General features: G+C 38.2%; 1 protein-coding gene across 1 annotated transcript; it reads left to right on the top strand.

Annotated features, from left to right (window-relative positions):
• The first annotated feature begins 33853 nt into the window (after nucleotides 1-33853).
• cdh18a (cadherin 18, type 2a) lies at nucleotides 33854-94752 on the top strand. The gene is made up of 12 exons (XM_073848076.1): nucleotides 33854-33994; nucleotides 42198-42682; nucleotides 59021-59315; nucleotides 64828-64947; nucleotides 74736-74903; nucleotides 75206-75393; nucleotides 75543-75796; nucleotides 76404-76540; nucleotides 79519-79640; nucleotides 85461-85575; nucleotides 90037-90288; nucleotides 93962-94752. Exons 2-12 carry the CDS (start codon nucleotides 42452-42454, stop codon nucleotides 94465-94467), a joined length of 2388 nt encoding a protein of 795 aa, XP_073704177.1. The 5' UTR covers nucleotides 33854-33994; nucleotides 42198-42451; the 3' UTR covers nucleotides 94468-94752.
• The last annotated feature ends 19614 nt before the right edge of the window (nucleotides 94753-114366 follow it).

The raw sequence follows: 114366 nt of genomic DNA, 5'->3' as shown, positions 1-114366 counted from the left end.
TTCAGAGGTACATTGCTGTACCCCGCTAAGGTACAGCTGGGGCGACAAAGCATTTATACTCTTTTAGGTACAATCCTGTACCTTAATTTTTCTGTGTGTACCTTACACGTTCTACAGTATTTTGAAAGTGATTGCAGTACCAGTTTTGGCCACAAGCCTACATATGGTTCCTTTAAATTGAGCGTTTAGCACTCTCCAAGTGTAAGCTACATGTCAGAGTAATTTCCTAGTTTTCTAAATCTAGTCTAGTAATTTGTGTTCTGATCCTTTCCTGGTTTCCTAATTTTTCCTGTCTCTATGACTGCCCTGGAATGGGCTTCTTCGGAATCTGTTTGTCCATCGTTTGAACTATTTACTGTTTGTCTGGATTACCCATTATGCTCGCCCCTTGGATTATGTTTGCTGCCAGTCGACCCTCGTCTGTCTCTGGACTACTCTTTCGTCTTGCTCTCTGTATACCTGTTTGCCATTGTTCGACCCTGCCTGTTGTATGACTATGTCTTGGTTTAATAAAAGCTTGCACATGGATCCACCCGCTTCACATCTCTGTTGTTCGGTTAAAAATTCTCAGAATTGCTACTATATTTCTCAGAATTGCGAGTTCATATCGCGCAATTCTGATTTCATTTCTCAGAATTGTGAGTTTATAGCTCACAACTCTGACTTTATAACTTACAAGTTATCAGAAAGAAAAGTCAGAAAAAGATGTAAACTGCGAGATAAAAAGTCATACCTTTTTTTTTTCAGTGGTGTAAATGAGCTTCCATGGCTTTCTGACTCTGCATAGACAGCAACACAAGTACTTCCTTCAAGGCACAACAAGGTAGTAAGGACATTGTTAAAATAGTCCATGTAACATCAGAGGACCACAACGCATGTGTGTACTTTACTCTGCTTTTTAACAAAGGGCAGCACATCTGTTTTTTGGCCTTACACATGGTAGATGCGTTGCTGACTATGCAGGGTCAGAAAACAAACTGGAGTAACTGCTCAGAATGAAGCTAAATATTAGTAAATTTCTAGTGAAGTGCCAGTTTTATTTTTTATAATTTTATAATATAGTATTTAAAATTGTATATTTGTTTAATTTTAACATATTCAATATTGTTACTGATTGCTGTCTATGTTGTGCGTTTTTATCAGAAGTTCATACATTTTATATATATATATATATATATATATATATATATATATATATATATATATATATATATATATATATAAATAATTAATCTTTAATGATGTATTAGCACTTAATGATTTGGCTACATGAAATGATGATAGCCTAAATTAATTGCAGGCCATTATAATGCTATGTACCAATTGTCATCGGTTCTGCTTTGGTATATTAACTGTCCCTCTAATGTGAGGCTGAAAATGACAGCGAGACTATTCATAATTTATAAGGCCAATTACCAAAGACAGTATTAACACTGTCCTTATTTGGTATTATCTGTTGTAAGTTTTTTATGTAAGAGTTCTCACTATGTACAAGATGTGAAAGGGGTCGGAATCACAAGGTGCGTGCCAGATAATGGCCACCATTAGAAGCTCTCTAATCAGCTTTTCCCTATTTCACATGAAATCTAAGCACAGTATTGCTCCATATGAAGAGAGATTAGATTGAGTGAGAGCTCTTTGCTCAGATTAGTGGTGGTCTGTCAGAAAGGTGGATATTTGTTTCCTAAATGATTGAGCTGGAGAAAATGGCTGCTCTTATCAACAGCAAAGAAGCTTTAACCATTTACCAAAGGTCAAGAGTGTAAGCAGAGATTTACTCATAATGAGAGCCTCCATTGGCTCATAATGATAGTCAAAGAAGCTTTTGTTCAGGGAAAACATCTATTTTCAAAGGTAAAGCTAACAGACTTTCTTTTTCTTTTTTTTTACCAGTCAGAACTTTGTATGTCAGGAGACCATGCATATCCAAGGTTTAAACATGAAAAGTTCTGTGCGCTATTTATTGTCTTGTGAATTGAAAAGACAGAGTGGCTGATTGGCAGGCAGACTGTAAACAGTTCCATCAATGCCTTTCAGGAAAAAGACATTTAGAAAGTCTGTCAGTTCAGCATTGACGTATCTCATTTTTGTGCTTTATTGCAAATGGCAACCGTAGTGTCCCGTACAGCACTTTACTCTGTTTGATTTGCATGAGGTTTTTCAAGGGCAGAACAAAGAGTGAGGGCAGCCACTGCCGGCCGTCTACCAGCGTGCCAAAGACATTGATCACTGACCTGTCTTGTTACGGTGACATAAACCTGCTGCCGCGGCCAGGGCTTAGCCTCTAGCCCAGATCAAAAAGCTCTCAGGCTGAACGCGGAGGTGATTAATGCCTTCTGTTACAGCGTGCTCACTGGTCACTGTGTCAATCACATGGACAGATGCTTTGTCATAACACTACAAACCCAATGCTGTTGCGAATCTATAGAGCTAAAGGTGAATCATGCAATTTTTTGGTGTGATTATGCAGGGAGAAGAAGTGTTAGAGACATAGCTGGGTTGTTGTTGTTTTTTTGTTTTTTTGCAAAGTTTTTTTTTTTCTCTCTCTCTTCTACTTAAAGTGCTTTTTCCTTGCCATGGTCGCTTGTGGATTGCCTACTGGAAGGATTTGTAAGGCACTCTTTTCTGTAAAGCTCTTTTGGAATTATATGTATTTTGGTAAGTGCTAAACAAATAAAACTAATTAGGACAGCTTGAAGTAAATTATGCATAATTCTTTGAGAAAATATCCATATTACATTAAGCTATAGTTGGGATTTGCATGCTTTTGATGACCTATTTCTAAAGTATGGAAAATTGTTCTCATTCAAATGGAGGTGGCATGATTCTTTGAAAAATATAAAAAAAAATATTATAGGGAAAGAAAAAATATTGTCAGTCCATGAGCTTCAGTTTCAGTTTGTGTGTTTGATATTGTGTGTTAGATATAAAGATATTAATATTGTGAGATATAAACTTGCAAATCTGAGAACATATTTTTTTTTCCCCACAATTGCACATTTTTATCTCGCAATTCTGACTTTGTTTCTCTCAATTGTGAGTTTGCCATGCAATACTGACTTTATAACTCACAACTGAGCTAATCTCACAATTTGGAGAAAAAAAGTCAAAATTGGCTATTTTTAAGTTGCAATTCTGACTTTCACAATTTTGAGTTTATAACACAGAATTATGATAAATAAATAGAATAAATATTTATAATAATTATAATAAATAAAGCCAGAACTGTGAGATACAAACTTGCATTTGCAGGTCAGAATTTTGAGTATTCATCTGAGAACTGTGAGTTTATATGACAATTGTAAGTTTTTATATTGTAATTCCAACTTTATTTCTCACAATTGTGAGTTTATATCACATAATTCTGAGAAAAAAGTCAAGACTTAATATCCCACAATTCTGACTAATAACATGAAATTGCGAGTCATATAGTCAGAATTATGAGAAATAATCTTGCAATTCTGAGAACATATCAGTCTTTTTTTCCCTTTATATCTCACAATTCTGAGAAAAAATTCAGAATTGCAAAATACAACCTAGCATTTGCGCAAAAAAAAAACAAAACAGAATTGTGACTTTTTATATAGCAATTCTGATTTTATAACTGACAATTTTAAGTTTATATCACATAAATTTGACTTTATATCTTACAACTGTGGGTTTATATCTCACACGTCTGAGAATAAAGATATTGTGAGATAAAAAGTCAAAATTCCATGATATAAACTCAAAATTGTCAGTTATAAAGTCAAAAATCCTTGATATAAACTCAAAATTGCAAGTTATAAAGTCAAAATTGTCAGTTATAAAGTCAGAATTCTGTGATATAAACTCAAAATTGAGAGTTATAAAGTCAAAAGTGTGAGTTATAAAGTCAGAATTACGTGATATAAACTCAAAATTGTGTAAATCAGAATTATGTGATATAATCTGAAAATTGTGAGTTATAGTCAAAATTCCATGATGTAAACACAAAATTGTATACAGTCAGAATTCTGTTATATAAACTCAAAATTGAGAGTTATAAAGTCAAAATTGAGTTATAAAGTCAAAATTGTGAGTTATAAAGTCATAATTCTGTGATATAAACTCAAAATTGCGAGTTATAAAGTCAAAATTGCGAGTTATAAAGTCAGAATTCTGTGATATAAACTCAAAATTGCGACTTATAAAGTCAGAATTCTGTGATATAAACTCAAAATTGCGAGTTATACAGTCAGAATTCTGTGATATAAATTCAAAATTGAGAGTTATAAAGTCAAAATTGAGAGTTATAAAGTCAAAATTGTGAGTTATAAAGTCAGAATTCTGTGATATAAACTCAAAATTGCGAGTTATAAAGTCAAAATTGGGAGTTATAAAGTCAGAATTACCTGATATAAACTCAAAATTGCGAGTTATAAAGTCAGAATTCTGTGATATAAACTCAAAATTGCGAGTTATAAAGTCAGAATTCTGTGATATAAACTCAAAATTGGGAGTTATAAAGTCAAAATTGTGAGTTATAAAGTCAGAATTCTGTGATATAAACTCAAAATTGCGAGTTATAAAGTCAGAATTCTGTGATATAAACTCAAAATTGCGAGTTATAAAGTCAAAATTGCGAGTTATAAAGTCAGAATTCTGTGATATAAACTCAAAATAGCGAGTTATAAAGTCAAAATTGTGAGTTATAAAGTCAGAATTCCATGATATAAACTCAAAATTGCGAGTTATACAGTCAGAATTCTGTGATATAAATTCAAAATTGAGAGTTATAAAGTCAAAATTGAGAGTTATAAAGTCAAAATTGTGAGTTATAAAGTCAGAATTCTGTGATATAAACTCAAAATTGAGAGTTATAAAGTCAAAATTGCGAGTTATAAAGTCAGAATTCTGTGATATAAACTCAAAATTGCGAGTTATAAAGTCAGAATTCTGTGATATAAACTCAAAATTGCGAGTTATAAAGTCAAAATTGTGAGTTATAAAGTCAGAAATCTGTGATATAAACTTATAAACTGAAAATTGAGTTATAAAGTCAATTCTGTGATATAAACTTATAAACTGAAAATTGAGTTATAAAGTTAAAATTGTGAGTTATAGTCACAATTCTGTGATATAAACTCAGAATTGTGAGTTTTAAAGTCAGAATTCTGTGATATAAACTTAAAATTGCGAGTTATAAAGTAAAAATTGTGAGTTATAAAGTCAGAATTACGTGATATAAACTCAAAATTGAGAGTTATAAAGTCAAAATTCTGTGATATAAACTCAAAATTGAGAGTTATAAAGTCAAAATTCTGTGATATAAACTCAAAATTGAGAGTTATAAAGTCAAAATTCCGTGATGTAAACACAAAATTGCGAGTTATACAGTCAGAATTATGTGATATAAAGTCAAAATTGAGAGTTATAAAGTCAAAATTGAGAGTTATAAAGTCAAAATTGTGAGTTATAGTCAGAATTTTGTGATATAAACTCAAAATTGCGAGTTATAAAGTCAAAATTGTGAGTTATAAAGTCAGAATTCCATGATATAAACTCAAAATTGAGAGTTATAAAGTCAAAATTCTGTGATATAAACTCAAAATTGTGAGTTATAAAGTCAAAATTGAGAGTTATAAAGTCAAAATTCTGTGATATAAACTCAAAATTGTGAGTTATAAAGTCAAAATTGTGAGTTATAAAGTCAGAATTACGTGATATAAACTCAAAATTGAGAGTTATAAAGTCAAAATTCTGTGATATAAACTCAAAAATTGAGAGTTATAAAGTCAAAATTCTGTGATATAAACTCAAAATTGAGAGTTATAAAGTCAAAATTCCGTGATGTAAACACAAAATTGCGAGTTATACAGTCAGAATTATGTGATATAAAGTCAAAATTGAGAGTTATAAAGTCAAAATTGAGAGTTATAAAGTCAAAATTGTGAGTTATAGTCAGAATTTTGTGATATAAACTCAAAATTGCGAGTTATAAAGTCAAAATTGAGTTATAAAGTCAGAATTCCATGATATAAACTCAAAATTGAGAGTTATAAAGTCAAAATTCTGTGATATAAACTCAAAATTGTGAATTATAAAGTCAAAATTGAGAGTTATAAAGTCAAAATTGCGAGTAATAAAGTCAAAATTCTGTGATATAAACTCAAAATTGCGAGTTATAAAGTCAAAATTGTGAGTTATAAAGTCAGAATTCCATGATATAAAGTCAAAATTGTGAGTTATAAAGTTAGAATTCTGTGATATAAACTTATAAACTGAAAATTGAGTTATAAAGTTAAAATTGTGTTATAAAGTCAAAATTCTGTGATATAAACTTAAAATTGCGAGTTATAAAGTCAAAATTGTGAGTTATAAAGTCAAAATTGTGAGTTCTAAAGTAAAAATTGTGAGTTATAAAGTAAAAATTGTGAGTTATAAAGTCAGAATTACGTGATATAAACTCAAAATTGAGAGTTATAAAGTCAAAATTATGTGATATAAACTCAAAATTGCGAGTTATAAAGTCAAATTGTGAGTTATAAAGTAAAAATTGTGAGTTATAAAGTCAGAATTCCATGATATAAACTCAAAATTATGAGTTGGAATTGTGCGATATAAACTTACAATTCAGACTTTTTCTCAGACAATAACTGGTAAACTGTACAGAGCAGTAGCAGTAAAATTAACTTAAAATGCACGTTATAAAGATTTTATCAAGTAAATCCTACAAGTTATTTTTGTCAGTGTATATAAAGTATTTCTATTTAGGTAAGATCAGCAGATATATGTTTGTCATGGCTAATACAATAACACTACAATGAGCGACCTGTAGTCCTGTTCTTGGCTTTCTCTACAGCCCCTGACAAAATTGCTTTATTATCCTCTAAGCATCATCCCAGAGACATCACACACTCCTCTGACATTTGGCCTGTGACAGGAGCAGAGATGAGGGCAGAGGAAATATTAACATTCTCCACCACCTCTCCATCTCCTACATATCTGCCGTGGGTTAAGACAAAGTGGAGTGACAGCGGGTCGAAATGGCAATTTTCAGACAAGGGAAAAAAACGGCAAAGCACAAAACAGGGAATGACGAAAAGGAAACGTTTGATGCGCTGACTGAATTCAAGGTTTCCCTGGAGATTGGCATTCGCAACAGCTTACTCCTGCTTTGAACCTCTTGTAGGGGCAGACAGTGTGAGGACATTAAGAGCGAAGAAAGGCAGAGGGAGAGATTGTGATGGAAACTCTCAGTGAAATAATCAGCACATGTTCGACGCTCCCAGCCATGCAGCGAGAAAGCAAAGAGAACAAAGCTTCAGCTCACACGGGGCAGGAGAGCATGGAGGAAATGGAGTGGAAGAGAGGTCACTGTCGGCATTTTCTCTTTCAGGACTGAGCATGCTGTGAATTGTCTCATGTATGGCTGCTGTTTAAACACAATAACATGCTCGAGTCTGAAGTGTAATGCAGGGGAAGGGCACGGCACTGATATCAGTGTTCAACACAGAGATGTTATTTGGGTTTCAGATTACATTATATATAATGAACGGCTCTCTGGAATACATAATCACGATTGGTCATGACATTGAGCATATTTGCTTAATGAAGTCTAAAATGTACATTTGACATTGGTGATATTTTGTGACTCAGAAGTAAAAATGTCCTTGTAGGATACAATATTACATTTAAAATATACACTACCAGTCAAAAGTTTTTGAACTGAAAGATATTTAATGTTTTTTTAAAGAAGCCACTTCTGCTCACCAAGCCTGCATTTATTTGATTCAAAAAGCAGTAATATTTTGAAATGTTTTTACTATTTAAAAGATACATTTTCAGCATCATTACTCCAGTCTTCAGTGTCACATGATCCTTCAGAAGTAATTCTAATATGCTGATTTGCAGTTCAATAAACATTTTTATTATTATTATCAATATTTAAAACAGTTGTGTACATTTTTTTTAGAATTCTTTAATGAATTGAAAGATCAAAAGATCAGCATTTATCTGAATTAAAAAGCTTTTGTAACATTATACCATTAACTTGGAGTAAGTACAATTTTTATGTCATTTTATTTATTTATTTCAGAAAAATCTTTTATTTAGCGAGGGTGCTTTAAATTGATGATAAATACATTTATAATGTTACAAAATATTTCTATTTCAAATAAATGCTGTTCTTCTGAACTTTCTATTTATCAAAGAAACCTGAAAAAAAAAAAAACTACTCAGCTGTTTTCAACATAATAAATGTTTTTTGAGCAGCAAATCAAAATATTACAATGATTTCTGAAGGATCATGTGACTAGAGTAATGATGCTAAAAATTCAGCTTTGAAATCACAGGAATAAATTACATTTTAAAATATATTTCAATAGAAAACAGGTATTTTAAACAGTAAAAACATTTCAAAATTTTACAGTTTTTGCTGTACTTTGGATCAAATAAATGCAGGCTTGGTGAGCAGAGAGACTTCTTTAAAGAAAAACATTAAAAATCTTACTGTTCAAAAACTTTTGACTGGTAGTGTATGATAAAACCTTATTCTCACTACTGCGTGCTGCATTTATTCGATCAATAATACGGTAAAAAAAAAAAAAAGTAATTTTAATACTAATACAAATAATAATATATTGTCCAACGTTATTGCGATTTAAAATAACTTTTCTATTTTAATCTATTTTATATTCATATATTTTTATTTATTTTACATTCCTGTGATAGCAAAGCTGAATTTTCAGAAGCCATTTCTCCAGTCCTGTTCAAAAGAACAGCATTTATTTCAACTGAAATTTTTGTAACATTATAAATGTCTTTTCTATCACTTATGATCAATTTAATGCATCCTCGCTGAATTATGCTGAAAGTATCATTTTCTTTTAAAATAAATAAACATACAAATGTTTGAATAGTAGTTGTAATAAAATATTGTATCCATATAATTTAAAATTAATGTTGTTACCAGTTATGATCTATTTGTATAGACTTTTCTTAGACTGTAATGGTTGATTTTTCTTAAGAGAAGCTTAAATGTAATCTAAGCTGTATAAAATAATAATTTGTCCTCAAATTAATATTTTATGTTCATTTATTTCTTTGTTTTAAGTAGCAGTTTAATAAGTGGGCTCACTGATTATCTCAAAATAAACCTCTTCAGGATGACACAAGAGCCTGCAGCTATGCATCAGGGTCATGATCACCCCATCAAACTTTATTTTGTAATAATGACCAGCTGGCAATATATTATCCCTTACATATTAATATGTACATATATACATATATATCTTAATTTTCTTTGCCTCAAATGAACAAAGCAACTGAAACTCAAATCTAAAAGCAGCTGCATCTGTCCTAAAAACATAAAGTGTCATCTTCCTATGGGATCCCACTATGAAAATAATATTAACTCATCCATAGCTTCCCATTGGGATTAACTGCTAAATATGTAAGTCCATAGATCTGACTGAGCAAGATAAAGTTCAGAGCAGGCCAGCAGACCACCCCTTCACTTTGATCAAGAGTATTACCCTTGGAAAACAAGCAGGCTGTACAGAAATAAAGTCCTCCTTCGATCCCTGTCAGTGCAGCTGACATTAGAATCCATCACTGTCAGCAAAATGAGTGTCTGCATCAACACTATCCAAGGTTTAAGCTCAAAATAAACAGGATATTTCAGTATTCTGAGATAATACCCAGGCCGAACTGATGTTTCCTTTTAAATCTGTCATCATTTACTCACTCTAATGCTGTTCCAAACCTGTTATTTTCTTGGTTTCGAACACAAACAGAGATGCTCAGGATGTTGTTGACATTGCGCTTTACTGTACAATGAAAGTGAATAGTGACCAGAGACTGTCAAGCTTCAAAAATGAAACAAAAGACCAATAAAAGTAGCCCATATGACTCATGCACTATATACCCGAACCAAGTCTATTATTTATGACAATCTTCCCCTTCACCAAACCTCAAAGCATATGGACTATTTTATAGTGCTTTTGTCCCTTTTGGAGCTTGATATAAAAAAATAGCGCCGGCTAGAGTGACCACACCATTTATCTAGACGTGTTACGTTTTTAAATTGCCTATAATGCTGAAGGTAATGACTGAAAAGTAGTTTGACCAATCGACCAATCATGACGTACAAGGAGGTGGGATCTACAGAGAACAGTCAAAGCAATGAAAATACATGTGCATGTAATGTATGAGAGAGCACGTCAATAGAAAAACAAAGCCAAAATCCACCAGGACATGTCTGGTAAAATAAGGATGTATGGTTACCCTAGTGGACGCTATTTTTTATATATCAAGCTCCAAAAATGACAAAACATCATAAAAATAGTCCATTGTCATAAATAACACCCTAGCATACACACTCAGCTAAACCTTTATGTTTCACAGGAGAAAGAAAAATCATACATGTCATCACACAAATAATGAGAGAATATACATTTTTCAGTAAAATACTATTCCAGCTTGCAAAATGGCTAACTAAAATGTGGAGATGTTAATACACAGATCCATATTTAAAGAAAACCAGTGGGTAGTGAATGAAGTTAGCTGCTGGAGTTGTTGTACTACAATTCTTTATGCTTTTGCATTAATTGCGTTAAAAGCATGTGAAGTGGCCTCTTATAGTGAGGCATTGCGCAATGAGACCATCTCACACTTCTGTGTTCATTGTCTTGGGTTCTGCCTTACGTAACTGCAAATACAACAAAACATGTTTCTTTATGATTTTACCAAAGTTGCAGGATGTCAATGGTTGTGAATATTAAAATTGTTCTTCTCTCCAAGACAATTTGCTAAACAAAAACATCAACATTTAAACATAATTTAGAAACAGTGTGTTGCTATACTTGTAGTAGTTACTGTGTTTTGGTTTAAATAGACCTGCTGAGACAAAGTAGGCAGTGCCTCCTCAAAATATTTGGATGAGAAAAAATTTGTAGTACAAAAATAAAACAACGCAAATATTGCAAAATATAACATGGAAAAGTGTGTAAATCATTTGTTTTTCTAAAAAAAAAAAAAAAAAAACATTGTCTAACAGCGACACCAAGTAAAGTAACAGCATAATGATTGGATTTGACTGGTTATGTTCAGCTGTGATTGGTTAATGTGATAAATCCTGCCCCTTGTGTTTGTGCAAGTTCTGGGTTTGTGAATCAGTCTGAATGAACAATATAATTTATATAACAATTTAACGTTAATGGGAAGACTAATTTAAAAAGTAAGTAAGCAACTCACACTCTTAGATATATGATGGCGTTTTAGTGCTTTTTTCGTAGCTAAAATAAGACTAACAAGATTAAAGTTGTAATGTTTTGAGAATAAAGTCGAAATATTGCGAGAATAAAGTTGAAATTAAAAGAATTAAACCATAGTGAATAAAGTTATAATATTTTGAGAGTATAGTCTGAAAATGGCCAATGGCCCGGATTGAGAGCACCTGGAGAAGTTGCCAAGTCACCGGAATTTATTTTAATATACTATGTGGGATTATTAGCTGAAATAATACCATGTGTCATACTCACAGAGACTGTATGCTTGGAAATAATATTTCAATTATTTGTAGTGTGCCAACCACCCAATAATAGCAATAAGCTTTGTGCTTTTGCTACTTTTAGTATAAAACAAAGTCTCAGCTTTCAAAATCTGTCAGTTTTATAGTGAAAATGCAATGTGTCTTGGAATAATATGTTTTTATGCTTTTTAATGTGGCGTATTCATGTGAATTAATCATCTTTTCGATTACAATGAGACATTTGTTTCATTAAATTATTTAGTTTTCTTTGTGAAAATTCCACCACCTCCTCCGCAAAAATATCTGTGGCGTCCAATCTTTCATTCCTTACATGTATTTAATTAAAAACAACAATAAAACGTTCTAAAGGTTGAAGTAGACTCCAACTCATTAACATGAATTACATTGTTGTCTTTTCTGAGGTATATAAGTGATTATTCACTTACTATTAAGCTGTTTTATTCACGTATAATACAGCAAATGATTGGAAATAATATTTAACATCTTTCATTCAATATTTGTAGCATGCCAGCCACCCAGTAATCACAATAATTTTGTGCTTTGTTGCTTTTAATATAACACAGCTTTCAAATTATGTCAGTTTTATCACGGAAGACAAATTATAAATGTGTTTTTCCTCTTTATTTCAAGTTTATGGCATGTGAAGGAACATCATAAGGAATGAAAAAACTGAGGTGAATAAAGCGAACTGTCAAGCCACATTAAAGAGCATGAAAAACACATTATCGTAATAGACATATTGTTTGTATTTCGCTATAAAACTGATATTATAACTTTAATCTTGTAATTGCTACGACTTAATTCTCGAAACATTTAGACGCTATTCTCATCATTTTGACTTTATTGTCGAAACATTTCAATGCTGTTCTGTTCTAATTATTTTGACTTTATTTGCAAAATATTGAAACTTTATTCTTGATATATTTAGTTTATTCACGTAATTTTGACTTTAATCTCGTAATATTTAGACTTTATTCTCGTAATTTCAACTTTATTCTTGAAATATTAGGACTTTGATCTCATAATCCTAGATGGGTTTTTTTTTTTTTTTTTTTTTTTTTTATGTGGCACTGAAACACCGTTGTATAGATATAGCCACTTTGCTATGTTAAGACTTGGAATTGCCTGAAAACATGATCTGTTGGCGTTTTACTGAGTAATCGGTTTGGTTAAATTTTAAGTATATTTAAAGTAAATTTTGTGTCTTTTGTGTCAACCTGTATTTACCAAGTTTTGATGACTGATGATCCGAAAAACTCAAAACCAGTCATTAAAAAACTATTAAAAATAAGAGCTTAACATAAATTCACAAATAAAATAGATTGTTTAAATTGTTACTGCCTTGAGTTTTTATTTTAGAATAAAGGCACAATGCTTAAAAACACTAACTTGATGAGAGTCATACTTTAGCTTTAATAAATAGAATACTTTAGAATACTTACATTGTTAATCAAGAAAATGTGACTTGGACATGAATTTACATTTTATTAAAAAAAAAATAATAATAAAAAAAGAACGTTGAGGACTTTGCCTTCTCATTTCAGAACACCACTGGCTTGTGTGTACTGCATCGTGCCACAGAGAATGTTCATTACAACAGTAACCATTTGCAACATTGCAACGGGCATTCCCTAAGTTCATTTCCAAAGGAGGATGGGTAATAATGGATAAAGAAGCTTATTTAGGATAAAAGTTGTCACGGCTGCTAACAGCACACCCAGCATCAAATGCAATCTGCCTTTGTGTTGACTGTGAATGTAAGCAGTAACCAGTAATACTTCAGCAGGGGCTGAGTCACTTTCCTCCAAGCACAGGTCCAAACTCAGTGGTATTTGCCTCTCCGGAAGGGATTTTCATTGCTCACTGGTTCTGAATTATCTCCTCAGCTGTTGTAATGAATGAATGGATTTCTTGAATGAATAGATTAGGTTTACTAAGTACTGTACCTTACAGTTCTGTTGCATGGTTTGGCTGTATATTACATTGCTAGTTCATAAAAGAGAAAATGACCTTTTGTTAGTAAGCACATGTGTTGAATCCAGTATATTAAGGTTCAACACGTCTACATCTTCTTATCAAATCTAAAATTTCATTTTTTTAACATGTCTTTTAGAGTAGTTTTTTAATGAACTTCAAATCTGACCTTGTAACTCAAATGGCCACCAGAGTGACAGTGTCCAGATTAATGCTTCCTCTTTAGTGATCTCGTCTCTCAGAGCCGTTGCCCTGGCCATGAAAATAAATTACAAGTTGCCGCATCCATCCATCATGTTTAACTAATGCCAAAGTGTAGAATTTCAATGTGACACTTATCCCCAAATTCAAAAGATATGAGATGTGCGGTCTCCCATCTCATTATAAAACCTCAGGAGAACAGCGGCCACAAACACACGACGGCATTTTCTTTCAACATTGACATTCAATCAATGTCTGAGGGTGTACTTAGGAAAAAAAAAAACTGTTTAAAAATAAACACAAGCATGAGCTGCCAAGCAAATTAAAAAGATGAGTCGTCAACTACATCGTTCATTCATAGATTAATTCATTTATTTTATATGTGGTGTTATGTTGTAACGATTATGTGATGTAGTTATGTATAATATAAACGAGTTGTGTTAATATACATTTATGTGAATGTATCTGGACATTCATAACTTATAACATATGTGTCCCTGGACCACAATGCCATAGGTAGCAATAGCCAAAAATACATTGTATGGGTCAATGATCAATTTTTCTTTTATGCCAAAAATCATAGGATATTAAGTAAATATCATGTTCCATAAAGATATTTTGTAAATTTCCTACTGTAAATATATCAAAACTTAATTTTTGAATAATAATATGTATTGCTAAGAACTTAATTTGGACAGCTTTAAAGGCAATTTTCAAAAAATGACCCTTATGACTGGTTTTGTGGTCCAGGGTCACATATATAAAATCTTGCGGGAGAGCTTGAATAATGGCAATGTTCAATAAATGTAACATCTGTAGTAACCCACATAACTCAAACCTCTACCACTTTTCAAGATCCACAACTACAGTAATCAAAACTGTAACACAAATATTTAAAAATAATAATAATAATAATTGAGCAGATTCAGTTGTGCCTTTTTGTCTTTAAAGTCATTTTTATTATAGTAAAAGAAATTGTTCTAATTTCTTGTGATAAATCTGTCAATATAACAATTTCAGGTTTAGGGTTAACATTTTCTGAATAAATGAATAAAAATATGAAAGTGTAATAATTATCCCTTCTCTCCCCAGCTGTCTTAATTATTGAATATGGCAGCTATACTGCTATTTAACTATTTATTTGACATGCGTTTAAAATGTAAAATGGGTTCCACCCGTTTCTCCCTGTTACAACAAACACATCACCTTTAAATTATGAATTATAGCTTATATATTTATATCCTCCTGAAAAGTATCCGTGATTTGTCTCCATACTGTATGCCAAATGCTTGATGAAGCTATTCAGTTTCTCTCAAAGAGGCAAATGAAACGGGATTTTCCTTTGCTTAACTGCAGACAGATTCTCATTCTCATCTTCTGGCTATGGAACGGTGTTCATTTATTGGAGTCGAGCCAAAATGACAGCAAATGTGGTGAGGAAGAATCCAAGCAGCAGACTGAGGCATTACAAGGTAGAAGATAATCTGCCGGGGCACATACTCCGTGGCCGGGGCTGAAATGAAAGCTTCATATCAGGATAAAAATGTTTATTTGTTTGTGAACATGCCATGATAGAAATCGTGTCTTTTTCTGGCTCATATATACACACTGATGTGCAACACACTGATGCACATATACAAGATTGGCATCGGCAGGAAATGAGAGGCTATCATGTTTTCCACTGGTAGGCTTTTCTCCATTTCACTGAGGTGTAACACACACTGTTGTGATTGTCTCAGCAGAGCTTGTGTTTTGTCACAGCAGTATAGAAGCCCGCCAGTATGTCGTAGCACCGCATGCACCCCTGAATGTCAATAAGCTAGTGGCCTCTGACTAGCCCACTGTCTAACGGACCATTACCCACTGTGATGAATTCTGTGTCTATGTCAACACTTTGACCCCGCGTACTGTCTTGCTGTTGCTTTTCACACTGTGTGGACTTTATAACATTTAGTAAGAGTATAGCTACTATACTATAAGAGTACTGTCTTGCTGTTGCTTTTCACACTGTGTGGACTTTATAACATTTAGTAAGAGTATAGCTATCATGTCTAGAATTGGCAAATGAGAGCATATTTACAATTTTGCAATAACCATAAATGCTGTTATTATGAATATTTTCATGCTCAGCATGGAATATCAACAACAATTCAGTACACAAGAGGTTGAAAGGATAGTTCAGCCAAAAATGAAAATTCTGTCATTAATTACTCACCCTCATGTCATTCCAAACCTGGAAGACCTTTGTTCATCTTCGGAACACAAGCTTTCTGACCATGCATAGACAGCAACATAACTGACACATTCAAGGCCCAGAAAGGTAGTAAAGACATCATTAAAATAGTCCATGTGACATCAGTAGTTCAACCCTAATTTTAGTTACATTGCTGTCTATGTAGGGTCAGAACGCTTTTGGATTTTATCAAAAAATATCTTAATTTGTGTTCTGAAGATGAACAAAGGTCTTAGAGATTCGGAACAATGTGATGGTGAGTAATTAATGACAGAATTTAAATTTTTGGGTAAACTACACCTTTAATACATATTAGACACAATATTGCAAGTTATTTTGTCCATTGTTGCTTTTCCAGTGAAAATAGTTACAAACAAAGCCAAAGCAGAACTGTTGTGAGTCTCTGAGCAACGTTTTGTTCCTGAATGAGTCACTGTTTTTAAAGGAATCGGTTAGATGAATGATTTGATGACTTACTTACAGTATTTTGTTCTTGAGTGAATTGTGTTTTTGAGAATCGGTTGCATAATTTAATGACTCACTCAGACAACTTGTATCTTTGTTGAAAGAATCAGTCTTTTTGAAGGAATTGGTTGGGTGAATGATTTAATGACTAACTCATTTTTTTTTCCTGAACAAATCAGTTGAATGAATGATGCACTTAATTTCTGCATGAATCAGTGTTTTTAAAGGGAACCCTGGGTATTAAGACTTGTATAGCTATGCCTTTAATACATATTAGACACAATATTGTAAGTTATTTTGTCTATTTTTGCTTTTCCAATTAAAATAGTTACAAACAAAGCCAAAGCAGAACTGTTGTGAGTCTCTGAGCAAGTAGTGTAGTTAGTGTAGCAGTAGTGTAATTTTGTTCCTGAATGAGTCACAGGAATCGGTTGGATGAATGATTCAATGACTTAAAGTATTTTGTTCTTGAGTGAATTGTGTTTTTAAGAATCGGTTGCATAATTTAATGACTCATTCAGACAGACAACTTGAGGAATTGGTTGGGTGAATGATTCAATAACTAACTCACCTGTTTTGCTTTCTCAATGAATTCGTATTGTTTTTTAACAAATCGGTTGAATAAATGATTAAATTCCTTATTCATTTCAGCATGATTCAATGTTTTTAAAGGAAACCCTGGGTATTAAGACTTGTATGGCTTAATATAATGTAAACAATGTATTTTACTAAAATACATTGCAGAAAACCTATAAAAGATTTACGTTATTTGAAAAATCTACATTGTTTAATACATATTTTGGATTATGGTTGCACTTGGTGAGCTACTGGCACTATCTGTTGTTATTTTTACACTAATAGAGCAGCTGTTTTATATAATCAAAATAATGGTGCCACCCATAGTTTAAAATATGTATGTAACGATCTGGATTTTGTGAATGACATAAATATTTATTGGGTTTTCTACTACATATTTCAGTGAGAGACATAATTTACATCATATTAAGCCATACAAGTCTTAATACCCAATGTTCCCTTTAAGGATTGCTTGAGTGAATGTCATTATTCACTCAAAAACACAGTCACTTGTCGCCACCTACTGGTATAACAATACAACTTGCGTAACAATATGACAGTTGATTTCAGAATTTTCACGTTGAAGAACGTTGCTGACACTTTTAAATAAAGTTCCAGTTGAAACATGGTTATCATGAACTAATAATGAAGGATAGTTCTAAGTTCTAAAGCATTTATTCATCTTGTTTAATTTAAAACTAATACTTAGTAATACTAATACTAATACTTTAACTAATACTTCATTCAAATTTAAAGTTGTAGGTTAATATAATTGGATCTAAGCTAAAATGAACTAACATAAACAGCTGTAATTTTATTAACTAAGATTAATAAATACAGCAAATGTATTTCTCATTATTTGTTTATGCATTTAACCAGCGTTAACTGATAGGACGTCATTGTAAAGTATTACCAAAATTTCTACCCATTATGTAAGAACTGCACTGTACTGTAACAGTTATACTTCTTATAAATTCTAATGAGGAAAGTCCTGCCACTGATTTTGTACTGGGTGAAAACAAGTTTGGTTTTTAATTTTTGATTTGCTTCAGGGATAAATGCTCTCTGACACTGTGTAACACAGATGCCAGATTAAGAGATTGGATAATGGGCCCCTGTCAAATCTGCTCATTTTAAGTCATTGCTATGGCTGGAGGGTCTGGTTTAACTTCGCTCTGAAAGTATTGGGATGTCAGATCCCTTTATATTAAGCCTAAAACATACTCTGATCATGCAGACAAATGTATTTATCATCACAGGCCCCGGACTGCTGACATTGTCAGTAAAGATGTAATTCCATATATTATATGTGTTAGGAAGTACTTGGTGGAATCCAAAACGTTAAAGGGGACATCTGATGCAAAATTCACTTTAACATGGTGTATTAGATGCATCTTAGCAGTGTTTGGACACAGCCACCCTACAAAAATAAAAATTCATTCTCTTCTTTTTTTAATTCCCAAAACACCTAAACAGTCTTAATTATCAAGACGTTTGAATTTTCTGAGCAATATGATGTCAAATTGCTCAGGCCCCACCCACATCCAATGACAGACTGTCCTGTATTAGCATATTTTAACCCTCAGCCAGTTGTACGCAGTCCGCTATTTACTCCGACCTCAAGCAGCTGTTGCAACGGGGGGGCTCATTAACATTTAAAGAAACATGGACTGCTGTAAACGGAGCTGTTTTTGACAAGGTAAATCAGGTGTTGTTTTACATGACCATTGAGAAATTTTAACCAAAGTATTTTACAGACGTTTCATAAAGATCCTAAAGAATCATCAACTTGTGCAAAAAATGTGCATCCGATGTGCATCCTTTAAGATTTGATTCTGCAATGAAGGCCTGTGATTAGTCACATGTGAGTTTTCTTGCATGCAGATGTAACCATTACCAATACAGAGAGTTGTTCAGTGTCTGTGGGAGATTAGATTATACACTGAAAGGTCTAACCTCAGACACTGATGTCAAGTGATTTGTGGGCTGTTAAGGTCTCACACTAGCTACACACTGTAATGGAAAAGAATATAGTAATTAGAGGCCAAACGACTCTGGTGACAATTCATTCACAACAGACTGAGATTGAAATTGAGTCAAGAATCTGACCGCCACAAAGATGAGGCTCTAGCTGTGGAAATGGAAGTGATGTTCATTTACAGAATGCAGTTAATGTGTTAGTGTGGCAATAGAAGACTTGAAGATGGCTGAAATGTGTTTACATAGATGCCTTTTTCTTTCTTTCTTTCTTTCTTTCTTTCTTTCTTTCTTTATTTATTTATTTGTTTATTTATTTTGATTATCAGCCTGAAAGCTCTATACATTAGGAGCAGAAAGACAAGTGATGATGATGATGATAATAGTGCTGTCATATATCCCACATTTTTTTTAACTAATATTAAAGTTGTTAAATATGCTTTTATATTGCAATAATTTGACATTCAATCTTTAAATGAATGTAGAAACAACATAGAGTATATTTTTAATATTTGGTAAGTATTTTTTATGCATTAACTGCGTTAAAGGAGAAGTTCACTTCCAGAACAAAAATTTGCAGATAATGTACTTACCCCCTTGTCATCCAAGATGTCTTTCTTTCTTCAGTAGTTATGAAATTGTTTTTTGAGGAAAACATTTCAAGATTTTTCTCCATATAGTGGACTTCAGCGATGCCCCGAGTTTGAACTTCCAAAATGCAGTTTAAATGCGGCTTCAATTGATCCCAAGTGCAGTTGTAAATAATCCCAGCCGAGGAAGAAGGGTCTTATCTAGCGAAACGATTGGTTATTTTTTTATTATTATTAAAATGTATATACTTTTTAACCTTTTTAACTTTTTCCGTTCAAGTTGGGTTGGTGCTTCTTCAGCATTGTAGGGTGATTTTTAAATGATTTTTAAGTTGAGGAAGTTTTTCGACATACCCTAACTATCTTGAACCAGAAAGAACAGAGTTCAGGAAAAGCAAGACAAGACAAGTGTTTGAGGTTAAAAAATATATAAATTGTAATTTAAAAAAATTATTATTTCGCTAGATTCTTCCTTAGCTGGGATCATTTACAGCTCATTTGGGATCGTCTGAAGCCACATTTAAACTGCATTTTGGACGTTCAAACTCACGGGCACTAGGGGTGCAACGGATCGTAGATGATCCGTGATCCGTATGGACCAGCCCCCGCGGTTCGGTACACATGTGATTCGCGGATTAATTTACCAATTTGCAGCAAAAGAGAACACGCGCGCTGTTTTTTTATTTTTTACCGCTGCCGCACAGCGCACACACCTGAAGCAAGAACGCGCACAGAGAGGGAGAGAGAGAGAGAGAGAGAGAGAGAGAGAGAGAGAGAGAGAGAGAGGCGCGATTCACACAGATTGATTCCTCTTTAACTTCTCTTTGAACGGAAACATACATACAAAGTTATGTTTAAATACCTGTTACGTACGCTGCTACATACGTAAGCTGCGTGAAGTTTGTGTGTGTCAGTCTGTTGTGTGTGTGTTCCAGATTCTCATTGGTCCACCAGCTTGTCACTCTTCCACCTGGATGATGACGCCCGGGTTATGTTATCCAGTCATCTCACGCCAGCCGGTTTAAAGTCCCGTTACTATCACGCGCGCAGCAGCTGTTGCTCATTTGTGTCATTCCTCCTGTTACGCTTGTACGCTCTGTTGTTATTTGTATTGAGGTCTAGTGTTTTTTTGGTATCTTGTGTTTGTTTTTTATATGTCCTGAAAAGTCTTTTGTACAACAGTGTTGGTACAGTGTACAGTCTAACGATTACTGTTCCGCCTTTGCTGTTCTCCACTGTACGCTAGGTTGGGAAGGCGTGAGCAGGTAAGTAGGTCGCGCGACATACATTGTACAACACGTAGGACATTCTGAATGGATTAGATACATTAGTTAGGAGAGAGTGCCACCCGTTGTATGTTTTGTTTTGTTAGTTAGAGTAGTTTAGTCAGGGTGTTGTTACGCCGAAGACTCTTTTTTTTCTATATTTTCTTTTGGATAGTTAGCTTAGATTATAAAAACTAGCTAGCTGTGTTTTTGTTTTGTTTATTTCTTTTATTTGGCACCCCTCGTGCTCCCTCCTTCCCACCTCCTTTCTTTTGCTTTGTTGGTGTTTGAAGGTTTGCTTTGCAATTACTGTAAATATTGTAAATACTTTGATACCATTGGTTTTCTCTGAGCACTGTGCACAATAAATGGTTACTAAAATCGAGAGTTATTTGCCTGCCAGCATTCTTGCATACACACACACACACATATGAATGTTATTTTCCCCTTTACCCCTAGTCCTATAAGGTCTAAAATAATAATTATTTCCATTATAAAACCAAGGGGCGTAACATTTTATGGGGGCTCGTCCGGAATCCAAACAATTAGTTACCTGGTTATTAATTTTGTGTGTGTGTTTATGCCTTTGTGTTGGTTTGCGCTGTAACAAAGAGAAATCGTATGTGTACAGTACTATCGGATATATTCAAAGTGGCACGAAAGAAAACATGAATACCTTTGATTTACAGTCATTTATTGATAATCCAACATTAGACAAATTTGACAGGTGTAGGAAGGATGATTTATTGAAAATCGCTGACCATTATGGGATATCTGTGGTGAGGCACGCATTAAAGAAAACAATTAAAAGTGTTCTTTATCAAAGGCTGGTTGAACTAAATGTGCTTGTGTTGCCAGATGCGGATGATGGTGAGGCCGCCCAGTCGGCTGGTGATACGCGCCCAAGTAGCCCTGTTGTGTCGGAAAAGGCACTGAGCGAGACTGCCGAGGTGGAGGTGGAGTCCGATGCCAAGGCCGCCTTGCCGCCCTTTTACCCTTTTTCTCCGCCTTCCAGCGGGTCTGAGAGTGACGTGCGGCTTAAGGCCCGGCTCGCCCGTATGCAGATGGAAGTGCAGGAGCGGGCTCAGACGCGTCAGGCCGAGATGGAGCTGCGCCTCAAGGTCCGCACGTTAGAGATTGAAGCTGAAAAACAGGTAAAATTGCGACAAATTGAGCTGGAGGCGATGAAGGTTACCTCTGGCACAATTGCGCAACCTAGTCCTGTTCCTCATGTAAATGTGACAAGCGATAGTTCAGCAGCTGCTTTTGATATTAGTAAACATATCCCTCTAGTACCTCACTTCAGAGAAACCGATGTGGACACTTACTTTATCGCTTTTGAGCGTATAGCGTCCGCACTCCCTTGGCCGAAAGAGGTATGGCCTCTTTTATTGCATTGTAAGCTTATTGGGAAAGCCCAAGAGGTTTGTTCGGCGCTATCGTTGGAGGAAAGTTTGCAATATGAGTCTGTAAAGAACGCTGTTCTTCGTGCTTATGAATTGGTACCTGAAGCATACAGGCAGCGTTTTCTAATTCATAAAAAATTAGCGCAACAAACATTCGTTGAATTCGCTAGGGAAAAAGGAATTCTTTTTGATAAATGGCTAACGGCCAGTAAGGTGCACGATTTTGATTCCCTAAAAGATTTGGTGCTTCTAGAGGACTTTAAAAGTTGTTTACCTGAAAGGGTGGTTACATATTTAAACGAACAAAAAGTCACAACTCTGTCACAAGCTGCTGTTCTTGCAGACAAATTTGTTTTAATGCACAAGAGTGTGTTCGTTTCGGCTCGCACTGACAAAGCACCGGTTGGGATTCCGTCACAGAGCACGAACCCCCGTGTTAAAACTGGCCCATCACCCCCTAAAGAATTGAGGGAATGTTTCTATTGCCATAAAATAGGTCACGTATGTCAGGGTTGCGTGCTGGACTGACGAGACGGGACACGAGATAACAAACAAAAGTGATATTTAATATAAATCTTCAAGTGTGACAAGCAGAACAGGCAGGAACAGGCACACACGTAACACATCTAAACAATATAAAGACCGACAGAGTGCTAAGGACAGAGACAGACTTATAAATGGTGATAATAGGTAAAACACAGGTGACACAGATGACTAATAATGACACACAGGTGACGGGGATGAGGGCAAACGAGGGCACAACCAAGTGGTGACAAAATGACAGGGGGAGACCAGATGAACAGACAGGACTGTGACATTACACCCCCCTCCGAAAAGGCGCGTCCTCGCGCCGTGGGAAACAACAAAAAAAAAGAAGAGGGGCGAAAAAACAGAGTCCATGAGGGAGGAGGCTTTGGCGGAGGACGGCACCCCTGGAGGGGAACAACAAACAGAGTCCAAGGGGGCGAAGAAGGTGGGAGGAGCCAGGGAGGAAACAGGAGGGACCCGGAGCAGGAGGCACAGAGCAAGACCCAGGCCACAGCCATGAAGATCCATGGTGGAGCCGACGGAGGGAGGAGCCATGGTGGAGGACGGGCTGACGACTCCAGGGGTCCGACCGACAGAGGCAGAGCAGGTGGAGGATGAGCCCGAGGCGGGGACGGAGAGCCGAAGATCCTGGGCGACACCGAGGATCTGGAGGGCCAAGGCGGAGCCAGAGGCTCTGGCGACCAGGGCGGAGGCGGAGATCCGGAGGGCCGCGGTGGAGCCGGAGCGACAGAGGACTGAGGTGGAGCCAGGGGGAGGGAGGAGCCCAATGGAGCCGATGGGACGGAGCGACGAGGCGTAGCCAGAGGAGTAGAGTCCGTAGGCGATGGCGGGACGACAACCGACCAAGGCGGAGCCGGAGGGACGAGGAAGCCCGGTGGAGCTGGTGGGCCGACGGGCGACGCTGAAGATGAGGGAGCTGAGAGCCGTGGTGGATCCGCAGGGTTGGAGGGCCGAGGCGGAGTTCTGGACTCTGAGGCTGGAGGTGGAGATGAGGGATCCTCCAGCCGAGACGCCGATGGAAGCTGGCAGACCTGCGGCGAGCCCACTGCACAGATGGAGGACTGAGGGTGAGCAGGGGGACTGACAGGAGACAGCGGGGTTTCTGGAAGGCTGGATGGAACCAGCGGAGATTCAGGATGGCTGGACGGAACCAGCGGAGACTCAGGATGGCTGGACGGAACCAGCGGAGACTCAGGACGGCTGGACGGAACCAGCGGAGATTCAGGACGGCTGGACGGAACCAGCGGAGATTCAGGACGGCTGGACGGAACCAGCGGAGATTCAGGACGGCTGGACGGAACCAGCGGAGACTCAGGACGGCTGGACGGAACCAGCGGAGATTCAGGATGGCTGGACGGAACCAGCGGAGACTCAGGATGGCTGGACGGAACCAGCGGGGATCCAGGCTTAGGCAGAAGAGGGCGGGTGGGTGGGAAGTTCAGGCAGGCCAGTGTTTCTGAGAAAAAGTCTATTAAGTCCACAGAGTGTTGCTCAAGCTCACCCCCAGTGGTGGTGCAGTGGGCAGGGCTCTCTACCGCCCTCTCTTGCTCCACGCAGCACTCCACCGTCGCAGATGTAGAGGTCGGCTCACGCTCTTGGTCGGAGGTTTTGAACCCATTGGCACTCCATATTGTGGTCGCTCCGGGCTCAGGCTCTCCGTCCGCGGTGAATGCGGGCTCATACTCTGCATGTCGGGGTGATGTTTGGCTGGGCTCTGGGTCTGGAGTGGGGCTGGTGTCATCCTTCGCGGTCAACGAAGCTCTGCTGGACACCAGCACCCACTCGATGTAATCGGTGAGGCTCTCTCGAGGACCCTCCCCGGACAGCTGCGCTTTCGTGGCGATGTTGAGTCCTGCACGGTAGAACGTGCACAGGCAGCTGTCCGGGTAATGCGTCTGTGGCGCGAGGTACACAAAGTCCCTTGTGTGGTCCTCGAGAGAGCGGTTCCCCTGCTCCAGGAGGATGATGAGGATGGCAGGGATATCCATTAAGGGAAAAAAAAATAAAAAATACTGCCTAAGCACCGGTAAGGACTGGGATGAGGGGGTCCCCTTAGTTTTATTTGGCATTCGTGAAACCGTTCAAGAATTGCTTGGTTTTAGTCCAGCAGACTTAGTGTTTGGGCATACCGTGCGTGGCCCTCTCAAGATGTTAAAAGAAGGAATGTTGGATGAAGGGAAATCCTCAAAAGATAATATACTAGATTATGTTAGCCGTTTCAGAGAACGATTACACACTGCCTGTACGTTTGCAAAAGAGTCATTGGCCGAAGCTCAGAAAAGCATGAAGAAACGCTTTGATAGAAGAGCTGTCTCCCGTATAATTAAACCTGGGGACCAGGTTTTGGTACTTCTGCCCGTTCTTGGTTCTGCTCTGTCAGCCCGTTTTGCTGGTCCGTATGTGGTATCTAAAAAACTGAGCGATACCGATTTTGTAATACATACCCCTGATCGTAAGCGGAAATTTAGAACCTGTCATGTTAATATGTTAAAGCTGTATTGTTGTAGAGAATCACCTGAGAGGGTTGCAGAGGAGATGGTTAAGTCGGAAACTGGCTCTGTGTCGACTCCTGCTGCGGTTGTTTCCAGCACCACTATCGAGAATTGCGATTTATTATCGCCTTTTACTGGTGAATCACTTACAGATGATGGTATTTCAATTGGTAATGCTCAGATGAGTCCTAGGCTTTCTAATTCCGAAATACTACGGACTCTGCCGTTTTTTCTTACTAATTTAACACAGACACAGAGACAGGACATCGTTGAAATAATTAATGATTTCCTCATGTTGTTTAATGATATTCCCACTCAAACGAATGTCTTACAACATGACATTAAAATCACTGCTGCGTCTCCGATTAAGCAACACGCCTATCGCGTAAATAGTACAAAACGATCTGTAATGAAAGCAGAAGTTGAGTACTTACTAGAAAATGGACTTGCTGAACCTAGTTTCAGCCCATGGAGCTCTCCGTGTCTCCTCGTCCCAAAACCAGACGGTACATTTAGTTTCTGTACCGACTATAGAAAGGTAAATTCTGTTACAGTCCCAGACAGTTATCCTCTGCCTAGGATGGAGGACTGTATTGACAGTTTGGGCTCGGCAAAATTTGTACCTAAATTGGATTCACTGAAAGGGTATTGGCAAGTCCCACTCACCCCTCGTGCTGCTGAAATATCTGCATTCGTAACTTCGGATAATTTCCTGCAATATAAGGTTATGGCCTTCGGATTAAAAAACGCACCAGCAACATTTCAACGTCTTGTCAATACCGTATTATCAGGAGTACCAAATTGTAACGCTTACCTTGATGACCTGGTGATTTATTCCTCTGATTGGCAGGAACATTTGACTTTGCTTAGAGCAGTGTTTAAACGGTTAGCGGATGCATCCTTAACTGTTAATCTTGCAAAATGCGAGTTTGGAAAGGCTACCATTACATACCTGGGAAAGACAGTCGGTCAAGGTCAAGTTCGGCCTGTTGGTGCCAAAGTCTCCGCTATCGCTGATTTTCCTGTGCCCTCCACACGACGAGAATTACGTCGTTTTCTAGGTATGGCAGGGTATTGTCGTAGTTTCTGTAGAAATTTCTCAACCATTGTACATCCTCTTACCAGCCTCTTAAGTCCTGCCGTTGATTTTGTGTGGTCTGAGTCTTGCCAGCATGCCTTTGACAGTGTAAAGAATTTGTTAATCAGCGAACCTGTCCTGAAAGCCCCAAATTTTTCTTGTCCATTTAAACTAGAAGTGGATGCTTGTGCTTTAGGAACTGGCGCCGTACTCCTTCAGGAGGACGATGCCGGTCTGGACCATCCTGTTTGTTATTTTTCACGAAAATTTAACAAACATCAAGTAAATTACTCCACTATTGAAAAAGAGGCCTTGGGGCTTCTTTTAGCATTGCAGTTTTTTGAAGTTTACATTGGCTCGTCTCCGTTACCTGTGACTGTATATACAGATCATAATCCATTAGTATTTTTGTCACGCATGTGCAATCACAACCAGCGGCTCATGCGGTGGTCATTGATTGTTCAGAATTATAACTTAAATATAAAACATAAAAAGGGTTCTGAAAATGTGGTCGCAGATACATTGTCTAGAGCATAAACCTGTTAATTCTGTGTTGTGCTTTCTGTTGTTTATGATTTATATTTAAGTCTTTAAGGGGGGAAGTGTTATGTACGCTGCTATGTACGTAAGCTGCGTGAAGTTTGTGTGTGTCAGTCTGTTGTGTGTGTGTTCCAGATTCTCATTGGTCCACCAGCTTGTCACTCTTCCACCTGGATGATGACGCCCGGGTTACGTTATCCAGTCATCTCACGCCAGCCGGTTTAAAGTCCCGTTACTATCACGCGCGCAGCAGCTGTTGCTCATTTGTGTCATTCCTCCTGTTACGCTTGTACGCTCTGTTGTTATTTGTATTGAGGTCTAGTGTTTTTTTGGTATCTTGTGTTTGTTTTTTATATGTCCTGAAAAGTCTTTTGTACAACAGTGTTGGTACAGTGTACAGTCTAACGATTACTGTTCCGCCTTTGCTGTTCTCCACTGTACGCTAGGTTGGGAAGGTGTGAGCAGGTAAGTAGGTCGCGCGACATACATTGTACAACACGTAGGACATTCTGAATGTATTAGATACATTAGTTAGGAGAGAGTGCCACCCGTTGTATGTTTTGTTTTGTTAGTTAGAGTAGTTTAGTCAGGGCGTTGTTACGCCGAAGACTCTTTTTTTTATATATATTTTCTTTTGGATAGTTATCTTAGATTATAAAAACTAGCTAGCTGTGTTTTTGTTTTGTTTATTTCTTTTATTTGGCACCTCTCGTGCTCCCTCCTTCCCACCTCCTTTCTTTTGCTTTGTTGGTGTTTGAAGGTTTGCTTTGCAATTACTGTAAATATTGTAAATACTTTGATACCATTGGTTTTCTCTGAGCACTGTGCACAATAATTGGTTACTAAAATCGAGAGTTATTTGCCTGCCAGCATTCTTGCATACACACACACACACATATGAATGTTATTTTCCCCTTTACCCCTAGTCCTATGAGGTCTAAAATAATAATTATTTCCATTATAAAACCAAGGGGCGTAACAATACCCATTTTGGTATTCCAGTTATGTCTTCAGTGAACTGCAACAGCTGAGAAAGAGATGCGTGCCAGTTTAGTTACGTGCATTAGGCCTTAAAGAGACAGCATCTTATAAATACCTGCAGTGAGAAGCACTAGTTATTTTACAATGAATTATTAAATTTCTGCACCTGATTACTAGGGTTATTGATTTTATTAGTAACTTTATGTTGTATTCATCTACACTTGTCATTTGTGTAATTGTTTGTACTTTATTAGCTCAGCTAGTAGTTTTTGCTGTGGATTAAAGGTACTTAAAATAAGCATTCAGTAATTAAAAAAAAAAAAAAAATCTTTTTTTGTTTTGTTTGTTTTTTGCTGATCCGAAAAATGATCCGATCCGTGATATGATCCAATCCGTGAGTTTTGTGATCCGTTGCACCACTAGCGGGCACCATAGAAGTTCACTATATAGAGAAAAATCCTGAAATGTTTTCCTCAAGAAACATAATTTCTTTACGACTGAATAAATAAATAAATTAACATCTTGAATGACAAGGGGGTGAGTACATTATCTGTACATTTTTGTTCTGGAAGTGAACTTGTCCTTTAAATATTTTAACACAGATAAACTGGAAAAATGAATTGCCTACTATAACATGCTAAGTTTGACAGTGCTAGATATTGATAATGATGATAATAATAATAGTATTGTTTTTTTATTTTTTTATTTTACAAAGAGTCTACCAAGCAAAAAAAAAAAAAAAAAAAGGAAAAAAAAAAAAAACGAAATAAAACAGTAGGCTATTCATCCATATAGTATGAATGAACTGACTAAGTGCTTAATCTGCTATGGAGGTAATGGGTTCTCAGTTCTGTCTTGACAGCACGGGTCATTAACCAGGTACCTGTTTAATGAATTTAATGTATGTAACACATGCTGTGAAGTCTAACCGTGCAGTTGCATTTTTATGCTTTTTCAGATTTTATTTATATATTTATTTCTTGTTATTATTGGAGAGTTGCACAATTAACAATTTTGTTGATATTAGCAAAGAAGTGTAACGGTGCCAGTAAATGTCAGAGGAAGGAAGGGGTCAAAAAGCTGTTACAGCTTTCAGACAGAGTTCATTCCCACTTGAGAACTCAAAAATAAATGGTCTTCTGAGCTCCTAGAATAGTATCAGGTCACTAGACTTACACGTAATGCATTTACCTTTACTGTCATTATCGCTCTGACACGGTTATTACTCATAGTTGGTCACCCCAATATAATACATCCTGTTGTGTGTCTGGATGTTTCAATAGATAAAAAGGAACAAAGGATGTAATTGAAATCTTGATGGTCTTTTTCATTAAGTCTAATCTTAGGATGAATGAATAAACCCAGACTAGAGACCACAGATAATTTTCTCAAGAATAATGGAAAAAGAGGCAGTCCATCAGTCTTGGAAATGAGGATCCACCCGAACCTTCATGACAAAATATGTATCGTTGTTAGCAGTAAGTTGTTTTCATGTTATATGTCACATTCATTGAAAAACATCTCTCTCTCTCTCTCTCTCTCTCTCTCTCTCTCTCTCTCTCTCTCTCTCTCTCTCTCTCTCTCTCTCTCTCTCTCTCTCTCTCTCTCTCTCTCTCTCTCTCTCTCTCTCTCTCTCTCTCTCTCTCTCTCTCTCTCTCTCTCTCTCTCTCTCTCTCTCTCTCTCTCTCTCTGCTTAAGCATTTTTAGAGAAGGACAGTAGGGCAGTGTGCAATGTGCTCTTTTGTTTTGCCCACAAGCAGTTCTAGTTGGGTTATGCAGGCTTAAAGTGATATGAAAGCATGTGAGGACAGGCCTCGGAACAAATCCTCCACCCCAACCCAATTAAACATGCATCTCAATGGAGCCCTGAATGGAGAAAAGGCATTTCAGATATTGGATTGAGATGTTTATATCATATTATGTAAGCAGAAGCATAAAATCAGAGGCTTTCTCACTGGAATGTTGCCTGCGTTTGGTGCCATTTGCACAGCGAATTCAGATGCTTTTTTTTGAAGATCATAATCCTCTTGCAGGCATCTTTGCTCTCAAATCCAGTCAACAGGTATCTGTTGTGAAGATTCAGTTCTTTACTTTTTCAGTAGTCCTCTTTTTCTAAACCAAAGGGTTCACCGGGAGTTTATTTTTTTGGTTCAAGGATCCTTTCAGCCTAAAATGTTATCTTTTTAGATATATTGGTCTTTGTTTTCCTTCTCTGATTCACCCAAAAAAGAAATTGCACTGCAGCAAAATTATTTTCTAGACAAATGGTTGAAATTAGACTTATTTAAATATACTATAAGAATGAAATTCGATTCATTTATGCCAGTGAAAATGTAACTTTCTTTAGCTTTTTACCAAACCACATTGTTCAAAATATATTAATTGTGTTTAATTAGTGTTAAAAGAACACTTCACAGTAAGGTTCCATTAATTTATGTAAAACTAACATGAACAAACAATGAACGATACATTAATTACAGCATTTATTCATCTTTATAAATATATAGTCGTTCATTGTTTGTTCACGGTGCATTAACTAATGTTAACAAACACAGCTTGTGGTTTTAAAAATGCATTAGTAAAAGCTGAAATTGACATAAACTGAGATTAATAAATGCTGTAGAAGTATTGTTCATTCTTAGTTTATGTTAACTTAAGTAGTTAACCAATATTAATGAACTAATGAACCTTACTGTAAACTGTTACCTAATTAATTTTAATTATAAAACTTTACATTTACTCTGAATTGTTATTGTCTTGAGTCTACTCAAATAGTAATACAGCTTGATGTATATGTATGTATATTTTAGCCATTTACCAAACCACATTGTTTAAAATGTATTAATTGTGTTTAATTAGTTTTAAAATACCTTTTTTTTTTACATTAATTTAATTCCAAAAGTCCAAATTTACTCTGAATTCTTACTGTTTAAAGTTTACTCAGATGGTAATTCAGCTTGATGGAAATTTTTCGTACAGCTGAAATGCGTAAATCTTTAAAAAAATAAATAATAATAATTAATTAAATACTTTTTATTAAATTAGATGAATTCATGCTAATTAAAATTAGATTTTTTTTTTTTTTTTTTTTTTGCTATTCATTAGACTGCATTGTTTAAAACATATGAACTGTTTAATTAGTTTTAAAATATTTTTTTTTCTAATTAATTTTAATTACAAAACTCTACATTTACTTTGAATTCTTACTATTTAAAGTTTACTTAAATGGTAATTCAGCTTGACGGAAATTTGTCGTATAGTTGAAAAGCGTAAATCTTTAAAAAATACTTAAATACTCTTTATTAAATTAGATTAAATTATGCAAATGAAAATATTTTTTTCTTTGCCATTTACCAGACCGCAGTGTTTAAAATGTACAAATTAATTGTAATTATAAAACTTCACATTTACTCTCAATTCTTATTGTCTGCACTTTTTAAAGTTTAATCAAATGGTAATTTGCTTGATGGAAATTTGTTGTACAATTGAAGTGCGTAAATCTTAAAAATACTCTTTATTCGAATTAGGTCTCAACATTTGGTTTCTGTGGATATCAATTTGTATTCACTTTAATTCAATTAACTTTCATTTGTATGGCACTTTTCACAATACATATTGTTTCAAAGCAGCATGTTTCTACATTAAAATTAAGAATAATAATGTGTTATCAGATGTCAAAATAATGTCCATATGGCAGAAATGTACAGTTCTATGATAATACAAATCATCTAATGACTTCTGTTCAAGCATAATTTATGAACACAAATAAGGCAATGATTACATGTTGTGGCATAATGTGAAAAAGTATTACTGAAAAGTAAAAAAGCGAATCTATTTCAAAATATTTTGAGTGAGTGGTCATTTATCACCACTCTTGACACTCACCCATGCTTCAATTCCACCTAAAAATTTGACATAAGATTCACCCAAGTGCATAATCCATTTTTTCCCACAATTTGCTGAGCAATGATCTGCTCTATTCAATATCCAAACTCCCATTTGCTGTCTCATGCATGTCTTCACAGACACCATCATTAATGTTTCTAATAGTTAGTCAGCTGTTGTACTGTCAAGGTGATGTGTTTTGTTTCATTATTACTTCATAACGCTTATGAAAGTCAATATAGCCTAACGGAGTTGTGTTTCCTAAGCAACAAGCCATTCCATTTCAGCACTTTTTTTTCAAAGTCTCACAAATCTGTATTTATCGTAGCATAAACCTGACACCTGGTCATTAACTGTTTTATAATTCTGATACAGCTTTAGCTATGTCATGCTTAACTGGTGATATAATAGTTTTGTTTGTGCAAAAACAAAAATGTATTTGACAACCAGACTGCAACCAGACTCCAAACCTGCATTTATTTGATCCAAAGTACAGCAAAAACAGTAAAACTTTAAAATATGTTTACTATTTAATGTAAAGTATTCCTGTGATTTCAAAGCTGAATTTTTAGCATCAGTACTCCAGTCTTCAGTGTAAATTGATCCTTCAGAAATCATTCTAATATTCTGATTTGCAGCTCAAAAAATATTTATTATTATTATTATGTTGAAAACAGCTAAGTAGATTTTTTTTTCAGGTTTCTTTGATGAATAGAAAGTTCAGAAGAACGGCATTTATCTGAAATAGAAATCTTTTGTAACATTAAACATGTCTTTATCATCACTTTTGATTCATTTAAAGCATCCTTGCTAAATAAAAGTATTAATTTCTATGATCTCTTCTCCAAAAAAAAAAAAAAAAGAAAAAATTACTCCAGACTCCAAATTTTTGAATAGTGTAGTGTATAATGTTACAAAAGCTTTTTATTTCAGATAAATCCAGATCTTTGGATCTTTCTATTCATCAAAGAATCGTGAAAAAATCATACTTGACTGTTTCAAATATTGATAATAATAATAATAATATTTCTTGAACAAGATGAGTAACGATGCTGAAAATGTAGCTTTGATCGCAGGAGTAAATTGCATTTTAAAATAAATAGAAAATAACAGTAATAAAAACAATAGTAAAAATATTTCTAAATTGTACTGTTTTTGCTGTACTTGAATCAAATAAATGCAGGCTCGGTGAGCAGAAGAGACTTTTTTAAAAAACATTAAAAATCTTACTGTTCAAAAACTTTTGACTGGTAATGTATGTTTAAATGTTTATATATTAAAGTATACTACAATCTGTGTACCTATATACAATTACGATTCGTTTAATTTAAAATTATACGTGCATGATATTTTATTGACAGCCCTCAACATCATAATCTTAGTGCAGCATCATTTTACATAAGCCATTCTCAAGCCCACCTGCAAGGACACCAGCGGAGCTGAGGAAAGGGTGGAGGGAATGTAAATAAATAAATAGAGTCGAAAAGATAAATCATCAACCTGTGCTGAGGCTGAAAGTAAAGGGGGAGACCTGGAGGTAAATGATGGATGGCCTCCGAGAGCAAGCTGAGAGTTTGATGACTCGAAGTTGCGGTACATAAAGCTCCTTCTTTTCCCTCAAGGCCTTTGTTTTATCACATTTTCATTTTACCTTTCCACAGAGCTACCGCCCTGTTCCTGATGCCCTCTGTTATGTTATGAGCTGACAGGGTAGCCTTCCTTCTGAAAGAAAAAAAAATGGCCTTCAGTCTTGAGGGGCTCCGCATACGCAGGCATCACATCCTTCTTGCTTCCCCCACGCTCCCTCTATATTATTAATTAGGTTTCCTTCTGGAGCCACATTATTGCCTTAAACCAAACACTGCCTGCACTCCTCACCGTTGAGAACATGTGTGCCTCTCCTGGCTGCAGATGGAGGGGGGGGGGGGAGAAAGAGACTAAAAGATAAAGCGAGCGAGGTAGAGCCAGAGATGTAAAGAGAAAGAGAGCGAGCGAATGGATAGGAAATGCAAGAGGGAAAAAAGCAGAGCTGACTTTCTCTCTCTGTGTGTGTGTGTGGATATGACAGCGTGTGTAGCCGGCCAATCAGAGCGCACCTCCTGAGCTGCAGCAGGCTGACAGATTTGGGAGCTCTAGCGGTTCTGTTCTGGACTGGATTGAGCTGCTGCACACATACTCTCTGTGTGACTTAAAAAAATGTGGAGGAACGTTGGGAGCGCTCCTCCGTATTCCAAAGCCTTGTCATCTTTTAAGGAAAGACTGAGAAGGTAAGAGGCACTCTGTGTGTGCGCTTTTTTTTTTCTCTCTCTTTACTCATCTGCTGATTGAAGCTTGAGTGCTGCTTCTGTTTGTCTGGCTTGTGTGAGGCGGTGTTCAGAGAAAGTCTGAGAGTTGGTCTAGTGTACATGTGGTCGTAGACGAAAATGAGCAGTGGGATGAGGGAAGCAAGGCAGTGTCTATCCATTGATCTGTGCCTCTTTCATTACTCCAGCACTTTATTGTGGCCGCATGCGATTCTTCAAAGCTCTGTCTCACTTTCCAGTGAACAAACAGCACAGCAAGTGCAGCTGTTAAAAGCCCTTGTGCCTGATTCTTTAGTGCTTCTTGATTGCCTTGAGAAAAATGGACTGCAAGCTTGCTTTCTTTCTTTTTTTTAACTTATATTCTTTAAAAAATATTTATTTATTTAGCTTTTTCCGGATGATAAAGGAGAAATGGTTACAGTGGACTTCGAAACACATGTGAAAATGCTTTTAAATACGCTTATATATGTATATGTATATGTATATGTATATATGCATTCTTTATCGTTCTTAGAAAAGCATTCAAGCATTCAGGGTAAATTGACAATGCCTAACAATCAGACGCTGAGGGCTGTCTAACAATGATGAAGTGATTAGACCAGCCTGTATATGATGCATAGGGGGAAGTTGTGGTGTGCTTGAGCTAATGCCTCCATGCAGTGGACATGCCAAGGTGACAAACGCACATCAATGGATCCCTGGAGTCCCTCCCCCGATATTACTAATCCTGTAGCAAGCAATCAGTCTCAGCATCACCTTCTCCTCATGCCACTGGATTGAGTGCAAACGGCAGGGAGAGCTTTGAGGTTACAAAACCACTTTAGTTCTATAAAAAGAACTGCAATTTAGTGCTGTGAAGTGAATAAGACATGAGAAGTAGAGGGAGAAAAAATATTAAATTGAATAAAGTGGGCTGAATCAACTGCACTGGGAAAATTTCACTGCTGTGTCTCGAAGGTTGTCTCTCTGATGCATGAGCCGACTTGAACATGGACGGAATGTATTGGGTTTAGTCAAGTTAAGCTCAATCGACAGCACTTGAGGTACCAAAACAAATTTCTATTCATGCCTTGTTTTCTTAAAAAATAAAAATCTAGGTTACAGTGAGGCACTTATGAGAGCCAATTTTTTAAATGTGAAATTTAGAATTTTATAAAAGCACCTAAAATTTCACTTCCAGAACTAAATTTAGAGATACAGTCATCCAAGATGTTCATGCCTGTCTTTCTTCAGATGTTTTTTGAGGAAAATATTTCAGGATTTCTCTCCATATAGTGGAGTTCTATGGTGCCCGCGAGTTTGAACTTCCAAAATGTAGTTTCGTGAGGAAGAATGGTCTTATCCAGCAAAATGATTGGTCATTTTCTAAACAAATTGACAATTTATATACTTTTTAACCTCAAATGCTTGTCTTGTCTAGCTCTACATGAGCTCTGTGTATTCCGGTTTGAAACAGTTCGAGTATGTCGAAAAATGCATTCTCTCATTTTCTTCTCCAACTTCAAAAACACTCTACATCGCTGCAGAATAACCAACCCATTGTTTACAAACTAAACGTGCAAGATCAAAAACCCTTTACAAAAAAACAGGTAAAACAGCGATGTAGGACGATTTTGAAGTTGAAGAAAATAAGATAGGAGTTCTCTGACATACCCTAACTGTCTTGTCCGGAATACACAGTTCATGCAGAGCTAGACCAGGGTTAAAAAGTATATAAACTGTCTTTTTTTTTTTTTTCAGGAAATGAGTGATCGTTTCGCTAGATAAGACCCTTCTTCCCTGGCTGGGATCATTTAGAGCCCTTTGAAGCTGCATTAAAACTGCATTTTGGAAGTTCAAACACACTGGCACCATTGAAGTCCACCATATGGAGAGAAATCCTGAAATGTTTTACTCTAAAAACATATAAAGAACTTCTATGGTGCCCCGAGTTTGAAATTCCAAAATGCAGCTTTAAAGGGCTCTAAACGTAACCTCAAATGCTCATCTTGTCTAGCTCGGCAAGACGAGTGTTTGAAATTAAAAAGTATATAAGTTGTAAATGTTTTCAGAAAACAAACGATCGTTTCACTAGGTAAGACCCTTCTTCCTCGGCTGGGATCATTTAGAGCCCTTTGAAGCTGCATTTAAACTGCATTTTGGAAGTTCAAACTCGGGGGCACCATAGAAGTCCATTATATGGAGAGAAATCCTGAAATTTTTTTCTCAAAAAACACGATTTCTTTACGACTGAAGAAAGAAAGACATGAACATCTTGGATGACAAGGGGGTGAGTACATTATCTGTAAATTCTTGTTCTGAAAGTGAACTACTCCTTTAAGCTGTAGAGTTGTTATTACGGTCAATTTAGGGTTTTATGTTGTGAATTTGGAACTTCAGAGAGAAAAATGTTAGGAAGTAAACATCACTTGAATATACTATTAAAGCATTGAGTATTTTACATTTTACCTAATGTCTTCTATTGGTAAGTTCCACATTATGACCCTGATTTTTGCTTTGTTTAGAGTAAAGGAGCTAAAAGTCGAAGCTAATTTTTGTGGTAAGTGCTGTTGATTGAGTTTAACTTGCACTAAACACAGGAAATGTTCCTTTAACGTTATCTCACAATACAGAATGACTCCCAGATTCAATTTACATGAATATTCCATTACTAACGTTCCTTTTTGCATGTATACAAAGATTAATTCAAGCAATGAGTGGGGTAGAGAGCCGACAGGAGCAAACATGAAAAAAATGTCATTGTGAAAAGACGCCTCTCAGCCACTGTTCCATCCGAGCCTCACTCCATTCCAATTAGCATCCTAATTAGCTGCACTGGATTCTAATCAGTATTACAAATTTGTTTTGAAGACCTCGAGAAACCTGCGTGAATCAGTCGAGACCCTTTTGCTCTTGAAGTGCAGAACAAGGGCACGTGAGTTATCGCTGCCTCCTGGCCTACGGTGGTTTCAGGTGTCGCTGGAACAGTGTTTTGTTTACACATGTAACACCATTTTTTCTTGCTCAAGACAGTTTTTCTTTCATTTTTAACACCAGATGGGGACTGTTTCTGTGAATCTGTACTCAATTCACTTAACTACTGAACTGATTATTTTTGTATTCTGCATAAAATGCACACCATGGCACAAATCCACAAAATGTCTTCTTTTTAAAAGGCTTAAACTTAGAAAATGATCGTTATGTAAAACTGGTCGCATTTGGAAAATTGGTCTGGATGTAATATCATGGACAGATGCTGTTTGGATGGCAAATTGCGAGGATGAGTGGTTAGCGAGTGAAAACTTTGACAACTGTCTGTTTTAACATAAACCACTGGAAGAGCTTGAAAGAAAGGGAGCTGTCGCCCAGTATTAGTCAAAATGCACTCAAAGCAATTTCTTTTCAAGGCAACACAATAAGCTTGAAAGACAGAGTAAAGGCTTTGCCCTCCCTCCTCCTCTTGAAAAAAATCTTCAGCAAGACTCAGTAAATAAATTGCGTTTCTGATTGAGCAGATGGACATTATTCTGAATGAGAAGCTAGCATATTTATTTCCTCTTGAAACTAGATGCAGGCTTCTTCTTTTATTCAGAATAGTCTGAAAAAAGTTTTTTTTTTTTTTTTGCTCTTATTCTTCTATACTTAGCCAGTAAAAAGCTATCACATTTATATATATTTTTTATCCTTTTAAAAGGTGCCTTTAAAAGCACAACTGGCTAACGTGACTTGGGCGGCATGGTGGTTCAGTGGGTACTGTAGCACTGTTGCCTCACAGCGAGAAGGTCCCTGGTTCGAGCCCCGGCTGAGCCAGGATGCCTTTCTGTGTGGAGTTTGCCTGTTCTCCTCCTGTCTGCGTGGGTTTCCTCCGGGTGCTCCGGTTTCCCCCACATGCATAGGTGAATTGAACAGTCTAAATTGGCTGTAGTGAATGAGTGTGTGAGTGAATGAGTGAGTGGCCGTAGTGAATGAGTGAATGAGTGTTCATGAGTTAGTGCAGTCTCAGGACTGGGTTGCGTCAGGAAGGGCATCCGGCATAAAACATGTGCCAAATCAGTTGTGCGGATCACTCCACTGTGGCGACCCCTGAGTAGAAGGGAATAAGCCGAGGAGAGAGAAATTCATTTGAGACACTGTCCAATCCAACATTTACCCTCCTGCTTCCACTATTCGAGGTACAAGGTGTCAAGCATGCTGAGTCGAAAAAATCTCAGAATACAATCCACTCTTTTGAGACAAACTCACTGTCCAGTGGCCAATAGTCTGGTAATTCTTATCAGACTGGTGCTCAGAGTTGCATCAAGCCGGTGAGTTCAGTCAGGCAGGTTCACATTAGTTACGTTTCATCACACAGATGAATCCAGATTCACAGATGTGAGTTGCTGCATTTAGAGATGTTTATTTTGAGTCCTGTGCCCAGCATTTAAATGTCAAAATGCAAAGTCCAAACTGTTCTTAAAGAGATAGTTCATCCAAAAATGAAAATCACCCCATGATTTACTCATCATCAAGCCATCCTAGGTGTATATGACTTTCTTCTTTCAGACAGATAGAATCAGAGTTATATATATATAAAAAAAAAAACAATAATAAAAATCCTGGCTCTTCTATAGTTTATAATGGTAGTTAATGGTTGTTGAGATTTAGAGCTTCAATAAAGTGCATCCATCCATCATAAAAAGTACACTAGATATGAGAGAGTGGGATTCCAGCGGATGTTGTAGGACGTAGGCAAACGTACAGTACAGTACAGGCAAACGTAAAGTACAGAGAAAGCAAAACAAAACACCATTCATGTGTACAAAACAAGGATTTGTAAAGAAAAATGTCGGAGGATTTCAATATAAGACAAGATGAGACTGTTTCCTTTGCTGTTAAAAAATATTGGTTCTCGCGAGACTAGCATAATCTCATACGTCATCCGTTGGAATGCCACTCTCTCATGAACGCATGTACAACAGTTAGTGTTAGCCAAAGAGTACAGTTTATAAAATTAAATATATAAATATGGATATTTTTCTTACACAAACGCATCGGTTTGCTTTAGAAGGCCTTTATTAACCCCTTGGAGCCATATGGAGCACTTTTTATGATGGATGAATGCACTTTTTTGGACTTAATATAAATATATCAAAAGCTACTCACTGCCATTATAAAGCTTGGAAAAGCCAGGACAGTTTTTGATATAATTCTGATTGTATTTGTCTGAAAGAAGAAAGTCATACTGCTAGGATGGCTTGAGGATGAGTAAATCATGTGGTAATTTTCATTTTTGGGTGAACTATATCTTTAATGTGAGCAACTTTGTTGGTGTATTTTTAATTTATTTTATTATTTAATTTTCTAAAGTTCTAAAATTTGACAGTCAGTCTTTTAGAAGGATTTTTCGAAGTACTCTTTTTGCAAGTTACATCAGTAGGTGGCAAATGACTGTGTTTGACTTACTTGTTATTAATTTTGAATCGTTCACTCAATCGATTTGTTAAAAAAATATTCCTTCATAAATAAACAAGTTCATTTAACTAATTTGCTCAAAAACATTGATTTAATCAGGAATAAGAGTGAGTAAGCGAGTCTTTAAATTGACTAAGTTAAAAAAGTGAGTGATAGGGTCATTTTTTAAGTGATTTGTTCAGAAACACTGATTCATTCAGGAATGAAATAAGTGAGTCTTTGATTCAGTCTCTCAGTTGATTTGTTCAAAAACATAGGCCTCATTCATAAATGAACAATTGCTGACTTTATTACTGACTTTATGAGTGAGTTATTGAATCATTCTCTAAACCAGGAGTTCTCAACTCTGGCCCTCGAGGTCCATTTCCCTGCAGAGTTTAGCTCCAACCCTAATCAAACACACCTGAACAAGCTAATCAAGCTCTTCATCATTACTAGAAAGTTACAGGCAGGTAAGTTTGATGAAGGTTGGAGGTAAACTCTGCAGGAAAGTGAACCACGAGGGCCAGAGTTGAGAACCTCTGCTCTAAACCATGTGTTCAAAAACACGAATTTATTTACCAATGAAATGAGTGAGTCTTTGAATCATTTATTCAGTCGATTCATTGGAGAATGAAATGCCATTGCTGTGTGTTGCTTAGTCAATTGAACGTTTGTTGACTTTTTTTCTTTTGCGGAACAAAAATGTATAAAGTAACTGGCAATCGTGTCTGAAATCTAAGTTGCTCAGTATTAACTTTTTGTTTATTCAATTTATTGCAGCCTTGTGACTCAGTACCCTGTTCTCATAAATACCATTATTTTCACTTCAGGTTAGTACAGTGGTGCAGTGCTTCAAAAGCACCAATACACTGTTGTTTTTTAACTAAATAGAGAGCAAAAAGTTCATAGTATCAATAAAATCTTTTTGATTGTGGTTATGTAATTTTTCTTTTACTTGGTTTATGAAAGATTGCAATTGTGGCCCTTATTCTCCTGCTATAGTGAGTTGAATAGTCAAAATAGTGGCCTGGTCATTAAATTTGGGATGCTGAAACACTGTGGAAAGTGGTTTTCATGTTCTTCCCATTTATTCACCCATCTGTGAGCACATTCATTAAGCACTTTTTCTTTCATTGAAACATTTGGTTATATCTTAAAGTCACAAGATCAGTTGAACTGTCATATGCTACTGTTGACTGAAATACGTTCTCACTTAAATTCTCAAGTCTTCTTCTTCATCCAGTCTCATAATCAAGTTCATTAATTTTTATAATATTCATAAATGGCTCAAGAGTAGGCCATCTGTTGCCAGCAAGACAAAGAAAGCGATTGAAAAAAGATTTTTGTATGCAGTACGTGAATGACACAGACAATAAAACAATTGTGAAATATTTTGCTCTTAGGAATAAGTATTCAACATGTCATGACATTTGTGAAATTGTTTTCTGATATGCACCACTGCTTCCACAGTAACACGTCATGATGCATTATAAAGTAAATTTAACAAGACTCTTGTTCTGGTTTGAATAACAATAGTTAACCCAACAGTAAGGTTTGCAGCAATTGCTTATGACAGAAAATGATTTTTTTGCCCTGCAAACCAATGTATAGACTCCCTCTTCAGTCTTGAAGAACCTACTACTGACTGTTCCTCCTAACCTAACAGTTTTTTTTATTATTATTATTCTCTCAGAGTCAAGCTAGAACAGTAGCAGAGAAGAGAATAATAGTTAGAAAGCCTTACCTATTGTGTTAATGGTTTAAACATATTCTCTCATTATCTGGTATATCAGTGGCTCTTTCAATTAGATTATATAACGACAGCACTTTTAATGAAATGCATTCAGACTCATAACGCAGATTCATTCTTTTATTCCGACTGCTTATTTCGGCTACTGAATTATTGACCTATGTGCACTAATGAATACACAGTGCTTGAAATGCTGAAATTTCTTTAAAAAAACTGTGAGGTTCTTGAGACATTAAAGTTGCATTCACATGCCACACATGCCATCTTCTCTTACAAACAAAAGTGAGTCTCTCAGATATTTCACTGTCAGTTTGTGTTGCACCATGAAAAATTTATTCCGGTCATATAATGTTAGACCCGTGGGACATGGCTACAGCATTACTGTGACTTTTTTCAAACACGTCTTGGAAGGAAAATGTTCAGATGTGGCTAAGGTGACAGGAAATGCCCACCCTGCAGCATTTCCACTGTTGTTTGTTTATTTGTTCTCTGCTTTTTTTAGAATCCCACATTGCAATTTCCATTAGTTTTAGAGGAAGACCAACCCTAAGGCGCTAGGTATTTCACTCCTCCATGTCAGTAACCCTTACGCCATCGAGGAATGAAGAGTATGAGGGAGTGACAAATCTGAATTGACAGGGAGGCAGAGGAGTCGAGAGCTATCAGCTTCTTTTCCGAGGTAACCAGGGACACGCATTGATCCCCGGAATGCCGTTCAGCCATTTGAATAGACTCGCCAAGCTGGAGCTCTCATTTCACATCCCCTGCACCAGTAGTCATGATCCCTGCTATTATACTAGAACAGCTGTTCCATCAAAAATGTATTAGATGTTTCGCCGAACGGCAAACAGCAAGATCGCGATGGGCTTTTAGGCCAATTTTCATATCTTAGATCTTCACGGGTAACAGCTAATCCGAACTTTTCAGTGGAATTAAAATGTAATCATTGGCTGTGTTTCATTTCGCCCCCATGAAAGTACAGTTTGTCCTCTTTCCTTCACACAGATGTTTCGTGGATATCTGCCATCGCCTCCAGTGAGTCTCCAGTGGACGCCAGCTCCCCGACGAATCAACACGTCTCGTTCTCAGCCCACGATGTGAGTACCGCCTGACGGGTCTCTCTGCGACAACAGGATTTTAAACCATGGCCGTCAGCCAAGCCCTGCGAACTGGTCCGACCAGCATCTAGAGCCGCCCACCGCAAGAGAGAGACCTCTGGGTGAGCGAGAGCGGGAGTTCAAACGTTGCGACTCTTTAACATGAGAGCAGCCAGCAGCCCTGCCTGTCTGTCCCCTCTGCTGCTGTGCCTGTGTGTGCTCCAGAGGAGCTATGGGACCCCTTCTCCACCCAGCCCCACGCTCGCCCACAACCAGACCAAACTGCCCGACGGCGACAAGGACTCGCATCACCGGCCCAAGCGAGGCTGGATCTGGAATCAGTTCTTCGTTTTGGAAGAGCACATTGGGCCGGATGCCCAGTATGTGGGGAAGGTAAGAGCCCTTTTTTTGTTTGAGATCTGTGTGCAGGTGTGGGATGCAGGTGATTATCCGAAACAAACTGAGCTGTTGTGTTTTGTAAGGTTTGTTGAGCAAACGGTTCCTCGAAAGAGAGCTGTTTTAACCAGAGACAATGGCTGTGCATCATGTTTTTAGATTCTAATTGAAATGTGCGATGTCACCGTGTTCCTCTAATCATATTTTCTTGGAAGCGAGTAAATAGTGCAGGTGACTAATCAGAAACAATATCCATGTTTCTCCGAAGAGCATGTTTTTGTCAGAAAATTGATTTGGCTTTCAAATTAGAGACTGACCTGTTACATCCATCCTGCTAATAACAGTGTAATTACTGTATTTTCGACTGTCATCTACAGACAAACGCAAGTACCCAAGTATGTCTCTGTTTATGTCTTTGTCTTCATACACAAGGTTCTTATGATAATCATGTAGAATACCTCATATTCTGGGAGTCTGGAAAAATTCCAGAGATCCCCTCTGCGGCTTATAAACGTCAACAGCGGTATAATCAATTATTTTGCCCATTCAGTTCTGTGAAGACTGGCCAGCTCTGTTGAAACTGCAGTGTTTCATGGGCTGGAATAATACAGGGTGACACTGACAGCTTTTGACATTGGCTCAGTGAGGTGAAGGTTAACGTGAAGATAGCAGAGTTTATGAAGAAATGGCTGAGCAGCCATCAATTGTCTACACCTACATCCCTCAGGAACTGAGCCAAGTGTGTGTGTGGCGTGTTTCCTCAGCTCCATTGGACAGGTTTGCTTCAGATCTGCGCACTTGAGTGTAAACACACGTGTGTTCATGTGTGCAAGGGATGAGAAATGATTCCAGTTGTGTAACGCTTCCATTTATGGATACTTTTGTACTTTTAACAAATAAAAAGAAAATGGTGATGTCAACAACAAGTAAATTTACAGGAATTAAGTTCATATTCTTTTAGTGGCCACATAAAAACAGTTAAGTAATTGGCCTTATCTACGGACAACTAACAAAGTACTGTATGTGGTAGTCTATTTTATTCATTAAAAGACTTGTTCACTTCTAGAACAAAAATGTACAGATAATGTACTCACCCTCTTGTCATCCAAGATATTCATGTCTTTCTTTTTTCAGTTGTAAAGATATAGTTTTTCTGAGGAAAACATTTCAGGATTTCTCTCCATGTAGTTCCCGTGAGTTTGAACTTCTAAAATGCTGTTTAAATGCAGCTTCAAAGGGCTGTAAATGATCCCAGCCGAGGAAGAAGGGTCTTATCTAGTGTAATAATCGGTTATTTTTAGGGATGCACCGAAATGAATATTTTTGGCCGAAGCCAAACCTGAACAAAATTAAACACTTGGCCGAAGGCCTAAGGCCTTAAGGTTTTTTTTTTCCCCCATGTATTTTGCCTTTTTTTTTTTTTTTTTTTTTTGCATTTTACAAGTTTTGTCTTGAAAAAAAAAAAATTACAAAACAACAATTTAAAAATATTTACACTAAACATATTTAACATGATAGCCTACCAACAAGCACAATAGCACAATTTAACTTAAAATTAATAGGTTAATAATAATATATAGTAAAATAATATTCTTTGGCCATTTTTAAGACCCCTTCTTGAATCAGGCATGTGTTTTTTTTTTTTTTTATGTACAAATAAACGCAGCCTTGCTGTCTTACTTTTTTAATTTAATTTTACAGAACAACAGTAGCACTTCACGATTTCAGTCATCATACAGTAACCAGCAGCAACCACCCCTTTCTCTTCTCATTGAAGACATGCAATGCGGTTCTAAACAGTCTCTTGCTGCTTGTAGTGATTTTTGTGTCTTTCTCTGAGAGTTTTAATTGCTTCCACACTACCGGTATGTTTGCTGCATTAGTGCGCCCCTCTATTTGATCACGTCATGTCATTTTTTGGTATAATTTATTCTGGCTTTTCACTTATTTGGCTGAACACCAAAAGAGCTTTTTTTTTTTTTGCTTTTTTTCTCCCGAATAATCTCGGTTGCCAAGCATTCGGTGCATCCCTAGTTATTTTGTAAAAAATTTTTTACAAATTATATATTTTTAACCTCAAATACTCATCTTGTCTAGCTCTGCGTGAACTCCGGTATTCTGGTTCAAGAGAGTTAGGGTATGTTGAAAAACTCTCATCTCATATTGCTGCAGAAGTACCGACCCAGTGTTTATAAAGTGAACATACAAAGAAGGTCAAATGGCCTTTACAAAAAAAGCTAAAATAGCAAAGTCTTCCTTTCTTTATGACTGAGGAAAAAAAGACATGACAATCTTGGATGACAAGGGGGTGAGTACTGTACATTAACTGTACATTTTTTTCTGGAAGTGAACTACTCCTTTAACACACAAGATGCTACTGACAAAAAAAAAGGAAATATGTATCTTTAGCTGCAAGTTGTACTTTTCAACAAGTATGCTAGATTAGTTAATGGTACAAGTTACTCATTAATATGAGTTAATTCAGTCACTGAAAAGAACCTGTTCATAAGAGTTATTTGACTAGGAGTCTGACTACACTGGCCATACTGTACGTTTTTGATTCACTGAGAAGAACTGACTCACAGGAGTCTTTCTTTCTTCTTTCTTTTTGGGTTGCATTATATGGTTTTGATTCACTGACAAGAACAGATTCATTTCGAGAGTCATTTTTTCTGTATTTGGACTACACTGCTGTAGGTGTATGCTTTTGATCCACTGAGAAAAGCCAGCTCATAGAGTCATTCTTTTGGGAGTTTGACTGCAACAGTTGTGCTGTATGATTTTTGTTCACTAAAAAGAACTGACTCATAAAAGTCATTCTTTTGGGAATTGGACTACATCAGTCATGCTGTTTGGTTTTGATTCACTTGGAAGTACTGATTCTTCAGAGTCATTTGTTCTGTAGTTGGACTACACTGGTTGTGTTGTATGATTTTGATTCACTGACAAGAACAGACTTATAAGAGTCATTGTTTTTCTAACTAGAGTACTGGATGCACTATTTGGTTTTGATTCACTGACAGTAAGCTGTCCATTAGAGTTTTTTAGTATGCAATTGGACTGTGCTGGTTGAATTGAGTATGATTTCAGTTCATTGAGAAGAGCTTGCTTATAAGAGTCTGATTTTGGTCAATGATTTTGATTCACAAACATGAGCTGACTCGTAGGAGTCATTCATTCTGTAATTGGACTACTGGATGAGCTGTATGGTTTTGATTCACTGAGAAGAATTGATTCATTAGAATCATTTGTTCTGTAATTGCCCTACACTGTGTCTTCCTTGCTTTGACTGTTTGGGTCCCTTACACACTGGTTGTGCTGTATTGTATTGCTGTATCATTTTTTTGTAGTTGGGCTACTGGTTGCCTTGTATAGTTTTGAAATACGGAGAAAAACTGATTCATTAGATTCATCTGTTCTGTAATTGGACTGCACTGGTCAAGAGTCATTCTTTCGGGAGTCTGACTACACCAGTTGTAATGTACGATTTTGATTCTCTGAGAAAAACCAAATACTGTAGATCAGGCATTAGATCAGGAACTAGAGTAGACTATAAGTAGTCTTTTTTTAAATGTAGTCTTTAAAAGTCAGTGGACTCAATTCAACTGAGCTCTTCTTGCAAGAGAGCAGACCCAGTTAGACCCTGTCTGGGAGACTTTTGACTAACATTGAAAAGAAAGGTAACTCAGTGTGACAACATTCTTACTTGTATTGAACTGCAAAACATGAAGCCAAACAGTGCCCTTGTTCTGCTCACATGGGTGCCACTTAATTTTGTGCTGCTGCGGTGTGACCTGTCTGTAAAAGATTTGAGTGAGCTGAATATTTTCTCTCAGGCCTTCTTAAACTGCAGTGACAGAAATGGGTTGAGGCTTTCAGTAGCCTCCTACACTCCTCTCCACTGTTTTTTTTTTCACACCTTCTCCTGCCTGGTCCCTCCAGACCACCATCTTTTCTTCTCTCCACTTCAGTGGTCAGACAAAAAGAGGTTTTGGAGGCCCAGACAGACCTGTTCTACTAAAACCCTGCCTGTCCTCAAATATCTAGTGATAGGAACATAAACTATGTCACTTTATAAAAACAGATGAGAAATTTCAGTGGGACCAAGTTTTGTGGGTTAGAAATGGAGCATACAGAGAGGATATTTGGCTAGAAAGAAATTATCCTGAAATGTGTTGGCTGAAAAACATTTCTACACCCGCAGAGCACGGGAAACTAGCGATATTGTTGCTGTTTGTCATCATATTCTAGAGGAATTTATGGTAAATTACAAAAAGCACATGAATAATGTATGATTTTTAGGGTTCCCTAATGATTAAATTCATTATGTTTTTATTAGGTCAGTGTATTTTTGCCTCATTTTCAAGGAGAAGAATGTAAACCGAGTTAAATTTATTTATTTATTCTATTTAATAATAATTAGGTTGACATGGTTTGTGTTGTAATCATAGTTTTTTTGTATTTTGACAAAAATGTCCTTTAAAGGAGTAGTTCACTTCCAGAAAAAAAAAAGTACAAATAATGTACTCAGCCCCTTGTCATCCAAGATGTTCATGTCTTTCTTCAGTCGTGAAGAGATTATGTTTTTTGAGGAAAACATTTTAGAATTTTTTCTCCATATAGTGGACTTCTATGGTGCCCCGAGATTGAACTTCCAAAATGCGGCTTCAAACGATCCCAAATGCGGTTGTAAACGATGTCTTGCTCTGCCTGAACATCACTGTTTTACTGTTTTTGTTAAGAGTGTTTGATCTTCCTTGCATTTTCACTTTGCAAACACTGGGTCGGTACTTCTGCAACAATGTAGGATAATTTATTTTTGAAGTTGAGGAAGAAAATAAGATGGAGTTTTTTGACGTACCCTAACTGTTTTGAACCAGAAAAAAAAAAAAAAAAGTTAGAGTTTAGGCAGGGCAAGACAAGACGAGCGTTTGAGGTTAAAAAGTATATAAATTGTAATTTTATATAAAAAAAAAATAATAAATAAAAAATAACCCATCGTTTCGCTAGATAAGACCCTTCTTCCCCAGCTGGAATTGTTTACTACCACATTTGGAATAGTTTGAAGCCGCATTTAAACTGCTTTTTGGAAGTTCAAACTCGGGGCAACATAGAAATCCACTTTATGGGAAAAAAAAACAATTTCTTTACGAGTGAAGAAATAATAACATGAACATCTTGGATGACAACAGGGTGAGTACATTATCTGTAATTTTTTGTTCTGCAAGTAAATAAGTTCACTTCCAGAAAAGAAAAAAAAAAAAAATCCTGATAATTTACTCAGCCCCATGTCCAAATTGTAGTTTTAATGCAGCTTCAAACAGCTCTACACGATCCCAGCTGAGGAATAAGGGTCTTATTTAGTGAAATGATCAGTCATTTTCTAAAAAAAATACAAATGTGTATACTTTTTAACCACAAATGCGTTCACTAGCTCTGCGTTAGTTCTTCATACTTTGTTTCAAAAATGTAGGATAAGGCGAAAAAACTTCTCAAACTTTAAAATCGTCCAACATCGTTGTTTTACCTTTTTTGTGAAGAGCGTTTGACTTTTTTTTGCACATTTGCTTTGTAAAAACTGGGTTAGTACTTCCGCCTACGTCATACGTGACCTTTCCATGTAATGTGTGTAAGTCGAGCTAGTGCAAGATGAGCATTTGTGGTTAAAAAGTATATAAATTGTTATTTGTTTTGTAGAAAATTACTGATTGTTTCACTACATAAGACCCTTATTTCAGGGCTGGGATCGTGTAAAGTTCTTTGAAGCTGCATAGAAATTGCAGTTTGGACCTTTAACCCATGGGTTACCATTAAAGTCCACTATATGCAAAAAAAATCCTGGAATGTTTTCCTAAAAAAACTTAATTTCTTAAGACATGAACATCTTGGATGACATGGGGGTAAGTAAATTATTAGGACATTTTTATTCTGGAAGTGAGTTAATTCTTTAAATGTAATCAGTATTTTATCATATTGTGTTTTTTTATTATTATTTTAGTCAATTCTGTCTATAGCAGACCAAATTTTCAATAAAGAGGGCTCAATAAGAGAGCCATAAAAAATGTGAATATGTTTTTAAGATTTAAGTCATAACATGATTGTTACCTAAAGATACTGTTTCAGCAAAACACTCTATAATGATTTGCAAAAGAGCATACATATTAAATATTTTTTTCTTTTGTCAAGTAGCGTTATTCTCATTGTCATAGAAGTGATACATCAGTGGTATCCATTGGTTATACAATCTACAAAATAGCAGACAAAGTTTCTGGCAGAGCGAGAGACACAACACCCTCATGAGGTTCAATTCAGCTGCTCTTTGATTTATTCCACGCTTCCCTTTTATATCAAATGAATAAGGTGAAAATGTACTCGAGTGCTTCCTCAGTCTGAAAAAAAAAAGCAAAGCAGAAAATATTTGTTTAGTGTATTTTTGCCTAGCAGATACAATTTGTTCTTCATACTGTAGATTATTGCTGTGGTAAATATGCTTCCTTTTCATGTGGAAAAGCACATACATACACACATCCAGAAAGAGATGCATACACACACAAACACAAACAGCTAAAGCTTTGAAATTTGTAATAGAGAGCTAGTGAGCTGCCGGCGCTCTGGAAGGTCTCTTTCTCTGTTAATCTCTTTACTAGCAGACTGGTAGCACACATTAGTGTGAGCCTGTGATAACTAGAGAGGGTCTACTACGGTAACGTAGACTTTGGAGTAGAGGAAGACAGATAGAGATCAGTTTGCTGCAGTTCTATTGGAGTCTGTCCGGCTGATGAATATCTGTCACTGCAGCTTTTAAGATGGAGGATTACATTAAACCGCTCACCTCCTTCTCACTAATGGCAAATTACCAAACTCAGTGCCGCCCATGCACGCTTCCTTATTCTGACGTGAAGGGCTCTTGGTGCAGTGTAAAATTGACCTTTCCATCAGCACGCCGGCTTTAATTTGCGGTTAGCGGCGAAGGCTGAGCCCTGATTTAATCAGTCCTTTCCTTCTTGTAGCGTGGGCAGTTTATCAAGCCCCTGCACAAGGCAACCTGTGCTCTCAGGTCTGCGGCAGCAGTAACCGCAAACCCTGCATCATGGTCATGTCTGCAGAGAGAATTGGTTCCTGTATATGTTCTTTCCGTGCATTCTTAATGCAGACGTTCCCATGAATATTAAAAAGACTGTCGGAATGAGGTCGGTCGAAGCAAGACACCTCTAATGAGGGGCTTGTTTTGACAATATAGGGTGTTGTTTCTTCAAAGTCTCATTTATGTGTTTGCACACTAATATGCACTTTTAAAGGGACAGTCCACCCAAAAATGAAAATTCTGTTGTTTACTCACCCTCAATTAAGTAGTCTCAGCCTCAGACGTCTCACCAACGGACCGTTGGCATACACTTAAAAAAAGGCTTATCTTACTTAGTGCTTTTCTTTACCTTGTTAGTCAAAATATCTACAAATTCTAAGATGCATTTACTAGATACATCTTGTTTAAAACTAAACACACTTAATATATTATTTTCCCCCCTGGAAGAAGTAAAATTATCTGCCAGTTGGGTAAATAAAATATTCTTAAAACAAGAGTATTTTACTTATCCAACTAGCACATCATTTTACTTACTTTAAGCAAACTGCACTTAATTTAGTTAATTTTTTCTCCCTGGAAACAAGACTAAATACCTTATTTTATTTTGATTATCTAGTAAATGCATCTTAATTAAAGTATTCTTTAGATATTTTGACTAGAAACAAGACAAAATTCAAAGTAAGATGCACCTTTTTTCCATATTGTAAATTGGAAACACTTCAGGAGTTTCAAAGTCATCATCTGATTAAAGTTGTTGCTGTCGGCTGCTTCAAGGAAGGAAAGGAAAGGATGTGATGTGAGGCCAAGTATGGTGATCTACACTCAGAATTTGTGCAGAATGTTGCCATATTGCTATAGCGCCTGGGGAGCAGTTGGTGCCTTGCTCAAGGTACTCACCTCAGTCGTGGTATAGAGGGTGGAGAGAGCACTGTACATTTACTCCCCCAACCTACAATCCCTGCCGGACCTAAGACTTGAACCCGCAACCTTTGGGTTACAAGTCAGACTCTCTAACCATTAGGCCACAGCTACCCACCCAAAAAAAAAAAATAATAAAAAAATAATAAAAAATAAACTTGTTACCAACATTCTTAAATAACTTTATGTCCCACAGAAGAAAGTAAGTCATAGTCTTGCATATGCCAGACCTTCAGACTGACAGCAGAAGGTCTGAGAACCTTCAGTTCCTGCTGCTGGTGTGAATGCAACAAGGAAAACGGCACAAGAGGGAAATTGGTTTTCTAGAAGCCACCATGCTGGCTAGTTCCTAGAACTATGCAGTGTGAAAGCCTCATGGGCGGTCCTTGGCCATTCAAAACGACCAAGGTTCTCAGACCTTTTGCTGTCAGTCTGAAGGTCTGGCATATGCCAGACTAAGTCCTGTATGTCTTACTTTCTTCTGTGGAGCATAAAGTTCTTTAAGAATGTTAGAAACAAGGTTTGGTCTCTATTGAGTTACATTGTAATTTTGTATATACAATGAAAGTAATTGGAAACTCAAAAACAACATTCTTCTAAATATCTTTTTTTAATGTCCTGCAGAAGAAAGGTTTGGAACAACATGATGATGAGTAAATGATAACAATTTTCATTTTTGGGCGGATTGTCCCTATAAAGTCGGCATGAAATGGAAGTTGTGATCCCTTGTCTTCACTTCACTTTGTCGTCAAACCAAAATTTATTCAGACACCTTCAACATTTCTCACATTATCACAGTTTATTCACTATAATTTAGAAAATGGTAATAAAATATGACAAGAACTCAAGACTCAAATCTTTGATAGAAAGATATGTAACAAAACATGGTCAGGTCAAATTTTTGGTCCCAAATTTGTATCGATTTTACTTCTAGTCCACTGTATGAAGAATTCCTGGGTATAAAATGTCACAGTTTGTTTTATTTTGCTATCTTCGGTTACATATATAAACTATAGTGTCCTGCACCCACTAGTAAAAATAAAATATCAAAAATTATATCTGGTGTCTGTTTGACTGTATATCCCATCTTTCAAACAGGAAGAGGGAGGGAAGTTATTTTGGGTACAGATTGCAAGGGCACATACATTTTATAAAATAATGATGTGCACTGCAAAATTCTATAAATCAATAAGAATTGCCAGTTTTGATTTCATGGTGGCTTTAAAGCACTGAAATGTTCAAGCTGCAAGATTCAGTAGCGTCACCTCCTAGCATGCATACATTAAGAGGCGTCTGACCCATAATAGGTGTTCTAATGGATCTAAATGCATCACTTTTGCACCATAATAAAATGTCTTGGAGCTCTGAATGAAGCGCAGACGAGTGTGGGTGTGAGTATGTATGTGTTTGACAAGGTGTGCAAACACTCTGCGGTCACCATTATAATTTAATAGAAGAATGTATTCCGAGGCGGATCGAGTCTGCTTAGCATGCAAGATGTGCAACACATCCAGTTTGTTTCAAATGGTTAATGAGTTTCCATTGTGCTCAAGTGTTTGCTTTCGTTCATAATCCTATTAATCGCATTTGATGCATTTGTATTTTCTAGGCTGGCTGCTTTCAGATTTGAGTCTATATCTGTCTGGCAGGTTTCTCAAAGCCTTTCATTTGTGTGGTAATGTCATGCAGGGGAACATCGTCACACCTTCTGCTGGACGAGTCGATGCATTCTATCTCCCACTCATCTGACTCCCCTCCTTTTTTGTTGTTTTATGTGACACAGGATGTTGAATTTTAAAATCCTTTTTAATGCTAGTCATCATTCTGAGCATATTTGTTGAATTCTTCAACACAGTGCTCTATTTTAGACATTTCCTCCATGTATCCTTCATCTGAATTTCTAAATCTTAATCTTTTAAGGCACAATAGATAAGAGTTTTTGATTAAAATATCCAAAATCCACTAGAACAGTGTTATATATTTCGCTGACTTGTGTACATACATTATCCCAAATGTTTCAAAGAATGTTTAAATCCAGAGAAATAAGCAATTTTGGGCCAGATTTACTAACAGCCTGCGACAGCGCAATACGTCTTTTGGCATTAAAATAGTACTGTCAGGATTTACCAGAGATGTGCAGTGAAGAATTAGTACTGAAAAGGCATGGACTCAGTTATTTTTGCGCCTGACCTTATTGAATACGCATTTGTAGGAGTTTCCCTTCAGATGCAAAATTTTTGGGAGGAGAGTATTAAAATGAATCACACAACATGATTTACTAACGTTTGCGCTCATCAAATTACTGGTATTTGCGCCATTATTTACAGCCAAAAAAAAAAAAAAAAACAGCATGTCTTGAAGTAATTTACTTACCCCATTGTTGTCATGTCCTTCTTCTTCAGTTGATAAGAAATTATGTTTTTTGAGGAAAACATTTCAGGATTTCTCTCCATATAGTGGACTTCTATGGTGCATGCGAGTTTGAACTTCTAAAATGCAGTTTTAGAACAATTTTCATGCAGAGCTAGACAAGATGAGCATTTGAGGTTCAAAAGTGTATAAATTTTCAATTTGTTTTGAAAACGACTGATCGTTTCGCTAGATAAGACCCTTCTTCCTCAACTGGGATCATTTAGAGCCCTTTGAAGCAGCACTGAAACTGCATTTTGGAAGTTCAAACTCGCATGCACCATAGAAGTCTACTATATGGAGAATAATCCTGAAATGTTTTCCTCAAAAAAACTCATTTCCTATCAACTGAAGAAAGAAAGACATTTCTGTTCTGAACTTCTTTAAAGCAGGCGTTAATTTTCACTGCTCTTGGTAGATTGTGCTGGTCATAATGAAAATGATCTAGCCATCCCTTTTCATTGCGTTGACTGCCAATGAGGTCATACACCCTTGATTTCTTAATTTTTATTTTGTAGAAAACATGGAGATGCTTTAATACATTATGTCATTGTCCTATTTTACTTTGTTAATGCAAAATATTTCCAAATGACATAGTTATTTATCAAGAAAAAAATATGATAAAGTAATGGCTAAACAGTGATTTGACTATTGTTTTACTTGACTAACCAATAGCCTGCTTGGCTTTAGTGACATCAGCAAAAAGAAAAGTCATTTTATATTACAAAATCAAGCTCCCTCCTCCTCCTTAAGAGTAACATGAACTAATCATTAGCAATAAGACCAGGAATAAGCAATGAATAGTCAATTTACTTTTGAAGGTCTTGTAAGGTCTTCAAAATAATCTTTAAAAATAAATAAACAAACAAATCAATGAACAACATTAAAGCATTTCTTAAAAAAAAAATATTAGCTTCATTTATCATTGCTTTAAAGAGTTCTATAGTAATAGATAAACAAAATTTACTCTATCCGTCTCTTAGGTAAACCTGATGTATTCAGAGAAGTGAATGGTGCTTCCATAAATATCTGAGGCAAGTTCAAGAAAAGGGTCACACTTCAATCTTTCCTACTGCTGGATGCACCAGGTGAACACGAGGATACACAGCAGGATGAAAGAGGCGGATATGAGCATCCTTAAACAGTGGTGCAGGTTTGGGTTTGGGTCTTAGGTTTAGCTGTGGATAAGAGCGTGTGTTTGGAATGGATTTATACTGTATGTGACCTGCTGCATTGCAGCTATAACCAGGCGTATACTCAAAGTTTTGTGGATAAAGGAATGGCCCCAGAAATATTGTGGTTTTAGGCCCAGCTGCCATATATATCTGTGAAGGTGAATGTCCCTCTTAGCCAGGGGGAAAAGGTTTGGAAGGTGAACGTCATTCTGACTAATTGCTCACTGCGGTGGGATTACACAAGCTGCCAAGAATTATGGGAACACAGTAGGAAAAAGAAAGCTGCTTGAATAGCAACCCAGCAACATGCCAAGTAATGTTTTTTTTTTTTTTTTTTCCACACCAAGGGCCATGCTCTGCCAATTCCTGCTGCTCACATTTTTGTTTGTTTTTTTGGATCAGACTCATTGAAGATTTTTTTTTTTTCAAGGCCACATTAGTGATCATTAGCAACTAAAATGGCAGTATTTATTGTTGGATAAGTGGCATGAAAATAGCAGTGTTTCACAGTTTCAGGTGATGGTCTAATCCAGCTTCCTGTACATCCCTAGTTGAAGCCTTCTTCTGTTTTGTATGCATATTGTTTTGCGGTTTGTTTCGCTGTAATTGCATGAGCATAGCATATGTGTTACTAATGAAGTATGTGCCACAGATGGTTTCATATATTGATTTTACACTGAAAGCGGACATGAACAGACGTGATCCTTCATGATGCATCTCTGTAAACATATGGGTCAATTACATACAAGAGTGTCCATGCTAAAGAAAAGAGAAAAAAATCTTGTTTGAAGCACACATGCCCATTTTCAGTTTCAATTTAATGTCCCTAAAATGGCATGTGATGTAACAAGTAATAATATATTTCCATTACATAAAAAGGGTGCAGGGATCCTCTCTATGATCATTTCCTGTCTGTTTTTGTTCTTCATGTTGGTTGCACCACGTGATTTTTTTTTGGTGAAAGAATTTTATAACAAAACATAGCTGGAATTGTTGAGGTGTAAAGATAAGTAGTAGTCAGACATATGGTGCAGTCAACAGACCACAGGCTGTAACTTATTTTGCGAGTGCGTAAATAAATAAATAAGTAAAATGAGGTCTTTGAAGGATCAGCATAATAGCTGTAGACTGCATATTTCCTTATGCAAATTCTAAATACTTGTTTGGATATTTATATTCGGCATCAGAGAAAATTCTTACCTTGAGGCTGTAAAAGCAATATTCTGTTACAGAATCTCTTATTGCATAACTAATATGAATGTGCTGGGATTAAGCCATGTTTATTAGGAGGTATCCTTTCACCTCTGGGATGCATGTGTATTTCACGTGAAACTCAATTTGGTTCTGGTTGGGAGCCACAGGCTTTAGCCTCATAATGTCAGTGCAGTTTCTACCATGCTTTTTTACCCATGAGTTTAAAAATTGGTCTTAAAACAATTTATACTCCAATGGAGAAAAAGGGAGTAACAGCAAGGGTATACATTTAGACTTCTTTTAGTCTGGAAATTGCGAGTGAACTACACTCATTTTCACTGAAAAGTATTTCCTCAGAGCTCGTGGGGTATCCTTGTGCTCGTTTGGTTCATGTAATGTGAGTTCTATTTAAAGAGCAAGCTAATTACAAATCAAGAGCATTCTGTGACTGGAGCTGAGACACACCACAGTCATTATTGTGATAGATTTGTCATAAAAGATGCTAAAGCTTGAACTGTACGAAATGTCACTTATCTCCATAAAGGTTATGACAGGAGTGTTTTTTAATGTCTTTTGTCTTCTGACTTTGATCATTTATTTCTAGGTCTAGGTCTATGTCGTTTGATTTCTTGTTTTCTTAAAGTTAGATGATTTACAAATGCAAAGCCTGACATTTAAAACTAGGCTGTGAAGTTGCTGTATTTATGATGGGGACCAGAAGTCTGAGAGTACTAGGGAAAATGTTTCTATTTTGCAGTTTTATCCTCTTTTTATTGGAAATGTTGTTATCATAACAATTAGAATAAAAAAAAGTACATGGGTAGTTGACAAATAGGCAGTGAAAAAATATAAAAGGGTCACTAACTTTAACAATTAATTCATGTTTTTTTTTGTACATTTTTACTTAACTGAACCATGAAGTTTTCCTATAGTGTGACATAGTAAAAATTAAGAAAAATATCTTTATTTATCTTCATTGTTAGACACTTATTTTCATATAGTTTTATTTACTTAATATGACATTATAATTAACATAATTTTCCCATGACTTGGACAATATCAAGCCAGAATTTGACAACAAGACAAACTTTGCTGTCATCCCTTCAAAACTGCTGAATATTGTGCCTTTTTAAAATGAGTGTCAGTTATTTCTCCATGTTGCAATACTCAACTGTTTTATTTTTTAAGATATTTTGAGATAAAAACAAATATGTGGAATATCTAAAGGACAGGTATTCTATTTATTGTTGGACAAAAGTTGAATTTTGATACAAACAATATCAACATGTTTTTTAAGTAAAACAAAATAAATTTAATCAATTTAGTCTCTTAGTAAATCAGTATGTTACTGAAACTCTTCTAGCTTCCCTGCTGCATGTGCATCACAGCTAAATATGATTGATATTCAAACTATATTCATTAAGATGAATTTTTTAAAAAAATATATGGCTACTCTTTTTAAGGCATAGTTTTGATTTTATTTACTTTCTGCATCGTTCTCTTAGGATCTCCTCCCTTCTGGTGGATCCCTGTTCATTTTCTCAAAATATTTCCATGCCCTCTCTCTTCCACTAATTTCTCTCCCTCAATTATTTCTGTTTCAAAAACAAAGTATCACATTTTGTACTTATTTTCATAATAGTACAAGTTTTCTGCTAAAACATTAGAAAATTGTTTAATTAATGTAATTATTAAAAAGACCTTGTCCTCTGGTGTGACATCTTTCTCCTGTGATATGACGCTACAGTTTTCACACAATGGACATTATCTGTCACACAATAAGACGTTTCAGCCTTTTGTGTCAAATAATGACCTTGTTGTTCTAAGCTAACCTGTCATTCGCAGTTAGCAAGATGCATTTGCATAATTTTCCATAATTATGTAGTTTAACATTCAGTTTTTAATTAAAAAATATAATTTAGAGGTGTCACACCAAAGGACAAAACTTTTCAGGCTTCAGTAACATGATCATGAATAGGGTTAAAGTTTTAAATTTTAAAATCAGGATATGGTGTCACACCAGAGAGGACATGGTTTTCAGAGACAAAATGTTTTTAAAAAAAAGTCCCTACGCTTTAAAAAATATATGGATTAAAAAAATATTTCCATTTGCTAAAACTTTTTAATTTATAAAAGTGCGTGCTTAAGACAGTCGCACTATAGGACAATTTTTACATGCATCTTTTATAAAAACAGGTCCATGTAGAAAAAAATAAATGTTTAAAGATTTACGACAATGTTATTTTAAATTAATTTTTATCTTGTGGGACAGTAAAACTGCCATGTCACACTCACAACCCACATGAAAATTCCATGAGCTTCTGCCGAAATTTATGTCAAATTTGATGATCCACAGCATGATTTGAGAATTCTTCCGTCTTTTGTACAGTCACATGTTCAGTGCCACTAAATTGATTGTTTGATTATTAGAATTGAATTGAGAATGCATTTTAAATTTGAATTAAGTTTCTGAATTTAAAGAGAATTTGAAATGAGTTTTTAGATTCAAATCTGATTGTAAGGAAGTACAATTCCAATGCATTGCAATGAATTCATGTAACTAAGTATAAACTGGAAGCAAAGTTCAATTAAAAATCGAAAATGGAAGAATGAAATGTAAGCTCCAGAAATTTTTTAGAAGTGTTTAGTTTATATATATTTAGTTTGTATATTAGTATATATATATATATTTGATCACATTTTAAATATAGTTATATAGTTATGTTTTGTTGATCAGTGGGGAAAAATACTTAAAGGGATAGTACACCCCAAAATGAAAATTCTGTCATTAGTTATTCACCTTCATGTTGTTCCAGACCTTTGTTTATCGTCAGAACACAAATTAAGATATTTCTGAAGAAATCAAAGAGCTTTCTGACCTTGCATAGACAGCAACGCAACTGACACATTCAAGGTTCAGAAAGGTAGTAAGGACATCTTTAAAATAGTCCATGTGACATCAGTGGTTCAACTGCAATTTTATAAAGCTAGGAAAATACTTTTTGAGCACAAGGCAAAAATAATGACTTTACTTAACAATTTCTTCTTTTCTGTGTCACGTTCACAACAGTACCATGAATGTGCATGTCAGAAAGCTCTCGGATTTCCTCAAATATTTTATTTTTTGTGTTCGAAAATAAACAGGTTTTGAATGACATGAGGGTGAGTAATTAATGACTTAATTTAGATTTTTTTGGGTGAACTATCCCTTTAATTTCCCTGAATGCATTATCTGTGTTAAACTTCTTATGATCTGCAATTCAGTAAATTCTTTTTCTTCTCATGGCAGTTCAGTCGAAATTCTATCTATTCACTTAAAAAGGAGACCGTTTTTCAATTCTGAATTATGCACAACTCTCTAATGTGGTCTCAAGCATCTGAATCCCACTGTGTCTCTCTTTCCTAAATACTGCAGAAATAATCTGCATTTCAGCATAGCATGATGTGTCAGAATAAGTGATTATGTGGTTTTAACACCTCAGAGCATTTACATTTGGTTAAAGGCAAAATAGCAGTGCTACAAAAATAAAACTCTCTTTTCTTTGTCACTTTCAGTTACACTCAAACTCAGACAAAGGTGATGGCTCCGTCCAATATCTACTCTCCGGAGAAGGCGCCGGTACCATATTCACAATCAACGAGTTAACAGGCGATATTCATGCAAAGAAAAGCCTGGACAGAGAAAAGAAGAGCCATTATGTCCTCCACGCCCGGGCCGTCGACCGCTTCTCCAACAGAGCCGTGGAACCTGAGTCTGAGTTCATCATCAAGGTCCAGGATGTGAACGACAACGCCCCCAAATTCCCAGATGGCCCCTTTTCAGCCTCCGTGCCTGAGATGGCAGACATCGGTGAGCCAACAGTCAGGACCTCCAGGCTCTTGAGGATTTCTAGGGCTGAGCTTGGGGAACAGAAGAACGTTTTGTCAGTAGAGCATAGGTTTTATTAGCTGGCTCATCAGTTTTAGACCGCAGGGTCCAATTGCAGATCTGTGCCTTTCTGACCTGGACTCCTGCTCATCTCATGCTGCTGGTTGGTTGTGGTGGATTTATAGTGGGATTTATTAAAGCTATTGTTTCTTATATAAAGCCTCTCAAGAGGATGCTGTGTTATCGTCTGTTGTAGAAAAAAAGTGATTTCAGGAGTAATGTCAAAATCGAACCAGTGTCTCACATAAAAACCTCAAAAGTATATTCACTCACACTTGGGGTGCAAATATTTTGAAGTGCTTCCAAACGAATGCAGCATTCGATAAACAAAAACCAGCTGTGTTTACCTCTTTTTACACTCGTATCTCAATTTGAAACGTCAATGTTTTATAGATCTGTGCAATCCACCCTAATACATGAGAAATCCACATGCAGAGCTTGCAGTCTGCATCAATGGCAGTGCACATCAACCCTGCAGTAAATGGACTGTCAGGAAAGTGCTAATTGTCCGCAGAGTTCTTCCTTCCTATCCGAATCAATTGGCTGGACTCAAGCCAAAGAGCTGTGAAATTATCATTCCTCACAACCTGTCGTCACAATGTTCCCCTCCGGGCACAACTAGGGTAAGGGCAGGGTTTATTTCTCACTTTTGGCCTTGAATTGCTCTCCTTCATCACATTTTATTTGCTCTCATGTTCTCAATGAGATTTTAAAAACATGTTTTTAAAGACTTTAAAAGTAGTCGGCATGTACGGCCATGGGCGTAAATCCTGGGGGGGACGGAGGGGACGGAGGGGACATACCCCCCCCCCCCCCCCAAAAAAAAAAAAAAAAAAATTATAAAAAAAAAAATATGGCACTGTCTATTGTGAAAAATACATGATATATGTATGTATGCCTAAAATACTCGTGTAAGTAAAAAAAAAAAACACCCTTCCTCACAGTGGTTTGGCCCACTGCCTGCTCTACACACACGAGTCAGGTGTGTGGCTGCGGCTCAATTAATGTTGAACTCCAGTAAGTAGGGTATTTTATTAAATTTAAATAAAGCTATTCTCTTTAATGTAGTTGATGCAGACTCATTCATAAAATGCTGATTACCGATGTAATTTTCCATGAATCTGCTATATTAGTGATTAAAATATTACTTATCTAGTTAACATTAGCTTGTTTACCATAGCTTGTTGCATAATGCACTGCAACTAAGACGCCAAAGCCGTTTCCCATGCATTGTTTTATTTGTGACCACTTGGCATAATGTTAACTTAACATTAACGACCACAATTAGAATATTGTTTAACAGAGGCCAGCTATTAGGTGCTGTGCACCTCAAGAGATAAACTAGTGAGCAATGTTAATGGGTGCACCCTTTAGCCTCCTTGTTAGTGCGTCCGCCTACCGTGCCGTCGACCCGGGTTCGACACCCGCTCGTCGCGAGTTTGAGGAGTTTCAATTAGCTGTGCATTTACCAAATGAGCACTGTGTTACGTCCGAACTGACCTCGCTTTAAATACAATTTTAAACCTTTTTTGTAATTCCTTGTTTTTATTGTTGTGTATCTTTATACGTACAATTTGACTGTATTATTTTGTGTCCCCTTCAAAAATTGCTCATGAGAAATTTGGTAACACTTTATTTTAAGGGTCCAGAATAATGCATTAGTTAAGCATTAATTAACTGTTCATTTGTTCACAGTTAAGCATTAGTTAAGCACAAACACACTAGTAATTAATGACTAATTTAACATTTTAAGGTTCCCAAATGATGTATTAGTTAAGTATTAATAAACTAGTAAATCACAATTATGCATCAGATAAGCATGAACACATACATAAATAATGATTAACTGAAAATATAGTAAGGGCTTATTAGCCATTATTTACAAAGTTTGGGGGTAGGTTAAGAGGGCTAAAAATCAAAATCGCTTATTAATAAAATTATAAAATTGCAATTGCTATAAAATCGGTTTCGTTTTGGGGGTACGTTAAGGGGGCTAGAAAAAATCTAAATCTACCCATGTATAAACAATGAGATCAGACTGAATTATTGGCTTATTCTGGTAAATAAACTTGAATATCACTCAATAAGTGCCATAATAATTGTGGATATAACTTTCACTTCAGAATAGGGGGTCAAATCGGCTTTATTAGTACTGTATTAATGGCAGGTTAGCCTTAATTATTGGCTTATTCTGGTAAATAAACTTGAATATCACTCAATAATTGCCATAATTAATGTGGATATAACTTTCACTTCAGAATAGGGGGTCAAATATGTTTTATTAGTACTATATTAATGGCAGTTTAGCCATAATTATTGGCTCATTCTGGTGAATAAACTTGAATATCACTCAATAATTGCCATAATTAATGTGGATATAACTTTTAACATTAGAACTGTAGAACCTGATGCTTCAAATAGTTCTTATTACACTATTTTAGCCATATATAATTGCAAACCAGCAGTAATTAAACATAATTACTAGTTTATTATTCGGTTAATTTAATAGATGGTAAATCACAGAAATATATTTACATCAGTACAAAAATATTAAAATAATAATGGCTTATTAATTTGTAAATAATGGCTAACATGTATTTACTGTACATTTAATTATTTATTTTTTACTAGCTTATTTTTGTTATTTATTTTTGCTTATTTATGTGTTTTTAAACGTTTAATAATTTGTAAATAATGGCTAATATGCCCTTACTATATTTTCAGTTAATCATTATTTATGTATGTGTTCATGCTTATCTGATGCATAATTGTGAACAAGTTAATCGTGATTTACTAGTTTATTAATACTTAACTAATACATCATTTGGGAACCTTGAAATGTTAAATTAATCATTAATTACTAGTGTATTTGTGCTCAACTAATGCTTAACTGTGAACAAATTAACTGTTAATTAATGCTTAACTAATGCATAATTCTGGACCCTTAAAATAAAGTGTTACCAGAAAGGTTATATTTATTGTTCCCCCCTACTGTTAAATGAAATTTACGCCCATGTGTACGGCATTCGGATAGAGCTACAGTAGTATTCAGATATAAAATAAATTATAGTTTCCATTAGGGCTGCCCCCTAATAGTCAACTAACTGGTAGTCGATGAGAAGAGGCTGCTCACTTAGTTGCAGAAAAAAAAATCTGCAGGAAGTGACGAAGTAATACAGTACATCGGGCAGGACATCCATATGCTCACCTATCATTTGTCAACCTCAAAGATGTATGTAGTAGCAACTTTACATGGCAGCTCAATCTTATGTTAACCTAAAAAAATGTGCACTATTTGAATGTATTTGTGGAGTGTGGAATCTGAATAGTGGCACACTCACTTCATGACAGATGGAGGCTCTGGTGCGGTCACTTGCTCTTAAAATACTCTGTCAATCTGTAAAGGCTCTACGTTTATATGTGTGCACTCAGAATAACAACGAAACGTTGCGCTTTTGTAAAATAATTCAAGCAAACAGGATGTGCTTTCTGCTGTCTTGGTCTCTGTGAACTTGAGCGTCTCTCTTTGAAACCCCGTCTACTTGCATCTTGAAAAATATATCTATAGAAAGTGAAATGTCTACTTTTAAAGTGGAAAACAAATATTCTCCGATTATGTAATCTGTATGAAACATGCATAAAGGCGCATCACTACTGTGGAGATGATGAGTCAGTGTCACCGGCTTTATCTCTTACACCGAAAAACAAAGAAAGCCCTAGTTTATCAATTAATTATTAAAATGTTAATGCAATCTACTTGCTGTTTTTCCCTGACACATTCATAATTATTATATCTGCCGGTGCACTGTGGCAAGCTTTTTTGTGTGCGCTTGAGCGCTTAGGTTATGTAGGCAATTAAAGGCTCTTTATTATGATTTATATGGTTTATTAATAAATGTGCAACTAATAGTCGACTAATGCTTAAAATAAACAACTACTAGTCGACCAGAAAAACTGTAAAAACTGTAATATTGTGAAATATTGAATATATTTTAATTTTTTTTTTTTTCCTGTGGTGGCAAATGTTTTTTTTTTTTTAATGGCTTCATTTATTTGATCAAAAATACAGTAAAAACTGTAATATTGTGAAATATTTTGACATATATTTATGCTAATGGTTAAAATTAACGCTTATTAGTCGACCGGAAAAATCTTTAGTCAAGAGCAGCCCTAGTTTGCATATAGCAAATATGGCTGGTTTAATTAAAATATTATTTATTTACCTATTTATTTTATTTTATTTCATTTTATTTTTTACAATAAATTCAATATTAATAATACTTATTGTATACATGCCATTCAAATGTTTTGGTCAGTAAGAATTTTATTTTTAAAATTTTAAACATTTTTAATTTATTATTTTATTTAATTTTATTATTTATTTTTAATGGCTTTTTATTTGATTAAAAAAAACTGTAATATTGTGAAATATCATTATATAATTAGTATCATTTACCTCTTTTTTCAGTTTTAATATAATCAAAAATATATCAAATACAGTAAAAACTGTAATATTGTAAAAAAAAAAAAATTGTAAAATATCTGTTTTCTAGTTTAATTTTTATTTTTTTTTTCCGTGGCAAAAATAACATTTTCAGCAGCCATTGCTCCAGTCTTTAGTGTCGTTTACTAATTTATTAAGCACATATTTTTGTAGAGGCTGTGATACATTTTTAAAAAAATAAGAAAATATGTATGATCTACAATATTAATTCCATTGATGTTTTTGGATATATGCTATAAATAATAAATGCAAGCATATGATTAAGCTTCAAATCACATCGTGCACATTTCCAATCATACATTTCTCACTTTAATTATATTCGCTTCACAGACATGCTATTGCATTATATTTCTAGATATATTCATTAGAAATATTACTTTGTTCTATCTCAAATAATTAGCTTTTTGATAGAATTTGTTATCCTCAAGTCATTATTTTTGCCTTTCCAAGTAAGACATTCTGCTTCGGGTTCAGAACAAACACCAGCAGTGAGCTGGCGAGCTCTCTGACTCCACTTTACCAAGCTGTGATGAATTAATCACTAGCAACACAGATAGAGCCATATAAGCTGGTTGAGGGCCTCTGGCCTTTCAAGAGAGGCTATTCTAGAGCCTGGTGCTTTCAATCTATTTTGTTTGTGCTCTTTCTTAAACTGCGAATGCGTCTCAGGCTAGAGCAGCGTTATCACCGCCATCCAAGCCCCACACACTTTGTAATAGCATTAGACGCTTTAAGGCTTGGAGGAGAGAGGCTCATGACAGGTGAATTCAACCTGGTACAGGTCAAGGAGGCATGAGATGAATCACTTGAATTAGCATGCTGCCTCCGTCAGAGCATGCTTGTGGCATGCATTAATGAGAACGAATGCAAATCTGAGCATGTGAATAATTTTAGCAGTTTAACTCGGACATATTTTTTATGTCCACGCAGGAATGTCGGTATTCCAGATCACTGCCACAGACGCCGATGATCCCACCTACGGAAACAGCGCCAAGATCGTCTACAGCATTCTCCAAGGGCAGCCTTTCTTCACCGTCGACCCCAAAACCGGTACGCAAAAACCTCCCTTCTACAAATAACGTGTTTTATGGACATTTTGAGACGCCTTCGACTGTAGAAGGCTGCACTTGAATATTTTCTGATTGTTCCTGTGAGCTTGTGCGAAGTCACCAGTGGGTGAGTCATTCCACAATAATAGGCTGTAGGAAACACAGATACATTTTCCCTGTAAAACAGCTTTCAGGCTCACAAAGGAACTCCCAATTTATTGCGCTACACTATGTGCATAATAATTGATGGGTTCTCATATTGTTGAGGGGCTTTCATAAATGTTTCCACCTTTGAAGTGATGTTGTTTCACACATGTTGTTTTCCACCGAGACTGAGGGAAAAACCCCTCCCAAATGCGTCTTTTGTCGCAGAGACTTCAGTCAAGCATTAAAAGAATATATTTAGATTTGTATGCTCGTTCGAATGGAACTCGGACTCAGGCATCTACATTGAAATTCCAATAAATCATGCAGGAAATGTGGGAAATATCACTCTCAATTGTATCTCAGAAATAAATCAATAAACCTACGTTGAGGGCGATGAATATGGATGGTTTTCTTTGGAGACTTACATGGTACACTCAATTACTCACACAAAGCCTGGGTGGATAAACAAATGATTTTCATAATATTATCAACACATGATTGAAACATCGAGAGCAAGGGACCGTACGACCCAGACTACACTGTTCTGTGGCGGCTTGAAAACGGCCGAACCGTGGCCTACTTGCTATGATGTACCGCTCGCCTACAGTGTATATCCTAATTTAATGTCTCCCTTCCTCCCTCGTTTTTTCATTCTGTGCTTAGTAGCCATTTGGTTCAATTTCCACAGTGGTGGTGTTTGTTTATGTCAAGTTTAATGTGCCTGGAGGGTGTTTGTCCCAGTTTGAAAGTGCCAACCTGCAGAGTGTTTATCCCATGATAGAGCCTATTTGGTGCAGGATAAATTTGCTTGGCTTATATGCGTTTGAGTGTGCCAGGGTGGTGTGTAGATGCACGAACGTCTACATCAGCAGTGTACGAGGTAAAATGGTGAGTAGCATCTGTTCCAGCTGTTAGTGTGTGCGTGGTTTTTCGGCAAGCGCCTTGTCAGCAACAGCATTTGCTGTTTGCTGACCCAGGAGACTCTGCTTAGCACCAATACATACTTTCATCCTTCAGATATTCGCCACGAAACTGCGCCAATTTAGGCAGAATTGCTTCATGGGTACTCCACTGTGCATTTATTTATTATGTGTAATTGCTCATTCAGTCTCCCTCCCGCTGGGACCCGTGGGATTGTTGCTGTCCTCCACTGAAGCGGCAGATCTCTGATGGCGGTTTGTCTTTTATTGGTGTCTTCAGCGCTAAAACTATGAGATTGGATGGACTGTAATCCCTCCGTGGTCACTCTTTCAACTCTCTAATCCCCTGTTTGTGGCTATCATGAAGGTTTTGATGGGATTAAGAGGTCATATGATAATGTTCACATCAGGGGTTATTATCATAGGGCGCTGGTTTAACATTGCACTCTTGCATATCAGTATTGCTTTCTCATTTTGGCAGAAAGTGCCTATACCCTTAGCAGCACTGAGAGTAGTGTGTGTGCGTGCTTGAATCGCCCTCAAATAATCCAATACTCCAAGTCTAGAGAGCCTCTTTTGCTCTAGGAGAGAGATAGACTGTTGATGGAGGCTTATCTTTTCTGCTTTGAGCATCACAGCTATAAAACTTTTCACATTTTGAGTTTATCCGTAGATATACAGCAGGTGGTGTTGGGAATACCACTCTTGAAAGTGTAGTTTGCCAAGCTACAAGCTGAAAATTTAATGTAATTTATTGAGAGACGTTATTTCAGTGTCACAGTATTAAACTTAAAGGGATCGTTCAACCAAAAATGAAAATTCTGTCATTAATTACTTAACCTACCACGCTTAAGGCTCAGAAGGGTACCAAGAACATCAACGAAATAGTCATCGGTGGTTCAACCATAATTTTATGAAGCTACGAGAATACTTTTTGTCAGCAAGAAAAAAAAATTACAGACTTTATTTAACAATTCTTCTCCCCCAAGTTACCGTCTTCCGCCATTATTGAGAGTACGACTAACAATGCATAGGAAAGATAAATTAAAAAGAGAAGGAAAAGAAAAAAAAGCTATCCTAATTTATATAACATCAATATTTATTATTGAACATTGGAAAATGTAATCTTTTTTTTTTAAATATCTATATATATATTTTTATTAATGTTTTACTAAAAAAAAAAAAAAATTTTTTTTTTAATAGGTTACATTATATTTACACCTTATTTACACCTTCTCCAACCATTTGTTTAGGAGATAGGGAATAAGATAGGCTTGAAGGAAAGACTGGAAGTTTGCCATGTGAACTTGCACATGGGATCCCATGGAAATGTATACTGTGAAATAAGTACCAGCTGACAAGAGACAAGAGAAACGGTTAAGTCTACACTGAGGAACTCTAAAGCGCCTTCCCGAAGGAAGAAGTTGGTACTCAGAGTAGAGGACATGAGTGGAATCTGAGACAATTTTTTGAGCCTGTCTAATAACAGTTTCTTCAAAAAGAGCCTGAAGTATGGGATGCTGCTTAACTCCTATTATTTTCATGTCTCTCTGTATTAACCATGTAATTTGGGCTTTTAAGTGTACACTAAGATTTCCAAACCAGGCTGAAATACCATATCGGAAAATGTTCTCGATTACAGTGTGATAAAAGAGAAGCAACACCGGTAACACTTTACAATACGTGTGCACAAATAAGCATTAATTCATGCTTAATTAATGCATAGATAATCACAAGTTAATGTATAATTAATGAAGAAATAAACAATTTATTAATGATTACTACATCAGCAACTAATGAACATTCTGTATGATTCATAGATTAAGTAATCAATAAATTGTTATTAGTTAATTGTGCCATAATGTATTAATTCCCTAATAACTTATTTTATTAACTAATAGTGTAAATTCACGTGTTAGTTACCACAGTGGTCAAAGCTATGTACTTCAACTTCCAGTTGTCTGTTTTAATTAATCATTAGCTAATGATTTGCAAAGATGTCATTATGTTATGACTTTACTTATTGAGGCACAGAACAATATAGTTATAGCTAATGATTACTTAAAGTAGACAACTGCAAGTTGAAATACATGACTTGAACCCATTTTGGTAATTAATACATTACTTTACACTATTAGTTAATAAAAGGGGTTATTAGGGAATGAATACATTATGACACATTTAACTAATAACAATTTATTGATTACTTAATCTATGAATCATACAGAATGTTCATTAGTTGCTGATGTAGTAATCATTAATAAATTGTTTAGTTCTTCGTTAATTATACATTAACTCGTGATTATCTGTGCATTAATTAAACATAAATTAATGCACATTTGTGCACACGTATTGTAAAGTGTTACCGCAACACCTTCTGGTTATCACCAAAGATCCTCAACCTATGAAGAAAATACAATCGCTACCAAAAATTATTCAGACACCACATTTTTTAACTAGTGGGTGCAGGACACTATAGTTCATTTATGTAAGTGAGGATAGCAAAATAAAGTAACAATACTGGGCTACCAGTTAAATTGATACAAATGTGGGACTCTTTGAGCTGACCATGTTTTGTTACATACCTTTCTATTGGAGTTATGTGACATTATCAAGATGAATTTGTTGTGACTATGTTTAACTCATGAGTTCTTGTCATATTTTATTACCACTTTCTAAACTATAGCGAATAAACTGTGATAATGTGAGAAATTTTGAAGGTGTCTGAATAAATTTTGGTTTGCCTCTAATTAATTTGTAATTATCAAGATGAATTTGTTCTGACACAGTTTAGCTTGAGTTCTTGTCTAGCTCTGCGATGGGCATACATACTCTGTGCACTCCGGTTCAATGCAATAAGAGTATGTTGAAAAACTCCCATCTCATTTTTCCCTCTAACTTCAAAATCGGCCAACATCACTGCAGAAGTACCAACCCTAAGTGTAACTTGTTTTCAAAGCCACTAAAGGGGCATGGTTAGCCGTTTGCTAGTGGTAGCCTGTTACATTACTGTACATAAAATTTCACTTACTACATAAACAAAGTAAGAAGAGATGTCTGATTGGACGATGGCAAATGATTTGCAGATCCTGAGCCCCTCTGACAAACATATAATCTAAAATGTGTGGTAAGTACTGCCGCTCCGTAGAGAGACAGAGTATGTGTAATCTTGAGTCTGAAAGTAAAAGCAAATTTTACATTTAAAAGCAATTTCAGTGCCCTATTAATAGCGTCTCCCTGATGCCCACGATTTATATACGCTATAATTACCCAACGATATAATTGAGAAAGCATTGAAATATATTTTTCCTCCAATCTTCTTCTTATTCTAGTCTAGCCTGTTTTTGTACACAGTGGTTTAGTGTAGTATAGTAGAATATGCTTTATCAGTTTTTCTTCCTGTTGAATTTACAAACTGCCCCAAGCTACTGTTTCCATCTATCCACCTCTATGCAAAGTACAATAACTTGCATGGTGTCTAATCCTCTTAGCTGAGAATTACCTCTACTGCACCTTTGTGTACTAGTTAGTTCGCTCCATTTACCGGCGGGTGATGCTTGACCCACGTGATGTTTCGCACTTTCACTATAAGGTTGACTGTCTGTTGTTCCATAGGAAATCAAGCTCTCAGTACAAAGAACAGGGCTTACCCAGTTCTGCATCGGTGTCTGGTCCTGTTTGCTTTATTTACTTTCTGTCTCTGCTTTGTGGCTACTAGCTGAATACTAAGAGCCTGTTTAACATGAACATTTTGCTTTTTTTGTTGTGTTGTCTGCTGAAATCCCCTGTCCTGGCAGGTGGTGTCTGCTCTCAATGGGCTGGGTGCAATCTCTATGACATTCTCTGGGGCTGAACACTGGCGTGTGTTTATTTGTTCTGGCGGATTGAGGTATCTGTTTGCATATTTTTTTCTCACTCGCACTGGTCGTGTCCATTTAAAAAAGAGAACATTGAATGTTCGAATACTTAAACTGTCCGTCTTACACTTTCACACATAACATGAAATTGAAATTTTCTGCTAGTCATTCCCTCACAGGTCCTCTGTGCCCCTTAACATTTTCAACTTACGTATGTGTTGTGTTGTGTGTGTGAATTTGTATTAATGCCAAAGTTCACCCAAAAATGAAAATTCTGTCATTAAGTACTCATCCTCATGTCGTTCTAAACCCCTAAGACCTTCGTTCATCTTCTGAGCACAAATTAAGGTATTTTTGCAAAGCAACTACCATGTTCTCATGCACCATGGTGCATTGAAGAGAATAAATTGTTGAATAAAGTCATTTTATGTTTTCTTTGTGCACAAAAAAGTTTATTATTTTAGCTTCATAACATTACGGTTAAAACACTCATGTCAAATGGACTATTTTTAAAATGTCCTTACTACCTTTCTGGGCCTTGATTGTGTCAGTTTCTGTCAGGGTCAGAAAGCTCTCGGATTTCATCAAAAATATCTTAATTTGTGTTCCGAAGATGAACGAAGGTCTTAGGCCACGATCACACCGAACGTGTTTTTGCAGTGAGCGGCGCCTTTTTTGAATTGTTTTCTGTTGGCAGTGAGCGTTCTGCGCGCTGCTTATGCGCCCCGGGCGCCTCGCGTTTTCGCCGCCTGCTGATCAACTCTGAACGGAAAAACGCCCAACATCATTCGCGTTTTTTTCCATTGTCCAATCTAATGAATGGAGAGGCGGGCCTTCTGTTGTGGTGACGAAAGTTTACCGTTGCTTAAAAGTCCGGAGACTGCAAGAAAGGAGAAACCTTTGGTGTCTGTTGTGGGTAACCTGGAGCTGTATTTTTTAGGGTTTCTGCTAATATGACAGTTTACGTTTTCAGAACGCAAGGACGCGTTCTGTGTGATCGGGGCCTTACGGGTTTGGAACGACATGAGGGTGAGTAACTAATGACAGAATTTTCATTTTTGGGTGCACTATCTCTTTAAAACAATCAGACAGAAATATATATATATATATATATATATATATATATATATATATATATATATATATATATCCTTCTCGTATAGTGTTTTTTTTTCTAGTTGTATGTCAGATAAAAGCATGAAAGAAGCATGTGTTGTTACAGAGATGCTAGATATTTACTGTTTCTACTCATCTTCCTTTCTATATAATATTACATTTCTGTATACATTTTTAGGTCTTCTCAGACAAAAAATATCATACCATATGAAACGAACCTCAGCTATATATCAGCACATCATCGGGTTACATCATTTTAAAACATCAATAGAAAACTACAGGATATGTCCTACGTTAATAGCCTGGCTTTAAAACGCACATTTTCTTTGATTTCTGGATGATGGATACCCTTGAGTGTGAAAATATCAAGGCATTTCATATAGTTTTTTGATGAAACTGTCAAGAAGTGTCCTATATATTCACTAACAAGTAAATAAAATGTTTCTACTGCTATGTACTGATAGATCTTATGATTTTTTTTTTTAAATAGTGCTGTTGATTTCCAGCATTTTTAAACAGCCCTTTGTAAGCCTTGTTGGTGCACTGGGGCCTGGGTGTATCATGTCAGTTGGTGCTCATTTCTCAGTAAACATTACCATGGGATCTCATGGCGTAAAGGGGCACAAATACAAGTTCACATGGCAAACGCAAGCTGTTATGCTTTCCTGCCTTTCCTTCATCCCTGTCTTATCCTCTATCTCCTGAGGGAACGGTTGAAGCAGATGGCAGCCTTTGCTTTAGAGCTGTGGAGTATGCAGGAGATGATCACCAGCGAGCTTTGTGCAAGTGTGTGTGCACACATCTGGAAAGGAAGGTTCATGCTAAGGGCTTAAACCGCATAGGAATAGTACATAGAGGTGACGGGTCAGTACTCGCCTGCTGGTGTGTTGTCAAGCTCGAAAAGAACTTGCACTAGGTCATAGCAGGGCAAAGCAGAGGATAACCACTTGCGGTGAGCTCAGCGCCTCAATAACCAGGGGTCAAAGATCTCCAGTGTACACATGATATTCTGGACACGCACCTTTTCTGTGAACGGGGCTCTTATTGCTAGAAATGCCATTAAATGGTCAGCGGTTTGATTTTAAGTGATGGATCAACCATAAATGCATTATTTACTCATGAGTGTGTTTAAAAAATGGGTTTAACGTTCTATTTTCTGTGGAAACAAAAACAGATCTTAGACTGAAATTCCAAGCTATTCTTTTCCATACAGTGAAAATGAATGGTTGACCATAGCTATAAAGCAAGATTTCTGTGAATAATGTCTTCATATCAGTCTGATCCTCACACAGAGATAAAGTGTAATATGCCTTCACAATACTTGAAATATAGTGCACCAGTTGTGTGGACTACTTATATTTAGCTTTTATGGCTTCACAGCTCCAGTGTCTTATTTTCCATGGATAAATGTAAATGAAGAATTTGCAGTCGCAAAGCAGCCAGCGATGAGGTCCGGACCTCTGTGAATTTTTTATATTCAAAAATAAAATTTGTTCTCTGAATGACTAATGTGCTGTTTAAAACTCCTCACATGAGTGTGTGCATGTATAATTCAGTCTGGACAGTTTGCAAGAATGTTTAGCGTCCGTGGTGTGAAAATGATCACTGCAAGATTCTGGCGGAGTGAACAAAGCTTGAGAGAGTCTTTACTACTTAATTTGCCACTTTAGAAAGTTAATAAATTGGGAAGTTGCAGTTCACTGTTAGCAATGTCTTTATCTTATCTTATTCACAAAATATTAGAACTAATTTTGGTTTATTTATTTATTTATTTATTTATTTATTTATTTATGTTTTAATTTTTTGTTTTCATAGAAATATCTGGCAACACAGCATCACAGGCACTTAAACTGACAGCAATAAAAAAATGATAAGAACAAACACGATTGTTGTCAAGATTCTTGCCCTCAAAATCCTGGTTTAGTTTGGCCTACCACAAACAACTTTTGTTCCTCAGACAGTTTTTGCACTCTTGTCCTTGATTTGTTATAAATTTTGGCAGTGTATAGTACTCCAAATGTTTTTCCTGGTCCAACTGATTAGTGCAGCCCAAAACATGACAATAATTTTTAGCAAAATTTTAACAAAATTTGCGAGTTTTGTTTGGTTCAGTGGCATTGTTTACATTCAGTGCTGCCAATATGGCCGATTGATGTGTTAACTCATCCAAGTGCACAAACACCGTAGTTAACACACACCAGGTTAGGGTTAGCCATATTGCTGTGGCGCCCAGGGAGCAGTTGGGTGTTCCGTGCCTTGCTTAAGGGTTTCACCTTAGTTGTTGAGGGTGGAGAGAGCACTGGCTGTTCACTCCCATCACCTACAATCTGAGACTCGAACAATCTGGACCTGAGATTCGAACCCACAACCTTTGGGTTAAAACACTCCACGACTGCCCCATGATGATTTATGCCAAAATCATTAGGATATTAAGTAAAGATCATGTTCCATGAATATATTTTGTAAATGTCCTGTAAATATAATATGCATTGCTTAGAACTTTTGGATAACTTGGAAGACAATTATATTTAGATTTTTCTTGCACCCACAGATTCCAGATTTTCAAATAGAATTTCAAATTGTATCTCGGCCAAATATTGTCCTATCCTAACAAACCATTATGGAAAGCTTATTGAAAACTGACCCTTATGACCCTTATTATGGTCACATATGTGGTACATCCTGTGACATATGTAACATGGGATCGGTATGATTTTATTTATTTGTTTGTTTGTTTGTTTTGTTAATTATGTAATTTATGCTTACCAAGGCTAACTTTTTTTTAGCATTATAAATGTCTTTACTGTCATTTCGATCAATTTAATGAATCATTGCTTAATAAAAGTAATAATTTATTTCCAAAAAGTTAATTTAATATAAAAGAATAAATATTTATGTTTATCAGGCTTTTGCAGTTCCACAACCTTTTTGTTTTCACTTTATTTGGCAGGCTCAAGACCTCCCTAACCTTTGTTTGGTATAGGAATGTGGGCCGTTTTAATATTTGTATTTTAAACAGAACATCATTTGCCCATTCTTGAGGGCCTTCATGACATGTCTGTAACATACTTACTGTTTAACTGTTTAAAAATACTGTTTAAAATTCCTCAGTGGTCGTGTAAAACAAAACTCTTTTTACCTTGTCAGAAACAGCTCTGTTCACGGCGACCTGTTTTGGTGTTATCTTTAAATGCAAATGAATTCTGCTCACCCCACCCCCTCTTCCATTTTTGTGTATTCATTGGCACATTACAATCAAAATCAAAACTAATTGCGTTCTCAATGGCTCTGATGTTGGGACAAAATTTAGGACTCTTATGTTAACTTTACATCCAACTACAAAACACCTGCATTACTTACGAGGCATTGTTGTTGCTACAGCTGTGTGAGCGTGGAGAAAATGGTGGACAACTGATTGAGAGCTGAAATATGCTAATACAGTACAGTCCATCAGTGGCCGTGGGCGGGCCTTGATATAACATCATACTGCTCAGAAAATCGAAGCGGCTTGATAATTGAGACTGTTTAGGTTTTTTGGGGATAAAAAAAAAGGAGTGGATTTTTATCACTGTAGGTGGTTGTGTCAGCACACTGCTAAGACACATTTATATGCAAACGTGAATCTTTCATCCGATGTCACCTCTAACAGCATAATTTGTAGGAAATAGAAATACCATTTTGAATGTCCAATAATGGGATATGTAGGTCAGCGGGAGCTATATTTATTCTTTCTGCCCTCTGGGTCATAGGTGTCATCAGGACAGCTTTGCCGAACATGGACAGAGAAACTAGAGAGGTGTACTCCGTCATCATTCAAGCCAAAGACATGGCCGGCTCTGTCGGGGGTCTGTCCGGATCTACAACAGTCAACATCACACTGACCGACGTCAACGACAATCCACCACGATTCCCGCAAAGTATGTATCTCTGCTCTTTTTCACCATGGAAAAAAATCTGGATATTAGGCACACCCCTTCTACAGAAACCATCTAATCCTTAAATCCCTTTGAATGTACTGTGAATTTATCCCAAATGGCTGAATTCATTTAAGCTTTATTCTGTGAAAGTAAACAAGTTTTATTGAGCTTGCTCAGGTTTATCCCAAATAAACCCTGCAAATTAGCTGAGCGCATGCCACACTTTTTAATATTCGCATCAAAAGATTTGAGAAGTTTATTAAAATCGCATCTGTTGTGTTTGTATTTTCCCTCCACTTCAGAAAACTATCAGCTGTATGTGCCAGAATCTGCTCAGGTTGGGAAAGCAGTTGGTAAAATCAAAGCGAACGATGAAGACCTTGGCGTCAACGCTGAGATGTCATACAGAATTACCAATGAAGAAGGAGCTGCCATGTTTTCCATCTCTACAGACAGTGACAAGAGAGAAGGAATCATCTCCCTCAGAAAGGTCTGAACTAGACGTTCACATAAAACCAATGGGCTCAACAGCCATGTAAATTCATGTCTGCTCATTCAGCCATGCCCTGTCTTTTCCCAGGCTGGCTAAGATGTCTTTTCTACTTCTCTCTTGATCTTATTACTGATGTCCTTTTCTAGCCTCTGGACTACGAGAAGAAGAAGGCATACTCTTTGAACATTGAAGGTGTCAACACTCATCTGGATCCTCGTTTTTCTTACCTGGGCCCTTTCAAAGACACCACCACGCTTAAGCTCATCATTGGGGATGTTGATGAAGCTCCGGTGTTTACTATGGACTACTATATCATGGATGTGTATGAAAATGCTCCGGCTGGGACAGAGGTTGGCATGGTAACTGCTCAAGACCCAGACAGCACAAGAAGCAAAGTCAGGTGAGTTTTCAAAGAGAATAATACTTGTATATGCAGCTTTGAGGTATATTCTAAATGCCAATCAGAGCAAATGTATTCACCTGCCCCTGCCAGTAGTCTACAAGAGAAAATGTTGTCCACCAGGATAGTGTTCCATTCAGAATTTAATTGAGAGTGTCTTTTAAATTCTAAATCCACAATCATGCATAGTCTATTAAAAAAACTGACATTTTTTGTTTGCCAGTAGATTGTTGGTTTGAAAAAGCCTTATCTGAAGTTTTAAAAGCCTTGAGGTTTGAAGTTCTATATATGAGAGAGATCTTTTATTCTGTGGCTAGTTAAAAAAATTCATACAAACTTTCAACTGTTTAAGTTAAGCAAAATATCCAGAAGAAAGGTCTGAAGAGAAATTATGTGTAAGTTGTATGTGACAGGAGAATGTATTCATAAAGCTTAATCTGCTTTTATAATCATTGCTTAACAGGATTTTTTTTTTATTTCCATCGTCAACTCAAGGACACATTTCAGCATTGTCTATTAAAGCATGATGTATTCTCTTCATATATGCATCTGAAATATCTGCCGGCATGTAATATTTCAGGAGAACATCTCTGCGTTGCAATTTTAGGTATTCCATCGACCAAAATACAGAAGGTGATGCACTTTTCAGCATCGATGTTGAAAGTGGACTTGTTACAACCACCAGGAGTCTAGACCGGGAGGAAGTAGCCTGGCACAACATCACAGTGATGGCTTCAGAGATTGGTATGTACGACTCTAAGGCCAGAATTCTGTCTGTATTCATTGATTTTTTTTTTATGTTGGTTTCTGAGGGAAACACAGGGAACCATTTTACCAATGATATCTTTATATCAAATCAAGTATTCTTCTTGAACTATAAACTGGGAACACCTTGTCCAAAAAGGAATCATAGGCCCTGAAGTCTAAATCATCGATACTAACCAAAACAAATGTCTCTGTGAAGGAGTGTTGCATTATGGGATTGATGCTGAGGCTGCTGTTGGCATGCTGATGTGGCTTTGAAGGTGGAAAGGGTCAATCAATTTTTCTTCTCTTTTTCCTATTTGTTTTTTCTCTTTCCTTTTTTACAGATGCTTATCTAAGCAATTATCTTTTCTCCACACTTTTCTTCACAGTGGTGTTCAGCTAATGGGCTGAAACTGCCCTCTGTAAATGCTTGCTGATAGTGGGCTGATAATGTTAGGTCACTGTAGTTAATCTCAGTTCCATCATACCGAACAACGTTGCTCGACTCCAAAATGGGTGTAATGTTTCCCTCACTGATTTTAAATTCCCATCATGTTTCAGTGAATCTCATGAGAGAAGCATTAATCATATATACCTCACTGTAAGGTTATAAATATGGTAAATGTGTGGAAAAAAGATATATATCTCTCAACATATATAATATAATACTTCTTCAACTTCAGGCTATTCATTATTTATTTTTCACATTTGCCTTTAGTGTTTAGTGACAGCAGAGGAACAGGAAGTAATGTGGAGCGAGAGAGAGTAAAAGAGGACTGAAAAGTACCATGAGCTGGGACTTAAACTCAGGTCGCCTCTGTGTCATGAGGCTCAGATCACTTTGATGTCCCAGAGGCTGATTTTTATTAAAACCAACAGATTTAACCTTTTTTGCCATATAAAAGACACATGAAACTAAGACATTTGTTAGCTTTCAGATGCATTTGCATTTTATAAATACATTTGTATATATTTTGTTATTTTATTCTAGTTACAAAAAAAATGTGAAAATACAGTATAAAAATATGACGTCTTACTATTATTCAATTTAAAGGAATAGTTCACCCAAAAATGAAAATTCTGTCATTAATTTTTCGCCCTCATGTCGTTGCAAACCTGTAAGATCGTTGTTCATCTTCGGAACACAAATTAAGATATTTTTGATTATTTCTGACCCTGCATTGACAGCAAAGCAACTGACAAATTCAAGGCCCAGAAAGGTAGTAAGGACATCAATAAAATAGTCCGTGCGACATGAGTGGTTCAACTGTATTTTCATAAAGCTACGAGAATACTTTTTGTGCACAAAGAAAACAAAAATAAATACTTGATTCAACAATTTCATCTCCTCCGTGTCAGTCTTCAACATGTATGTCACATGGACTCTTTTAATGATGTCCTTACTACCTTTCTGGGCCTTGAACGTGGTAGTTGCATTGCTGTTTATGCAGGGTCAGAAAGCTCTGGGATTTAATCAAAAATAAGTTATTTTATATTCTGAAAATAAAGGTCTTATAGAATTTTCATTTTTGGGTGCAAAAGTTTTTCACCCCAAAATAGACAACAGTTTCAGTGAAAAGCTTGAAGAGAAATGTGAGATGTGATGTGGGCAGAAAAATCAATGCAATTATCACTTGTGAGATTTTAGCTGCAGTAATTTTGTCAAATTAGTGTAAAAGTGTAAAAATATGATTTAATTGTTCATATTTAGAATAAATACAAATGAAGTAGCAAAACAAATAAACCAGATATTTTGTTATAAAACTGTTTAATGTGTCATTTCAATAAAAAACATTTGCAATTAAACATCATTTGAGATGGAAATGACACTGTAAGTGGTAATTTTCAGGGGGAGGGGGAAGGCAAAAACAACAGTTCTCCTATGATGTACAGTTAAAGTCAAAATCTTTAAAATCAAGAATCTTCAAAATGTTAATTATTTTACCAAAATACGAGGGATCATACAAAATGCATGTTTTTTTTTTATTTTTATTTAGTACTGACCTAAATAAGATATTTCACATAAAAGATATTTGCATATGGTCAACAAGAGAAAAATAATAGTTGAATTTATAAAAGTGACCCTTTGCTAAAGTTTATGTACACTCATATGCAACTATTAAAAAAGGTTAAAATGCTCACTGATGCTACAGAAGAGCCAGGGGTGTAAACTTTTGAACAGAATAAAGATGTGTACATTTTTATTTTGCCTAAATATTGTATTTGTTTTATTTAGTGCTGCCCTTCAGACGCTATAAAAGATACATGTTTCCCAGAAGACAAAATAAGTTACAGTTACCCTGATAATTCAAAATGTTTTTACCCCCAGCTCTTAATGCATTCCTTCTGGAGCATCAGTGAGTATTTGAACCTTCTGTAGTTGCATATGAGTCCCTCAGTTGTCCTCAGTGTAAAAAGATGGATCTCAAAATCATACAGTCATTGTTGGTAAGGGTGCACAAATGCACAAAATGCTGAAAAAACAAAGAATTTGTGGGACCTAAAGGATTTTTCTAAAGAACAGCAGGTAGTTTAACTGTTCAGGACAAACAAGGGACTCATCAACAAATAAAAAATAACATGCATTTTGTATGATCCCTCTTACTTTGGTAAAATAATTAACATTTTGCAGATTCTACAAGGTGAATGTAAACTTTTGACTTCAATTGTATGTACTGTCTGACATTACTGTTGGACAAATAAACTAGTGAGAGTAATATATTTTCAAAAGTTGGCATTTGAATTGTCCAAAAAGGATTTAAGGATATCTCTGACTTGTAAATAAAACATTGTATTCAACAGCAAATATTGCTGATTCAAGCTTTATGCCAGTGTGTCTTGATATGACATGATTTCAATCATGTGAAATCCCCCATACATCCATCATTCATTGTTGTTTCACCAGTTACTTTTTAATGGTCTTGACAGAAAACCTCCATGATTGAATATTTGTCATATATTGTTTTTTTTTCCAGACAATCCAAATCTGGTGAGCTATGTCCCAGTTACAGTCCAGGTCTTGGATGTCAATGACAATGCCCCCTATATTGCCACAGACAGCGCTCTGGTTGTGTGTGAAGGCTCCAAGGCAGGCCAGGTTAGTTATCTCCTCTTAGTCCTTTTCTCAGTGTGTCCCTATCATTCTTTTTCAACCTGTCAGCTCCAATCTGAACCCCTGAAACCGTTTTCCCTATCTGCACTCTTCCTTTTCTCCTGTCCTTTTCTCCTTCCCTATTTCTGAACCATTTCTGTTTTCTCAAACCATCTTTTTTTCCATGCTTAATTCGTCTTTCTTTTCTCACATATGTATGAACACACACACTCCCACCTACACTAACGCCATGGACACATGCATAAATGAGAAACACATACGCTGCCTTTATGATATGTCTGACACCATCAAGGATGGATTTATCTGTGGCTCGACAGACTTTGGAGGCTCTTAAACCTATAAATAATTCAGCGTGTACCAATGTATTCACAGGCAGATAGCAGTCCACATCAAGCGCACTAGCAATGGCTCACAGGAAATGTTAATCGTTGCACGTTGCAGTCTAGGTTCATGTGCAGCAATGCACAGCAGTGCTGCAGCATAGCCTTTATGGCTTTACCCTTGAATGAGATTACGATTTAAGCAGTTAGACACACACAATTCACACACAGTGGGGGACAATGCGTTTTTAGATTAAAAATCAAGGATGCTCTTCGAATATTTGCTGGTGGTTAACTATAGGGAGTATTTAAAGTGATAGGTCACCCAAAAATGAAAAATCTGTCACCATATACTCAACATAGTGTTGTTTCAAACCCACAAGACTTTGGTTGATCTTCGAAACTTCAATTTGTGGGTGAGCTATCTGTTTAAACAAAGGTGTGGTAAATTATTCTGCCTCAAAGAAAGAGTGTGATTAATGTACATAGTCGTGTTTTCATTTCGGAGCTCTGCTTAATTAAAGGCTGCTTTTAAAGCACCACAGAGCGTTTTTTTTATATTCGCCTTCATTCAAGCCCAGTAAACCATTTACTGTCTTTGATAAGGCAGAAGTCTATTCATAAGCGAAGAAATTGTCCCTCATTTATTATGACTTCTGGTCTGCTGGGCTCAAACCGGTCCATCTGACATCTAAATAAAATCCTCTTCCCAATTACTGAAATTCGTGATTGTAACTTTGTAAGATAATCAGGAATTGCTGTCATGCTGTGGCCCTTGATTAAGTGTTTCCAAAGAGATAAGGCAGAACCGCATTTCTTGTACTGCCTTCAATTCACAGGAGGCTTTTTTCTTTTGATCTGCTTGCACTCATTCACAACAGTACGCTGCATGAAACAATGCACTGTAATTTGGGAAGAGATCTGTTATGCAGTGACGCAGGCTGTTTTCACACTAGGCTTGATTGCTTGGTCTGAACTTCTATCCTACTTCCTACTCCCATCTCCATGTAGCAGTATGTATTGTACTTTTGGCGTTATGTCTGCACCATTGATTTGCGTCATGGTGGATGCCCAAATCCAGTATCATTTGTGTCACGGAATGTAGTTTTAAGAGGTGAGAATGTACTTGTTTATAGTTCAAATATGCAGTTTGTTAATGAAGATAACATCTTTTTTTACATGCGGCATCGTTTTCGGACACGTGAGCTTCATATCGTCAGCGGCTGTTCTGAGCTTATGAATCCGCCCAGTGCCTCACCTCGGCCAAATCTTCTGGAACTTACCGCTGGCTCTGATGTCTCTATAGTGGTTAAACATAAGATATAATTAGTTTTGGGTAAATCTAACAGGCAGTCTTTGGTCTCATTAAACTATTATTTGTTCCAGAGCAAATAGTTTTGGCAAAATCTCATCATGTTTATGTAAATTCAATGCTGTATATCAGAGCGCTGTCTTTGTACATTTGACTGAATTGCCTAGCAACTTTTATGATGGCTGTTGTTGTTGTTTATTAAATATTATTATACAATATATAATATTGTATATTAGTAATAGTAGTATTTAAAAGTGTTTAGTATTCAGAAATGGTGCGTGTGTTTGTGATGATGATTTTAGTTACACTGTTCTACCGTTAGATAGTGACGAGACTGTTTTACGAGAAAGCAGTAAATTTATACTAAAAAATAAACATGTTAGAAACAAAAGTTATTTTTAGTTTCAACAACAGCTTGACGAAGCTAACAAATGCACTGAGCAGCGCTGTTATCACAAATCACACTTAACAGATGATATTAAGGATATTATTGTTAAGACAAAGATAACGCTTTCCTTAGTGGACATTCAAACTAATGTTTCATTGTGAATATGAAGAATGAATGCTGTATTCATGATCGCTCAGTCTATCTCTCTCATAAAACTCTACAGTCGTGGCCAAAAGTTTTGAGAATTACATAAATATTGGAAATTGGAAAAGTTGCTGCTTAAGTTTTTATAATATCAATTTGCATATAGTCCAGAATGTTATGAAGAGTGATCAGATGAATTGCATAGTCCTTCTTTGCCATGAAAATTAACTTAATCCCGAAAAAAAAACTTTCCACTGCATTGTTAAGAAGGCTTCAGGGCGTCCAAGAAAGTCCAGCGAGTGCCAGGATCGTCTCCTAAAGAGGATTCAGCTGCGGGATCGGAGTGCCACCAGTGCAGAGCTTACTCAGGAATGGCAGCAGGCAGGTGTGAGCGCATCTGCACGCACAGTGAGGCGAAGACTTTTGGAAGATGGCCTGGTGTCAAGAAGGGCAGCAAAAAAGCCACTTCTCTCCAAAAAAAAACATCAGGGACAGATTGATCGTCTGCAAAAAGTATGGCGAATGGACTGCTGAGGACTGGGGCAAAGTCATATTCTCGGATGAAGCCTCTTTCCGATTGTTTGGGGCATCTGGAAAAAGGCTTGTCTGGAGAAGAAAAGGTGAGCGCTACCATCAGTCCTGTGTCATGCCAACAGTAAAGCATCCTGAGACCATTCATGTGTGGGGTTGCTTCTCATCCAAGGGAGTGGACTCACTCACAATTTAGCCCAAAAACACAGCCATGAATAAAGAATGGTACCAAAACACCCTCCAACAGCAACTTCTTCCAACAATCCAACAACAGTTTGGTGAAAAACAATGCATTTTCCAGCACGATGGAGCACCGTGCCATAAGGCAAAAGTGATAACTAAGTGGCTCGGGGACCAAATCGCCTGGAAACTCCCCAGATCTTAAAACTTGTGGTCAATCCTCAAGAGGCGGGTGGACAGACAAAATCCCACTAATTCTGACAAACTCCAAGAAGTGATTATGAAAGAATGGGTTGCTATCAGTCAGGATTTGGCCCAGAAGTTGATTGAGAGCATGCCCAGTCGAATTGCAGAGGTCCTGAAAAAGAAGGGCCAACACTGCAAATACTGAATCTTTGCATAAATGTCATGTAATCGTCGATAAAAGCCTTTGAAATGTATGAAGTGCTTGTAATTATATTTCAGTACATCACAGAAACAACTGAAACAAAGATCTAAAAGCAGTTGAGCAGCAAACTTTGTGAAAACTAATATCTGTGTCATTCTCAAAACTTTTGACCACGACTGTACACAATACAGTGAGCTTGCAGTAATACAATAAGTTTTCAATGAAGCAACTCAACATTCTTTCGTTACTAGTTCCAAAGTGACATTTTGGAATTAGTAACGGAGGCTTGGGCTCATCTGTTGAACTGTCAGATTGAGATTTGAATCCGTGGTGGAAGGAAGTAGTTCTGCACAAAATATGGTCTTTAAAGACACAATGCTGTTTTTTTCTGATGTGCTTACATACTCGTGCCGTCGAACTGTTGTGTAAACACAATATCACACTCATATACGTGAAAAATGGCTGTATATCGGCACACTATATATATATATATATATATATATATATATATTAGTGGTGGGCCGTTATCGGCGTTAACGTGCTGCGTTAACGTGAGACTCTTATCGGGCGATAAAAAAATATCGCCGTTAATCTATTCTCAAAGTTGGGTTGGGAGCTGGGTCTAAACTATGTAAACTATGATGACTTTCACCTTGATATTTTAGCGCGGATGACGTATACCTATACGAAATGCACTGTAGGAGGCGGCAATGAGTCTTCATCTTCTGTGAAATTACCACATCAAATGAGACGTGCAGACATGGATGCAGTTATGAAGCCGCTTCAGGGCAGGTGCGTGTGTTGTTAGACCCTTTTTACTGGGGCACGTGTCCCAGTGAAAATCTACTGTGCCCCAGTAAAATCTCAAGTTTGAGTTATAATTTACTTTGATAATCCCGAAATAAAGACATTAAACTATATGCAACAACTGAATTGATGCTTCTAAAAGCAACGCAGTTTAATCGAAGAACGGAGAAATCCATGCCCGTGCGCATCTGTGTATTTACCGGCAACGCGCACGTCGCGCAGCCTTTTGCGCAGAAGTACTTGTCTTGGTTACACAAGTTTGTATAGGTAATTATGTTGTAAATGCAATTGTCAAGCAGTTTGTGATGCATTTTGGAAACAGGAGAGGAGCGCCTGATCTAATGCGCCACCTTATATATATATAAGCAATATTGCACAAGTAGCAGTGCGATATGGCTGTATATCGACACAGCTGTGATTCAGCCATAGGCACGAGGCCACATGGCGAAATCTGTTTTCTCTGGAACAAATACATTAATGAAACCAAAGACTGCCCATTAGATTTATCCAAAACAAATGATGTCTCACATTTAACGACTATAGCGACATCAGAGCAAATTCCCAGAAGAACTGGCTGTGGTAAGACTGCTCTCGGTGGGTCATGGGCGCTGAATGCCACTGATGCCTTGGAGCTCACATCTCCAAAAACATTAAAGCAAATTTTCAAAAAGACATCTTTATTTACAAACTGCATATTTAAAGTCTAAACAACTACATTCCTTGACACAAAAACAGTATTATTTATAAAATTGTAGAGGATTTGGGCATCTGCCATAACACTCGTTATGAGAAAAGCAGAGTGATACAAATGGTGAAATGGCTAAAGTTCTGCTATCACTAGAACATTGACTGCTGGAAAAGGCCCTCGGTTGTATAAATATATAGAGAGAGAGAGAAAGCGAAAAAATCTAAATATTGCGAAAATCACCTTTAAACTTGTCCAAATGAAGTTCTTAGCAATGCATATTACTAATCAAAAATTAAGTTTTGATATATTTATGGTAGAGAATTTACAAAATATTTTCATGGAACATGATCTTTACTTATTATCCTAATGATTTTTGGCATTAAAGGAAAATCGATAATTTTGACTCATACAATGTATTTTGGGCTATTGCTACAAATATGCCGTGCTACTTAAGACTGGTTTTGTGGTCCAGGGTCACATATGTCATAAATATCGGTTCACCTCAGCAAAAAGAGCATATTGATTTTGTACCAATTTTAAACATGAACCATATAAAAACACCAACCAAATGATCCGAAATCCGACATCAAACCGTCTCAGATTCAGACAAGATGCTCTAGAGAGAGAAACCCTTGGCCTAACATGGGTGATGCAGCATCAGGTGAAGATCTTCAATAATTGGTCCAGACTCTGCATGAGGAGATCCCCACTTGCAGCTGATGTGCTAGCAGGAGCCAATTAGGTTAACAAGCTGACAAAACATCATGAGTCTAAGCAATGCTCTGTTCAATGACTGTGATCCAGACACCCAACTGGCCGAGGGGCTTTGGGTCAGCAGTCTGAAGTTAATGTCTTTCAAAAGTGGAGAGCAAGACGAAGCCCAGGTGGTCCAATTACATTTCTGGGTTATGGGGAGTGACAAAACCCATCTCTCAGAGAAGCAAAAGTGTCTGTTTTAGATATTTTTAGTGCTATTTTTCATTCAACCTTAATTCTGGCAAAAGTAGGAACTAAGCTTCAGATTGTTTTCTCTTGTTCTTGGTGTAGGTCATTCAGACCATCAGGGCCACAGACAAGGACAACTTCGCCAATGGTCGGTTCACTTTCGCTCTACCAGAAGACCTTCCAGCGAATCCAAACTTCACTCTAAAGGACAATGAAGGTAAAAAAAACACACACACACAATAACAAAACTACCCTTCCACAGGATTTGTTTTGCCTTGGTAAACATCTAATTAGAAATAGTTTGACATGTTAAGCCCGTATTTTAGGAGTTAGTTACAAAAACTAATTCCATATTCAGTACTTAAGTTGTACACAGGCTCTCATGAAAGTCAAATAAGATCTGACTGATCTAAAGAGGGTCTCCGATGGCATCTCAGTAATGGAATCTTTCTAATGTTTTCCAACCGATTTCCTGATGTTTGCTCAGGGCAAACCCTCAGCGCCTCTCCACAAACATATTTAGTACCACATGTTGTCACACGCATCACCCTCATTTCCAGCCTTCCCCTCCTCTTCTTGCTCTTTTTTTAATATTGTTGCAAGGCCAAAAGAGCTGTTTCCTCGGAAACCAGGTCTGTGTTTATGTTAGCTCAAGGCTCCCTGGTGGAGACGGCTGGGCTGTAATGATTTCCTTCTAATGCCGGACCGCTGCTTCGGTGAATCAGGGCTGCAGGTGGGCCGGTCGGAGTTTAACAGAGCAATCAGGGAGATAAGAGGCAGTTGCTAAAAGCCCAGAGTTCAGAAGAGCCAGTGCTTCAGAGCTTTATTTGAGTTTGTATCCCAACCAAGGTCCCCTCAGACTGCTTCATTCTTAAATAATATCCCAACGGATGGACCATTACAGAGCGTTTTACATGTTGGGGGTAGGGGCGCTCTGTTGCGCCTGCTCTGATTGGGTGGGTGTGTAGGGCTGTCATCCTTGATCACGTAGATGTTTCTCTCCTGGCGCCGCAGTCATTATGCCAGCATCCACACAACCAGAGCGCTTGCCAGGGTAAGGCGGAAGGAATATGATGGACATTCCCTGAGGAGGTGCACTTATTTCCCCCCTGGGAAATGGCAGTGAGTTCAATTGAATAATAATCATCTTGACTGTTATGTTCTTCGACGTAGTTCATATTCTGAATCTAGGAAGCGTTTTAATGAAGCTCTCCACTGAATGGCCTACATCAAGTTTGACGCCTTGCCATGGTTTTGGCAAGAGTGTTTGTGTCATCTGAGATGTGGGACGCATTACATCGAGAGGGTCCCTCCTGGGCAAATTCACTGCAATTCTCTCTTAGGCCATTTATCTCCCACCGTTTAAACACTCACATTAAGTTATAACTGCTAGAGCGATCAGGACTCATGCCAGAACTGCAGTATTGGCAGTATTTTGTTGTTGGTGTTGCTATTTGTTTATATATATATATATATATATATATATATATATATTGCACAACGCATCTCACAGTGAAGATTAATTATCCGCAGTACATGCATGGTTCGCTCTCATGTTTTTTCACAGGGAAAGTGTTTACGAATCACTGCTACTTAAATCAAAGCACAACTGTGAATTTCCCATCCATGTATAATTACAGACCACGTTTTCAGCGTTGTTTGTGAGGATTCGCTAATGATCATTCCACCCTCTGTCGTTTCATGTTCATGTTTTTTAATAGTGTTTGGACAGATTAAATGGAGTCTACCTGCAGGCCATTTTATAAAACCCCCACAGCATGAAATCAAACACAAACGCGCTAAACCTAGGGGTCACTACATGAAGGGCTGATTTATGCATAAATATTTCAGAGAAGCTAATTTTGCTAGTGTTAACCTTAACCCTGAGTTTGACAATTTTCCTTACTGTAGTATCTAATGCATGCACAATAGTTGCTGGTTCTGCATGCATTAGACCCCTGGAGACACACAGCCCTGCCTCCTCTGCACTGCCGTAGTCTTGGGTATATGGACAGTATAGGCCCAGAGACTGCGAAAAATAAGAAATATTTCTGGCAATTACAGTTAACGTCTAGGTTCACCCAAAAATTTTAATTCTGTCATTAATTACTCATCCTCATGTTGTTCCAAACTCGTAAGACTTTTGTTCATCTTCGGAACACAACACATTTTTGATTAAATCCAAAGGCTTTCTGACCCTACATAGAGAGCACCACAACTGACACGTTCAAGGCCCAGAAAGGTAGAAAGAACATTTATAAAATAGTCCATGTGACATCAGTGTTTCAACATTAATTTAATGAAGCAATTAGAATACCTTTTGTGTGAAAGAAAACAAAAAGTAACACATTTATTCAACAATTGCTTCTCTTTCATGTCAGTCTTACTACCTTGCTGGGCCTTGAAGGTGTCAGTTGCGTTGCAACTTAATTTGTGTTCTGAAGATGAATGAAGGTCTTACAGGTTTGGAATGACATGAGAGTGAATAATTAAAGGCAGATTTTTCATTTTTGGGTAAACAAACTAGGGAATAGGGAATATAGTACATATTTATGTCTATTCATTCAAATCAAAATGAAATCATTAGTTTTTTTTTTCCTTTCTAGCAGTTAAGTGACTGTTTACTAATTTATCTTTGTATTTATGTCTATATATAAGCTCATGCATGCATATCTAATTTAAAATGAAAATACCAGTAAATAAAGTTCACTGTCATTATTTTAAATTAGAGATGCATGGATTTTCAGTACCATATAATAATATAGAATGATTATCAGACGATATTTGCCAAGTCTTTTAAAACACTAATATTTTATTTTAAAGCTGTTAAATATTTTTGGCAATTTTAGAAAAAAAAAAAAAAAACATTTTCATGCTGTACATTATAATGTTGTGATGCCTTTTTTGGACAAAATAATATAGAATATAATATAGAATTCTAATATTAGTCATAATTTTGTGATTTTCAGTGATAGCCTATTAATTAACTTGAGGTTGATCATTGACAGGAGGTGGAAAAAACACTGTCAGATAAAAAAAGATTCTTCTTTATTTGATACAGTGTGAAATGAATGCATTTGTGTTGTTGTTGGAGCAAAAATCCAGTATACTGTTTGGATAATTCTATGCCGCATACAACAGATTGTGGATAAATACTTATATAAAGTAAATACTCTGTCTAAACCCTGATGAGCTGTAACAGGCAGATTTCCCAGAGGTGTAAACATGGTGCATTTGTATAGCTTGATTGATATTAAAATGTCCCTACCGATGTTAAACCCAAGCCCACGCTCTTGCTCTCCTGGGAGCTGGTATTCAGAGGGAGACAGAATTCATCTTGCAACCCAAACCCCTCAAACCCTCCCAGGCTGCAGAGTCAGAAGACACTAGCTCAACACACATCTGCAATGTGAAGCAGCAGCATGACCGTGCATACACTGAGGTGCTTACGACCTGCCTGTCTGTGGGTGTGTGCGTATGTGAGAAAGGGAGGCAGCGACAGCTAGAAAGAAGGTGAAAAACCTTGCACAAGCCTCTCAAAAATGAGAAAAGTTGGAGCACTGTAGGGAGTTAATAAAGCATGACGCTTTTGTCACTGTGTGGGGTTTACAGGCTGTCAGCACACCGGCAATCCAACACTGCTGTTGGGAAGGTACAGCAGTAAAGCAAAATGTTGTTGTTTTTTTAAATCAGACACAAGTAAAGATGGGCCAATGTGGATCAGAAAACATAAACACATGTTTTTTGCACTCCCAGATTAAAAATATATTTATAAAACGCATAGCTCTGTCTCTGAATTCTGATTGGATAAACCAAATTTGAAGTTATTGTAAAATATCATTATTTATATGTTCAATAGTTTGTGGCCGGTAACATTTTTACAATAATTTTGAAAGAAGTCACTTATGATCACCAAGGCTGCATTTATTTGATCAAAAATACAGTAATAGCATTAATATTGTGGATCCCCTAGGTCTTTAAAGCTACAACCATCAAACTGTTTGGAAGTTAGTTGCTTTTTATCTTTCCTAACTCATCCGGCTAAAAGACCAACCAATCTTAAACCAGCCATTTTCAGCTTAAACCAACTAAGAATAGACTTGATGTTTTTTTTAGCTGGATGCTGTTTTTTTTTTTTTTTTTTTTTTTTTGTTAAATCAGTTGGTTTTTATGTGTTTTTTAACTAAATGAGCTGATTTTAGCTGGAGTTTTTTACTAAATGCTTCTAATGTTGAAAACAGTTGTGCTGCTTAATATTTTTTTTCAAAACCATAATACATTCAGGATTCTTTGATAAATAGAAAGTTCAATGAACAGCATTTCTTTAAAAGTCACTGTCACTTTTGATCAGTTAAGGCATCCTTGCTGTATAAAAGTATTCATTTAAACAAAATAAAAATCTTGCTGAATATATACACCAAAAATTATGCACAGTGAATTTGTCTTTTATCATAGTGCTGTGGCTGCTGTTTTATCACTGTTGTCATTTTAACACTGAAGAATCCAAAACCATATCAGGCAGCTTGAAAATGAAGTAACAGAATGCAATATTCAAAAACTGTTCTCCATTCTCAGAGGCAACTGCCGAGAATGGGGAGCGAATTGTTTTGTTGGCTTCTGTTGCACGGCGTCGTCATGCATGCAGCCAGCGAGAATAAACCTCTGCTCTCTCTGACAGATAGCAGCGCGAGCGTGTTGGCGCGCAGGCAAGGCTTCAGCCAGGCAGAACAGGAGCTGTACCAGCTGCCTGTGGTTGTGTGGGATGGAGGAGAGCCCCTCCTCAGCAGCACCAGCACGCTTACACTCAGGGTGTGTCCGTGCCAGCGCGGGGCCAAGACGCCAGTGTGCAGAGCTCATGCCTTCCTGTCCTCGGCCGGTCTCAGCACCGGAGCCCTCATTGCCATCCTGCTGTGCGTACTCATCCTCCTGGGTAAGACTGAAAACACGACAGCCAAGAAAAAAACTTGGTTCTTTCCTTCATGAATTTGCCATCAGGAAAGAGCAGAAATATACAAAGGAGTCCAAAGTTCTGTATCCAGAAGTAAAATAGATAGAAAGAAAAAACAAATGAAAAGACAGACAGACAGACAGACACACTGATAGATAGATAGAGATAGATAGATAGATGGATGGATGGATGGATGGATGGATGGATGGATGGATGGATGGATGGATGGATGGACGAACGGACGGACGGACGGACATTCGGACGACCAATCGATAGATAGATAGACAGACAGACAGACAAACAGACAGATAGATGGACAGACAGACAATAGATAGATAGATAGATAGATAGGTAGATAGGTAGATGGATGGATGGATGGATGGATGGATGGATGGATGGACGGACGGACGGACGATGGACGGACGGACGGACGGATGGATGGATGGATGCATGGATGGATGGATGGATGCATGGATGGATTGATGGACGGACGGACGGACGGACGGACGGACAGACAATAGATAGATAGATAGATAGATAGATAGATAGATAGATAGACAGACAGACAGACAGACAGACAGACAGACAGACAGATAGACGGACGGACAGACAGACAATTGATAGATAGATAGATAGATAGATAGATAGATAGATAGATAGATAGATAGATAGATAGATAGATAGATAGATAGATAGATAGATAGATAGATAGATAGATAGATAGATAGACAGACAGACAGACAGATAGACGGACGGACAGACAATTGATAGATAGATAGACAGACAGACAGACAGACAGACAGACAGACAGATAGACGGACGGACAGACAATAGATAGATAGATAGATAGATAGATAGATAGATAGATAGACAGACAGACAGACAGACAGACAGACAGACAGACAGATAGACGGACGGACAGACAGACAATTGATAGATAGATAGATAGATAGATAGATAGATAGATAGATAGATAGATAGATAGATAGATAGATAGATAGATAGATAGATAGATAGATAGATAGATAGATAGATAGATAGATAGATAGATAGATAGACAGACAGACAGACAGACAGATAGACGGACGGACAGACAATTGATAGATAGATAGACAGACAGACAGACAGACAGACAGACAGACAGACAGACAGATAGACGGACGGACAGACAGACAATTGATAGATAGATAGATAGATAGATAGATAGATAGATAGATAGATAGATAGATAGATAGATAGATAGATAGATAGATAGATAGATAGACAGACAGACAGACAGACAGACAGACAGACAGACAGACAGACAGACAGACAGACAGACAGACAGATAGACAGATAGACGGACGGACAGACAATTGATAGATAGATAGATAGATAGATAGATAGATAGATAGACGGACGGACGGACGGACGGACGGACGGACGGACGGACGGACGGACGGACGGACGGACGGACGGACAGACAATAGATGGATGGATGGATGGATGGACGGACGGACGGACGGACGGACGGACGGACGGACAGACAATAGATAGCTAGATAGATAGATAGATAGACAGACAGACAGACAGACAGACAGACAGACAGACAGACAGACAGACAGATAGACGGACGGACAGACAATAGATAGATAGATAGACAGACAGACAGACAGACAGACAGATAGACGGACGGATAGAGATAGATAGATAGATAGATAGATAGATAGATAGATAGATAGATAGATAGATAGATAGATAGATAGATAGATAGATAGATAGATAGATAGATAGATAGATAGATAGATAGATAGATAAGCAGTGGATCATTTATTCTAAAGATCTAAGGAATCGTGAGATGATGTATATCCAAGATGTTCTCTGCTGCTTTCTTTTACTTGGCATCTTGAGAAACACTGCTTGAAATTCACTGGTTGTAGATGAGAAGTTTCACCCTGCAGAATGTGTGAAAACCCCTCTCTCACTCCAGTCCACTGACAAGGCCAAATATAGACACTACTCGGGAATGCTGCACAACAGTTGTGTGGACTGAAACCAGGAGCAACAATCGCAGCGTGCACATACCTGAATAGACAGGAAGTGTTGTTAATAATACATTTAAATATACTGCAAAACAGTCTTTTTGCTTGCTAGAATTTAGACGCCCTTCCCAATTCACAGCATAATACCCAAACACAATACTGTGGCTCCATTCCAAAATCTGGTGAGGTGCTTATCTACCCTGCTAAAGGAAAAATAAAACATATTATTCAAGCCTGAGCGGGTTTGCAACTCTCAGTTGGTCTCCCTGACTGGTCAAGCTAATCTGTTGGCTGGCTGTAGAGGGGATTTGTGCCGTTAAAACAGTTTTGTCAGGGTGGGAGACCATCTTAAACCAGCTAAGGCCAACAGACCAACTTAGGTTGAGTTAAGTGAGTGTTTTCAACATAAAACAGCAACAAAAAAAAATGTATTTTTTTTTTTGTTTGTTTTTGTTTTTTGTTTTATGGTTTTATTCAACTATAATAACCCAGCTTATAAGGGTCCATGTTAGCGTTAATTTAGTATAATTTATATACTATTATCCTTTTTGGCTAACACTTTATAATAACTGCACGCTATGAACCATTAGTTAAGCATTCGTAAATAGACAATTCATTATTTATAAAGCATTGTCCCTACATAGTAAGCAGTTCATATATACAGCTAGAAATGCTTTGTTCTTGATTTAAGAGCATATCGATAATGTGTTTAATAATTGTATTTTCATAATTAATTAAAGATCAATTCCTCATTTCTAAGTATTACATTATTAACAAATCAGTTATTTAGGCATTCTCAGTGGTCAGTAGATCATTTAGAAAGTGTAAGTAAATGATTAATAAACTATTTAAAAGTAGATTTATACATATTTATTTAGACATATAGTAATAGTGTGTTAATAGATGCTTTATTAACACATTTTCCTACTGTAATTATTGATTAATTCAGGTAGGTACAAAACATTTAGTAGTTGCTAGTTAACTATTTAGTGAGCTCATCTAAAGTAAGGACTAAAGTTTGTAAAGCTTTTACAAAGCAGATTTAAAGGCTCAAGTGTCTTCTAAACAGAAAAAAGAAACAAACACAACAGAGATATTTGAAGACAAAAAAAAAACAACTGTACAACTGTACAATAGATATAAAATGAACAATAAAGCAATGTATAAAAATAAAAAGGAACTAAATAAACAACAAAATGAAAAAAAACATGAAAAAAGTAAATATAGGCAACAAAATAAGCAACACAATAAATGCACATCAACAAAATAAGCAACAAAACCAACAAAATGAAGACAATTCAGTAAGAATACATGTTAATTAACCATTTTGTAGTTAATGATTGCTGTTGCTGCCTTAAAAGGTAGCTGTTTGGAACAGGGCAAATCTGTTTGAATGAAGAGGCTCGTGGCTATTTATGGCAAAACACCATTGATTTCACATCAGCACATGAGTGATTAAGTGATTATTTGCCCAGACAAAGCTTTTCCCCCTATGAAAATGTCAGCAAGCAGATGATTGCACTCCTCATTTTGTACGCCCATGCGATGTGTCGCAACTCCCGATAGTAGTGAAGCTAATTCACATCACCATTTACACAGATGAACAAACTAAGCTTGTGTCTCCTCTCTTGTAGCCATCGTGGTTCTGTTTGTCACTCTGCGTAGCAAGAAGAGCAAAAAGGAGCCTCTGATCATCTCGGCGGAGGATATAAGAGAGAACGTAGTCACGTACGATGACGAGGGAGGAGGCGAGGAAGACACAGAGGCCTTTGACATAGCGGCGCTGAGGAACCCCGCTGCAGCCGAGGAGTTGAGGTTGAGGAAGGACCTGCAGTCAGAGGTGTGGAGAGCAATGGGTACCGAGGCTCTCAGCCCGGCTTTGACCTTACCGGACGAGGACATCCATGAGGTGATTAAACTCAAGGTGGTCGAGGCCGACCGGGACACGAGCGGCCCTCCGTACGATTCTCTTCAGACTTATGCTTACGAGGGCCGCGGCTCTCTGTCCGGTTCCATCAGCTCTCTGGACCTGCCAGAGCCCCAGTCGGAGCTGGACCTCAGTGAGGTAGACAACTGGGGCCCTGAGGTACAAATACTGAGCAGAGTCTTTCAAGAGAAAGGCCAGCAGCACGTCCCGTAATGGCTGCGCATGTTCTGTAAACCAGAAGTTGTGTCGTTTCCCAGATGTCTGGTCAAATGGGACCTCAGTGAAGACTGAAGTTTTTTTGTTTGTTTGTTTGTTTGTTTGTTTTGTTTTTTTCGTCATCCAGTTTTGCTGTGGGATTATTTGACTGTCATTTTTCACTGGCCTCTACAAGTGGAAGTTGATTTTTGAAGAAAAAGTTTAAAATTGAGAAAAAAATGAGAACTTATAAAGGAAGCTATTTTCCCTGGTGTATATTTTCTATTGCTTAATAAAATTCATGATTCCAGATAAGTAAAGCGTGCCTCTGTTGCATATTCGTCCATTTCCAGCAGCTGCAAAAGCGTCCGACTCAGTGCCCCGGTTGGTTTAGGATGATATCTTTCATCCTAAACTGATGATTTCCCCTTTTCGAAATAGAAACTTGATTTCGGTTTTCACAGCCTGTAGTGTTTAAGTTTCACCTAATGTTTATACCAGATCGACATTGAACATAGAGTGCGCAACATTTAGTATAAATCACCTCTGTCAAAAGCAAGAAAATAACTTATTATAATTCTCATGAGCAGAGAGAGTTTTAATTGGATAACAACGGCATTCTGCGAAAGATAATTGGATTCAAATGCTTGAGTGGGCACCTTTTATTACTTTCCTAGGACTTATAAATCAACTGTGAAAAGTCTGTGTTGCAATCCAGTCCTGATCAATTCCCACGAGCCTCACAACATGCAGATAAAGAGCCCACGGACTGCTTTAATAGCCGCCGTAATGATGATGATGACTTCAGAGCGTCAACACGACGGCGGCTTTTACTGATCTAAGTGCGCTCGGCTGTCACAAGTAGTGTTGGATTGTTTAGGAGGACGACTTTTTGAATACTGAGGGAGTTTCAAAAGTGGGATCATTTCCTCTGACAACAGCATTAGCTAATTAGCAAGCCTAGTCCGGAAACATACCTACTGACAGATTCATCAATGATTTTAAAGAGACAGTTTGTTCAAATGATGACAAGAGGAAATTATTGGTTTTGACAGGCTATGCACGGGTTGGCTAATTGTACAAACTGTCTCGCTTCCTCCATTTTCTATGTAGACTTAATGTGCTTAAAGGGATAGTTTACTCATAACTGACAATTCTGTCATTAATTACTCACCCTCATATTGTTCCAAACCCGTAAGACCTTCTGTCATCTTGGGAAGACAAATTAAGATATTTTTGTTGAAATCCAAGAGCTTTCTGACCCTGCATCGACAGCAATGTAATTACCATAATGACGACTGACACAGAAGAGATTATATTTGTTTTCTTTGTGCACAAAAAGTATTCTCGTAGCTTCTTGCTACCTTTCTGGGTCATTCTGGGCCAAAGATAAAAAAAAGGTCTTACAAGTTTGGAATGACATGAGAATAAGTAATTACTTATTTAAACTAACCCTTTAAATTATTATAAAAAAACTTATTTCTTCAAATTATTTATCTGAAAACTCAAATCATCAGGTTCTCCTTGTTGTGTGGTGTTCTAAAAGTCTAAAATAGTGAAGTTACTGTAGCCATTTAAAGGATTACTCCACTTCCAAAATTAAAAAAAAAAAAAAAAAAATCCTGATAATTTACTCATCCCCATGTCATCCAAGATGTTTGTGTCTTTCTTTCTACAATTGCAAATAAATTACGTTTGAGGGATACATTGCAGGATTTTTCTTTATATACACTGTTAAAATTAAAGGTGCTTCACGATGCCATAGAAGATCATTTTGGTCTAAATGGTTCCATAAAAACCTTTAATATCTGAAAAACAAAAGGTTCTTTGTGGCGAAAGGAGGTTCTTCAGATTATAAAAAGGTACAAAAGAGAAGGTTCTTTAAAGAACCTTTGACTGAATGATTCTTTGTGAAACCAAAAATGGTTCTTCTGTGGCATTGCTGTGAACAACCTTTTAAAGCACCTTTATTTTTAAGAGTGTAGTGGACCTCAATGGTGCTCAACAGATTGAAGGTTAAAAATGCAGTTTCAGTGCAGCTTCAAGGGCTTTACATGATCCCAGCCAAAGGAATAAGGCTCTTATCTAGTGAAACATTTGGGTATTTTCTAAAAAAGAATTACAATTTATATACTTTTCAACCTCAAATGCTTGTCTTGTCTAGCTCTGCGATGCGCATGCTTACTCTCTCCCATCTCATTTCTTCCTCCAATTTCAAAATCATCCTTACATCGCTGCAGAATTACCGACCCAGTGTTTACAAAGTGAACTTGCAAGGAGGGTCAAACACCCTTTACAAAAAAAAAAAAAAAAAGTAAAACAGCAATGTAGGACAATTTTGTTGGAGTTGGGGGAGAAGTGAAATGGGAGTTTTTCGACATTGTCTAACTGTCTTGAACTGGAGTGCTCAGAGTATGCAAGCACATCGTAGAGCTAGACAAGACAAGCATTTGTGATTAAAAAAAATATATATATTTTTTTTTTAAATGACAGATTGTTTCACTAGATAAGACCCTTATTCCTTGGCTGGGATCATTTAGATCTCTTTAAAGCTGCAGTGAGCACCACTGAAGTCCACTATATGGAGAAAAAATCCTGGAATGTTTTTCTCAAAAATTTACATTTCTTTACAACTGAAGACATGAATATCTTGAATGAAATGGGGGTGAGCAAATTATCAGAAAATTTTTATTCTGAAAGTGTAGTAATCCTTTAAGTAAACAAGTTCCAACTAGACTTAAAACAGCTGTATGTAGTTTTGTGTAACTTTACGACTTTGGAACCCATTACATTCATAATCACAGTGGATAGCTGTGCACATCCATCTGTTGCTGCCGTAAAGCAGTTTGACCTTTTCGCAGGATTTTGTACTCCCAAAAACAGACAATTGAAGCGTCATAAGTCAAAAATATGATAATTTACTCAACCTACGTCATCCAAGATGTTCATGTCTTTTTTCTTCAGTCAAAAAGAAACAAAGTTTTTTGGGAAAAAACTTTTTTGAGGATTTTTGTTTGAATAGTGGACTTACATGGGGATCATTAACCCCCTGGGGTCGGAAAACGCCCTGGGGCGTTTTGAGGCATGTTTTTGTAATAACGCCAAAAAGAATGTAAAATTCTCCGTCAGTTTTGATCGTACAAATACAACCAATACATCATTCGAAACTGTAGAGGGTCTATTTTTATTTGTATACACTCATAATAACAATAAAACCGTGTGCTTTTATAAAAATAAGAAAACAGACAGGGTACACACTCTGCCTTCACTGTCTCTGTCATATCTTTTAACAGACACATAAATGAAACAACCTAAATCTCAGTGATTACGTGCCCCACAGACGTAATACATATACGTATAGAAAGCTTGAAATGTTTACTTTTACATAAACCAATTCAAATAAAAAACAAATATTCTCTTTTTAAGTAATCTGTATGAAAGTTAGAAGATGTATGGTTTCTCCTGTATCACCTCATTAGTGCTAATGTGATCCCGCCTCGCTCTGAGCGCGCTGTTCATATGTAAAATATCTGAGGCAAGCCAGGTAATCATGTACCCGCCCCCGAAGCACTAAATTGCAGTTTCAATGCAGCTTCAAAGGGCTCTACACAATCCCAGCCAATTGACTTCATGCATTACATAGTCACGTTTAAAAGGTCATGCATGACCTAGGTAAAAGTACCAATCCATTGTTTACAAAGCGAACGTGCAAAAAAGGTCAAACGCCCTTTAAAAATAAAGGTAAAACAATGTCAGATGATTTTGAAGTTGCGCGTCTAGAAACGCTATGGGGAACGCCATTGGCGGGCCGCACTCTGAATCATGTCTTACAACCAATGAAATGACGGGAGTGACGTCACAGGCGCGGTGACGTCATCGACCAGGAAGTATAAAGCACGTGCGTTTGAAGCCCGCGGCAGCTTTTGTCATTCAGCGAGAGCGCTCTGTGTCTGTCTGTCTGCCATTCTGCTGTTTTTTGTGCCAGTTTGCACACCTTTTATTTGAGTAAGAATGGCTTCAAAACAACTAAAAAAGAGTTTGGTGGCTGTTAAGTTGCATAGAAAGTGTGTCCCTCCCTGCCAACGTTTTATAGTTGGTGGGGATACACACAGTCTATGCGTGGTGTGTTTGGGAGCGGAGCATGCACAGTCAGCCCTCGAAAAGGCTGACTGTCCGCAGTGTGAACGCCTGCCGCTGCGGGTGCTCCGTTCCCGGAAAGCCCTCTTCGAGGAGGGGGCTTTCGCCAGCGCGCCCCGCGGGTCCGGCCCCGCTTCCGCCGAGGCGGAGCGGCGTCGCCACTCGTGGGGCTCGCAGCTCGACCTGCTGGAGGGTTTGGAGACGGGTGACCCCCTATCTCCTCCCTCACTCAGCGGCGCGAGCGATCTCCTTCTGGATGAGGAAGCCCGCACCGCGGCCTCTTCCCCCCCAGAGGAGATCCCAGAGCTCCACATATCTTCCTCCGAGGAGGTTGATATGGAGAGCCTGGATGAACCACCACAGCCACCCCGTACGCCTCACTACGAGGAGCTCGTGGAGGTGTTGACTAATGCGGTAGCCAAACTGAACATCTCCTGGCCCGCTGAACAAACTCATGAGCCGCAGGCAAGCAGATTAGATGATCGCTTCCTGCGGACAAAGTCAGCACCTCCCTCACGGAGCCTTCCCTTCTTCCCTGATCTACATAAAGAGATCTCTAGATCATGGGGGAAGCCGTACTCTTTCCGTCTCTACCACCCCACTGAGAGTTATGCTAACGTGGGGGGTACGGGGGAGTGCGGTTACAGGGCGATGCCACGGGTTGAACAGACGCTCGCGGGCTATCTGGCACCCGGTTCGGCATCGTCCTTGAAGGCTCCGTCCTTGCCCACCCCAAGTATGGTTTCCGAACCTAGTCTCCCTCCTCGATGGCTCTCCATGGGAGATCCCCGTCAGGAAGGACCTCCTGTCTCAGGCTGGGGGCGCAGTTTGCCACCCCCACCCAGAGAGGTGGAAGTTATGGGTGTGGCCCCTGAGGGGGCACAACTCATAGGAGCCGGTCTCTCAACCGAGGTTGTTGAGACCCTTCTCCAATCCAGAGCTCCCTCTACGAGGAAACTTTATGGCCTTAAGTGGAACCTGTTTGTTAGATGGTGTTATGAACACCGCTTCGACCCAGTCAACTGCCCAGTAGGTACAGTTCTGGAGTTCCTACAAACTCGCCTTTCCGCAGGGCTAGCTCACTCCACCCTGAAGGTGTACGTGGCGGCTATATCTGCCTTCCACGCCCCTCTCGGTGGCCTCTCAGTGGGCAAAAACCCCCTGGTCATTCGTTTCCTCCGCGGTGCACTCAGGTTGAGGCCTCGAGTGCAACCAAGGGTCCCCACGTGGGACCTGGCTGTCGTGCTAGAAGCTCTATGCAAGCCTCCATTCGAGCCCATAGAGGAGATATCAGACCGCGTGCTTACCATTAAGACAGCGCTCCTGATAGCCCTTACCTCTCTAAAGAGAGTAGGGGACCTTCAGGCCCTTTCAGTGGCCCCTTCTCATTTAGACTTTGCCCCTGGTATGGCCAAAGCTTTTCTCTACCCTAGAGTTGGGTACGTACCGAAGGTCCCGTCCCTAGCACCTCAGCCTATCACGCTCCTGGAGCCAGATCACAGGAAGTTCAATTGCATGTGCCCAGTCAGAGCATTAGATGCGTACGTCCACAGAGCTGCCCTGTGGCGTAAATCAGAACAGCTGTTTGTCTGCTATGGCCCCCCAAAGAAGGGCCACCCAGCTGCTAAAACCACTATCAGTAGATGGATCATTGATGCCATATCTACCGCTTACGAGTCTTCTGGTCTCCCATCGCCGATCGGAGTCAAGGCTCACTCCACTCGAGGCCTCTCTGCCTCGAAAGCTCTGACGGCAGGTGTCCCCATCCAGGACATCTGCAATGCTGCGGGTTGGTCTTCGCCCCTGACGTTTGTCAGGTTTTACCAAATCGACCTCAGAGCCACTCCAGGCTCCCTCGTTCTGGACTCTAGTCAGTAAGCCACCTAATATCAGCCATCTCCCTAGCCAGGAAGAGACTTCTCAAGGCGCATTCTTTTAGTTAAAAGAAGAGAAGTTGTTACTCGCCACACCCTCCTCGTGTGCCTGAGGGCCGAGGAGTGGTTCCAGGATCCTCGTGGGCCCGAGGGCCGAGAATCACACTACTCTGCTAGTTCCCCCTGTGCTGGCCAATTCCAGACAGGGACTGCTATTCCCCGTGGGCCTGAGGGCCGGGGATCATGTCACCTTCTGTCCGTAGAAAACTAGACAAAGGTCCTTTCTCTCAAGCCCTGGTAGGTCCACCAGGCAGAGCTTAATCAGTCCCTCTTGCTCTGGCGTATCCCCAGACAAAGGATTAAGACTCCTCGAGTGCCCGAGGGCCGAGGAGTATCTCTCTAGGGCTTACGATCTTGCAACTAAGTATGTAAGCCAAGTAGAAGGTCTGCTCTTATCCTCGTGTGCTCGAGAGCCGAGGATCATACAACCCTCTTGTCCGCGGAATGCTAGACAATGGTCCATTTCCCTCGCGTTCTGGCAAATTTCCCAGACCGGGTGTAATTCGGTCCCTCTGGTTTCTGGCTTTCTCCAGACCACGAACTAAGACTCCTCGTCTGCCTTCAAATAAGGCCGAGGAGTGCCTCATGCACTGGCTGGCTACCAGGCAGAGGCCCATGCTGTCCTCCCCGTGTGCCCGAGGGCCGGGGATTGCAGTGCCCTGTTGTCCGCATAAGGCTAGACAAAGGCTTATCTTCTCGCGTCCTGGCGGAGCACCAGGCCGAGCCCTTGAGTCCCTCTTGTTCTGGCAGAACCCCAGACAAAGGACTACCCTCTCCTCGTGAGCCCGAGGGCCGAGGAGTACCTCTCGCTCTGGCTGGCGACCAGACAGAGGCGGACCACCTGGCTGAGGTCCTTTTTTCCCTCTGCACCTATCAATGTCAAGCAAAGGTTGAGAACCCTATCCTCGTGAGCCTGAGGGCCGAGGATCCTTATCACCCTCTTGTCCGTAGAATACTAGACAATGGTTTATCTTCCTCGTGTTCTGGCAAATCCACCAGACCGAGTGTAATTCGGTCCCTCTGGTTTCTGGCCTTCCCAGACCAAGGACTAAGACTCCTCGTCTGCCCAAGGGCCGAGGAGTGCCTCTTGCACTGGCTGGCTACCAGACAGAGGCCCATACTGTCCTCCCCGTGTGCCCGAGGGCCGGGGATTGCAGTGCCCTGTTGTCCGCACAAGGCTAGACAAAGGCTTATTTCTCGCGTCCTGGCGGAGCACCAGGCCGAGCTCTGGAGTCCCTCTTGTTCTGGCAGAACCCCAGACAAAGGACTACCCTTTCCTCGTGAGCCCGAGGGCCGAGGAATACTCTTGAGGTCAATCATACCATCCTCGTGGGTCCGAGGACCGAGGACCACTTCCCACCTGTCCGTACAGACAGTGGTTATTGCAGTCCCTCTTGTGCTGGCTATTTCCAGACAACGGACTAAGACTCTGCGTGTGCCTGAGGGCCGCCGAGTACCTCTCGCTCTGGCTGGCGACCAGACAGAGGAAGACTACCTTTCCTCGTGTGCCTGAGGGCCGAGGACTACGGGGCCTCTTTTGTCCGCGGAAGGCTAGACAAGGGCTCTTTTCTTTCCATCCTGTTTAGAAGACACAGCGCAGGGTTTGGAAATTATGGGGGCGTTGGTAGTCTCGTTCCCCATAGCGTTTCTAGACGCGGCTCAAGTTCCCGGAAGGGAACGTCTCGGGTTACGTATGTAACCTAGTTCCCTGAGGGAACGAGACGCCGCGTCTCGAACCATAATTCCCGCACCCTGCGGCGCTCGCTTCATTCCTAGAGCTGCCGCGGGCTTCAAACGCACGTGCTTTATACTTCCTGGTCGATGACGTCACCGCGCCTGTGACGTCACTCCCGTCATTTCATTGGTTGTAAGACATGATTCAGAGTGCGGCCCGCCAATGGCGTTCCCCATAGCGTTTCTAGACGCGGCGTCTCGTTCCCTCAGGGAACTAGGTTACATACGTAACCCGAGACGTTTTTTGTCCTACCCAGCTTTTTTTAACCGAGGCACACAGATGAAGAACTAACAACACATAACTTTTACAACGTAATTACGTAATGCGTGAAATCGCAGCGCTAGTGCAAGATGAGCATTTGTAGTTAAAGTATATACATTTTTATTTTTGTAGAAAATGGCCGATCGTTTTGCTAGACGAGACCCTAATTCCTCGGCTGGGATCATGTAGAGCACTTTGAAGCTGCATTGAAACTGCAATTGGACCTTCAACCTGTTGATCCCCACTGAAGTCCACTATATGGAAAAAAATCCTGGAACGTTTTCCTTAAAAACCTTAATTTCTTTTTGACTGAAGAAAGAAAGACATAAACATAGAAGACATGGCTCTAAATTATCAGGAAATGTTTATTCTGGAAGTGAACTAATCCTTTAACTCTGATTTAAAAATTATTCCTTTCAGTATCATCAAATAAGAATGTTTATTTTATGTATTTAGAACTTTATATGTACATATTTATGTGATAAACAAGAACATAAGAAAAATAATCCTATGAATATAAAATTCAAAAATATGTTTCATAATAAACTATATATTTTAAAAATGCATGTATATGGGTTGAAATGGCATGATATCAACAGGCCCCAAGCTCACCAGAGGAAAACTAATCATCCTAACAGCAAATTCTCTCTCGAAACTCTCAACTGTAATGAAACAACATCAGCATAATTAAAAAACTACATGTCCACATAATCTCCTTCGCTTTGACCAATGATGCATAATTAAATTATTCAAGCACAAGGGCTTACGGGTATTCCCCTAGGCTTAATTTATACTTGATTGTTTTGAGTTATTAAGATTTGAATTCTTAATTTTATAGACTTTGACACAAAGAAACGCAAATATTTGCAATGTTATTCCAAAATGTCCTGCGTCAAAAAATGTTCAATTAGGACCACCTGAGGTTTTTAATTTGTTTACAGCATAGACTGCCTGTATCTTTAATATTACGTGACCATGTGATGATTAGTCTTCTGACTCTGTGTATTGAAAGATTAACAATCTCATGAAAAGAAAACCTCATATCAGTACAGCCAGCAAAGAGTCACAGTCAACATAATTGTAATAATAATAACTGCTTTTATTTTGCCTCATACCTCAGGCCAGTGTGCCCCAGGCTTCATTCCTGACTGATCTGGCTGTTTAAAATCAGCCATCAAAAGTTATATATAATTATGTTTTATTTATTTTATTTCATGTCTACCGTCCACCAAAGCACACACGATAATAACAACTCACGCACACCACACCTAATCCACCAGTGCATTTTTCTTTGTGTTTCAGCCTTCAGCGTTGATTGATAATTTGCTGTTTTTGTTTGCACTGAAGAAGTGGCTATTTTGTTGTTAATGATGATGATGGTGGTGGCGGTGATGATCTAGACTGTTGATTAGCCTCATCACAGAAATGGACTTTTCCTACACAATCTGGCTGCTCATCAACGCTCTGACCCTGATTATTGTGAGCCGAATACATCATTATCATGCGACCAAAAGCAGATAAAATGTTTTAAGACCATTTGAAGTAGGGTGAAATGGGTCTGGATCTTTAGTAACTGACCTGTTCAATTTAGGTGATTGACGCTGGATGAAGTACACATAGATTGCCATGTCACTTCTGATTTTTCTTTTGAATTCGATGCAAATTGGCAGAGTGTTGCAATTCATCTCATTGTTCAAAGCATGAAAGGTAATAATTCAGGTATTGTATGAGACTGGTCTACTCAAAATGTATAATTCACGAGTTCGCTCTTGCATATAATAAACAGCGTAAAAGTTAAGCGTGTTTGGCATGCTGTCCGGGAGAGGGCTCCGAGCTCGGTAGTAATTCCCAAGCCCGGGGCACTCCCCCTGCCCAGGGAGAGGGGTCCGAGCTCGGCATTTGGCCCGAACCCAATAGCGCTCCCCCAAAGTGCAAAATAACTGCAGGACAGCAGCCAGATAACCCCCCAAAAAAAGCTTAACTTGGCTGAAGGGATGCTGGACGTTTGGAAGTAGACAGAGTGTGGGAGGAGCTTCTGCGGGCATTGCTGGGGTAGATAGAGAAGAAAGCGTTTTGCGGGAGTGAAACTTGAGGCAGGTGGAAATTATGAATGGTGCTCTTGAGGGAGCGGGCATTGCTGCTGCGTGGGGAAAAAAGCGGTGGCTGCAGCGGGGCTTTGCATTGCTGCGCGTATAGGAAATAAGCGGGGGCTTCAACAAGAGCCATGCGTTGCAGGGCGTGAGAGAAAAAGCGGGGCGAGCACTGCTATGCATAAGGGAAATAAGCGGGGGGCTGCGGCGGGGCTTTGCATTGCTGCGCGTATGGGGGATAAGCGGGGGCTTCAACAGGAGCCATGCGTTTACTGAGCGTGAGAGGAAAAGCGGGGCGAGCACTGCTGTACGTAAGGGGGGCTCCAGCGGGGGCGCGCATGAATGCGTGTAGGGAAATAAGCGGGGGCTTCAACAGGAGCCATGCGTTTGTTGAGCGTGAAAGGAAAAGCGGGGCGAGCACTGCTGTGCATAAGGGGGGGCTCCAGCGGGGCGCGCTTTACTGCGCGTAGGGAAATAAGCGGGGGCTTCAACAGGAGCCATGCATGCGTTTGCTGAGCGTGATAGGAAAAGCGGGGCGAGCACTGCTGTGCATAAGGGGGGGCTCCAGCAGGGCGCGCGTGCATGCGCGTATGGAAATAAGCGGGGGCTTCAACAGGAGCCATGCGTTTGCTGAGCGTGATAGGAAAAGCGGGGCGAGCACTGCTGTGCGTAAGGGGGGGGCTCCAGCGGGGCGCGCGTGCATGCGCGTAGGGAAATAAGCGGGGGCTTCAACAGGAGCCATGCGTTTGCTGAGCGTGAGAGGAAAAGCGAGGCGAGCACTGCTGTGTGTAAGGGGGGCTCCAGCGGGGGCGAGCATTGCTGCGCGTAAGAAAATAAGCGGGGGCTTCAACAGGAGTCGTTGTTGCTGCGCATATGGGGAATAAGCTGGGGCTTCAATGGAAGCAAGATGTCCCATGGAAATGGGACGCAAAGGGGATGGTTGAAGCGGGCTAGAGATGGCGTGGACGTGGGTGGGTTGGTGCTAGAACAGGTTGGCCGATTAGGGTTTGATGGGTTTCTTTGATGAAAGCGTGATCTGATCGGATGTAGCTTTTGAAAGCTTCCGATGACCACCGGCCGAGCGCTTGGATCTGCTATTGGAAGAGGCCTTTTTGAGCGGCTGTGGTTGCTGCGCCTATGTGGAATGAATGGCTGGAGAAATTGTCAGCTGGGGTGCCAGAGAAAAGTAAAATGGATTTAAGGTGCTTTTGGAACCAGAAGTGTGTGACGGGGCGGTTGGAGTCATCTATAAAGAGAGGGTTGGAGGGGAGTCTGGATTGGGATTTCCTGAGCTGAAGGAAAGCGAGGAGGGTTTGGAAAGGTTGGAGGGGTGATTGAAGGTTAAAGATATATATATATATATATAATGGCCTTTCTTAGTTTGGTCTGTCTTACTTTGCTTTATGAAGTAAGAGATTGTCTCGCCGTCTAGAACTGCTAGATCGGAGATGGTAGGGTGGATGGCTGGGTTGAAGCCCGATGTAATGGCGAGCTCAGAGCATCTGAGGAAACCGAAAAAAGCCAAGATAAACATTGCGTCTAATGTGCGGGCGGTATGAATAGAATGGTAACCTTTACGGAGCGTGGAGATGCATTTGGTCAGGATCTTTAGGGTGATGGGTTGTCTGGGGTCTGGGTGGCTAGGCTGGGTTTTTTGTATACCTTTGATGAGGAGGGATGTCTGAGAATTGGAAATATGGGGTGAAGGCGAGCCGAATAACAGTTTGTGGAAAAACTGGACTCTGCTTAGGTATCCTTTAATGGAACTGGCTTGGAGGTTTTTATTGGAGTTGAGATGGGAGATAAATGAGGTGACAGTGAGCAGGGAAAAATCGGGGAAAGGTAAACTGTAGACGGCGTGGAAAGTTTTAAAGCATTTCCATGCTGTAAGATAGGATTGGAGAGTCCTAGGGGAGACAGCTTGGAGAATGGAATTGAGGGATGCTTTGAGGGGGGTGTCTCAGGGGGTGGTCTATGGGAATATCAGTTTTGAATAGGGAGGAACTGGGGTTGGCAGCGGGTCCGCCTCTGGAGCCAGCGATCTGAATTTCTGAAAAGCAAAGCGAGAGAGAGAGTCAGCGATTTGATTCTTTGACCCGGGGATGTGTTTTGCAGTTATGAAAAATTGGTCACAAGCTGAAATCCAAATCAAGCGTCTGAGCAAAGGCATAAGTGCGGGGGAGTGGGAACGGCCTTTGTTAATGCAGTGCACTGTAGCTTTGTTGTCACAGTGGACGACGATGCTGGTGGCGGACCACTCTTTGCCCCATAGGAAAGCTGCGGCCACTAACGGGTAAAGTTCAAACAGCGCTGAGGATGATAGCTGCTGAGGCAAATCTGCCAACTCGGGGGGCCAGGTAGAAGTGAACCAGCGGCCCCGGAGGAAACCTCCGAAGCCCACGGAGGGGGCGGCGTCGGTATATAATTCGATATCGATTGGGGAAGAAACCAAATTGCTGTAAAAGAACGATAAGCCGTTCCACTGTTTAAGGAAGGAAATCCATAAACTGAGCTCGTTGCGGCACGAATCAGTTATGGAAATGCGGTCCTCGAGTGCGTGGGCGGAGGAGGAGAGGGAGAGGAGGTGGGAGATAAAGGGGCGGCCTTGAGGGATGATGCGCATCGCGAAATTTAGATGACCCAGAATGGATAACAGCTCGCGTTTTGTACAGCTAGAGTTTGTTAACAGAGTGGAGGCTATTAGAATCGTTCTGTCAATTTTTTCTTTGGGCAGGGAAGCCAGGAATTTTTGGGAATCTAAACTGATGCCCAAAAATTCGATGGAAGTGCTAGGACCCTCAGTTTTGTCTTGGGCGAGGGGAATCCCGAGCTCTGAGAAAAGCTTTTGGGTTGTCAAGAGGTGTGCGGCTGGGACGGAATCTGGGGGTGAGATGATTAAGAAATCGTCTAAAAGATGAATCAGATAGGGTAAACTGTAATTGTTGGAGAGGATCCAGCAAATTGCCTCCGACAGCGTGTCGAAGATTTTTGGACTGCTTTTGCAACCAAATGTGAGGCGGACGGCGAAATAGAATTCGTTTTTCCAGCGAATGCCAAATAAGTGCCAGAAATCTGGGTGGATGGGCATAACTTTGAAAGCAGAAGTAATATCGACTTTGGCCAACCAAGCGCCGCGACCTGCTTTTTTAATCAAGGTAGTGGCTTGGTCGACGTCGTGATAGTGAAGAGAAAACTCTTCGAGCGGAATGAGGCTGTTAATGCTAGGGAATGGGGAATTATGCGGAGATGAAAGATCAATTATGAGGCGTTTTTTGCCTGAGAATTTTCTGGTGGCAACGCCGATGGGGCTGACTCGATAGATGCTAAAGGGAGGGACAGAAAAGGGGCCTATCATGAAATTTGAGTCTATTTCTTTTTTGATTAGGCCGTCCACTATATCGGGTTCAGTGAGAGCGGAGTGGAGATTTGGGCAGATGAGGTTTTGGGAGGGGAGGCTCAGGACGCCGGGGTGGAATCCATGTGTGAGACCTGAAAGAACATAATGTGTGAAATGGGGGTCAGGGTGATGAAGTAATTCAGCAGATAAGCGGGAAACATTTACAGGAGTCGATAAATATCTTTTTTGATTTTTATTTGCAGCTTTATGGACAGGACAAACCAGACGTGCATGAGCGCCGCCACAAAAAATGCACACATGCATATAACGACAGCGTTGTCTGGTGCACCTGCCGCTGTTAAAGTCTGTGCAGACTTGGTTGCCAGAGGAAGAAGGGCGGCGGCGAAGTGTGGGAGTAGGGGTAACTGGGGTCTCCATGAGACGCGGGACGTAGCTCGTGGATTTGGGTTGGGATGGTTCAGGGCCGGGAGGAATGGATGGGTTGATGAAAGTGCAGCTGGAGGTGGGGTGGGAAAAGGAACGGCAAATTGCGCAGGAGATGTTACGGCAGCCCAGGAAGACTCTGTTATGGAGCTCGGTGTCCAGAGCTCCTCAGTAAGGGAAATGGTTCCACTGGGCTACTCGGATGGCACATTTGGCGGCGAACATTTTGTGGTATGTATAAAAGTGGGAACCTCCGAATGACAGCGTGAGTTCAGCGACTATTGCGAGATAGTCGCTGAGCTCGCGCCTCCTGTGGGGGAAAACGGTGCAGATGACTTCTGCGTAGCGGGTGAAAGCCATTGTAAACTCGGAAAATGACAGAATGCGTGACTGTGCGGGTGCGGAATTTTTTAAAGTGACGGAGAAATCGCCTACGTTGATTTGGCGATCGGCGGGTGAGGGTAAGATTGGTGACAAGAGGGTGAAAAGATCAACATCCGCACCTGCTAGAATCTGGGTCCTGATGGAGTTGGGGACTGGGGAAGGTTCCAGCTCTAGAGTGTTTGGCGGGGCTGGAAGGGGTGTGGCTGAGGCCAATGAGAAGGGAGGACGGGCCTGAGGAGGAAGGAAAGTGGCTGCGGGGACTGATAGAGGCTGTAAGCCTGAGCTGCGGCCGTCTCCTGGAACGGAAAAGCGAGGGGGGAAAAGAGGGGGAATAGGGGGCACCGGTGCTTGTGGCATGAGCGGGGGAATGCTCGTGCTATGAGCGGAAGGCGGTGCTGCGGGCCATGAGAAGGGGAGTGAAAGGAGAGGCAAAAGCTGCGGACGGGAATCGGCCGCTGGAGTGGGCGCGCTCGTGCTACTGCGGCGGCTTGTAGAGGCGATGCCCGGCTCTCTGCCGGCATGAGCAGCGAGCTCCCGCTCCGAAGATCGAGCAGGATGGCAGTGGCTAGTGACTGCGTCATCCGGAGCGTGGCCCAAGCTCGGTGGCGGCCTTCTGCTGCGTCCTGACGTGGAGTAGGGGGAGCTGCGGCCCGAGCGTGCTCTGCCTGAGGCCCTAGAAGGAGGGGTAGATTTGGACTTCCCCTGCGTTTGAAGAGATGAATGGAGTGCGAGGAGATCCGCTTTGGAGGAGCGGCTGGGGATGATGACGCCGGCGCTGGTGAGCGCCTTGCGGAGCTCAGCTACGGTCCATTTTCCCCTGGCTGGGGCGTCAGAGAAAGCTGAGGCGTATGAGGACGCTGGAGAAGATGCCCGACGCCTGGAAGGTGGTGGAGACGGCGAAAGCCGGCGTCTCGGAGTGCGAGCAGCGGTGGTGCGTGAGGGCCTGCGGCCCCGTGATGCAGCCACGGGCTCAATTGGTGGATCCTGCGGAGCGCAGGTGGCCTGGGCGGCGACCTGGATGGAGGCTGGAGGAGCTGCAGGATTGTCTGTGCCAGAGGCATAATCCTCGGAGGATGAGTGAATCTCGGACATGTTGCTGTGATGCTGAAATCAGAGATAACTGAAGGTAGGACTGCTTGGTTATTTAAAGGGACTGTAGTAATTGGATAGGGAGAGTGATTGGATAGGGAGTGATTGCTGATGATGAATTGGCCGTGTTAATTATCTGCGCGAGCTCCTCCTGAAATTTGTTAATGAAACATCACTAATAATATAAAAAAATAATAACATTCAAGATTTTGACTACACTATTGAGGACTTGAGAGACTGTTACATGCGACTTGGACTCGATCTGTTGACTTCTTTCTTCACAGACTAGTTTTGACCTGTTTGTCTGATGGCTGCAGTGTGCAACAGTTTGGTAAGAAAGAATCACATGCATGTGAGAAAACACTCCCAGAGATCCGTGTAATGAAAGTGAGATCAGTGACAATACATCAGGTGACTCTGGCTGTATCTAGGTTAGCATCAAAAATTAATTGCTTTTAGCAAAAGATGTTGTTATGACTGAGTGCTGTAGTCAATTGTCAAATGTTTTAGCACGTTTCATTTTTAGAAATTCATTGCATTTATTTCAAACTTTTGCATGTTATGGATTCAAAATTCACAATCAATAGTTCATTTATTTATTTGTTTATTTATTTAAATGATCCAAATACCCAATCAGTTCCTGATAGTTCCTGTCTCTCATTTAAGTACTGAGTGATATTAATTAACTATGTACTTACTATATGGTTAGGGTTATTCTAAAAGTAAGTACATAAGTTGCATTTTTCTTTTTTCTGGATTGAAAAAAAAAAAAACATTATGAAAGCAAAATGCTTGGTACGTGGCAATTCACACTGAATTTAACAAATCAATAAATCAATCAAATCAAACAAATTCCATAAATCAATCTATTCCGCCACTGAATAAAAACTAAAACATGTAATTGACTTGAATTTTGTTCTCCAAATTGTAATATAAACTTACAATTCTGACCTTTTTTCTCAGAATTGCAATTTCGAGAAATATAGTCAAAATTGCGAGATATAAATTGACAATTCTGACTTTTTTTCAGAATTGTGGGTTTGTATCTCACAATTCTGACTTTTTCCTTACAATTTTGAATGTATATGTTGCAATTCTGACTTCTCAGAATTGTGAGATATAAATTTGCAATTGCGAGTTATAATGTCCAATTCTGAGGACAAAAAAGGCCCTCAAATATTTTGTGAATTGCGAGTTTAAATCTCACAATTCTGTGTTTTCTTTATAATTTCATTATTATTTCATTATAACTCGTATTTGCAAGTTTATATCATACAGTTCAGAGAAAAAAGTCAGAATTGTGAGTTTACATCCTGCAATTCTTAATTTCTAACTTGTATTTGCGAGTTTATATCATGCAATTTTAAGGAAAAAAAGTACGAATTGTGAATTTAAATCTCACAATTCTGACTTTAGGCTCTAACTCACTTTTGCAAGTATAAATCACACAAGTTTGTGAAAAAAAGTCAAGTTTATATCCTGCAATTCTGACTATAACTCGTATTTGCGAGTTTAAATCATGCAGTTCAGACAAAGAAAGTACAAATTGCGAGTTTATAGTTTATATCAGTTTATAGTTTATATACGTTTATATCACACAGTTCCAAGAAAAAATCAGAATTGGTAGTTTATATCCCATAGTTCTGAGACAAAAGTCAGAATTGCGAGTTTATATCCCACAATTCTGACTTTATAACTCATATTTGCGAGTTTAAATCATGCAGTTCAGACAAAGAAAGTACAAATTGCGAGTTTATATCCTGCAATTTTAAATTTCAAACTTGCATTTGCGGTTTTATATCACGCAATTTTGAGAAAAAAAGTATGAATTGCGAGTTTATATCACACAAGCCTATGAAAAAAGTCAGAATTGCTGACTTTATCGCTTGTATTTGCAAGTTTAAATCACGCAGTTCAGAGAAAAAAGTATGAATTGCGAGTTTATATCATGCAATGATGAGTTTAAATCCCGCAAATCTGACTTTAGGCTATATAACTTTATATACAGGCTACATAAAAAGGCAGAATTGTGAGTTATCCTGCAATTCTGACTTTAAAACTCATATTTGCAAGTTTATAGAACCAAGAAACAAGTAAGAATTGCAAGTTTATATCCAGCAATTCAAAATGAATAACTCACAATTTAAAATAAGAATTTTGAGTTTAAATCATGCAATTCTGAGTTTTCTCGCAATTCTGAGTCTATATCCTGCAATTCTGACTTTATAACTTGCATTTGCGAGTTTATATCACACAATTCTGAGGAAAAAAAGTCAGAATTGCAAGATTATATCGCAATTTTGAAAAAAAAAATCTGAATTGTGAGAAAAAAAGTGGCAATTACCTTTTGTTATTCTTTATTTAGTGGCGGATAACGGGCTTCCATACTAATTAATTTAGCTGTAGTGTTTTTCATTAGAACTAATTGAGGAACACATTATTATTTATTAATTAAATGTGACAACTTTTAAAAACTCAACTTCAAAGACCTGATTTAAACTTGCATACTAACAATGATACTGCTCTTTGTTTGATAATTAAGCTGTCACATGCACCGCAAAACACAAGAACTATTGAGGTTTTCATACAATTAAATCTTTGTAATTTCCCTTTTAATTTAGAATTACTGTCCCCTCAGTTTTTACAGAATCTAAATAGAAAATGCAACACATTCATCTAAAGCTATTGTTGATGTGATTTTTTTTTTTTACTTTTTCCCACCCTGCACACAGCAGTAAACTGTCATCATCGTTTTTGTAGTCTGATTTAAAAAAAAAAAATTTGTCTGATTAACTGAGAGCATTGTTATTCCATTCTGACAGTGTGAACACTTTTGTAATACACTCACTGCTCACAATGTATTCTCACGTCAACAAGGGTGCAATTTCATGTCCTCATTTTTTTTTTCAACATTTTATACCTTGAATAACGAAAATAAAATGGCACTGTGAAAAAAAGGCACCTTAACAGGCCTGGCCTCATCTGTTTCTAGGCTATTAGTACAGTTTTTCAGTTCTTTTTCATATTCGTGTCTCATAAGAAAAAAAAACTATAGTCAACAGATTTTGTTGACAGATTTCTCCTTTAATATCCCTCAGCTTTATTATTTTGCCTGCACTGTTCTAATTATACAGTCCAATTAGTGCTAGAAGAGCTCATCAATGCCGCGGCTGAGACGAGTGGCCCAGTTCTGCTCTGCAGTCATGCACTTAATGTTTGGACCTATCAGACAAGCTCATATCTGAACTGTAATGTAACTGCAAAAGATATAGAAAAACATAATGGCACTAATTGTTAATAAAATGCCTTTATATTAACTCTATATGATGGAATTGAAGTTAGCTTTGCCTATCTGCACTAATGAGTTTTACTGTTTCATGCTAACCCACTTTAACAGATCTCTATTGGGATGATGCTCAGTGAACTTATGCAAATATTTTGGAAAATAAGACACCCCAACAGATCCACCAAACATTTATTTCTGCACAGTCTTGCTCTCAAAGCAATAAAACCCTCTGGACTTAGAATAATTTGTGATTCAGCCGACAAATTCTCTAGAAGGGTCAAAGTAATATGAAACATTGCGTGATTGATTCTGTTCTGATTGATTACTGTCTTGTAGTTTCTCTGATGTCTGATGAGCCCATCCAACAGCTAATGACTTACAAACCCATTCTTGGAGATTTTAGAAAAGTGCTTACTTTTTTGCTCTCTTTGTTTGTCTTTCTCAGATGTACTTGCCACAAAAATAGACCTTGAATGAGTCCTGCAATGTCAAATGCATTTGATCCCGTCTGCATAAATTGCTTGGGGAATCAAACCGTGATGAGCCGAACGACACCGAGCTTGCTAGTGTGCAGCAATTTCCCACGCTGCCTTTGATGACTACTTTTATGGCACAGGAGCTAACGCTGGTGGATTCTCCACGCCCCTGTTCAACATGGCAGCTTGCATTAAAAATAATGAACTACATAATTGCCCATTTCATTACTGGCCCATAGATGACACACAGCCTTTTTGTGTGTAGATTGAGGGTAATTACTTCCTGGGACCTAGATGCCCTTTCCTAGACGTACGTTGTGCTCCAGTACGAGACTTGTTTATCTACCGCTTTTCTGCTAAGAACAATGAACTCTCTAGAAAGCATTTCATCAAAAGGGCAGAGACTTTGTGGAACTACAAATGTCCTCATATGGCTTTCCTGGGTTTTACATTTCCTGGCCTTTTTGCAAAACTGACCAAAGAGTCTTCTTGAGCAACAAACTTTTTAAAGTATAGGAGATATCAAGATTTGGGGATAATGCGTATGCTGTGCAGAATACAAATAGAGTACCTTAGTATTTGTTGAGCCAGATAAAATTGTTTTCTAAAAGTTTGGCCCCGAAGCTCAGGCTGGATGGGATCAGTATATGATTAAGTGGACACTGTTCAGTGATAGTAAACTAATGTGAAACACTAACACAAGCAACTCCAAGTAAGTCTATATAGGCTAGTTGGTCACAGGAG

Source organism: Garra rufa, chromosome 10 (assembly GCF_049309525.1).
Source record: "Garra rufa chromosome 10, GarRuf1.0, whole genome shotgun sequence".
NCBI lineage: Eukaryota > Metazoa > Chordata > Actinopteri > Cypriniformes > Cyprinidae > Garra > Garra rufa.
Note: the sequence above shows the minus strand (reverse complement) of the source record. Positions and strands in the feature narration are given on the sequence as shown.

Bases quoted from the DNA above. Each gene is read 5' to 3' on its own strand.
- cdh18a (XM_073848076.1), top strand. From the start codon at position 42,452: ATGAGAGCAGCCAGCAGCCCTGCCTGTCTGTCCCCTCTGCTGCTGTGC. The intron at 74,904-75,205 runs GTATGTATCTCT...CCTCCACTTCAG, and splicing joins TCCACCACGATTCCCGCAAA to AAAACTATCAGCTGTATGTG. The intron at 90,289-93,961 runs GTAAGACTGAAA...CCTCTCTTGTAG, and splicing joins GTGCGTACTCATCCTCCTGG to CCATCGTGGTTCTGTTTGTC.